Source organism: Pagrus major, chromosome 10 (assembly GCF_040436345.1).
Source record: "Pagrus major chromosome 10, Pma_NU_1.0".
Taxonomy (NCBI): domain Eukaryota; kingdom Metazoa; phylum Chordata; class Actinopteri; order Spariformes; family Sparidae; genus Pagrus; species Pagrus major.
Window position 1 is genome coordinate 7,756,978 of NC_133224.1, and position 138,611 is coordinate 7,895,588.

Consider the following 138,611-nt stretch of genomic DNA (forward strand, 5'->3'; position numbering starts at 1 on the left):
ACTTTAAGTGGATGTAATTATGACGGTCGGAGGATGACGTGGCAGCCATTGCAGCTGTGTCTCGGCTGCCAGCTGAGGCGATCTACTGGACCGTTATAGTATGAATCATTTACACACCAAACATGTAGATAAAGGGCCCAGGTTTTAAAAACACTGGAATTCCCCTTTAATGGGTTCATCAGATTAATGTTGAACTAGAACAGATAGATATTAAATACTTAATGCTACATATAGTATTTACTGCTTTATCTGCTGGGTAGCTTGTGAAATCCTGTCAGGAATCAATACAGTTTTATCTTAATCTACATTAAATCATATTTTCTATGATATTTTCTATTCTTAAACTAAATGTGGAAAGTTACTTAAGTTGTAAAATAAATTGAATGAAGCAAAATGTGCAATATTTGCCTCTGAATTTTAGCAGAGTGGAGGTATAAGGTAGCAGAAAATGGAAATACTCAAAGTAACTCAAAATTGTACTTAAATTATAGCATGTATTTAGTATTTAGTTACTTTCCACCACTGATTGTGTTCAAGTCAAATGAGTGACAGTTATCTGTCAAATAAAAGTCATCCAGTAGGTTTAATAGAAATTCGAACAATACAAATCAGGCATTATGTTTTGTGAACACAAAAGAAATAATAAATACAAAAAAAAAAGCATTTTCAAATAAGAAAAGTACACATGAGAAATAAAGCTCCACACTACGTCGTTACACAAGTTTGTTTGAAGATATGTTGAAATTGATCTCACTCCAAAAAATACTGAATAAAAGTGATTTTTCAAACCAAACACAATCCCGTGCTACAGTCGTCCTGCTTGGGGTAAAAACAAAAAAACGGTTCAACCCACTCCAGTTAAATAAAAACAATTTCACAATAAATATATCATAAGAAGAAGAACACAATTATGTAAATCTCTCCAAAATCAACAATTACATAACAACTTAACACTTAAAACATATCTTGTATATGCATACTTTGCAGTTTCACTAAACAGACATGATAAGAGTGGTAGTCATGGTTTAATACTGTATGTAGTGTATGTACCTTTAGGTTACAGAATAATGTGTACCATCAATAATTTGCTATTTTCTAGTGGTGTTAAGCTAAACATTTCCACCGACTGCTTTTGTTTGTGGTTTACATTTTGATTGTGCGTTATGTTTATCTACCATTAACCGCGCTACATTTGTACCTGCAGCAGACACATCGTAGACGGAGTTGGAAAAAACCCCACAGCTCTAGATAATGTAACCGACTACCACCGTCGCATCCTCAGTGTTATAATACAGTAGTTTTCCACAGTCTTGGCAAAAATTACAGTACCGTATAAAGTTCCCCCAGTGCTTTGTTGTGCTAATGCCTTGTGAGTAATCTCTTCAGACAGTTTGCGGCGAGAACAAGAAAGAAGCACTCCCAGGGTTATGAAAACGTCTGAAATGTGCTGACAGTTGTGGCGCAGAGTGGATTCACATCCCCCTGAGCGCCAGACAGCACTGGTGTTGTGTAATCGCTGCGTTCTGCTGTAGTGTTTCCAACACTCACTTCGGGCTCAAATGTATGCTCAAACACTCAAGTGCCTGTTGCCATCTGGTGGACAGAGCACACAACTGATTGTCAGGGTTGGCTCCCATTGTACTGAAGGGTAGCAGTAACCCTGATAATCAGACTGAATAGCCATTTTGTTTAATTTCATCATTGTTGTGGAATAGCTGAAAATATCTATCTAACAGAAATGTCTGGAGCCAGGCGACAGTTGTGTGGACTCTGCCAGCATTTGGCAAGTGAGCAACTGAAAATGAAATGCATGTTTGTTTTCTGTTACAGACTGATGAGTGTGTCTTTCCAATAGCCAATAAGATGGTAACCAGCTGGCTGGTATCTGTGAGCGAGTCTGATTTGATGTCGATCTTGATCAGGTGATCTTAAATTATGTTAAAGCAGTTATAGGTGGTTTATTGAGGACTATTGAGTTTGATATTGGATTAGGCTTGACTGACTTCAAGGGGACTGCTGGGCCTTGGCAGGGCAGAGGTATGCGCTCTACTGAGTGCCATTCTAGTTTCATTTTAAATACATATTTGCACAAAGCTATAACATCAAAGTTAGGTCTTTCACAGTAATTACGTTGTTATCTTATCGTATGTATCTTATCCGATGTATGTACATTTTTGCTGACCTCGATATTCCCTTATGTGGCTGTTGACATATTGTCACAACATTTAACCAATATGATGCCTGAATCACTGGCAGGGCTTTCTTTAATATTATAAGACTTGGGCGCAGCATCTAGCATGTTGTTTTTTATATATATTTATTGGTTGGATTGTGTGGTTTTATTTCCTTTATCTAGGATATTATATCATCATTATATCAGTGGCATAAAATGGTCCTAAAATGACTTTAAAATCATTGATTACAGCTATTTCTGGTCCAACCCAAAGTAGTTATTGTGACGAGCCTAGTTATGGTTCTGTCTTTGATAATAAATAACTATTAACCGGGCCTGTTAATGTGACCGTACTTCTGACTGCACAGAGTGATGGCTTGATATGAGCTGTACTTTTAAAGAGCAAGGCAACTTTTGATCAGCTGTCATGAAATGTAGAGCCTTAAACTTCATGTCACGATGAACCAAGGACTCTCACAGGATATGTCTCTGAGTGAATATGGAGAGACTCTCTGTCTTACAGTCACGTTGATGCGTCTATTTTTGTATCAGGACGAGCTCAAACATATTTTAAAATAGAAACTTTACAGTACCTCATATGCTTTTACATTAACGTCAGTCAAATGCTATCCAGGTTTTTAGATTCGCATTTGATAAAAACAAAAAAAGAAATCTCAGGAGTCATCAGCCAGTTTTGCGATCTCGAATGATCATTTCTTCTTTTCAGTCTCGACTAGCAGGACGAGCACTGAAATCCCCAGAGAACATCTCCCTTCTGCTCATTTTCAGAGGGTCTTGAAATAAACCCGAGAGTTGGATTAAACTCCGACTGTGCCGTCATCACAAGAAATCATAGAAAAACTAGGAGGTTTTGAGCAGGGAGAGCAAAATCTGGTTAAAATGAGAAAAAAGAATGTACGTCCATCGTTTCAGCAGAAGACAGATTTCACGAGAGACCGATCTCAGCATCGTCGGTTGGAGGATGGGTATTTGGTTTTCAGGCCCTCTTTGAAGCTGCGAAACAAAACCCGGTTGTGTTTGTTCTCCTCGTCCTTCCTGGCGTGGAACTCCCCCTGGATCTTGAAGCCCCGGTGCACCACAAAGGCTGAGCTCAGCACCGAGAACCTGTATCCGGCCACATGGAGCTCGCAGGCCTGGAGGGAGAACGGAAGGACAGGGTGAGAAGGCAGACATGCAAGTGGGAAGTGATGAGGGGGAAAAGGTGAGACGGTGGAGGAGAACGGGAGATGTGACAGATTGTGCAGAGGTGAGGAGACAGGTGACATCAAGAAGGACAGATGGGAAACGAGGAGGAAGAGAGGAAATGTGTTTGACGAAAGATGGCATGAGGAAGACGGGTTAGAGCAGGGGCAAGGAGACAGAATGAGCAGAGTAAAGTATGGATAGCATTTATCATGGGACAACGTAACAGGTGTCAGAAAAGAGGCAATGAAGGGAGAGGAGATGGACCAGAGGAAGGAGTGAGGGGATGCAGAGAAGGCAACGGAGTGGAGAAGAAACCAAGAGGTCAAAACTGAAGCAGAAATACTATTTTTTCCAGTTTCTTTACTCCTCTTTGACAGTAAATGAATATTAAACTGAATATCTTGGGGTTGTGGACAAAAAAAGACATTTGAGGACGTCATCTTGGGCTTTGTGAAACACTGATCGACATTTTTTTGACAATTTATAGACCGAACAACTATTTGATTACTTGAGAAATAAGTCGACGCGCTTGTCTCTCTAAAAACCGATAAACTCAGTATGTTCTGTCACAAAATGTGAAGGCTCAAGCCCAATATGAGATAGCCCTGATGATATACGTGATATAATTAGAGTTTATAATCCATTAATCCAAGAAAAAATACCCAGATTTCGATGGTTGTTGCTTCTCAAATGTGAATATCTGTCAGTTTATTAGTCTTCAGTTATAATAAACTGAATATATTTGGGTTTTGGACGGTTGGTTGGAAGCAATTATGTCAACAAATTCATCTTTGGCTGAGGGAAAATTATGATTATCTGAATGTATTTATAGCTTTTTTTTTCTTGATAGACCAAAACATTCATTGATCACTTACAAGCTTTCATCTGAATCTCCCAGTCTTAAATAATTTATACATGCACCTGAAGTTTTGAGTTTTGTACAGACCTGGCTGATGCGATTGAATCCATATTGCTTGAAGTTCTCGTCGTAGAGCGGCACAGTGTGGGGCCCGATGTAGAAAGGCTCCCAGGGGTCCGCCCAGGTGAGGGTGTAGGCAACTTCCAGGGTGTCCGTGTCCCTGACGTGGCTGTTGACCCACTGCGAGTAGTTGGTGGGGGCCTGACAGCGAGGACACAGCTCTTCGTAGAACGGCCGCACCTCACCTACCTGGTAGAGCTGAACCAACTCTGTCTTGCTGGCGGGCATCTTCCTGGCGTGGCGGATCTCGAAGGCAGGCAAGACAAACACCTCGTCGCCGGCTGGCTCACGCCTCATGATCATGGCCAGGAACTGCTGGTGCAGGTCAGCGCTCGGCATCATGTCAATGTCGATGACCAGGATGTAGGAGGACTCCGTGCCGCCCCGGGCGACATTACGAAGGAGATTGTTGGGGTAGGAGATGTTTCCACTGATGGCATAGTTCTTGTACTTATCCCTGTGGGTCTCCAGTCTGGAGAAGACAGAGGCACAGTCCTCAAGACCTGCAAAATGCTCACGGTCCTTATCAGGGAAACTGGCCATCTCTCCCGAGAGGCAGACCAAGTGGAAGTCCACCAGGGATTGGATCTGAGGGCAGAAGAAGCTGAGCGCGTAGACCAGAGCTGTGGCAAACTTGACATCTTGCCCATGTGCGAATATGGCCACAGAGAGAGGGTTGTGCCACCTCTCCAGCAGAGACTCCAGGTGATGCAGGTTGTTGATGGTCGTGTGCGTGGCTAAAGCCAGGACATTGGAGCTGGGATCGGATCCTGGTTTCTGATTAGTGGTGAGGTCGCTTTTGATCAAGTTCTTGTAGACCCGGTACTGACCGCTGTTGTCAAAGATCCCACCGGTGGACAGCGAGTACCTCAGACGCTCCTTCCGCGTGTTTTTCTCGTGGTGTCCATTCTTCTTGCCCCCGGAGCCTCCAAAGAGCTCAGAGTACCGGTACCGCTGCTGCTTCCCGTGAAACTTGGACAGGAAGGACAGGTATATGAGCTGCAGGAGCGCCACGATCAGCAGAGCACTCAGCACCACTTTGAAGGCGGAACATTTCTTGGAGAGATGCATACCAGAGGAGCTACACACCGGCCCGCTACTGTACACAAAGCCGGTCCAAACACCGGAGCAGGCTGCCGTTTCTCTCCGAGGGGCTGGCTATTTCTGTCCAGGCGTCCCAGCTAGCGTTGCCTACATTGCTAGCACAATGCTAACACCGCCGCCTTAGTCGGCTGGAAATGCGACCGATACCTGACTGCATATCGATCTGGCTCGTGGCAAGGCTGCGCCGGATTGTCACACGGTCCTCGACGGCACGAATAAAAACGATGAAACTCAACCCGGATTGTGTGATCGCCATCAAAACACAACACAGCTGTGACCATCCTGCGCTGCTGCTGCTGCTGCTGCGACAGCGGCGCATGTACATACGTAATCACCGTAATGTCGCGATGAAAGGCGCCGGCTAATTATGTGCTGGGGCGCTGCTAGCTGTTAGCTCGAGAGGCTCGCGGCTACGAATAAAGGGCTATTGTCACTACTTCTCCAGTTTGCGTGAGAGCGAGGGTGGTAGAGATAGACTAAAGTAATAACAGCAGTGTGATAAGTGTCTTATAGAAAGATGTAGTTGCGATAGGGAAGGAGTCCATAAGACGAGGTGGCCGAGTGGTTAAGGCGATGGACTGCTAATCCATTGTGCTCTGCACGCGTGGGTTCGAATCCCATCCTCGTCGAAAATCCCTTTTCGTTTTCTTGTGTCCACTGCAGATGATCCAGTGGTCACATTTAGTGGTCACATGCAAAACTGATCCAGACAGGCGCTCTTTTTATGTAGCCTTTTGACGTACAACTGCACACAAGCACTATAAAGTCAAAACACAACCCTGCAGACTGTTTTCATTCTGTATCATATCACTTTTTACGATTTGTATTGATATTTGATTACAGTTTATATTTATGTGCAGTGTATGTTTTGTAAATAGTCTAGCAATTATACATGTATGCATGATATATTATTATATCTTTATTTATAATGGTTTAACTTTATATTTCATCTCTCATTCTCTCTCTCTTTTTTGTTTTTCTTAACAGCTGTAAGCAATAATTAGAGGGTTGAAAGTGCGTTTCGCTGCATGTTGTATTTTAAGCTGTGTATGTGACAAATACACTACTCAAAACTTGTTTGGGATATTGAGATATTTTGGTGTTTCACATGTTTATTCCGTGTGTTTTGAATATTTTTGGCCCCCAAAAATAATGCCACACATTTCATTTGACTTTTATTGCACATCCATACATATATGTGTATATGCACCTACATCCCAAGATCCCTAACTAAGTTTGAGTAGTGAAAGTAAAGAACATTAAAGATTGGGCCATCAAACACTTCTCTGTCTTCTCTAAATACATATGATATTTCTATTCATCTTCAATAAAGTGTCTAAAAATGTTTTTATCTAGAAAACAAAAAGGCAACGTTGCAAGTTGCTGCCATCTTACAGATGCAAAGCTTACTTACGCAGACATGAGACTGTCAAGCCAATTAATTAATAGCGTGTGGTACAATTAGTGCCAATGATGGAAGCTTCTTGGGTTATTTTATGCAGTTTTTATCCTACATTTGAATTAAACCCGATCATGTCACAGGCCAGAAACAGAGATAAGTCTTAAAAATAATATTAAAACTGACTTAATTACCTAGAAAACCACCAATGTTAAATATGCCTAATATAAAGGATGTAAGGTGAGGTTGTGGGTAGAAGGCTCCACTTGTATGAAAATATCTATCAGCCCTTAATTTCATCCACCAGTGCAGAAAGACAAACCTGTGTGGAATAAAGATGCCAATCAGTCAACCCCAATTTGATTTGACTGCATTATTATTATATCTAAATATGACTTCTACCACATACATACATGAAATATCAGCACACCATACAGTAAGAAGAATGTAAGACACCACATAAAGCACAATTGTGACATTCTTTAATTCATGACTATCAACAAAAACATGTTTTTTTCCTCACAACTACATAAACAGTGTGGACAGCACACATCAGGTCCTAGGGGGCATTTCTTCAATTTAGCCTGTGCTAAGAAAAAGTAAATTAACAACTCAAAGCTCAACCATGTGCTACAGATCAGAGAGAATACAGGTTTTATTGTGTTTTCAATGACAGGGCTTTATTATTAAGGTGTGGCAGTAGCACTGACTTCCAGCTGAGCATGTGTGGAGATGATTTTAGGAGTCATATTTCACAGAGGGAGGTTCAACAAAGCCGACAGATTAGTTTCGATCTAAAGTGACGTGTTTACAGTATAATCTCTGGTTCATGCTCATAACACATGTTGTCAAAATGCCTTCCAGGACCTGTGCTGCCTTGGCAAGGGTGACTCATTTGCACAGCTCAACATACTTTAGGGCCCTGTGAAATCAGCACTTATTTGTTCCTAATTTTGAAGTTGTTAGTCCAAAATATGAAGTTTACAAAATTCAAAAGCGTGTTTACTTAAAAATGCACTTTGATCTTGTTTTATTTAATAACTGTGAGCATTCATATGTCTTGTATGTTTGATTTTTTGTAATAACAGAACTTTGACAATTATTTCCTACATGAGAAAAAAATATTCTCTGTGATCTAATACAGTAAACTATTTACTCACTCATGTGTGATGAAAGTAAGACTAAAACAAGTACTTGAATTTAGTCGTTTAATTTATGCCACAATATTTCAGAAATAAAAAAAAGTCAGCTTCACTGACAAGGCAGATGCAAGACAAACACCCTTAATTTCTACACACACTAGCATTCACATACGTAAGCGGAGAACTGTGTACTTTACTTTGATACCAAGTGTATTATGTTTAGCATAAATTTCACCAATCTTCTCGACCAAGGTCATCCTGTGAAAAGCTCAATTTTTCAACCTACATTTTGAGACTCCAACTGTGTTTTCAGTACTGCAGAAATCATAAGGCCCTACTGTCGTGATCTACCATCACAAATTACGACACTAAAACGCCAGCTCCGCTTTTAGACCCGCCTCCTTCGCTGTCCCTCGAAGACGCCGACTGGCCTTGTGCGTCTGATTCACCCTCTCCTACCAACCGGATGTTGTAGCGTTCCCTGTACTCTGTGAGCTCCCGTCCTTTCGTCTGCATCTGTGTGTTGATGGTCTCGATTATTTTGGAGATCTGCGAGGGGGGAAATGGAAAAGAGTGAGACTTTTTTCTACTAAATTTTTGATTTGTGCCTGAAGTTTTCTCCTTGTTTTTAATGAATATATTAAAATGTATGCATCTAGAAGTACATTTGTTGTCCTTTTCTCAACCATCACCTGTTCTTTGTGGGATTCCAAGGCTGGTAGAACTTCTTTAACCGTCCTCTCCACCAACACGCCTCCTACTAGACGAAAGCATTTCCTTGAAGGGTCCACATCCTTCAGGGTTTCAATTACTAAGCTGCATGAGGAATAAAATATGTTACCAACCAAAAACGACGCAATCAAGGCACCTAACAGAGCCAGTTAGCTGCTCAGGAAATATCTTTCTTGATCAAATATGAAATGAGGTGACGGCGAATCAGAAAGGCTGCCGACCTGTGTTCGTTGATGTCCATCTCAAACTCTGCAGCTTTAGAGGCCATACTGCGCTGCTCCTGACGCATCCTCTGAAATGTTGCCACCACCTGTCACACAGAAATATACACCGTCAGACACAATACAGACACAAAGACTTGTGTTGTCAATGTTAGTCGTAGATTTAATCAGTTCTGTAATCATGAAACATTCCAGTTGTGATCATCAATTAAGCAAGTTAATGATTAATGAGGTAAAGTACATCTGATTGTTACCAGGAGAGGTGCTTGCTCTCAATATTGTATCTTTACAATTCAATACTTTGGATTTATGCCTGCTGATCGGTAAAATTAACTCCAAGAAGTTGTAACACGATCTAACCGGTTGATTTATGAGCTGATTGATGAGTTCTTTGATTTTGATACTTCCTTTTAGAGCCAAAATTGCTGGTGAATGAATGAATTATTTGGTTGAGAGACGATAGATCAGAGTTATTTTATTATTATTAATAAATATTTGTAATATCACCAGTAAAATCACCAGTGCCAGCCTTTAAAATGTTAAAGGCTGTACTGTATGAAATTGTGATAGACATTTCAAAGTTATTTCTGACTTTTAGAGATTTAATTTAACAGATTAACTCATAAAATAATTGTCAGAATGATTTAAAGTGAAAATATTTGCTAGTTGGAGCCCGACTTTCTGAATATATTTTCAGTTCTGTATTTTTACAAAATACTTTTACAACATAGTATTACATAGAAGTACTTCTACGTGTAGTTCAGAAAAGGATCTGAATACTTGGTGTACTTTGACGTTAGTAAAATAGGACTGTGTGGTCCTCAGTGATAAAAATAGCTCTCACACGGTCTTGAGCTGGACAAGACCTACCACTCGGTACAGCACACCTTCCCCTTGTGAGGCGTATGCTAATTAAAAGCATATAACCTTTATTACACTGGTTGATAGGAGCACAAACCGGTGATAATCTCTTGTTAAGATGAAATCAATGTGTGTGGCTTCACCCTGGCTCTCCCCGTTACAGCGCTTTATGGTGAGAAAGCAGAACGATGATGGCGATGGGGAAGCTAACGTTAGCCTCGGCTAGCTGGGAGTCAGATTAGCGCCGTTAGCTTCGCCTGACGCGGCTGAGCGACAACCACAAAACGTGTACCGACTAAAGAAGGCCGAGGTGGAGGTTCGGGTACCTGTTCGGCAGACGGGCCGGACTGTTTTCCACCGGCACTGTTGCTGGATTTGCTACCCGTGCTGCTACTGTTGGCTGCCATCTTGGAAGGGTGTTGCTGCGAAGGACCCCGGCCCGGAAGTGTAGAGCTGGTTGACCAGCGCCTGTGTGGAAATGCGGTCCAGTTTGGAGGGATGAGATTTTTGTGATTTTAAGTTATTATTTTGTGAAAGTTTGTCATTATTTTGATTTAATAAGTCATTATTTTAAGATGCTATCATTATTTTTGAAATAAGTAAGTCATTATTAAAAAAGAAATCTCATTATTTCTAATAAGCTAAGTCATTATTTTGAGAATATTTATCATTATGTGTTTTGAGATTTGAGTTTCTCAGTATAATGACTCACCGCATCTTTTTTAAGGCATATTTGCAGAAATGGGCTTCTATAGACCATAGTAAGATAGACCCATTATAATACTTACAGCTAACTAAAGAGCTGATGTCTTTCTCTACTCTACTATGGGAAAAAACAGAAGTGGTGGCCTGCCAAAGCCAGTGAGTGTTTTCCCTGTGATTTTAATGTAGCACAAACTAAATAGAGCCAAAAAAGAGACTTCACAAGAGGTATCCAGAGAAAGCAAATGTCATGTTCTGAATACTGAAAAGGCGGCATAAAATCTCCTAGATTTGGTCAAGCATATTTTACTCACAAAAATCAGTCTCCCCGTACACTTCACACTCTCCACCAGGTGGAGACAGTGTGACTTTGTGCTGGTTTTTAGAGCAGAGAAGAAGAAAGTAGCTCGCTGATCCTTCCTGCTGTACAGTGAACACACTACTGAGCCAAACATGTCCAGTAACATGAACTAAACAGGGAAGGTGACGCCGTTTACGTCACCCGGACCAATGATCACATTCAGGTGCATTTTGGGAACATCTGCAAGATATTTGGCCTCTCACCCAGCTTGGAGACAACAGATCAAGCTGCAAAACAGGTATGTTTATTATCCTACACAAGTGAATATGTTGTTTTGATATCTAGCCTTCTATACACGATGGATGGATGGAAATCAGAGTATTGTGTAGAGTTTTTATTTATTATCCTAGTAAGATCACCGTGGGTGCAGAGCTGTACAACATTATGCAATAAATATACACCAGAGTAACTAGTTCTGTTAATGATCAGCCACGACTGAACTGAAGTCTTTGCCTGGCATGCAGCAACGACAACCTCTTCTCTGCGCAGGATGTCGACTTTACCTCGGCCGGTGGCTGCAGTGTGCCAGGTGACGGCCACCCCGGACAAACAGGCCAACTTCTCTGCCTGTAAACAGCTGGTGGAGGAGGCCAAGGAGCGAGGGGCCAGCATGGTCTTCCTGCCTGAGGGCTTCGACTACATCGGATCCAGTCGGGAGGAGACCCTGTCGCTGTCTGAGAGCCTGACAGGAGACACAATCTCACAATACACTCAGCTGGCCAGGTAGACATTTTTTAATGTCTGCTATTAGGAAACCTTGACGTATGTACCACTTTTAGGCTTTGTTTAAGGTGATTTACTTGGCTTTCCACACAGAAAAGTGTGTTCAGTCTTGCTCTGCTGGAAGATATTTTTCAGAAGATACAAGATCAACGACGAGATGTGCATCATCTCCACTATCGTCAAGGATTCCTTCTGGTATATTAACCTCTCCTTCTTCCAGGAAGTTGCAGGTTTGGCTGTCTCTTGGAGGATTTCATGAGCGAGGACATGACTGGGAGTCCGACCGACGGATCTACAACAGTCACATCATAATCAATGATAAAGGTGGTCTCCATTGAACAATCATATTCAACCCGCAGTCCAAATACACACTCACACTCACACACTGTCTTTTCACCCACAGGTGACATCGTTTCAGTCTACAGGAAGTCCCATCTGTTTGATGTGGAGCTGCCAGAGAAAGGGGTTTCCCTTAAAGAAAGTGCCTTCACCATCCCCGGACCCACCCTCGTGTCGCCAGTCCAGACTCCCATCGGAAAGGTGTCGTTTTCTGAGATAATCATCATCAAGCAGACCTACAGGGGTTGATTGAGAACTTCATGACCTAAGGTTGAAGGAGCTGACTCACCCCTCGTATAAACCGAATGCATTCGTCGTATCAGGGGATAAAAGGCACATTTTTCTCGCTTCAATCTTCTGCCATGTTGTGGATCCAGTCTGAGCTTCCCTGCTGTAGTTCAGTATTAAGATCTGTTTGTGTTCTCTGGTTTGTTTTGAGCATTTTAATGTTCTTGCCACAGGTTGGCCTCGGCACCTGCTATGATCTGAGATTCCCCGAGTTGTCGCTGGCTCTGCAACGGCACGGGGCCGAGATTCTGACGTACCCATCAGCCTTCACTGTAGCAACAGGAGCCGCTCACTGGGAGGTGGGTCGAGTCGTGATAAGACGACAGGCTGGGCTGAGATACAAACCCAAGCAAACACAAACTTCCTGTGTTTATTATTCCCAGGTGTTGCTCCGTGCACGGGCAATCGAGACTCAGTGTTTCGTCCTGGCGGCGGCGCAGGTCGGCCCGCATCACGAGAAGCGCTCGTCGTACGGCCACGCCCTGGCGGTGGACCCCTGGGGCGAGGTGCTGGGCGACTGTGGAGGGGAGAAGCCGGGCATGGTGCTGGTGGAGATCAACCTGGAGAAGGTCAGCAGCATCAGGAGGAACATGCCGGTCCAACAGCACCGCAGAGACGCTGGTTTCTATCAGAGTCTGGAGAAGACTTGACTACAAGAGACAGTGGGAACGTGATTTTTCCAGGATACTTTCTTGTCAAATGAAGCTTTTGAATGAATAAATATCAGGGAAGTGTAAACACGGAGTATTGGTCCTGCTCTTGACAAGACACAAGTGTGAAGTGCAGATTATTTGCTTGTGGTTAAGGCAGAAACCAGCCACTTCTGCTTTTGCTCCTTCCTCAGATTGTTTTAGTGTAATTTTTGAGTCGTCGCTGCATTAAATCATCTTATTCACAGTTGCATTCAGCTGATTTGTGTGTTCCCATCAACACGATCAGCTCAGACCAAATGAGTCTGTAGGTGATGTGACTCACGCTGGTCAGTAGATGGTGCTGTTGGGTTGTAAGAATATAAGAAACACTGACAGTAAAACATTCCTGTTTCCAGCTCGATTGCTGATATGTATGGATCTGTGGGCATGAGTGGATCTGCACAAATAAATATGTGTTTCTCTGTGTTTGAATTAAAAGCTGTTGTCAACTGAAACATCTGAAAAACACTTTTCACTTGGTGTGTTTGTCTTCAATTACAAATTCTTCCTTTTGCTTGATGGAAGCACATATTACTTACATTTCATGCTCTAATATGTGAAATTATACATAAATATATCTTTCTGTATCTTTTATCTAACCAACAGTGGTGGAGAAAATACTCAAATCATTTACTTAAGTAAAAGCAGCAACACCACAGTATAAAAATACTACAAAATAAGTCCTGCAATCAAACTCATGCTTATGTAAATGTACAAAAGTATCAGCCGCGAGTGCTCGTTATGCAGAAAGGCCCCTTTCAGAGTCACATCATTATATTAATTGGATTATAATTATTGGATGCATTAATGTGTAGATTGTGAATTTCCTGTAATGTGATTTAATGCAAGTACAGTTTTGATTTACTGATTTTACTTGATTTGAGTATTTCCATTTTCTGCTACTTTATACTTCCCCTCCACTACATTTTCTACTTTTGCTCCACTACATTTATTCGGCAATTTTAGTTATGAGTTACTTTGCAGATTACATGCTGCATCAGAGCCAAAGTGACACATTTCAAAATGTATTTATAATATCGGCAGCCAGAAAAACCTACTTTTGACACTTGAGTACATTTATATCAGATACTTTAAGACTAATACTCAAGTACTTTCCATATGGGTGACTTTCACTTTTACCAAAGTTATATTTCAACAGGATATCTTCACTTTTAAGTGTGACTTTTGAGTATTTTTGAGTAAAAGTACTTAGTTACTTCCCACCACTGGCAACAAAGAGTCAAAAAAAACCATAAACAGTCTAAAATGATATTTAAATGTGTAATTTCTCTGCTTGTTTAATGACACATGCAGCTGCAGCCTCCATTATGTTCCTGCAGCCTTGTGGTTGCAGTGGCTGGATGAATAATTGATCACATTTTCTTGCTTCCTGCCTGTTTTTTTACTATCACAGAGCTGCTGCTGCTGCTGCTGCTGCTGGGATGGAGATGGGAGATGGGAGATGGGTAACAGGAAGTGAACGTCACTGACACAGGAATGGGACTGAAAAAAGAAAACACCATCATGATGATGAGGAGAATGTCAAATCCACTCGAGTAAAGGGGGAAAAAAACCACAAAAAAAACCACCCTCGTTTGAGCTCAGGAGAAGGATGAACCGTCGTGTCCGAGCTGGATTTGAGGCATCAGGAAGGTAAGAGTTTGTTGTTTTGTGATCTGCGGGTGACGACTGTAGAGAAAAATAAAGAGATGTGTGTGTTTCACCACCCGAGGCCATGCATCCATCCATCCATCATCCATCCATCCTTCCTCCTGTCGATGTCACATTCAGTGAGCTCACAGGTTGATCTCACATCTCGCTGCCCGAGCAGGTGCTAGCTTGGCGTCTTAGCTAGCTCGGAGGCTAACTCAACAGAAAATTCCCAGCGTCTGAGTATTTTTTGGGGGGTTTATTTGACGCTTTTTGTGGAGTCAGGCCCTCAGCTGCAGGAAAGGAAAACTGAACCTGAAAAATCTAATGTCTGCATGCTAACATTACCCTCTTTCTCCTCTTTTTTCCCTCTCCCCCCTCCATGTAATGCAGATGTGGCGTTCATATAGCACGGCTAGCTCGCTGTCTGTCGCCATGCTAGCTCTGTCATGGTTGTTCCTCATCATCAGCAGTGTTGAGCTGGTACTTTCTGCCCTCTTCAGCCATGTGAGGTCTTAAAACAAGCTTTCCTCCTCATGTCACCACACTGACACCATGTCACTGACAGCCAAAGCAGCTGTAGACTTTAAAAAGTGTGGGTTTCCATCATCATTTACTCTGAAATACTATGAAAAGTTGATTAATCAATAAGCTGATGAAAAGAAAATTATTTGGCATCATTACTTTGGGCAAAAATGCAAAAAATTCATTGGTTACAACTTTTTTTCTTACTCGTATAATAAAAAACTGAATTTCATTGGGTTTTTAAGTTATTAAATCTGTCAGCGTGGGCTAATATAAAATTTAATAACTGTAATTGCTCTGAACATTTTATTAGAGTCAGACCGATGCTGGATTTTAGAGTTGATGCTGATATATTAGCTGATCGTTTAAGTCCATTTTTGGGCAGAAAAAGCCCCAAATTCAATGTTCACTGTTAACTTTTAGTCGATCAATCAATTAGTCAATCAAAATAAAGTTATTTGGTAGCCTATTTAGAAATGTATTCACGTTTTAAATCATTATTTGGAGCAAAAAATGCCCTAAATTTATTGGTTACAACCTGTTTTCTTAGTCTTCAATAATAATAAACTGAATATCTTTGTGTTTTTCTCTCCTGGATAAGTTAAGTTATTAAATCTGTCAACTTGGGCTAATATAAAATATATTAATTTTGGGTTTATTGGGTTAATTTTAGTTGATAAATCAGTTTATTCCCTTTTTGGGGCAAAATTGCCAAAAATTCACTGCTTACATCTTGTTTTCATAGTCTTCTATGGTTGTGAATTGAATGTCTTTGGCTTTTTGGACCTTTTCCTTGATAAATTAATTTAAAACTGTAAATTTAAAACTGAAATTAATTTATCATTCAAGTGATTTTTGGGGCAAAAATACCCAATTTTCACCGGTTACAGCTTGTTTTTTTAGTCTTCTACGATAGTAAACTGAATATCGTTGGGTTTTCACCAATTCTGCACATTTTAGTAGAGCAAACACTCCCATATTAGAAGCTCGAACCAGCAAAGGTTTGTCATTATTGCTCGTCATCAAAACTGAAGTTAATGTTTCCTCGACTGGCGAATCATTGCAGCGGCAGTAGACAGCAGGTCGGACATACTGAGGTCAGGGGACTCTGCACGTGTCCTCAAGTTTCCTCAAGTTAATGTTTCCCTGCTGCCGTCTTTTCAAGCATCCGATTATATATTCACGATCTATGATTAGACGACTCTCCCCTCGCAGCAGAATCAAGAGTCCGTGGCAGTTTTCCCTCTTTCCACCCGGCGGTTACAGACAGGTCAGGGCACAGACGCTGCTGCAAAGCTTCTTATTTGATTTGCTATCGCTGCTGGTTTAATCAGTGCTCCTGATTGTGTTATGTCTGTCTGGAGTGTTTGCCTCCATTCTGTCAAGCATGACCTGAGCGTTTTCATTCACAGTCTGACAGTCAGCGTTTATCTCCATCCTCTAATGTCGCATAAGATCACCCACGCTCTTCTTGCATTGTTTATATTGTTCATCTGAAAGTAGACTGTCAGATTACACAAGACGGCAAAGATGAATGTTTTCGGTTGCTAAATCATTGTTTTGTCTTTCACATCCTGATATGTGTCAGCTGAAAACATCGGCTTTGATTTTACATCTCTAGAAGGAGTTTTATAATTTAAAGCACACAGTTTGCAGCGTATTGAGGTACCTGAATCAACTTCAATCCAGAACATATACTCTCAGTCGACTCGCGTTTATTTCTAGGATGTATCCACCGCTGTCTCTCAAGGAAAATGATATTCTCAGACTGGCGTAGGCTGGATGAAATTGATAGCTGACAAAGCCTCACTGACAGCACACACACACACACACACACACACTGAAGGATTTCTTCAATGGCTGCGTTTCTTTGACTCTCCCTGTAGGCCAGAGACGACATGTATTATTCATCTCTCAGCATTCATTTTGTAAAAGTAGGAACTTCCTCTGTCTTTAGCAGCACACTGTAGCTAGCATCCCAAAAAGTCAAAATGTCCCTTTAAGATACAGTGACAACCAAGCTCATGTTCTCATTTGTAGAACTGTAATTAATCAATCAAAAGTAGAGTCTGACCCATACAGTTTTTTCGAGATTTTATAAAATTGTGTAATTTTATACGTTACAATTAACTTATAAGTTGAAAATGTCTCGCAGTCGCAGAGTAGCAGGGAACAGATTTGAAATGTACCTTTTTAAAAATGGAGAAATCCCAGAGATGCAGCTAAAGCGGCTTTTTTAAATCAAGCTAATTCATTTAAATGCTCTGTTCTGTGACTTAAAACCAAGATTTGATCCGAACCATGAGTTTTGTGGTCCGTTGCACCCTCATGCTCCACTTCATCATTTCAGATTCAAACATTTACTGGTTCCAGATGAAAACGTTGACATCGGCCCAACCCCAGCTGAATGCTGTTAACTGTGAGGGATGAAAGCTCTCTGTTGTGTTTTGTACGCTGGATGTTTTGCTACGAAACAATCTATACATATTGAGCGCTCTCTGTCTTTTTGAAGGATGTGTGTCGACACATTGGCCCCGTCTGTGGAGGAGGTGTGAGCCTGTCGGTTAGAGGCAAAACGCTGAGTCACATCCCAGCAACGGACGCCTGGGCAACACCTCCGTAGTGACCAGACGGAGGAAGATAAAGCCCCTCGCGGCTCAACTAGTTGTGCAGCATCAGCAGACCCTGTAACGTTTTGTTTCCCTGGCTGTTGATTACGTCTGTTCGGCCGCTGTTATCGACAGACACACACACTCCTCCCTTGTCCTTAGCTCATGCGCATCCTCACACGCTGAAATGAAATCTGACTCGTAGGGTAGTAGCTCCTCGATAAATCGACACAGTCTTTTCTCCCCGGCGTAATTACTGTTTTGATTACTGTCGCAAAGAGCGAGGGAGAAACGACCGACGGTGCTGCAGACCGTCATAATTACAGCTATCAAATGTCACCAGCAGAGAGAAGGAGGAGGAAAGATGACAAGTCTTATTAAAGCCGAACAACGTCGAGAGGCTCTGCAGCGCAGTTCACTTCGGAACGGTCTATCTGAAAAGATAATTAAACACCTTTTAAAACATGCATTTTATACGCTCACTTTAATTTGCTGCATGAATGAGCGCTCCTGCTGGGCTGAAGTGTGTGTTCCCTTTAAGCCTAAGAGCTACCACAAAAGAAAGAAGTCGCAGGAGCTTAAAGGTGGATGTTAATAAGCAGAATAGTTTAAATGCCAGTCTGATGCTCAGGCTTAGGGTCAGCTCTGCAGTATGACTAAAGGTCAAAGAGCAGAGACATCACGTGAGCGCCTACAAGATCTCCACCCTCGACGTTGACTCCGCAAACGAGCTGAATTGAATTTCCTGGCCACGCTGATTCGATATAGCTCAAAGGGAAGTCCCGTCTCATGGTGAACCAGTGTGCTCGTTGGCGCAGGGGAAAGTTTCTCTTTCCTCTTTGCCTCACATTGTAGAGTTTGTGCCGGAGAGGATTAAGCGGTCTTCAGTTTCGCTGTTGGTGTTTGCGGAAGGCTTTTGTTCATGAGAGGTTGGGCCGAAATGTGGTATTACTGTCATACCAAAGTGTCTGGATTTATTTGTCAGAGGTGAGTGAGCTCCAGCGCAACAGCCAGCACATCTAAAGGGGAGTGGGGACGGCGCTGTTGTCCGACCAGAGAAAAATTGGACGGGCTGATATTAGCTTTGTTGGTTAGCCAAATGCTGTTCAGAGCTGCCAAACATATGTCAAGTCAAAGTTTATTATAGCCCAGTGTCACAAAGCACGGCTGAAAGGCATCAGCAAATAAGCAACATCAGCAAAACACACAAAAGTTGTGTCACCTACCGTGGGTACAATGAAACAGACATGAGGCGATCCCAAAGAAAGAGGCTTGGGAAGTTTACCTGCTGATGTTTTATTCATATTTCTTTCATTAATAGTTAGGAGAGCTGCATTTTGAGATCTTAGCAGGAATATGAGGAGACACTAAAAGTTGTTTGTTTGCTGTATGTGTCCAATTTGTGGGGCTGTGATCATTACAATTAATGTTTTGATTGTAAAATGGTGCTTCATCCCTGCCTGGTGTTTTTCTTTGTTGCTTGGATGCCTGTTCGCTGTTTACCGAACCTCACAAACCTTCTGGCATCGCCAAACGTGACTCATCATCTCTAAAATCGTACAACTTTACGAGGTTAAAGAAGGTTCAGTTTTATGCGAACATCCCCAGACGTGTGGGAGCAAGGTGAAAGACGGATGCCGCTTTGATTTCCTCGTGAAAATGAAGCACAGAGTTTTCTACGACAGCCCGACCATCATGTTGTCATCTTCACAAGCCTCTCGCTCAAAGCTCTCCTCACAAAATGTTAATGTAGAGACGACCATGACTTGTGAATTGTCCACATATAAAGAAAAGTCTGGCTCATCCTAAAACTCTCAATTTTTAAAAAAATGTATTTCACCTTCGGTCGTACAAGTCGACGTGACATTTACTTCTCTAATCTTTTTGCTACAAAAGCACTTTTCACTTCCTGAATGGACGGAGCTGACTCCAACTTTTCTTTTTCTTCACTTCCTTTTCATTATGTCACTTTACAAAGTCCGCAGCACAAAAAAAAATCAGTAGGAAATCAAATCCATTCAGGTTGATATGGAGGGAGCTCAGAAATCTATTAGGCCCGGCTCTTTTTCACAGAGATACGGAGGAGTGAGGAGTCGCCTTTCAGACCGTGAAGGATTACTGAAGATCAGTCAGGCTGCAGCGACAGGACACGTTACATTTCTATCTTTCTCCTGAACTCTCTTTTTCTTTATTACTCTGTGACTCATCAGGCCTCCGGGCTGACAATCCTATAAATATCTCCAGGTTATCTGTAATTTTAGGCGTCGTTGTGTTTGGCCTGCTGGGGGATCACCTCAGGTCACTTCATCTGTCGCTGCCTTTGTGGTCACAGAGTCTGGTGTAGTGTCCACCCTCTCCACAGGGGGGCGAGATTTGAGCAGAGTTGAGTTATCAGAGATTGTCCATGTGTCGTTTTAATCCCTCAGTCTATAAATACACCTTGACTTTGAGGCGAACAGGACGTTATAACATCGCTGACATTTTATGTGATATCTTAAGGAAAGTTACAGATTTATAAAAACAACGAAGATAAAAGACAGAAAGGAAAAGTCCAAGCTGTCTTTCTTTTAATGTCTGAATGTAACTTTATGTCACTTTCATTAAACAGTAGCTTTATTCATCCAGTCAGACCAGTTTTTCAGCCTCCCCCCGGCACTTTTACATTATTTGGATTTGACTTTTTCAGTAGAATTATGTATTTTGGAGCGATTTACAGGGAAAATAAGGATTTGCGAGTGAGGAAATCTCAATTTAAACTCAAATAAATATCCGTATATGTTGAATTGCTCGCCTGGGTGGAGACAGATGTCCCATCTTTTCACTACAGATACTTGAAAATTAATTTATTCCATTGCTCTCTCTCGAGCTGCAACTAATGATTATTTTCCGAGAATCGAACCAACGACCTTTTCGATTACTGGACGACCGGACGAGGCCACAGCTTGACATGATCTCAAACAGAGAGAAGCAGCTCTCCATATTTGAAAGGCTGAAAAACAGGATGATGATTAATCAAGCTGGCGTGGAGGGACACGGGGCTCATGAGCCCATCATCATCATCATCTTCATCATCATCATTAAACATCTTTCTCTCCATCTCCGCCACCACTGACAGCCCACATTCATCTGAAACTCTAATGTATCCAGTGTATCACTGCTGTCTCGTTCCTCCCACACCTCACTCCCTCTTTGTTTTACTTTATCGTCCGCTGGCCTGCGCTCCAGCGGTTTCAGGATTTCTGTCGGACTGTCTCTCTAATCTTTCAAGGTTATCTACACTATGAAACTGTGCTTGATACTTTCTCATTGTCTGCGTCTAACGGGACAGAAGTGTCATAGAGGGACTGAATCAATGAGCGGAACAGAGGGTTTTGTTTCAGCTCAGTTTTTATGTGTTAGCGCTGGAAACAGGTTGTGTTTCTTGTGGTGTGTCGTTCGATATTAAGTTTTGCCGGACTGTAAATGTGTGTATCCGTCTGTCTCTGCTGTTTACCCATCAGTCAGTATGCACGTTAACAACCTACCCTTCTCATCTGTGTACCTAGGAGGCTCACTTTCACCCTGTAGACTCTATAATCTAGCATCCTCACAAACACGGTGTGTATATCTCCACCACCCCCCTCCTTTCCCTCCCTCCTTATCATCCAGGGCACCGGCGCGTCGCTAAATGGAGTCGGAGCAGCTGTACCACAGAGGCTACTGCAGGAACAGCTACAACAGCATCGCCAGCGCCAGCAGCGACGAGGAGCTGCTGGATGGAGCCGGCGTCATCATGGACTTCCACACCACCGAGGACGACAACCTGCTGGATGGGGACGCTGCCTCCCCAGGTAGGGAGTAAACGGGACACCTCCAAATCCTTCCTTTTGAGCCTAACCCTCCATGACCCAGGCTTTGACGAAAAAAACCTCGACCCTGACTCTCCAATCCTTGAATTCTCAGTGAAGCCTCCCATCGTGCTGCAAGTCAAAAAAAATCGAGTTTATCTTCTGGCTCACTGACCAGACAACCCAGATTTGTTGCTGCTCTGCTTATGAGTCACCCCGCTGCTGATGTCAAGACGCATCAAGTGTGTCCGCTGTGTGCCATCTGCCCCGTCCTCATCTCCATCCACACCCATCAGCTGCTCTGCATAACGTCTCGCCACACCCTACAGACGCCTGCTCCTGTTTTAGACTGAAGCAGCCTTGCAAATGGTTATAAAACTAATAACTGATATTTGAATGATAGAGATATATGATTAAAGACAACCAAAGTCACTTCTTTGTAACCTGCTGCTAACAAAATGACAAAACTTATTTACTTTCTCCTAAGAATTTGACCATTCCTGAAGTCCTTCCTATCCTTCTTTGTATTGTCCAGTTAAAAATCAATCAATTAATTGCTCTATAACCATTTGTAAAGCTCTCTCAGGCCCCATGTTTGCTCTCTATCATTTTAAGTTGTTTTTCGCCGTAAATCATTTGTTTGGTCGTCCTGCACATCTTTACTTTGCATGGTTTCGTGGTGTCTGCCTGCCTCTGTATCCTGTTTATTGTGCTCTCCTGTTTCCTCGACCCGATCACCTTCTTTAACGTCCTCGCTTCCTGTTTCCCGCAGTTTGTCGCGCTGCCACTTTTTATACGTGCTTTGGCTTTGGCTCTTCTGTCTTTGTCTCTTGGCTTAACGTGGATTGGTCTTTCCCGTCAGGTAGCAATGAAAGATGGGTGGTAGTAATAACACAAACACGTGGCAGTGCCGCTGTTTTTTTTTTTTTGTATTCATAAATGCGTCATCCGCTGGCTAAATATAGAAGAGCTTAGGTGGAGCCTGCTGTACCTGTGAGGCAGTGATTTTTGCTTATCAAAAAAAAAAAAGGTGACGTAATTGTTGTGCAGTTTTTAAAGAGCGTGTTGTACCGTTGGGTTTTCTGATCATTACCTCATTCACAGCTACACTGATCTCTGCCACGCTTCTGTTTATCCGGCTGCTACGCTACAATTATAGTCATACCTGTCATTCCAGTGCAGTCACCTGTTTTTCATTCATTCAGCAGCTCGGTGACAATCAACATCTGATCTGCTGCATCCGGTTTGTTCTTCCTCGCCTGAGTAAACATGCTGATTCCTCTCTTGCCTCCCTTCTTTCTTCAGTCCTGACTCGCAGCTGATCAAACAGAAAACACACACATGCTGAGGGGCTGTGTCGGAGACGTCGGTCGAGCTGGTTCTTCAAATATGAATGGCTTGTTTTTAATAAGAATGTTTGATTTTGTGTGAAAGAAGAGCAACTAGTGTGTTTATGTATGGGATTAAGACACTAAGTTCTGTTTAAAGGCTGTTTTAAGTGTTTGTCCATTTAATTGTATAAGTAGGATTAGCTGCCTTTATTTAAAGTAAAGTTTTTGGGTTGTGGACGAGTTGAAAGCTGACTAATTGCTTGTAGAGAACACAGACCTTCCTCTGCTGCCACGTAATTTACTCTTATCAGTCATCTCCCTTTTCTGTGGTGCGATTTTCTTCAGTCTCATAACCGCTGTTCTTGTTTTGCAGTGACGAGGCTGCAGCAAGAATTGCTTTGTTGCTGCCCTCTGGATCAACCAGTATGTGTTTCTACTGGTTACAGTCATGTGGTACGTGTGTGGTTGGCACAAAGACTGGTTTATTTCGGTTAAAGTGAACATCTAAAGCTCTTAAGCTAAAAGCCAGTTTGCTCTAGTGTTCAGCGTCGCTGTGTACATGTGAAAGCTCCCGATTCTGTGGGAGGTTGTTATGATCCTCAAAAGAGAGGCATAAAAAGCAACAAGACTGTTTCTAAGGTTACAGTGTGCACTAATGGTCTACTAGAGAAAACTGTGAATTTACTGCTCTGAAACTTGAAAACTGACTTTGACAATTGTTAGCACTCCTGCTCGCTTTGTAGTAACACTACTCACAACGACAGTGATAGATTGAGACTACAAATATTGTACAAGTCTAAAACAATGTTTTTGCATCTACAGGTGTCTCGGGGTGAGTAGTGCGAGCAAAGCGTAGCGATACAACAAGAGTCTAGACTCGGCTCATTCATTATTGAAAAGGAGACTGTGGGTGACCAGGCTATTCAGTAGGACACACTTAGATGACTTAACTGTATGGGAGGCCGGGTACAGTGCAGCCGGACGCAGACAGAAGAGGCAGTCTAGATACTGTCCACTTCTGCAGCACCTCTATTCACCCTCTGTCTGAACGCTCCTGTCTCTTTAAGGCCCCTTTCCCGAAAAGCATATTCTGCTCTGATTGGTCAGCTCTCACAGGCCTGAGCAGGCACCACCCACCGTGTATCCTCATAAGCGCTGCTGCTATTTTTGCAACCACTGCTATGCTGTGGGCGTGGCTGAGGGCGGGGACTGTATAGTTGTGACATCACAACCTTACAGAAGTCCTGACGGCTCGTTTAAAGGGCACCGTTTCTGAGTACGTGCTGCGTCTGTTTCTCTGTGGATTGTTCTGTATGTGTGTTTATTATGTAAGAGGGATTGGCTTACATTTCAGTGTCTCCAGTCTCCGCCTCTTATTCTTTGACTCTGAAACTGGACCTCTGGGCAGTTAACTAGGAAAGGTGAAAGGATGGGGTTACCCTAACCTGCCACCACTTACACCGTCACTGCTGCTACAGACGGAGAGCGAGCTTCAGTGAAATGTTGTCAGACACACAACAACACATCACTAACACTGTTATTAGGAAATCTGATAACCAGTTATATATTAACAGGTTTTAACAAAAGCTGGCAATCATTTGTAGCTACTGTTTAGCTTGTTTTTAGTCTTCCTTTATTTGGTATTTTGGACTTTATTGTTATCTGCTACTGTGTATACCTGGACTCCACCTCTTATTCCTGTAAGTCTTGATCTGTGTGTGACTCCCAGACGTGCAGCAACATTCCCATGAACCAGTTTGGCTGCCAGCAGCCAGTTAATGCTGCGGCGTGAGCTAGCATTTCAGGAAATCTCAGTATGCGTGCTCTTCCTTGAAGTGGCCGTGGTGCCTCTCTTTGCCTCCCTGTGCTATTTTTACGTATAGTTATGAGTGGGTGGGTTCATAGGAAGCCTGTAAATCCCTCCTCTGGGCTGAGACTGCAGTGTGAGAAAGGGGGCTGGCTCACTCTGAAGCCCCGCGGAGATTTTTGCTGAAACTTTTTGTTTGCTCAGCAGACGCTCAGGAGATAAATGGAGAGCAGCGGTTCGGAAAATGCGGCTCCTTGAACTGAAAAGGATTTACTCTGTTTTCTCTTAACTCACTGGATTACGGAGACTCGGGAGATTTTTTCAAACTGCATGTTGTTGTTTGGCTGCTTTGACGTCCTGCCTGGGACTTGTTGAGCAGGGAGGTGACAAAGTATGGCCGAAATCACCTGTCAGGAGCCCTGCTGAGAGGTAAGACGGAGATCTCAGGAAGGAAAGACAAAATTACAGCGTGTGAAATGTCAGGGTCCCATTGTTGAGGCCTGAAGGACATGACAGTGGCTGCATTGTTTCCTATAATAACACATGATTACACCAAGTTTACAAAACACAATCTGCCTTGAAACACAGTGACTGTGTGGTCCCGCTTACTCACGAAACCCAGCTCAGTTCAGAACGGTGTAAGTGATAGTGGGGGGTTTCCTCTACATTGAAGTCAGTTGGGTCTGTCTTGCATTATGGCACAGATGCTATGAGTCGTCCAGATGTTATCTCAGGTTTCATATCCTCTCTGTAGAGTGAGGACTAGAAATTGAGCAATGCTGTGTCTGACATTGGACCCATGTTTTGCTTGTGCCTCCACTCCCCAGTTTTCATTCTCTCGTTGCGTATTGAAGGCATAGCAGTGGATTTTATTCTGAAATAACCAAAATAACAAGGCAAATTGGGAAATAACTCCCATGAGCATATAGTTATGTCTTGTTTGTGTGATTACAAAGCTTCCTTTCATTTCATCTCTGAACAGGCCGAGTGATTTTGATTTGAATTGGCAAAACTCTGCTGTGGAAAGTTTTCTCCTTTTATCAATGATGTAACTACAGACAGACAAATCTGACTTCTGCTCAGATTAATCCGCCAAATACGTTTTCAGTCAGTCGTTTACTCAGACAATTGTGAAAAACGACATCTTCGGGTCTTTTTTTTTGGTCTGGCCCATAAATGACAACTGATAGCAGGATCCTCAGCCTGTTCCACCACATACTAAGCTTCAGCTGTGTAATGTAACCAAGTTTACTCAAATACTTGAGTACAAATTTGATGTACTTGTACTTGGGGTACACTTCCTACTTCTTCTCCCTGAAACTTCAGAAGAAAACAATGACCTTTTTACTCAACACTACATTTATCTGACAGCATTAGTTTCTAGTTATGTCATAAACCATATGAAGAGTTCATTAAATAAGACGCTGTGTAATAAATAAACGACCCTACAGTAAATACAAGTACTCCAAGTAGTTTGAAGAAGCACTGTAAAGGGGTCGCTTTGGGTTAATTTTCATCAATTCTGATGGCGTTACACGTTATTTCTGGAAATCAAACAAAAGTTGATTAATAGAGGAACTAATCAGCAGATTAATCCACAATGAAAATAAGAATTAGTTGTTAATTAGTCAATAAACCATAACAGCAAAAATCCTGCTTGTAAATGAACGCTCTATTAATGATAATCTCATTATATAATATATAATACTATAGCAGCCACAGGGAACAAGTGCTTTTACTTTTATTACTTTAAGTACATTTCCTGATTTTACTTACATACTTTGATTTAAATATAATTTTCAACATGGTACCTTTACATGTAACAGAGTATTTTCACAGTATGACAGTAGTACTTTTACTTATACTACCTCCACCAATGTTAAGCTATTCAAATTTCAATATATCTTTACTGTAACCCCCCTACACTTGTTCAGAATGGAATATTCCTTTTCAGAGTGCACTCACTTACACACACACAGACACACACACACACACCCCTGTGACCCGCCACCATGGTCTCTCCCATACAGGCAGGGCTCGCTGATCTCCCCTAGCAACCAAGCAGGCGAGGCTGACCGGCCTGGTGTGATCGTCTTTCCCTTTGAGTGTGTGTGTGTGTGTGTGTGTGTGTGTTAGTGTGTGTGTGTGATGACATCATCAGCTCTAACAGTCAGCTGCTGCAGTGGAGAGAGAGAAAGAAAAGGGAGGGGGAGGGACACACACACACACACACACACACACACAGAGACGCACACACACTCTCTCTCACACTCACACAGCCTCGCTCGTCTTCCTCTGGTAAACATGGCAGCGACTGAAACACACACAGCGAGCGGTGCGTAGAGAAGCCTTAGCTTAGCTTTTAGCCTAGCCTCGTCTCAGCTGTCAACATGGAGGAGGAGGACGCAGCGGCCGACCCCTATTTGCCCTACGACGGGGGAGGGGACACCATCCCCCTGCAGGAGATCCCTAAAAGAGGTACGCCACGTCCCCTCTTCTGTTTTTCCTTCTACCCCTTCCCTCCGATTCCCTCCTTTCCAAACGCTGCTGAGATGACAGAGGCCATCATCCTCCTCCTCCACCTCCACCTCCTCCTCCTTCTTCATGTACAGTGAGTTCATGTAGCCATATGGCAGGCAGACACAGGTTAAACAATCGCTGCCTCATGTGCTGTTGGTGCGAAATCATGGAGTGCCGGTGTGGATTAGAAGCTGCCATTACTCTGCAGTGCTGCATGTCACCTCTCAGCTCTGTTGATGATTAACCATCAGTGTGTGTGTGTGTGTGTGTGTGTGTGCACGTCAGCCAGAGATAATAAGATAAAGAAAGGGGTTGATTCGGTGTGAAGGCTTGTGTTAGGGCCTGTAAGCAGGCAGCGACTAACATCACGGGCATCCATTTTAATTTCACCACACAGAGGTACAGTCGGGGCTTAAGCTATGACACATGTGAGCTGGATGGTCACAGGTCTATGTGAAGCGTTTCACAATGTTCCTGCAGTGCGAGGACACCTGTTGGCCACATTCAGGATGTCACGGCACATCACATCACGTCACGCATAACGGGCTCCTCAGGGGGGGAAGGCACGCAGTCAAATTGTGCCAAATTATCACTTGTTTCTCTGCTACAAATTTGACTTCTTGTGCTGTATCCTTGTTTTCTTTCCTGTGTCGCCTGAAGGGAGTTTTTCCTTTCAGTTGTGCGAGTGTGTGCTAGTTCCTCCAGGCCTTGTTAGATTATTACGGTGAGCGAGCAGAGACAAAAGGCCCCTGGTGAGTTTGGGACAGATCCGCTGCTGCCTGCGTCCACATTTTGGAAAAGGGACTTCCCTACATCTGAGCTTTTATTTCCGCTCCTTGCAGACTCACACACATTTGTAGTTTTCGGACCAGTTTGCGATCCTCAACCTTTCTTGATTTTGACCGCATTGAAGCAACTTTATCCATGTTATCTCCCTCAGGAATGTAGGCTTTAAGGACATTCACCTTAAGCCCTGTGGCCTTGTCTCGACTATCTGTGACCGTCATATGTAAACACACAAAGTAAAGTTGGGTGAAGGGGCATTTGAGTCCTCGAGCTTTGTGGTTATTTGTCAGTTTTTTTCATGCGACTGCGGGGATTCCACCAGTCAGGTTATGACGCTGGCTCTTCAGGCTTTAAGGAGGCCAGTTTACGATGCCGATCACATGACGGCTGAGCAGACTGACCCCACTCCAACCCGGCTGACCCTGGGTTTCCTAGCCAGCTGCCCTCTAAACCTCTCTGATCAGATTTACTCAACAGTAGTATAGTAGGGCTAATATAGGGGAATGCAGCGGTGGTCGTAGGATTGAACGAGCAGTTTTTCTGATGGTAGTTTCCCACCTCGCCATTGATGATAGTGGTTTTGACAGTCAGCAAGCCTGTGTGTGCACTGATGTGGCTTGAAGCCCTGACGCAGGCAGATGAGAATCGCTGTGTCACTGTACTAATGCACAGGGGAACGAAACTGAAGTCTTTTTGTCTGCGTGCCCGGCTGAACCGTTGGAGCACGATGCTGCCGACGTGCTCGTATGCAGTCCCCCGTCGGGCTCTGTTTCAACGGCGTCACCCTCACTTGGCTCCACGATTCCTGACGGGTGCCAGTAGTGCAGCAGCATCAGGAGGAGCGCCACTGATTTATCTCATCAGCCAAATCCCTCGTTTCTTACCGGAAATTGAAAGTGTTCCCTTCTAATTAAGCCACGTCCTTTCTGTTCTTACTGGTGAGGTGGACGTTTTGCAGTAGTCACTGCAGTGAAGAGCTGCAGTCTTATATTTGTGCTGCGTTGTCTTCAGAGACGGATGCTGCTGAGTTGTTGACATTTAAAGTTTTATCTTCGCATGACTCTCTGTGCCCCCCTCTGTCTGCATTTTAATTATATGTTTGGTGTGATAAATAAAGCACTCAATGAAATGTGCACTTCTGGAGCTTGTTTGTTGATTGTTGGTTTATTTTCTTCTAATACATCAACATTAGATAATTTGATGTCAGATTGAGATTTGTTAAATGCTGTTCAGCAGAAACATTGTCTCTTGTCGGAGGGCATCATCGAGTTACTGAGTCGCTTGCTCGTCAAAACCTAAAGGTGCGCCGACATGAACTGCAAAGCCGTTACTGTCGCCATCTCATTCAGCAGCCTTTTAAGAAATCCATATAAATCTTCGGTCCAAATTAATCCTCAAGTGTATTCAGGAAACACAGGATTTGTTTTGGCTGTCTTTGTCTTGACTCAGAACTCATGCCGACTGGAACAGGTTGTCCTCAAAGACCCTGCTAGCAGCTGGATGCACAAGGTCATAACGCTCTGAAGAGAAATCCTCAGTAAGCGGTTCTTTGTACTAGACCAGCAAAGTGTTGGTGCCACTCTGGAACAAGGTTTCCTGGCTGAGAGACGCAAAGAACTGGTTCCAGAGGAGGCTCTGGCTCCGAACAGGAACCTGAACCACATTGGTTGAAAAGGGGTACAACGATGCAGATGTGCATTAAATTAAAATCTCATTTTCTTTGACTGAAAGTTCATATTTCAGACCTCTGTATCCAACCACTTTTGTCGAGTCAACAACTCATTGTCATCCAAACTCCTCTTTACTTACACACATCTCATCCCTGTACAGTCCAGACCGTAGCCGTTATTCTTAAATCAAAATGGAGAATGACGGTATTGTCTCCCTGCCAAGCCTGACACTCTCACTGCCGCTGACTCCGAAACAGCTCACGCGCTCGCTTCCCTTTTCTCGTCTCAGGACGCGACACGTATCAGCTGGTCAGATGAAAGCTGCACTCGACCGTCTTGTTCCTGCGTCTTACAGAAATTCTCAGCAAAAGGGAGTTATTTCTCTTCTCCCACGTCCCATCAAACATCAAAGGCAGTGATATAAGTTAATAAGCTCTTTCAAAGGCTCTGTCATGGCCCACATCGGTAGTGTGGGAACTCTCATCTTCTGCTTATGTCTCCAGACTGAGATGTATGTAATCTGATACAAGGCATCGTCTCATTTTTAACTGCTTGTGTAGCTCATTTATTGTACGGTAACACGTGCATGGAAAGGATGCAGATGCACCGATGCCACTTTGTGATCTGTTTTATGGCCCTGGTTAGAGCCATCAAAGGGATTCGTTTTAATGTTTAATGCAGATTACTGAGGTTTAACAGCCATGAATGAGTCCTTGTTACGACCCTGCTCCAGTCGGAGATTAAAAATGTTGGGGGAAATCTGTGTCGTGGGCTGGAATGTGTATGTTTGCTGTTCAGATGCCTCTATTGACGGTGGTATGTCGATCGATTGGCATCACTCTCACCCTGCAGTCACACCTTTGTCTTCAGCCGTGTAAGAGCCAATGAATGAAGCATGTTGAGGTTATTTTGTTTAATATAGTTACAGATCAAAAACTCTTGATGGTGAACTGGATTTGAAAAGACATTTGATGACGTCATCTTGGGCTTTGGGAGTCACAGACATTTTTCAATATTTTCTCACATTACAGACCAAACAACTAATCGATTAATCGTTATCAGTAACATCCACTGCTGTCCCCTGTGCAGCAACATGGCTGACTGATGTGTGTCTGACTGCACAGTGGAGATGGACTCTTACCGTATTACAACATTCGTGTGGCCTCAGCTCAATGTGTAACAATACAGGAAGTATCTTCTAGGTTGTTTTCAAAGGACAAGTCTGACTGATGAAAGAAAAGGCCTTTCATCAGGGCTGCAGCTTACAGTATTTGTCATTATATTCACAATTAAATGAATAATAGTCTATGAACTGTCAAAAAAATGCCCAAAGTGACGTCTTGAAAGTCATTTACAATCATAGATGACAAAGAAAAGCAGCAAATCCTCACATTTAAGAAGCTAGAACCAGCAAATGTTTGACATTTTGGCTTGAAAAGTGCCTGCAATGGTTAATCGATCATCAAAATAGCTGGCAAATCATTTTCTTTCGTCAGACCAGTCCATTATTCGACTGATCATTGCAGCTCTACCTTGCATTGCGTTCCTATTTGGCTTTGAGGAATCTAATTTGTCCATCTGAAAATATCATTTCTTTCATGCTCTGGCGGTTGAAGTTATCATCCTGCAGCAGTGAAACCACACCCAGCCAGCACCACCCCAGTGCTTTTTGGCTCGCTGTTAAGATACAGTTTTCAAGCTAAAGATGCTAACTGCCTTTTCACTGGACTAGACTGCCACAGTTTCTTTTAATTAAGTGCTTTTAAACCATATTTGTTAGACTGTGTGCTTCCTGTGTTCAGTGCTTTCTCACATGAATGAACGTGACATTGCTGAATGCACACAGACAGGAGAAACGAGTTGCACTTGAACGCGTGCTCCATCATTATTTTGACCTGTAATAGCTCATATTTTTCTTTGTTCTTCTTAAAGAGAAAACGTGGCCGTTTCTCTCTGCCTCCCTTTTGTCCTGGTTTCACAATGTACTGCCTTTGTACAGATGAAGAAGAAGTCTCACATATTTGTGTCGTCACACGTAGGAGGATTAGGCTCAGCTTTTGTGACAATCTCAAACGTGGGAGGACGGACTCTCCCTAATTTATCAAACACACTTAAAGTTGTGACACAGCGTTAAACCTCACATGAAGGCCCCACTGAATTACGACAATGAATAAGATGATTAAGAGGATTTTTGATCCCACTCTTGACTCATGTATAATATGAAATATTAGTTTTTACTTTCTTTTATGTAAGAAATGTTGCATCATGCAGCCAACTCAGCCAGGGAAGCCGAATGGCAGCCATGCAAATCCTGCGATATTTCCAGATAAGAAGCAGAGAGAATCGGCCCATCGGCTGCTTCTCCTCGCTCCGTTACTGTGCGTGCTGATGTGAGTCGATATGTCTTCCTGTCCCTCCTTTTTATATTGAGTCCGTTCATCCAGACAGAACCGATCGGACCTAATCAGTAGCATTTACTGTCTCAAACTCAGCTGTACTCTTCTTCTTATAGTATCAGCACAATCTTCTAAAAGCCAGCAGACAATGTTTGCTCAGTCACTCAGTCATAGTCATGTTGAAGTCATTACTGAACTGACCGTAAATGGTAATTTGGGCCTATAGACGACCACATTGTCTCGCGGTCTGTATGCTGATACAATCAGAGCAGCGCCAGCGAGACCGCCAGACGTCCAATTAGTTAAAGTTTATTTATGCTTTAAAAGACGGAGGATTTTAACGACTCCAGGAAAAGGCCAACAAAGCATCTGCTGAAGCTTTTTAGATATAATTAAAACCTGATTGACTTCATCTTGTACAGAAAGAGCTTTTGGTAAAAGATGCTGATTGACTTTGTTGTTCAAAATGTAAAATATAAGACTGCCAGCAGATAGATGCATCCACCTACACACACAGTGATCTGCAGCTCAGACCTGCAGGAGTTTACTCATCCAGAGGTTTCAGCGGTGCAGAAAAACCTCCACTCCTGTATCGTTTTTGTTCCAGATGATGGACTGCAGGCCTCACAGGGTTTTCTCAGTGTTCGCTGTGTTTCTGACTGTGCCGTGATATCTCGGTGGTGACTGTTTTAGCTCTGCAGCGTTTCTGATGAGACGGATAATCGAGGAGCTTTAATATGCTGCGGCAACAGGCAGCATCACTGGGATGGGTCTCTTTCTTTTAATTGGCGTTTATAAAGCGCTCTCATGTACGACAGAGCAGCAAAAAGGACACTACAAGCTTTTAACATTGTCCTGATAACATTTTCTGTTTATAAAATGTGTTGAATCGCAGCCGTTCTGTAATATATAGACTTGAACACTCACTGATCACTTTCTCTTTCTGTCTCCAGCGTCTAATTACGTCATGTCTAACGGGGGCGGGGCACCCAGCAGCACCACCCACCTGTTGGACTTCCTAGAGGAGCCCATCCCTGGTGTGGGGACCTACGACGACTTCCACACCATCGACTGGGTCCGTGAGAAGTGCAAGGACCGCGAGAGGCACCGGAAGGTGAGGAGACTAAAGCATCAATGCAACCTTAAGCCTTTAAGGTCGCAGTATACTTCAAACGGGCTAGTTGGTACTAAAGGCCCCAGACATACTGTTCAGAACTTCTTGTTGGATGGTCACCTGCCTAGTCTCAAGTCATTTATTTTCTTTCAAGTCAACTTCCAAGTCATCAAAACTAGAGTCCACATCTCTTGTGTTTGAAGCACAGAAGTAGTTGTGATACGAGGTTCAAATTGATTCTCATCTCTCACTATATCAGCCCATTTCCAGTTCATACAGCTTTTGACATTAGCTGGTGTCAGCAAGAAATCCTCCGCTGCGCAGGACGTGATGTATCACACACTTCCTGTGGGTCGCACAAAAGAAGAACTGGGTCGTTTGGATCAGCAGTTTTAGCCTGAATGGCGTAACAGAAAAGGAAAATAACAAAACCTAGCGAACCTACAGAAGACGATACTTTATCTGCAGTAAACACATGGAAGAATTATTAAATATCAAACTATTGGCAGAAAAAGTTGAGTTATTCGAGCAAGTCACTACTATATATAGTCTCTTTTTTCAGCAGTTGAAGGTCAAGTATGAACTTTCATGCTCGATATAGAAATCTTCCTAACCCATGAATGAACCGTCAGCCTTCTGTCCTACATCTCCCCGTCACTGATAAAACCTCACTCTGTCAACACGTCTATCCAAATATTGACACAACTCTACAGCGCGCTTTCCAGAAGTGGTTTATTGCCCGACTACTAGAAACAGTACCTCTGAGAATTGCTTCATTTGTTTGATTTGTATGTATGTTCTTTGGCAAACATTGCTTTTATAACTTGGTCTTAAAACACTGTTACAAACTCTTTTATTGAAGCAGCAGCATGAATCCTTCCATAGTAGAGCAGATAGCTAAATGACTACTTATCACTGGAGTAGTTATGAACCTTTGACCTACTTGCATCGCTGCCAGTATCAGTCACTTGTACTTAGTTTCTCATGAGCATATTAATTTTGTTTCCTGTCTTTTATATGTATGTAATTTAGCTTTTGTTCACTGTTTCCTGTGTGTTTATAGATAAACAGTAAGAAAAAGGAGTCAGCATGGGAGTTCACAAAGAGCCTGTACGACGCCTGGTCCGGGTGGCTGGTGGTGACGCTCACTGGCTTGGCCTCAGGTAACACACACATGTCACACACATACAATACAAACACACTCACACGGCCGTTATCTCTTCCGCTGGTGACTCTCACATGCTTCGCCTCGAGCAGCTCACGCTCTGTCTTTCTCTTGGTCTCTCTCGCTCACATTTAACCACTCACTCACAAACACAAACAGAAGCCTCGGCGGTCCTCAAAGTAGCATCATATGCACATATCATATATATCTCTATGACCATAAAAAGAGAGATAACACACAGGCTTTTGTAGTCCCCTGTGAGCACCAGTTAGTCAAGGCTTTTTTATTTCTAACAGTAAAGCTTCTCTTTAGATCCGGGTCACAGGAAGGGGGAATAGTGCCACCCTGTTTTTATCCAAGTCTTAGATGATAAAAGGTCTCTGGTACTGATGAACTTTTGCCTAATGAGCCCATAACTGTGTTGCCATCAACATATTTTTCTGCGCATCTTGAGATGTTGCAATAGAAATGAGACAGCTGTTTCCACTCTAAGAGGAGAAACGAAAGATTTTCTTTTAATAAACCAAAAAGTAGCAGCAAATGAAGTCTCCCCATCGCTCTTTACAGATCTGAAGTAACCCTGCACACATTAATACAGAAACAGACAGAAAAATGTCATATTTCCATCATGTTTTCTATCACAGATGATTTTAGTCCTATATTTGAAATTAAATCAGGCCATATTTACCAAATTTACATATTTCTAGTAAAGAGTAACGCGCCTGTTGTGATTACACAAAATTTTAGGAAGCTGCAGATGAAGAGAGTTCATCTGGGCTTTGTCAGGTTTCATTTTGTATTTTTGTATTTATCGTCAAATTAACACCGACTTTCACAGACTTGGTTCGACCTTGCTGTTCTTAATTGATAACAGTTAAACATAACTAGCATGCTAACTGCCTCTGCCTCTTTCTCTCTTTTCCTGCCTTCACCTCTTCGCCCCTCGTTTCCTTCCTCGTTCCCTCCTCCTGCCAGGTGCTTTGGCTGGCCTGATTGACATTGCTGCTGATTGGATGAACGACCTGAAGGAGGGCGTGTGTCTGAGCGCCATGTGGTTCAACCACGAGCAGTGCTGCTGGACGTCCAATGAGACCACGTTCGCTGAGCGGGACAAGTGTCCTCAGTGGAAGAGCTGGGCTGAGCTAATACTGGGGCAGGCCGAGGTAGACTAACACATGCTGGGGACGTTAGCGACTGCAGAAACAATTTTCTGGGGCTTGATAGCATGAATGACCGTATACCCAGGCCTTCATTTGAATTGAGTATATTTTTCTTTTATATTTTAGCCTCGTTATTTTCCTGATTTGCTCTTTTTTGCTGCTAATGCAACCTCAGAACTTTCTCCATGTTTACCTGTTGTCTTGATGAATTCAAAAATGTAGTTTCATCAGTACAATACCATGTTAAGAATAATCATCACTCTGATGTTTTGACTTGCGTATCTGTAAATGCTTTTCAGTTTTACACTTCCTGCACTGATGTTTCACATTAAAAGCCAGCCGCACAAAGGGCATAATCTCTCCTTTGATTGAAATATAGGCAGGAAGTGTTCAGTTTTAACAACAATAGCTTACCCGCGATAACAAAACTGATTGAAAAATAATTAGTGGATGAAAACTAAAACAAGCAACAATAAAAGTGGTGACTCTGCTGTTGTTCTGGTATAATCGATGTGTTGTACCGATGTACATTATAATGAAGATCGCCATGTAAACTACGGGGAATTCGACCACCCATCTGTGTTTTATCAGGCCTTTATTTGAGACCGGCCTTTATTTGAATATGGGCTTTTTTCAGAAAATAAATGCGAACAAATTATCGACTAATTATCTCAGAAATGGGAAAATATAACGATAAAGATTGTATAATGTGTCCAAATTTGGCCTCGGCGGAAGTGACAGTGTTAACGTAGAAATAATAATCAGAACTAGAAGTAATGTCTCGTCATCTTCAGAGTTTAGTATATGTCTGTTTTTGTCACCGGTGAGTTTATTCTCACTCCTGCTGCTCTCCTCTTCCTCACCTCTCTGCAGGGGCCGGGCTCGTACATCATGAACTACTTCATGTACATCTACTGGGCTCTGTCCTTCGCCTTCCTGGCCGTCTGTCTGGTCAAGGTGTTTGCTCCTTACGCCTGCGGCTCGGGGATCCCTGAGGTGAGGAAAATGTTGCTTTTACATACAATATGTGGCTTTGTTGTCTCTCCTCGGTTGGTGCATTGAAGTCGTTGGTGGGAAAAACTCCCAACATCCAAGAGTTGAGAGTCGGCTTTCATGCAGCAACGTTTCAAGCAGAGCCATTTTTTCATTTAGGAGCTTTTTGATAGATAATCATTTGGGTGAATGTTCCTGGCAGGCATGTTTTTGTTCAGTCACACATCCCCAAATTATTTTTTGCCACAGAACATATCGGTTTTATCAAACTAATGAGGTTGGCAGGTTATCTCTTTATGCGTCTGAATGTCTTTTCTGTCTCTGTACGAGGTCCTTTGCTCTGAAACAGCCGAGAGATAGAACAGAACATCAACAGTCTCTCTTATTTTCTCATGTCTGATCAATTCGCTCTGGGCAAAGCAGTAGCCCATGAAACAGAACGCCTATAAATCTCCGCAGCTGCCTCTTAACGCCCCATGAAAGTGGTCGGATGAGTTGTGTGCACTCTGTGTCGTCACGCTTCTGGGATTCCCTTTAATGTCTTGAAGTGGCTTAAAATTGTTAATTCAGTGGGCAGCAGGGAGACGTGACAGGTTTGACCGTGCTGTGAAAAAAAGACATTTTGAGGTGAGCTTTCAAAAAAAAAAAATCCCTTTTGTTGCCATGGGAACAAGAGTGCTGGAGCTGCAATGCCGAGCCAAGTGTGTGGTCGATGGTGACTTTGAGCAGGAGGTAGAGATCCAGCTCAAGCAAAACCTGAGTGAATTTACTTAAGGAAATTAAAAAGGACGCTTGAAAATATTTCATTAGAGGTGGAGGTCGAGTGACACCATCAGTCTTCTGATTTTAACTGGTCACCTTTGGTTATCTTCTCTCCGCAGATCAAGACCATCCTGAGTGGGTTCATCATCCGGGGCTACCTAGGCAAGTGGACCCTGATGATCAAGACCATCACTCTGGTGCTGGCTGTGGCGTCTGGCCTCAGCCTGGGGAAGGAGGGCCCCCTGGTCCACGTGGCCTGCTGCTGTGGGAACATCTTCTCCTACCTCTTCCCCAAGTACAGCAAGAACGAGGCCAAGAAACGAGAGGTGAGAGAGAAGAAGTCCAACAGAGAATTATGTTGTTATGATGTCTAGCTGTGTTTTAGAGTCAGCTGAGGTGCGTTTGTTTTGTCCTCTCAGGTTCTCTCTGCTGCGTCTGCGGCCGGAGTGTCTGTTGCTTTTGGAGCCCCGATCGGAGGAGTTCTCTTCAGCTTGGAGGAGGTGCAGCACACGTCGTTATAGACTCGTATACTAACCAGGAACGACTTTTAACCGCAGCTAATCATGTAAACTCTCCTCTCTCTTCTCCAGGTGAGCTACTACTTCCCTCTCAAGACGCTGTGGCGCTCCTTCTTCGCTGCCCTGGTGGCCGCCTTCGTCCTGCGCTCCATCAACCCGTTTGGTAACAGCCGCCTGGTGCTGTTCTACGTGGAGTACCACACGCCGTGGTACCTGTTTGAGCTCATCCCTTTCATCCTGCTGGGAGTGTTCGGAGGCCTCTGGGGAGCGTTCTTCATCCGAGCCAACATCGCTTGGTGCCGGCGGCGCAAGTCGACACGCTTCGGTAAGTACTTTGACTTGACCTTTGGATATGTCAGCCAGCGCAGGTGTTTGAAGGTGAAGAGGAAGGGCTGTCTTGAAATCAGCCTCTTTAATGCTCCGAGCAAAGATGACGTGACTCAGCACGTTGGCACGACTTTAGTGATTAGTGACACTTTTAATGTCAAGAGAGACAATTTTAGATTTAAAACAACAGTCTGAACATTTAAACAGGTGTTTCTTGCTGTCTTGCTGATCCTCACATGGCTGGTATGAAGCTTCAGCAGTCTGAGTTATTCAAATCAAGTGAATATCTTCCAAACTTCGTCTTTTTTAGCATGAAAGTGCTTCTTTTTGTTTGCCTGTTGAATGGCATTGAAGGTATAATAACACAAAGAGCATATTTTGTACAAAAACACTGACTTTTAAAGATATTCAGTTGATTTGTCCTATTTAAACTGCTGAAAACAAAGAGAATTTGTTTATTTCGATCAGTCAATAAAGATCTTTCTCCTCTGATTAAAATTTCTGTCCCAAAACTACATAATGCACCTTTAAAAAGCCTTAATTGTCGTGGCTGAATCATTTAAATTCATCAGTATTTGACTCAGTTGTTCCTCTCTTTTCAGGCAAGTACCCTGTGTTGGAGGTGATCTTGGTGGCAGCCATCACAGCTGTGTTTGCTTTCCCGAACCCGTACACGCGTCAGAACACCAGCGAGCTCATAAAGGAGCTGTTCACCGACTGTGGCCCGCTGGAGTCCTCACAGCTCTGCCAGTACCGCAGCCAGATGAACGGCAGCAAGGCCTTCAGCGACAACCCCAACCGGCCGGCAGGGCCCGGCGTCTACGCCGCCATGTGGCAGCTCTGCCTGGCGCTCATCTTCAAAATCATCATGACCATATTCACCTTTGGGCTCAAGGTGGGTGTTTTATCCAAACGAGGCGGATTTATTTCAACCTACATGTCTTCATCAAAACAAAACAAGTTCTTGCTTGTCATCCTCAGGTACCGTCGGGTTTGTTCATCCCCAGCATGGCCATCGGGGCGATCGCAGGGCGGATCGTCGGAATCGCCATGGAGCAGCTCGCCTACTATCACCACGACTGGTTCCTGTTCAAAGAGTGGTGCGAGGTGGGAGCCGACTGCATCACTCCAGGGCTGTATGCCATGGTGGGCGCCGCGGCGTGTCTGGGTGAGTCAGCAGATAAAGAAATGTTGTGTCGATGCTTGTTTATTCGGTGCCAAGGGGTGGGCGATACGATTATGTATACTGTGAGACAATAAAAATGTATTAACCCAAAATATTTTTATATATTTTTACTCTCCTGCCTTTTAATATCTGGTTGTATCAGAAGATTTTGGGCATTTCTGCTACTTTGCAATATTGGATTTACATGCAGGTATTTAATTCACTAAACTAGACAAAAAACATCCTTCCTATCAGTTATTTAATCAATAAGGCATCTCTCAATTGATCTTCTCTTAATATACCCTGATTGGATTGTGACTTGATGAAAAGGAAAACCAACAAATGTATAATTTTGAACAACAAACATTCTGGTGAATATAAAAGTAAAATCTGTCCTCAGGTGGTGTGACCCGTATGACCGTCTCCCTGGTCGTCATCGTCTTCGAGCTGACCGGCGGCTTGGAGTACATCGTCCCCCTCATGGCCGCCGTCATGACCAGCAAGTGGGTGGGCGACGCGTTCGGCCGCGAGGGAATCTACGAGTCCCACATCCGTCTGAACGGATATCCCTTCCTGGACGCCAAGGAGGAGTTCACGCACACCACGCTGGCCAGGGAGGTGATGAGGCCTCGACGCAGCGACCCGCCGTTAGCGGTGTTGACGCAGGATGACCTGACGGTGGAGGAGCTGCAGTCCACCATCAATGAAACCAGTTATAATGGTTTCCCTGTGATAGTGTCCAAAGAGTCCCAGAGGCTGGTGGGCTTCGCTCTGCGCAGGGACATCACTATCGCTATAGGTGAGTCGGCAGAGAAGGACCGTTTCAAGGAAGGTTTGTTGAAGGTTTAAAGGTTTGTTTGTTCGTCAGATTAACCGAAAATGCAAATAATCCTTAGCTGCAGCTAGTTAAGTTAAGTTATTTGGGCAAAAAGTAACAAAATATGTATTTCTCGTTCCTTTCTCTACAGAAAATGCTCGCCGCAAGCAGGAGGGCATCATGTTGAACTCCAGGGTGTACTTCACCCAGCATGCACCCACCCTACCGGCCGACAGCCCCCGGCCCCTCAAACTGCGCTCCATCCTCGACATGAGCCCCTTCACCGTCACCGACCACACCCCCATGGAGATCGTGGTGGACATCTTCAGGAAGCTGGGGCTGCGCCAGTGCCTGGTCACTCACAACGGGTAAGTAGGAAATGAAAGTGTGTTAAGAGGAAGGATGTGACGTAAGAGCAGAATCCTTCTCACATCCTTCGATCCGGCGGTGTTATGATCGACCGACCCGCCCGAGGTCGACAGACATTGCGCAAGCACATGTACACACCGTCTGGTGTTGCATGGAGGTCCCTGGGTTTACCCTGTAATCTGCATGGCCTGGCCTAACCGCGGTGCTGCACTTCCTTTACCCCCCCTACTGAACAATAACAGACGTCTCCTCTGTGGAAGAGACCGAGCTGCTGAAACTAACTACAGCTACATAACAGGTATCATGTTGTGGTCTGAAACTTTACAGTAACTGAGAAGAAATGTCTCATGATCAGGTTGAGTGAAGGATTTTGGGTTTTGTAGAGAGCCGCCTGCTGGTGTGATCGAGGAACTACAGGACAGATGGTGTTTAACAGCTGATGATCACCTCTGTCAGAGAGGAGCTGTGTTTTTATTTTATTTACGTTGAACTATTTTTTATTTGCATTTTAAGGGATGAAGCTGTTCTTATTCTATGTTTTTCTTTCTCACAACAAATGAAAAAAAAAAAAAAAATTTACAAAGTACAGCCCATTTCTTCTTAATCAAGAAGTACATTTTATAAACAGGACACGGAGATATAGTTTTATTTCTCTCGAGTAATTCACTTTAACAGCTGGGACTGTTTCTTGTGGATTCATGTGCATGTTTTACTGAATATATACAATAGCAGGACACTACAGTGCCCATGTTTATAATGATGTTAGCTCAAATGTGTCTCATTGATGTGTTCTTTAAATTGTTTTAATGAGGGTCTGTGGCACCGAAGAAGAAACAGTCAAACAAAAAATATTAAGTGGATCAATTCATTGTTGTTTTATTGAAATTAAGAAAAACACAGAATATCACCGGACTCATCCTTCACCAACTTTACGTCCAAATTTGGCGCAAATTTCAAACACAAGTCCAGAAAATCTGCAAAATAAAGTACAAATTAATGTGCGTTTCCGTTCAGCACCGTTCTCTGAATATTAGGAATTAGCAGGGCTGGACAATATCGTGATATGAGACTATAAATCATCTTAGATTTTTTTTGGATATTGTCGTACTGTGATGTGAAATAAGTGTTGTCTTTTCCTGGTTTTAAAGGCTGCACTACAGAGTAAGACTTTTCTACTTGTTCTGATAGTTGTGGATTAGATCCACATCCACAGTTTCATCTCCAAAATATTCAAGTTGTTTTTGCCCAGTCCGAGTATTTAAGTGCTTTTGAGATATTGTGATATAATTGTAAGGCCGCATTGCCCAGCCCGAGGAGTCAGGAGCTGTTAAACTGCAGCAGAAGAGGCTGCGATGAGTCAAACCTCTTCAGACCTCACGATTAAAGACAAAATAGTTGATTAGATTAATTCTCCAACATAATGTGTGAAACTGATTTTTAAACTTATAAAGTTTTGTTGTTTTGTGTTCATTGAGTTGTGTAACTTTGAGTTGTATTTTAAGTTCCACTTGTTATGTATGTTTTTGTGCTGCTGCTGTCTGTTCTCTCTCTGTCTCTCTTCTGTTTGTTGTTTTTGTTTGTTTGTTTGTTTGTTGTTTTTTGGGCAGTTTACCGAGTAACGGGTGTGTGTTTCAGGATTGTGTTGGGCATCATCACAAAGAAGAATATATTAGAGCATCTGGAGGAGCTCAAGCAGCACACGGAGCCCCTGGTGACTAGCCCCGCCCCTTTTACACATGTGACCCCTCCCCTTACTTTTGCACCTGTCTCTTAGGCTCCGCCTCTTTAAGAGGGCTGCATGAAAACTTGGTGTGAAAAAACAAAACAAAAAACTTGTTGACAGTTCCCGGTTAAACACGGAGCCTTCCTTTTCTTCTTCTTCTTTCACTTCCTGTCGGCACTTCTGTTGTTCGTGGGTTGTTTTGGTGTGGATTCACCTTTTTTAATGAAGTCGTTCATCTCAGACAGACATCCGTAGATAGACGTCCTCTGACCTCATCTCCATCGCTGGCAGCAGTTGCAGATTCAACGAGTCGTAGTGTAGAAAAGCTTTGTTGTGTTTTCTGGGTCCTGTAATGTCGGACCTCGATGGGAACTGTCACTCACATCAGTCTAGAGCCCCTTTCAGACATGTGCTTCATTATTTAGATGGGCTGGCAGCTTAATGTGCTAATCTTTACATCAGATTTCCAACACGGCTCAGGTCTGAATCGAATGGCGTCACATTAACGTGAAAAAGTGAAGGTACGGAAGCTGAGAGCGGCCGCACTTGCAATTTTTTTTACATTTTTTTGTGGCTTTCTTGAAATCATGAGTTAATAATTTTGTTATCTCAACCTAACAAAGCTTGTTTTGTCGAGATGATGAAGTAATTAACGATGGCATTTTAAAAAATTGCAGTCATGGCCGCTTTTGGCTTCCGTACAAAGGCTACAGCCGCACAAAACTTAAACCTATAAAGATTTTAATTGAGTCTTTTTGTTCTGCTGCACGACAGCTGAAAAGAGTATTTAGTTACAAGAATCCCTGAATCTAATTTAAGATGACTGCGTACATTGTGAATATCTAGCAGAAAGGGTTTACAAACAGCAAGCGAGCAAATGAAAAGAGTCACAATCTACCTTTTGCTTTAGCACGCTCACATTGTTGGCTGCTCATTCCTTCCTGGATCCACTTTATCTGATGAAATGTCTTCTGAAATCTGGGTCGATGAGACGAGTGAGAAGCTAACGATGCTCATTCATTAAGCCACTGAGATTAACAGTCTCTCAAAAGAAGTTTTAAAATCCATCACTGGTGCAGCTGAGAGAACTGCCTTCATATCGTTGATGTCCAGAATCACTTGTTGTTCAACTATAGTGACGATAATTTGTCTACAAAGAGGTAAATTTACAGTTTACAAAGGATGATACCTGAGACACAACATTTTAAATGATTTCTCTCTCTATTGACCCTTCTTTAACGCCGTAGTCTGTGTCAAAAATCCATAAATTTCTATAACCTCAGCCAGCAGCGTTCCAGTTTCCATGTCTGAAAAGGGCTCAGTAGATTCACAGAGTGCAGCTTTGCAATTCATCTCCATCTCAGTGCATCTGTAGCTACTGTAGCTCTGCTTAGTGCTGTGTCAGCTGCATCATGCTAGCGCCTTTTAATACGAGGTTCATCAAACTACATCATGTTTTCTGATTTATATTCAATAGCTCAGATGTGTTAATATATGATATTTTAACCATGATGTCTGTTGTGTGTCTCCCATCTTCCTCTCACAACAGTAGTCCCTCATTTCATTTTTAAGACTTCACCCTCCCTCAATTATCTACACCGTCATTAACGACTGCTTTTTCCTCTTCTTTTGTTTTTGCTTTAAACCCCCCTCGAACCCACCGTATCGCCCTGGGTCTCCGCAGATTGACGACATCTGACTTGGCGAGTAGCTAGCCGCCTTGGGAAAGCGGACTACCGTTGTTTTTAATACTGTGTAGAGGGGTGGTGTCTGTCAGTAGAAGGGAGGGAGATGATCTCTAGTGATAAGATTCATTCCCACACTTCCCTTCATCCTGCAGTGGTAGTGAATGCTGTGATGGAGTGACGTTGTTGTGCTGATTGGTGCTATTAGTGCTGTAGTGACCCTAGCTAGCTAGCTAGTTAGCGTGTGCTGATGAAATGACCCTGATGAAGTTTTGACTAATCTCGTGCTTTAACCTGACGATGTTTCCTCTGAGCCAGCAGTGTCCTGTCGCCTTCAAACACTTTTATGTTCTCAAAAAGAAGGAAAAACTTAATAACGCCTTTGATTTATAGATTACATTATGATCAAGAATCTTTTATTCTAACATAGTTAATTCATTTAATTTTCAGGCTACTGAAAACATACAACAAGCCAATACTTTACACAAGAGAGCACATTAATACACACACAATGTTCCTATGTGTATAAACAGATTTAAGACAAAGTAGCAAACAGAAAACGTCAGACAAACATCAAAAATTGAAGAGCAACATCATAAATCTCTCTAATAGTCTCTTTTAAAAAATAAATCCATACAAAAAACAAAGTAAAAAAGTGTTTACAATAAAAACCTACAAGAAAAACAAACAAGATCCAGAACTTGAGAGAAAAACAGTGGATAAAAAAAGTTGAAAAATGAAGAAAGAAAAAAAGAAAATACAGAAAAACAAATACAAATGTATAAAAAAGCATTGCAAATAAAATTTAAAAAGGTATTTAATTAAAAACATAAGCATTAGATACAAAAACACTTAGTTAAACACCAGTTAATGAAACTTAAGTTAATAGTTATTTAACTGTTTGTAATTGGGAAGCTGTTATAAAGTTGAAGCTGGTGTTTATAAATCTTTACAATTGCTTAATAAATGGTTTATAAAGCATTTCATTGTTTGTTAACAGTAACAATTACAATTAAGTGTTACCATATACTTCTTTTTCTTTTTTTATACTTTGTGAGTCATTAACCACTGATGTAAAACACAAGAAACTTTCTAGACAAACTATTTTGCGTCTCTTTTACATTTCTCACTTGGTTGCAGCATCAAAATGACTTCATTCGGACATTTTTACCTGTTTTCTGATGGCTGCTGAGTCATTCTGGGAAATGTAGGAAATCTTAAGCTTTGACAAAATATGTGTTTTGTTAAAATGTAGTTCTAGCTCGCATTTAAAATGCATTCAATAGGTCTTAAATTTGTCTTTCTAATAAAAACGTGAGACAGAACTGCTGGCTGACGGGAGACATCGCCTCCACCGGCTGACCCCTCACATACACACTGATCTGTACCTGGTGTCCCAACCCTCTACGACTGTCTTCTTCTCTGGTTTTAAGTTGAACGAGAGCAGTCGTAGATCTCAGCAGCTGTTGGGGAAGCCCGGGGTCAGACAGTGTGACGTCTCACCAGTGTTTCATTTCTCCTGCTGCCTGTAGCTGTAGCTCTAATCCCCCCCCCCCCCCCCCCCGACAGGTCATCTCACTCAGACCTGGGTTCAAATGTCTGTTGTACTGTACTCACCTTCTCCAGGGTTCAAATGAAGCTGAACGTCTAATGAATAAAAAAAAAAACCCAAAACCTGCAAAGCTTTTTGGACCCAACTCTGCTCTCCTCTACCTCTGTAGCACTCGGTTAGTTTGGCTTCAGATGCTTCTCTTCACTTGACCTCAGACCACATTCACAGCTGGATTCAAGAGCACGAGTGTCGGCACTTTGTGGTTATTACTAACGTTTAAAACGGCTGGCGAAACAAAGCCATTTCTACAATCCCCCCCAGCCTGAGACGTGCTCTTGAATCAGCAGGAATAATGTCGACTAACTGAATATTTAGACACTTGTTACTAAGTCAGACTCGGGCTTGTTATCTGGGTCGATCAGGTAAACTTGTAGAGGAAGAAGAGGACGAGGTGGCGGCAGCTCGGTCACACGAGTCAGAAATTAAATGTAGTGGAGTAAAAAGAACAATGTCTGCCTCCAAAATGTAGCGGAGTGAAAGTATAAAGTAGCAGAAAATGGAAACACTCGAGTTTTCTGACTCCTGTGACGAGGTCGTCTCCTCCTCTTCTCCTCAGACGTCCTAACTTTTCTCCACTTCCTGTTCAACCACTTCCTGTCTCCTCGTAGGATCCAGTTCTTCCTCCTCACCAGCTTCTCGGAGCGACACCCTGCTCTCCGGTAGAGGAGGTGCTCTTTCACACCTGCTCTCGCCTCCTCTTCCTCTCCTCCTGCTGACTTTTGCCTCCTCAGGGAGTCGTGTTTTTGTTGGCTCGCCAAACCACAAACTGATTTTTACGATTCGCCTCCGATAAACCGATTTAAATCATCTCTGATCGAGAACATTCACACCCAGCCAACAAAAACACGACGATGTTTTTCTCTCCTGCGCTCCTGCTGCAAACCACCAGCACCTCCTCACTCTTCTCCTCCTCTCCTCCCCTGTCCTTTGTCTCCCTCTGCAGGCGGCTTCTTGGTATTATCACAAAAAAAGATATCCTGCGTCACATGGCTCAAATGGCAAACCAAGATCCCGAGTCCATCATGTTCAACTGATCCGCTCCTTCCAGGACGGCCGGGGGGGAGGGGGAGACGACAGCGAGGAGGAGGAGGTGCACCTCCTGGACGGCTCCAATCTCTGACATTCGGACCCTTTTGTTTCTTTTTAGTTTTGAAGCTTTGTAGGCCGTGAACCTCGCCGACCGACTGTGGCTCCCAGAGACTTTTAAACCGGCCACGAGAGGGAACAGATAAAAAAGACTTTGTTGTTATCGTTGTGGCTGCTGAGGACACGACGAGGTCGCGGGGTCAAAGGCGCGCACACACACGAGGAATGCACTTTTTACACACACACACACACACACAAAAATCACAAAAACACACTTTTGCACTCACCTCAAACATGCATGCTCTCTCTCTTCTCACACACACACACACACACACACACACACACACTGTAAGACTCCCTAAGCTGTACAGAAAACACCCGTTTGCACTCTTCGTGTGCCTCACCTGTTGTGTCCGCTGAGGTCGCCTGGCAGAGGTCAAAGGTCAGAATGAACCGCCGAAATTAAGGGACGCGATGAGGGACCTTTAACCTCCAGGCCCCCCCCGCGCCCCCCCTTCCCCCTGCACACACACCAGACCTGTCCGTCCTCCAGAGAAATGCATTGTTTACCTGTGAATTACATGTGTGTGCGTGTGAGAAACATGTGTGTGTCACTACATTCCAGCCAGGTTACCACGGGAACCGAGAGGACGCGCGCTCGCACCTCGCCTCACCTCCCCCCCGACGGCAGCAGCTCACGATCACACGGCGCACGGCTGCTCACATCGGTGCACGTCGGTCTGAATGACATGGCTATGACGAGTGTGTATGTGTGCGTGTCTGTCTGTGTGTGTCTGTCTGTGTGTCTGTCTGTGTGTCTGTCTGTGTGTGTGTGTGTGTGTGTGTCTGTGCGTTGGAGAGAGAGAGAGAGAGAGAGAGAGAGAGAGGGCGGTAGAGAGACATGGATGGGTACTGTATCTCAAGAACAAAACAATGTTCGCTGTCAAGAAGGAAAAAAGTGAAGATCTTTTGTTAGTGTGTGTTTTCATTTCTGAGCCAGCTTGAGTTTTGTATGTGTGTGTGTGTGTGTGTGTGTGTGTGTGTGTGTGTGTGTGTGTGTCACACCCGTTGAGTGTGAAAGCAGGTCGAGTGTGCGAGTAAAGAAACGAGAGAAAAAAGGAAAAAGAGTCCAGATGGAGTTGTTCTGTGTTTCTGTTACAGGAAAACAAATATATGAGATTTCCTTTTTTCTTCTTCTTCTGCTCTTGTTGTTCCTCGTTCTTCGTGCTATAATCAACTAAATTTTTTAGGCCTGAAGTGAAACAAAACTGGAAATCTGCACTGTTTTAAGTGATCGGTTAAAGGCTGGCGTCGATGCGACGCTTCTTGTTTTATTTTTAACTTCTGAAATCTGTCCACGTCTTTGAGAAAGAAAACAGAAATTCATCTCATAGTTTATCGTAGAAACACTCCATCACATCCTTCTTTTGAATCTAACTCACACAAGAAACTTTCCACCTGAGCAAAGACTCAATATTTTATCTATCTGGCACCTCGTCCACGTCACACTGTCAGTCGACAGTGTTTGGTTTAATCTGCTTTGTGTGCAGATGGGTGAAAGTTAAAGGTGCACGACGTAATTTTGGAGAATAAATTATAATCGGAAGAGAAAAGATCTTCACTCGTTGATTTTAAACTTATATTTGCAGTCGCCTCTGTTCTCACTTCAGACAGCGTTCTGGGGACCTTAAAACCATGTGAGGACCTCTTGTTTATTTTCTGTTATAAACATACTGTAGATCAAATAAATACTTTAGAGTTTGTATTATTAACTTCTACATTTTGTAAATGTTGCCTTTCTGAATTTGATTTATTTTCCAAAACTACGGAGTGCACCTTTAAAGCACCGGACAGTTTAGGTAACTAAGATTTTGAAAACTAACCAAAGCCAAAATAAAAGATTGTTAGATATTCAAACAAACAAACAAACAAACAAACAAAAATAGTTTTAAAACAAACTAACGTAGATTACTTGAGGCCCCGCCTCCAAACACGTGGGACGCTGTCTCACTTCTTGTGTTGCAGGCTGAAACTCAACAAGTGTATATTTACAAAAACAATAAAGTTTATCGGTTTTGAACATTAAATATCTCGTCTTTGTACTGTTTTCAATTGTGTAGCGGTCAAAAAGGATTTACAAATCAAAGTGTTCTGTTTTTATTTACATCTTGCACAGCATCCCAACTTTATTTGGAGTCAGGGTTGTAGAAGTTAACGACAATAAATTGCTCTTTTTGTGCTCCAGAGCAGAAATACTTAGGAATCGTAATGATATGAGCCACAGTGAAGCTATAAATCCTCACACTTTAGAAGCTGGAACCAGCAAATGTTTGACCTTTTTTTCTTTTGCTGTATAAATCACATTAATGATTAATCGTTTCGGGAACAGGAGGAGACTAACGAGAAAAACCAACAAAAACAAATTCAAAACATCGTTAAATGTTCAAACAAAAACAGTCCGTAATAATTAATTTGAATAGAAAAAGTTGATTATCTTTATTTTGGTAAAACATCCCATGTTAACGTCTCTAAACTGCTCGTTTCGTTCTCCCAAAATCATATTCGAACTGTAACGATGGAAACCAGCGTGAAGCTAAAAGTCTTCCTGTTTAAGAAGCTTTAACCAGCAGATGTTTGGCTTTTTTTTGTTTTGTTTAATAAATGACAAAATACTTCAGCTCTGAAGAACTTATGAACTTTCTTCCAAACTTTTTTGAGGCAGAAAAAATGTAGATTAATTATGACAAGACGACTTTTATTTAAATCGTGACCCCGTCAAATGAAGCATTTTCCTCATCAGTGGTCACAGATGAGCTGTCTACATTTAAAACAAACAGTGATGTTATCTCCTGTATGTTCCCAATGAAACTACTCAGTTTTTAAAAGATAAAAAGCCGACGTTAAAGAAATAAAGACAAAATAATCAAACTTTCAACTCTAACACTTCTAGGCCAACATGAAGGAAAAGTGCCGATAGTCGAGAATTAACTGTCGCGCCCAAAATGATCCAATCTTTACTGTTTTTAACTCTTAACGTCTATCATCTCACGACCTCAAAGACCAACTGAGATCAAGTCTCTACGTCTGCCAAGTGCCTGGCGAAGGTTTTTAGGCTTTTCACACCGGTGTTTTCCCCTGTAACACCTGCTACTCCCACGAGAAGCTCCCTCTGTCCTCAGAGCATGTGACGTGTTGGGCAAACGAAGCGATGGTGAAGCGGGGACAAACAATAGCACCTTACGTGTTGAGTGGCGGCAGTTTGTGTGTGTGTGTGTGAATGTGTGTGTGTGTGTGTGTGAGAGGAAGGTCGGGTTCATCCTGTGTACTCGTTTCCGTTGCGGTGGCGGTCCTGCTGCAGGTGGACGGGCAGCAGGGCGTCGTCTTTGTTAACCAGTGGTGTTGCCTAACATTATATTTCATACTGATCTCGATGTTTTCTCCCTTTTTATTTTTTAATTTATGGATAGTGTTCGATAGAGTTGTGCATTATTATGAAGAATTTTATGTATGATTACATTTGATTGTTTGATTGTACGTTTAAAACAAAATATGTAAAAGATTAAAATTTTGTTTTAAATTAAAAATTAAGAAAAATATTCAAGTTGCACACGGTGGCTGTTTGGGTCTTTATTTGGGGTTTTTAACAGATTGTCTGGATTGTTTTACAAGTTATAATGTCTTGACACATTTTTAGGGTGTTGGGTCTTATGATTTTTTGGCACTGGTAGCAACAAGATGTACGTTTCCTCAATGTCAAACAGTATTTATTACTTAAAGAACTATAAAAATAGGCATCACAGTAATAAACTTACCAACTTACCACATTTATCTTATTTGTCAATTTACGTATGTAACCTTAAACATTTTTTGGTTGTGCGGTTTTATTTCATTTGTGTTTTGTCGTTATTTAGGATATTTTCTTATTTCTTACATATTTCAATTAGTGTCTGAATATTCTTAAACATTTAAATGTGTATTATCATTATATCTGTGGCAAAAATTAGTTTTAAAATGCCAATAATATCTTTTGATGACAGGAGGATATAAAAAAAGTTTCCACTCAGGATCCATTTTCTCGCTAGCTTTAGACCACATCTTGTCGTCTTCATCAGGGGATGAAGTTGCTTATTTTGCTGCTGTTTCGAGGGTCGAGAATGAAATGTCAAAGTCAGTATTTAAGCCAGTTAGTTACAAAACACAAACTTAGAAATGCTGACATCTTTCGATTCTCAAAAATACGGACACTTACATTTTCCAGTGTATCTTTACAGGATCAGTTCGCAAATTTTACATATGAAGATCAGTTTACTCCTTTTGGTTTGTCGTACTCAGCCTGTAAAAACAGTTTGAGTGTCTTCTGATGATGTCATCATTTATCTCTCTTATCTCTCATAGAAAGACACGGGCTTGTAGGATTCAGTATGTCAAAACTTTTTAACTATATTTTAAAGACATTTCTTTCCAGACTAGAAGTCAGGGAAACCTCCCGCTTCATCTGCACCATCATGAGTGTAACGATGGCTTCACAGTGATGGGAGTGGATCAGGAGAAACTTTGGACTGAGTCCGATAGAGGAGATTCTCTGCTCACCACTTCCCGAACACAGACCGCCCACAGAAAGCTTTCAGAGTTTGAAAGTAGCTCAGAGACGATGACAAAGGCTGAAGTGTTGTACTGCTCCACGTCTCCTCTTCGTGTCCTGTTACAGACCATCCATTATTCACCGCTCGGTCAGTCAACAACCTCAGACTGTTTCTTTGTGTTCACCTGCCGGCTTCAGTCGGTGAGATTTGCCACACCAAAATCCAGATTTTAAAGTTTTTGTTGTTATAGAAAAGTTTCTTTCTTTGTCAACATAAAGGTATAACTTTCAACAGCAGGGTGCGCTGTATGTAGTTAACTTTACAGATTAAATAAATGCATGAAAAACTGACTTTAAATGAGGTTAATTTACTGGAAAACATTTAATATTTCTCAAAGTATGAAATGCACGAATAAGAAAAGTAAAACCCAGAATGTCCTAATTTCGCTGAATATTTTGATGAATGAAGTTTTGACAAATAAGGACCAACAAAAAAAACACAGCGGCATAAGAAAGTATTTTAAGCGTAGGAGAAACAGTTTGGAGCCAGTTTACACAGCACTTCCATTTTATTCCACTACAAAAAAGAGGCATCTCAAGAGCACCGGTAAAAGCAGAACAGCGTCCAGTTCATCTCCGCCACAGACTGGACCGTTAGCCAAGCAAAAGGAAGAAAGAAAGGAGTCCTTTAAGTCCCAGAGAAAGATGTCAAAACATCTCCATCGTCCACTTTTCACATGCAGCAGAAACGCAACTATACTGTAAAGCCTCTGCAGAAGCGAGATCAGGTCGGGGATTAAATAAAAACGTCTAGAAACAGTGGAAGAAAACAAGCTACTCCTCTCTACCGAGGAGGAAGACGAAAATAAATTCTTAAACTAGCTGAGAAACAAAAAAATCACACCACGATGGGTAATAATAATAATAATAATACTCTTAAAAATATTTCAAAGGAAAAAAAGACAGAAACTCTACCCAGAGGTGTGCGACCCAATCAGGAAATACACTGTACACACACACACACATTTACCTGGCCTACTAGTTTTTTTTTTTGTTTTTTTGTAGAAATACATTAGGCCGTACAATCATGAAATGGCCACCAAACTCTCAAATCTTTTTTTTTTTTCTCCAGTCCAGCATGCATCTCTAGGTGAGCAGGACATGGTACAATAACAGCGGATGGGCTGTAACAGTAGCTGGATGTGAATTCTTGAGCAGATAAAAGGAAGCTGATCTTTCATGGTTTGTTTAAAAACAACACGAAGAGCAGCTTGAGGCAGATTTCTGGAGTTAAGTCGTAAAAACCCGAGCACTGTAAGAAACTAATAACCGAAGAATGGTCAGTTCTCCCCCCCCTCAGAGTGAAGTACCCTAAATCATTAAATAATAATCAGAGCTATGAAAATCTCAACACAAGAAATGTCCCTTTACAATTCGCTGCCTGTTACATTAACGATAATATCGATTAACCCTCCCGTCTACATTCAAGCATGAGAGTCCAGAGTGAGAGAAAAACGCTCGAGTGTCTGAAAACCTTCTGATTTCTTTTCTCAGCCTACAAAGGTTTCCAGAGATTGTTCCGTTCAAGATTAAAAAAATGTGATTGTTTCTTTCAAAAATGTGAAACTAAAAATGTTTAGTTGACCTTTTGTTTTTGTTTTTTGTCTTCAAGTGGAAATGCATAGCAGGATAACTCGCCGCTCCTCCGGTTTGTTTCGTCACACGTTGCTCTCGTAGGACACCTGGCAGGGAGAGGTTTTAGTAGCTTCAGTCGGTTCCAATGCAGCCTGGTCCTGGTCCTGGTCCTGGTCCTGGTCCGGCTCAGGCTCAGGGTCAGGGTTAGGTTCAGGGTTAGGTTCAGGGTCCTCCTCGGGCTGCTCCGTGTGGTGAAGAGGAGTCAGCGGTGAGGGTGAGGGGGGCGTGTTCTCTGGCGGCGGTGGAGCTTCGATCGCGCAGTAACCGCCGATAGCGAGCTGCGGGTGGACCGACACCTGGATGGCGATGTGCTGCGGCTGCTCGTGAACCGAAGAGTTGTCCGAGTCGCCGGCGGGGGATTCGCTGCGCTCCCTCTCCCGCCCTCGCTCTCTCTCCCTCTCCCTCTCCTGCAGGATGGTGAAGACGTCTCTCGCCCTGATGGCTCTGCTCGCGCCCTCGCGGCATCCCTCGGGCGCTTGTCTGACGAAGGTGTGCCTCATCTCCTCCACCCCCACCACCTCGAGGATCTCCTCCATGAAGGTGCGGCAGTTCATGATGAGCGGCGGCAGCGGGATGCTGCGCGCCAGCTCCTCGATGTACCGCGCGAACTCCATGGTCTTGAACTGCGTCACCTTGGCGAGCTCCAGCGTCTTGGCCGAGGTGATGATGGGGATTCGCTTGGCGATCTCGAAGGCCTTCTGCAGCTTCTCGGCGCCCTCGGTGCGGAAGAATTCGTTGATGGCTTTCTCCGTCTTCTTCAGGTGGCTGCTCATCATGCACAGGCGCGTGACGTTCAGGGCCATGATGATGGTGAAGGTGACCAGACACACCACCATGTAGTACACGCCCATGTCGCCGTTGGTGAAGACGACACGCAGCGTCACCGTGCAGTTGGAGGTGCCGTGCACGTTGGACGCCATGCAGGTGTACTTCCCACGGTCTGCAAACTCGATGCTGGTGATGTTGAGGACGCCATCGTCCAACAGCCACCACTTCCCTCCTGCAGAAAGACGCAGAGAAAGGTCATTAATATACCGGCTCCGAGCAGCGCCCTCTAGTGGCTGGATGTATGGAAGTACATGGGCAGGGATGAATTATCAAGTGTGCGGACTGTATTTCTGTATTTTCCACTAAACATTTTACAATTTGGTAAAAAAAATATATCAAAAAACAGAAAAAAAAGGTCTTTGCTGAGCTGCTTTTAAAACATGATTATTCACTGACACTAAATATGCAGTTTGCCCACTAACTCACATTGAGGTCAAAGTTTAAAACCCTGAAAATCCTCTTAATGCATCTGTTCCTCTGCCGAGTGAATCCACAGCAAACTCTGCTCTGCAGCTGCTTTCCAACAGGAACTTGCTTACTCAGATTTGTACTTCTGCGCCGTCGTAACTCTTTTTTATGGAGTCTGACGGCTCAAATGAACACGTTGTTTTGGCACGCGTATTTATAAAACAGTAAAAAAAAACAAGCCACTGCAAGCAAAGCAGCAATTTGTTTATGAGAGTCCTTAAAGCGGCAGCGTACACCGAGCCTCCATCTGTGCTCATCTCCCCCTTTATACGTGCCATGTTAGTGTATGACGTATGTTTGATAATCAGATTAATCAGCTGATGGTTTTGAACACGGTTTTTCATCCGTGTGAAGAGTTGAGTTCAGGAAGGAGAGCAGATAAGCAGGAGTCCTGACTGCTGTGTGCTCAGATTTGACTAACAAAAACAAGAACTATGTATTTACATGTTGGACTGGCTCCAGCAAACAAGCATTAAACATGATTAAAGGGTCAGTTTACACAAAATACTAAAAATACAATTATATTAAAGTGTCACAAGACGTGTTCCTGTAGTTTAAGATGCTTCAGGTGCAGGTCTACACAAACAACAAGGTAAAGGTGCTGATTATGTGGGTGCTCGGGAGCTCAGGCACCCAGAGGAGCTCCTAAATGTTTTATTTGGCATCTTCCCACAATGCCTCTGTGTTTTCACAGTGTGATTATGATAATTTTCATGAACCGGTTGTATGACCTTATTGACTTAAACAAGCAGACAATAACTTTTGAACAAAGGCTGCAGCAAAGTGAGTTAACCAGTAACACGTCGACATCAACTTAAGTATAATTTAAATAGATTTAAATGCACCAATCAGAGCGTTTTGATCTGTATTTGCTCTGGTTATCAGCTCTTATCAGGGGAGATGAGGTAGTTGGATTGATCGGCCTGCGTGGAGCCTTTCTGCAGTTCAAAGAAACAGTTCGACATTTTGAGAAATACATTCATTTGCTTTCTGGTGGAGAGTTAGATAAGAAAATCAATAACTATCTCGTGTCTGTCTGCAGCAGCTGCTTAGCTTAGCACAAAACCAGGACAACTGCAAATAGTCCTTTTTACCCTTCAGTATAAATATGGATTTAACTAATTAAACATTATGTGTTTATTACTGCTGTCACTGTGGATTTTGAGCTCGCCGTCTCTTTTCAGTATTTGTGCTAACCTAAGCTAACAGGTATGTGTAGCTTCATATTTAAACAGACAGACATGAGAGTGGAGTCAATCTTCTCATCTAACTCTTGGCAACAAGGTAAACATTTAATTGCCAAAATGTCAAACTACTCCCTTAAATAAATTCAGTGTCTAAGGTTTCTGTTTTAGCTGCCAATGGTTTGTACCCCAGCACGATGTACTGTCGGTACTCAAATCATTAGTATTAGTTTGTCTCAGTACTTTAAAACCTTTAGATTTCTTCCAAATCAAGAAATACATTTTAAAAACAGACCTTTGGTAGCCTTGTGGCAACTATTTTCTTTCTTAATTTCTTCTAGTGAATATTTACAATAGCAGGACGATTTATATGTGATCGACTGAAACAACAGTGCCCGTGTTTACAATAATGATGTTACCTCATATTTATAATGTATAATAAACAAAACGTACTGGTAGGGGTAGAACGGTACACAGAAGTCACGGTTCGGTACAATGACAAAATCCCAAACACTCAGTAGTAAAGATAAACATACACTCTGATAGGCCATATACTTATTATATTGATCCAGGGCTGATAACAACCAAATGTGATGTAAATGCGTCGGTAATTTGCTGCAGCAAACTCTCGGTGAGCTCATCCGCAACTCCTCCTCAACTACTCGCTGTCTCTACTGTGTGGGAGAGAAGACGGACAGATATCACAGAGGGCATCTCTGAAGTCTGCGAGAGACCCGTGAAAACATTTCTGCCGCTTTCTACGATCAATTTCCCACACTGGTATCCTCTGGAGCAGATTAACGGGTGGTCAGGAAATGTAGCAGCATCCCGCCCTTCCGCCTTTACATGCGAGAGCGAGATTTCTAATTTTACCTCCGCCACCGGATCATGTGATGTGACTGATGTGCTGCCCAATACTACACAGAGTTAGAAGCAGGCTGAGTAATAGAAATCTGCAGAGGAAACCAGCCAGGACAGGTTACTGTGCATCACTGAGCCGCGGTGGAAGTCTGCTCTAATTGTACTTGCGTGTGTGACACAGGGGAGAAGCTCTGTTGATGCTACAGACGGCGCTCTGGGTTTGTGGGCCATAATAACAACTCTGCCTCCGCTATCTGACGGCAGGTTTCAACAGGTCGGCTCGGGAGAAGCATCGAAACAACCCTTCACTCTGCATTCCTGCTCATCGCTGCCTGACATAATGTGCGATAATATAGTTGAATTTCCCTCAGGAACTCGAGGCCGCTCAGACTTTGTGTTCAGAAGTCAGGTTTCACTCTGATTAATGATTCAAAAGAGAAACATCTGCTGCGTACCAGACTTGAAGAAGGCCTAAAAATCAACACTAGTCCACAAGGTCTTCACTTCCTGTTTTGTCTTTTCACTCTTCCCTTTTTCTCTCTCGTCTGGAGCGTTAACCACCAGTATCACGCAACATCTGTCTGCCCTCGAGTGCTTCTTTTGTCCTAAAAGAGGCCGATGACACTTTAACACTTTCTATGATCTGCGTTGTTGCTCTCTGTAGTGTACGATGTCCATTAAAAACACCCGTGACTATTGTTTTGTCTTTACAAGCATCAAAGCACCAAGAGGACACCCCATTGTCCAATTTCCCTGTGTCAAAGCGTGTAAACACCTCATTCTTTCCACATTTGCTCCTCGAATCAAAACATCCTGACTAATGTAAACTGGTTACTACTTCTGTTTTTCCAGGCATGTCTGCTGTGAGTATCATCTGTATATCACCTCTTTAGTGAATACTACAATAGGTATGCCAAAGTATCTGTTGCTAGAGGTGGTGATGCTGCGGTAGATATCCTTTTTAACATTTCTGGATGTATTCTGTCATTAAGGGCAGTGCTGCAAATGACTGACCTGGGGCTTTATTTTTAAAGGCCATTCTGACAAGGGAATCAGCGTTGCCCAAAGGAGAGCTCGTGATATAAAGCTCAGATAAAAATAGTTCATTAAGGCCCAAACGCACTAAAAAAGCGTCTGCCTTGACGCAACATAAACACTGACAGAGGGTTTTTATCCATATTAGGCCACTCAGTTCAGTAGAGTGCAGATTGTTCAAGCCTTTTCCAAAACAAGCAGAGTCCAGGTTCATTTCTGCAACACAAACAAATGGTTCACTGAGCCACTACTACTGTGATGGATGTGAGGCTATTTTTATGTGTGTACCAAACCATATTTTTAAAATTGCCACCCAGCTAACTCTTGAAGTTTTGAAATGCAGTGCATGAACGATGTTATCGCACACTGAGGGGAGTTTTTGGACTCCGATGTGACGTTTGACAACAAAACCACGAAGTGCATCTCTAACCTTTAACCTGGTTATTCACAGTACATTGGTTATGGTTTCCTCTCAGTTTTTAACAGCAGAGGTCGGCCACTTCACCTAAAATAAAGATTACTTTCAACAACATCATAAAAAAACACTTTTCTGAGGAAAATTAAAACATTCAGACAACCTGACACTGGTCTGCATTTGCTGCTAATTAAATTATAATTGACTGACGTGCAGTGCTGCTGACAAAGAGAACAGGAAACCAGGTTTAAAGTAACAGTACACTCAGGCTCACCGTTCGTCTCCGTGTCCAGGCGGTTTCCGTGGGAGTTGAACCACTGAACACTGGGGACCGGTTCTCCGGTGACATTGCAATCAATCAGCGCGCAGCTACCCTCCCGGGCAATTATCTGGTTCACTTTAGTGAACACAACTGGGACAAATCCGCCGTCTGTCACATTGCCGTTATCCGTCCGGTTTCCATCCGTGTCCACCGATAAGGCCCCGGCGGCGTGAGAGGCGATAAGGGACGCCAGGACCAGAAAAACGTACCCACCGGCCCAGGGCATTTTCTCAGACTGTCGGTGCGTCACCCGAGGGGGAAGAGACTTTGTCATTCCTCCTGGGTCTCCATCCGCAGACTGGCTATCTCTTGGTTGTAGAAGGCAGTCTGGTATTCAGCTCTGTGGCTTGAAACATCTCACTGGAAGAGAAGAAAGTGATTGCCGTTTATTAATCAGAGAAAACAAGCCGTGTCTGGGCAGGAGGTGATGCTCAGCAGCTGGAACAAACTGATAAGGAGGCCGTTTTTAAAACTAGTCTCTTAAATGGAAAACTTATAATTACTTTCATTACTAATTAATTATCTGGCCTGTAAGACATCAGCAGACAGAGAAAAATGTCTCTTACAAATACCTTCTATACCTTCTTCTACCTTTTCCAGTTTTGTATTATTATAAATTAAATCCTGAAGCTGTTTGGTACATACGACTATAATCATTTAAAGGTGCACTACGTAGTTTTGGGGAAGACATTTTAATCCGAAGAAAAATATCTTCATCGACTGAATCTAAACAAACGCTCTTTGTTTTGATGACTGAATAAACAAACTGACCTTAAAAACAACGACACAGTTTCATACTTTGTTTATATGTGGCGGACCCTGCCACATATACCGATGTTCTGGTGACCTTATTTTACAGCTTGTTTATTCACTTACGGAAAACATAAATATGTATGGAGTTTGTATTATTACTTCATTAATATTGTAGATATTAAAACGCTACATAACTGCATAGTGCTCCTTTAAGTCTCGCAGGGTTTGCATTAAGACGACGACTCATTACAAAAAAACAGGTTTTATAAGCAGCTAAATCAGCAGTCTGCTCGGCTCTAGATGAAAAAACACTGACCTGTTTACTATTTTACAGACAAAATGATCATATTCATGCATTTGTTAGCTAACATGAGCATTTAGTCAAGTCAAATCTAGCTGTGTTGCAGCTAAAAGCGGCTACATCTTGTGAAAATAATACAAAAAACAGGTATATATAACCTGCAGTTGATCTTTTGTAACGTGACTTATCCACAGGTGTGTTTATCTTGTTATAACAGCAGCTTTTATCTCCATTAATATGAAAACAAAGCCACAATGCTACATAACGGAGCCCGGTTTTGGGCTCCGTCTACTTCCTAGTTCGCCTCTTTCCCCCACACATAGCTGCATCCAGCGAGGATGACATCGTCAGCCACCAAACGCGACACGAACACACACTCCTAACGATGTCGACACTTCACTGTACACACCAGTCACATCTTACTCGAGGGGGTTTTCAAGATTTCGTCGCCTCAATCTGTGATGTTGAACCGCTAGCTGTCACAAAACGAGGGCGGCGGGACGCGGCTACGTGCTGGACGGTGGTTTTCACATCACGGGACCCTTCCAGAAAACTGAGCCCGCTGCGGATCGTTTACGAGCGGCTCGGTGGATATCCACAACAACGACAGCTCGTTTAACGTGTGGCTAAAGCGAGTAACGCACATTACCGCAGATATCAGTGGAAATCACCTGTGAAAAACCGTGTGAAAAAAGCGGATTTGTGCCCCAGAAATGCAGCGGCGGTACCTCTGTTAGGATCCGGCTCGGCGTCGACGCTAGCTGCTAAACGTCGACTGAAAAACCGAGCTAATCTCACGTTTTCAGATTAATAAATCACCCGTTCATACTCACATCGTGTGTCTGTCGCTGTTAATGTTCAGGGAGAAACACCACAAGTCGATGTTTAGTCCTCCGGCATCTCCATCCTCCTCCTGCTGGTCGCCGCCGTGTAGCGCTACAAGCTAAGCGTCTGTGTGGGAGCTCCGGACGGGCTGGGCGGCACCGCGGCTCTGTTGGGCTCAACGCAGAGCAGGTGGGCAATTATTACACACGTATTTAGATAATTACGACTAATTATGTCGCTTTGATAGCAGGAGAGGATAACGATGGTATCACAATACGGCAGATTTGGCGATTTATTGCAGGAGAATTCACAATAATTGATAATAATTTCAAAAATTATTAGCAAAATACCGCAACAATGGCAACAAGCAGGAATTATGAAGGTAATCATTCATTGAATTGTTAAAAAAAAAACAATCCTAGAATCTGAACTGAGTGGTGCGTAACCCGGAAATCAGTTAGCATGTCCGCACTTCCGGTTCCCTCGTCTAAAATTCAATGGGGTTTTTGAATGGGTTCGCGGTTAAATGCCTGAAATTAGGTCTGTGGTTACCACAGGCTCAAGATATTTACACGTTTTGTTCTATGACATAAAATACATCATTAAATGTCCCACAATTCAATTATAAGGTGCTCACGCGTCTTAAAAACGGCGGTTGCTAACAAGTGGCTAAATGAGGAAGATGCAAGGGACATTAAACGTCATCACACCAAACACGGAGACTCGTCTACTCGCTAATCCGTCTTTATTGGCCGACGATTGATCAATATATAGAAAATGTGTATAGTAATTGTGTAGTAAGACGTTTAGTGGTGGTGAGGTTTAAATCATGCACCCGCAATATAGTCTGTTTATAGCCTAACATTAGCTTTTAACGTCTGTCGATTTAATATACGTTTATATGTAAATCACAAAAGTGGTGTTCATCCGTGAAGATTATCTTGCTGGACAAAAACATGTAAGTATCATAAATCTGTGTTTGCTACAGAGATTATTTTCAGCGATATTTAAAAATCCAATTAAAAAATCCCATTAGCTTTTTGTCGAGGAAACCAGAGCGATGCTAACTTCCAGGTTAGCCTACAAAAATGCATCATCCCTACACCACTGTTGGTAATTTAAGTTAATTTTTGAATGTTTTCAACTAGATTTCTTACACATTGCACCTTTTAATAAATAGGCTTATCAATATTTGGCGTATTTGTCTCGATAACATATCACAAAAGAAAGTTATGTGATATAATCATGTTTCAATATTTGTCCCACTGCTATTTAATAGGAAATAAAAATAATTTGTCCCCTGAACAGGCAGCTAACTAGCTTATTATGTTGTTTCACAGGCTCTCCTATCATTGTTGTTTCCTCTCCGTGGTTTAAAGCTGCATTAATTGACTTTTCAGCCACTTGGGTGTTAAAATGACACAGACACATTTTAAAGACATAATTTGTAGTATTTCCACATTAAAATGTCTAAAAACAACTATATTTTATTGACTTGTGTACTTACACCATCCTACATGTTTCCAACAATGTTCAAACCCAGAGATGTTGTGGATAGCAGACAATACAAAACATGATCAGGGCCATAAAAAGCCGGAGGTAACGGCAAACTTCCCGTTGAAACAAAAACATTCCTGGAAGACATCAAGGCAGAACAAAAGCGTGTCTAAATAAAGACCAGACCAGGTCGTCCAGGCTGTACATGCTGTTTGTTTGTGTGCAAGAGCTAATAACTGGCTGACCTTGAACCTCTGAAATCGACACTGTACCACGGCCTCAGCAAACACTCACTACCTAAGTCAATAATGCTCCATCTATGTATAGAAACCATGGATATTTACAGGAATGAGTGTGTGTGGTTGTGTTTGAGTTTGAATCTTTGTCTCACAATGAAACGTTCCATATTTTCTGCACTAAATTTGATAAAATTTAGAGTGAAGTTTGGTGCTGTGCTTGTCACTGTACACTGTAGACCTTAATACTATTTACTCATTAATGACCCCATAGTTTAACACTGAAAGGGCCTACTTTGCAGTCTTTATGAGAGGATTTAAATACCTTTCCTCACAATAAACCGGTGTTGCAAAACCCAGGTTTTCAAGCCGCCCCTCTGACCCCATTTCTCCTCCACAGATGAATGTTTCAGCTCTCCACAAACACCTCTAAGAGCTCACAGAGTGCTACATATTAACACAGCAGGGACAAAGTCTGTACAAAGGGAAAGAAAACAGTTTCAACCAATAGACGGACAATGTTGGTGTCAGCAGGTGCAGGTCCTGTCTGCTTAATAATGATGAGTATGAGCAGATTAGCCCCCGGACTACATGGGTTGGTTTTACTTTTAAATTCTCAAAGCTCCTGCAAAAACCCATTCCCTTCCTCAAATGTATTTTGAAACAAACGTTGTTTCTGAACATTGGTGTTGGTTTTTGTGTCAGCGTCTGGCACAATTTGACCTACTTCAAAGCTGCACGGAGAAGGGGAAACAGTTTTAATTTTAAGAACAAGTTTATTGTGAAACGGACGCGTCTCGACCAGTGATAACCCACAGATATTGCGAAAAGTGTGTTTACCCTTTAGAGGAAAAAACAATGCACCATGCAATCTGTGTTGTAGGCTGAAGTATTTGATCAGGTCTATGTGTGTTTGATGTTTTAGTGAAGCAGCAGTGACACAAAAGACGAAATACAGAATGATGTAAACTTTATTCTATAAAGACATCTTCACTGTGGAGTGCAAGTTTAGAGAAACAACTTCTGAGAGGAACAACCGTCTTTTTCTTTCTTTCTATAACTAGCTTTCAATGATGAACATTTAATAACAATCTAAATGTCTCTTCTTGACTCTTGTACAAATATAGTCAGATGCTACACAATATTAAAATATTAACAAACACACATCATGCGTCATCAAGTCTCCTTTCTCGTACAAATGTTTCACATGCACGTTTGCAAGTCATAATACCACAATGTAGATGTCCTTTATTGAACAGTATTAGTGTCAAAAAATACTTCGGTACCAAAAGTAAAAGTCCAGTTCAGACTGGATTCTATTTATTGATGCATTAAAGGTCTTGTGTTCTGCTCATTTTCAGGTTCACAGTTTAATTTCTGGTGTGTACATTGCTGCAGCACCTCTATTCACCCTCGGTCTGAACGCTCTGTTTTAGCGCCTGTCTTATTAAGACCCCCCCGTCATTAAAACCCTAGTCTGCTCTGATTGGTCAGCTCTCACAGGCCTGAGCAGGAACCGCCCACCATGTTTCTACAGCAGCTCTACAGAAGTCCTGATGGCACGTTCAAAGGCACAGTTTCTGAATACAGCCGCGTGGATTTCTCTGTGGATTTTGATACTTTTATTATAGTATTTATGTAACACCTAGACCTGCTTTCACTTTCTACAATATAGGATCTTTAATGTGTTCATCACATCCTGGGGATAAATAAAGCCTTAGTGTTGAGATAACATCATCAGAACTTATTGATTACATTTTGTATTTTTGATCTGAATCTGTAAAGTAACTAGTAACTGATGTTTCAAATGTAGTGGAGTAGAAGTCTACAGAAGCAGAATATAGAAATACTCAATTAAAGTACAAGTACCTCAAATTTAGATAAAGTGTCGCACTGTTGCCTCCAAACAAACATTTCCTCAAGTTTTTGACACATTTGCGAAGGTAAAATCACTCTCTGGATCTACACGATTCATGTAAATGACCTGGTTGACACTAAAAACCCTGATTGTTGCTAAAAGGCAGCGAGTTTGCAGCAACGTAATTATATATTTTCAAGTAAGTTCGATAAAATCCAGCATCTTCCAGGAAAAGTAAATCTTTGATCACAAAGCCTCTTTGATGAGAGAAGAGAGTCTTCTGAAAGCCTGTGGAAAGATTTGCGAGAGATTAAAGTCAGTAAAGAAGTGTGCGTGTTCGTGTTCTTGTGTGTGTTTGTGTGTACCTCATCCATCTGCTCTGGTGTGGCCAGAGAAAAGGCCGCTCTGACGTAGGGACAGGGCTCACTACTGTTGATCATGAAGACGCCTCCGGGAACCAGCAGCACCTTCAGCGCACACACACAAACCAACACACACATGACTCATGTTACTTCATAATGTCATTACCTTTCCTGTTTCTCAGTTTTTAAACAGCTTTATTTCACGCTACCAAGGTCAGACTGATCAGTCACTCCTCTCTGTGAACAGTTTCAGGATGACACAAAATGAAGAAGACATAAGGAATAGTTTCTACATTTTAAATGTGGACTAGGCCTCAATATGTTGTTTATTCTGGACACGTCTACCAACATGCTCATGTTTCAGCCAAGTGGAGTGGAACGTGTGACTTGAACAAAAATATCGCTGCTTAAAAATCTGTGACCGCCTGTTACGATCCACTGCATCACACAGAGCGGCCCGAAGGCAATTATAACAGCTTTGAATGATGGGAAAGATAAAACTCAGACAGAGAGTCTCTGTTTTTCCTGCTCTGGTAGCTCAGGAAACAGAGACTCTTTACTATCTGCTGTGTGGAAGTTTTTAATATCCTGACGCCTACTGTGCAGACCTTGGAAAAGCCTGATTGTGCCCACTCTTGTTTAGCCACAGCCAATAAGCTATTGGCTAGCAGGGATTTACAAATGCTTTGTGTGTGTCTGTGTGTGTGTGTGTGTGTGTGCGCGTGGGAGGGAAAACACTCAGCTGCTGAACCCACTCACAGTGCACATAATGGCCGCTTTACATGCACCATCCTACACTCTGTTCAGACACAAAAAAACCCCTGCCTTGCCCCTGGTGCAAAAACATCGCTCTCAAACAGAGCAACAGAGAGGAAAAAGGACAGAAATGCACCCTGGGTAACTGTGATTAGCATACTGGAGTACAGTCAGTGTGTGTTGACCTTCAGTGGACAGAGTTAATTGGGGTCTTGTTCCATAATACATCACAAGAAGTTCACATGCGAGGGTTTAAAAGTGAAATAAAAAGGATCAGGTTGTGTGCTGACCTCTTTCTCCAAGGCTTTCTTCATAATGAGCTGCTGGGTATCAGCGATGCCCTTTAGTTTGATCCACAGGAACATGCCTGCAGATGGGGCGTGCCACTCTGCTACATCTGCACACACAAACAAACAGTTTAGAGAAAGGAAAGAAACACGTGGGTGTGTTTTCTGACTCATTGTGGGCAGGATGTCTCTTCTGTGGTCTTCCTCGCTGCTGCCTCAGTAGAAAGTCTGAGACATGTAACTGAACTGGACAACAGACAGTCTATTAGAGACTCTTCAACTTAAAGACAACAGCCGGCCACCAATTATACTATTGATTTGACAGTCTGGAGAGGAGCCCTCTTATGTCAGAGCTGGCTTTCTACAGGTTTTCATTTTGGGGGATTGATAACATTTTTTAAAGAGTATTAAAGGAACCTCGTGGTGTTTTCTTGTAGACAAACATAAACTGTGTATACGTGGAGTTTCTCACCAAAATGCATTCAGTGTTTACTTCTGTCTCCCCCTTGTGGCAGTGAGAGTAATCACACAAACACTGTTGACGTCCTTATGACACCATTCGCTGTACTCTCCGTCGTACAGTTACTTGCTCCTTCAGCTCTGACAAATCAGTGTTTGCTGGTTGAATGATGTCACAGACTCCATATTTAAAAACTCTGATGTACAGAGAGGTTAATCTACTGGCTTAATCATCATCCTGTGAACTCGTTTTGCAAGGGCTCGGATGCCAGTACACTGTCAGAGCTTCTTGTTTTTCTACTCTTTCCACACACAAACCTTTGAGCCACTTGTCTGCAGAGCTGATCATGGCGTCGCGTTGTTTGCTGTAAAACTCGATCACCCTGCGAGAAAGAAAGAAAAACAGTTTAATGCACTGCTGTCCGTCCCTTTATGTGTTTAAAATGTATGCAGCTGTTGTCTTAAAAAGTCAGACCAGTCAGCATTGTGGGAAGTTACGTACCGGTCTATATGTTGGAGGAAACCCTCTTGGCCCCAGTTGTGCAACAACTGAGACACCATGAGCTGAGAGGAAACAGGACAGAGGTGATATAAGGTGACGACTCAGGACACACCTTTCTCTTTTGTCTGTTCGTGTTTCCACTTTTTCATCACGTGAAAGACGATTCAGTACATGTGTGAATGCTTTTTTAAATCTCTGCCAACATTTCAGGACAGATTAGATGAAAGAGCCGAGGCGAGGATTGAATCAGAGGAGGATGACAGCAGATTTTAATTAATCTGCTGCCTTATTAAAACCTCCTCTGCAGCTGCTGCTGATCCAGACATGCCACAACGTGTTAATAGGATTCACAAACCACACCACGCCGTCTCACTGATGATGACTCCGCTCAAAAATATGCTTCGTCATTGGCACTCACAAGTATTTGGAAAAAGTGGTTCAAGTGTCTGAGCACCGTCCTCCACACCATTTATCGAGGAATAAATGTAAATCCACGAACAACAAAGTTCCTCCTCACAGCTGAGAGAAACTGCTTGCATCTAAACCGGTAAAGCAGCATGCTGATTGAAGAGGGTGTGGTGGTGTTATTTATATAAAGGTTGTGTGTACCTGTGTGAAGGTACTGGTGTGCATCGTCGAGGCCTGGATGTGAAGCACCACGCGGTCTACAAGCGGTTTGGGACCGGTTACAAAACCAATCCTCAGCCTGAAACCAAAACACACAGAGAGACGATAAGTCACGCTTGTGCAGTTATGCATGTAACTTCTCCCACAGCGGAGCACATGTGTAAATATTTAACCTGATTTCACTTGAAATATTCATCCCTTAACCGACAGAATAGTTCTTCACCTCACTTTATTTCCTTGTATGTTGCTCCAAAAATATATATTGTCCTATAGACTAAGCCTGAAACTTGCCAAAGCTGTTATGAGTCCAACTCAGAGCTTCACGTGCACTGGTTTTTAAGAAAAACACACACACAGATCCACACACTCACCCTGAAGACAGGATCTTTGAGAAGGAGTCTGTCCTGATGATCCTCCCGTCGACGTCCATGGAGAGAAACGTGGGAGACCACGGCTGCCGAACACACGACGACATAAATCAGTTTGTATAAGTTACAGTAAAGTTACAACAGAGAGGACTGATCTGCTTTACCTCTGTAAAAGACACAAATTAGGAGGTGAGTGAACTCTTTTAGTACCTTGTCAAACTGCAGGAAGTAGTAGGGGTCGTCCTCGATGATGAGCATGTCATACTGCCTGGCCAGCTATTAAACAGACGGTAATAGAAAACGACAGAGTGAATCAGCAGGGAAATCAGCCTCACAATGAGCTCTAATTAATAGAGTCAGCGCTCCACTGACTGCGTCCCCGAGATTCATAGCTTCATCAGCAGGGAGGACAAACCTCATACACTTCCTGTTTCCTCTGCGTCGTCATGGAGGCACCGGTAGGGTTTCCTCCGTTGGGGATGGTGTAGAGGATCTTTGGGGCGGTGCTGCCGGGCTTGTGGACCTCTGAGGGGTCCCACCGAGACAGAACCTCCTTCAGGGCTGCGGGTATCATCCCGTGGTGATCGCTGGAGACGTTGATGAGGTTGCAACCGAGCGGCTCAAGCTACAGGAAACGAGGAAGCCACAAGGTTACAGACAGTTGAGTAAATATGTGAATGTGTGTGTTGTTATAAAGGATTTCTCTCACTGAGGCGAGTGTGCCTGAATACGTGGGAGCATCCAGCAGAACGTTGTCTCCAGGGTTCACCAGCATCTCAAACACCTGAAAAAAATGAACAAACAGGACCAGAAACATGTTGGGAATCAATGAGCCTCATGCAAGAATCAGCCGTACAGGCCGAGTGATTTTAGAGAACTTTTGGTGTTTAAGTTACCTTACAGAGTCCCTCCTGGCTGCCGGTGGTCACACACATGTCCATCTGGCCGTTCTCTGGGGTGTAGCCGGCGGTCGGCGGGTTGTGGAGGTTCTTCTGCAGGTTCTTCATCCACGTCAGCAGCTCGGGGATTCTACGTAGGAATGGACTTTTTTTAGTCTTTTGTTAGGAATTGATTAACTATCGGTCCGACCAATTATTGGACCCAATAATCAACATTTTTTTTGATTATTGGAAATATTTTTTTTTGGTCAAATTCTGAATCTGCAAAGTAACTAGTGACTAAAGTTGTGAAATAAATGTAATGGAGTAAAAGCTACAATATTTGAGTGAAAATGGAAACACTACTAGGTAGAGTACATGTACCTCGATATTTTACTTAAGTACTTCAGTTTAAGTTACTCTTTACTTGTGTAAAGCTTATATAAACTACCCATTACCACTATTAACTCAATAAAACCCACTGGAATCTGCAGGTGGAGTCACTTGAGGCTTTGTTTACAGAGGTGGTCATAAAAAGATAAGGGTTGCAGCAGGATGATAACCTCCACACACTCCTCCACACTTTATCGACGCAATGTAAAGTAAACGTAAGATCTTAGGCTGATAATACTTATAAATAACCTTATACTGTATCTTGAAATGATCACATTTTAATCTCACGAAGAAGACTACAGCATTCCTGTCTCGGCCTCTCACCCACTGGAGGCAGAGTACTGCAGAGCCCTGTTCATCGCCACCTCATCGAAGGTGATCGCCTGTCCGTTCTTCACCTGGATGGTCGCCGACTGGAAGGGGAAGGTGTTGGGGTTGGGCGCTCCTCCGGCCAAAGAGATCAGGGAGGGAGGCGACCGCTGCTGCAGCTCGGCTTCATGCGGGAGGAGACAGAGAAGATCTCAAACTGCAGTCACAATGCACGTTATAAGATCCTAATGTGAGAGGAAACGCTCACAGACAACCCACAGTATAAACTTCACAAGAAATGACCAAGTTAGTTACTTAATAGGTTGCTCTCAAGTAACTACTGAACATATTTGAAGAGTTTGCAGGTGAAAAGACACAGCTGACAGATACAGAAATAGTTTAGTAGTACATTTGCTGTTTTTAACAACTACGATTTGGTCAGAACAGGACATTTTGAAGTGGTTAATATTTGGGAGATGGCCAAAAAGTGAAACAGCGATTAACAGCACCAAGTTGGCTGCATGTAAATGATTAAAAACTGGGTGTTTTGTCCAATCAACAACCCAAAAAAAAACCCCAAATCTTTAGTTTACCATCTCAGAAGACTGTGACAAGCTGCAAACACTCTCACAGGGTGTTGTTTCACCTGGGCAGGTAGCTCTGGTTCTACTACAAACCACACACCTGCCACTATTCTGACATTAGTCTTTTTCACAAAGTATAAACCAGATGAAGTACTCACTCAGCATCCTGATGGGGGAAGGCTTCCTGGCTGCACTGACAGCCGTCAGAAACCGAGCGTAGTTCATGGCTCCTGTCCTGAACACAAACCCACTGCTCCTCTCACATACAGGTGGAGGTGAGGTGTTGTATTACGTATGCAGCTTCCACCTGTTGCCGAATCACTGAAAACAGCGATAATACTACGTCTGCAGGTTCGTGTTTGTATTTCCAGTCTGATATAATAAACTTATAAAATATACACAGGCACTTCCGGCATGTTTACACTCTCAGAGAGGTGTGAGTTAATCAGACCAGCTGGACTGTGACGTGCAAATTACTGTAAATAACCAACCAAACTGCGTCAATAGAGACACGAGCAGGAACTCACACTATCTGAGACACTAAACCAAACAGGTGAATGTAAATTAAACAGGATAAATTTAATATATTTCACAGTTTTCACGGTTAACTCGGCCACGTTCAGCTGTTGTAACTGACCTTGCGTATCTCGGCTCCACTGCCGCGGTGGATTCTGGTCAATGTAGGCCTCGATAGAGCCGAAATCGGACAGCGGTCATCTGCCGTGTCCGGAACGAGAACTACACTACCCAGGCTGCAAAGCAAAAAAAACACACAAGTAAAGCTAACGGTTCCCGGTGCTGATTAACGAAATGGCATTTAGTTTTTGCTATTTTCTCGTTTAAATCCCTGTAAATTAAAGAAAATGACGGTAAACTCTCGAGTCTTGAGTGCAACTCGCCGGTTTAATTCTTCTTCGGCGCCACTAGCAGGCAGCCAAACGTATCGAACGCTCAAAACTACCGGAAATGACGAAGCAACTGGACTTCCGTGTTGTTAGCCTAGCTTACTTGTGCTAACTATTACTGTAACTTTAGCGTATTTTTTTTTTTTACACTCATTACAGTCAAAATTGTTTAAAGCTTTTCTTCCACGATGTTAACTTAAGTGTGTTCTGCAATGGAATTTCCTTCAGTTGAATGCTGCTAGCAAATGTGAGCGACCTCCCGGCTACATAAGGTACAATCTAAGCTAAAGCTAACCTCGTTCACATGAGCCTGATATAATTCATAATGTAAACAGAAAGGGGAGTTTGTTCTTGTGGATCAGCTAAGTGCCGTTGTTTTAACTAGACGTGTGTCTCTTCTGCAGAGGCAGCTCTGTTTTCTCTTTAGTTTCGAGGTTTTTGCTGCTATGTAGAGCTGCAGACTGGCTGTCCTGTCCTCGCTGTTTACATCCCTGCCGTCGTTTCAATGGGGAAAAGAAAAGACATGATTCACCCCAGGTTTCTCGGTAAGTACACACAAGATGATTGGCATTTAATAGAGCCAAAACGATTTATCGGCTGGCCGATATTGGCCTACTACATATATATATTGGTATCGACATCCTGCCTCCATGTTTCAAATGTTTGAAAACTACATTTGAGAGATCAGTACATAAAAATGTGTTTGCTTCCTTCCATACATTGGTGTTGAATCTGCTTTGTGTTGAATCTGTTTTAGGTTTACTGATTCAAATTCTGGTCATTTTAAAGGCTGTTCAGGTTTTGTGGTGCGGTTGAACTGACTGAACTTTTTGACCAACATAGATGCAGCTGTATTTAATGGAAATGGTCATTTTGGTCTAGAAGCAACCTTGACTTAGTAGCTCTTATATTTCGAATGTATCGATTTCTGCTTTCCTCTCCTCCTCTGCAGGTGAAGGCAGCTCAAGCCTGCACAGCGTTCACAAGCGGAAACACAAAAAACACAAGAAGCACAAGAGGAAGCACCACAGCTTCCCTGAGGCCCCGGAGCCCGAGCCCATCATGGTCCCTCGGCCTCCCCCGCAGCTCCGACTCAAGATCAAACTGGGAGGACAGACGCTGGGGACCAAGAGGTGAGATGGGTGCCGCCTGTCTGTGTTTGTGCTCAGTATCATCAGAACAGGATCACTGAACAAGGTTTTTCTTGTTACAGTGTTCCCACCTTCACTGTGCATCCCGGTGTGGCTCGTCCTCCTTCTCCCTTGATGATTATTCATAATAATGATATCGATGATGACGATGACGACGATGAAGATGACGATGAGGATGATGATGAGCCCTCTGTACCTCTGGAGCAGTATCGGGCCTGGCTGGGTAAGTTACAAACACAGCCTGCTGACTTAAAGTTATAATAATAAATAGGTTTTCATGTAAATAAATATCTGTTAAGTCACTATCTATTGCTGAATGAGGTGACACAATGATGATTGGCCCACTGACGAAAGCCCTTGCATTTGCTGTAATACCAAAGATGCACACTGGGTGTCGGTGGCGACTTTCCCGGAAAATATCACAAGCAGCGAACAGTTAGTGACGCGTTCACCCAGCAGTGGTTGGTCGGCCACAGAGAGTAGGCGGTTCTTATCATAGTGACCGGAAATAAGTTAGCCTAATGTTAGACAACGAATAAGTATATACACAACGTTACTTTTATAGCAGCCATTTTTTATGCACGGTAAAGACAATAAATTCATCATGTGTATCTTGTTTGTTCTGTATCAGATGAGGACAGCAACCTGGCCACATCCCCAATGCCAGACATGGACTCGGACTCCATGCTGGGCGGGCCTGTGGACGAGGAGGAGAGATGGCTAGACGCTCTGGAGAAGGGAGAGCTCGATGACAACGGAGAGCTGAAGAAGGAGGTTGACGAGTCTTTGCTCACAGCCAGACAGGTGAGAAAGCAGGAAATGTTTTACTTCGGTTCCCTGTAGATCGAAAATGCTTTTCTCTGAGTGTTTTCTGTTGTTTTTGTGTCCAGAAAGCCCTGCTACACAAGCAGCAGAGCCAGCCTCTCCTGGAGCTCCCCATGGGTTACAAGGAGAAAGAGATGACCGCTGAGATGATGCAGAAGCGGGAGGAGCGAGCCCGAAAGAGACGCCTGCAGGCCGCCAAGAAGGCAGAAGAGAGCAAGAACCAGACGATAGAGAGACTGACAAAAACCAGCAAGGCCAAGATCAAGAGCATGAAAGAGAGGAAGGCCAAGCAGAGTCAGTGTCCCATGATCCGTTACAGCGACTGCGCTCTGGGCATGGCTATCTCCTTCCCCACAGGGGTCCCCCCTCCGGCCTCGGTGCCTCCTCGTCCTCCACCAGCAGCGCCGGTGAACTGCGGGGTCAGCGGATGCACCAACCTGAAGAAGTACTCCTGCTCCAAGACCGGGGTTCCTCTCTGCAGCCTCGACTGTTACAAGAGGAACCTGCTGCTTGTTCAGACCGCAGCTTGAACTACAACTACAAATGGACGCAGTTGTAGTTTTGTTTAAACTACATCAGAACATGATGGGACCGCACTGTTAACAGGGTCGGAGAAATTTACAATACATGGATACTTGTTGCTTCACAGATGTGGAAAATATGATTTGAACTTTAACAAAAATCCAAATACAAAATGGATTTACTTTTTTATCTTTTTTCCATCAGCTGTGTGTGGAAGCCTATTTCTCCCAGTTACAGAGAAAAAGAAATGATTCAAACTTAGCCTTGATCAAAAGAAAAAGATATCCCCATGGTAAGTTATGATTACGAGATAAAAATTCATAATTATGACAAAAAAAATTATATTATGAGAAAAAAAAGTCAAATTTGAGATTAATGTTGGCTTTTTTATCTCACAATTCCAACTTTTTATCTAAAAGTTTCAGCTTTTATCTTATCATTTTGACTTTACCGTGAGAAGAATTATTTTCATCAAGCTTAGTTTAATTTTCTTTTTCCTTTAACTGGCAGAAATGGGCCTCCATAGTTGTGTCATATTAATAATAATGTTTGGGTTTTTTCTGCAGTGATCACAATTCAATCATGTACATTGTAACGGAATAAAAATCTGTGTACCAGTCGAGCATTATAAAATATTTATAATTTCCATTTGTGGAGTAGGTTTGGAGACTATTTTTCATTTTGTTAATAATGTAAAAATTGTACTTAAGAGATTGACAAAGGTCGTCAGCGACAAGCAAATTTGTTTTTGAAAGAATACAAGAGAAACTGTTTTGTTTGATTAATCTCAATGTTTATTTTTGTAACAAATGACTCCATTTCATATAAAAACTGTACATCTTAAATAAAGAAACACTGCATACACATGTGAAAATATCAATACAGCCTTATTTGCTCTGTCAACATGGAGCACGATTTGTTTCAGTCCAGTTTATGGCAGCAAACTGTCGGGGCGACTGCTCTCAGTGGAAGGTTTTGTCTGCTCTCATTAGAGGTTTCCACCAAAGTGTCTGAGGTATTTACTGACTGAGTGGCTTTCCATCTGCACAAACACACACATTAACACCCCTACACACACTCTGGTGAGCAACAAGGCACAAAAATGACCTGGTTTGAGCTCAGCCTGCTGTTTGCTTCTCACTGCCTCAATGCTTCGTCACAATCTGCAGAAAACCTGAGGCACACTATAAGATTCAGACTCCACTTAGCTGTCTTTTACAGTATCCCAGAGGAACTGAGACAAGAACCATACAACCCCCACATTTACTCTCTCAGGTGCTTTCCACAAGCGTCAGCAGCTCTCCTGAGAATTGTGGTTTGTGTGTCCGTCATCTTTGCTGATCTGAAAGGGAGAGGATCACAAGGCCAGGCCGAAGGAGAGTCTGAAGGCCATCTCTACAGGAACCTCTGCCACAGAGTCATGGAAACACACGTAGAATTCCTGAGGGACGGGCTCGAGCAGCATCCGTCTGAAACAACAGCAAAACACATTTGATTACATCTGTGATTTCTTTTTTTTATTCATTAAATGTGTGAATAATTAACTTTATTTATACACTTTTCAAAAACATTTATAAAGGTCTTTGTGGAAACTACATAAAAACAAGTCCTGATCTCGGGACAATGAGAGTGCATCATTATTGTCCTACAGTCATGCTTGTTCCATTTTTTGTGTTGAGCTACCTCGAGCGTCTTCAGCCTTCCTCGTTAGTATAGTGGACAGTATCTCCGCCTGTCACGCGGAAGACCGGGGTTCGATTCCCCGACGGGGAGTTCCTTTTCCTTTTTTAACAAAACACTGATCTTTGTTGTACAGCCTTCAACATTAAAAGGACTAGTAGTCGAGTCTTCATTGCTCCCTGACTCAACTCTGTTGTTCATGTGACTCACATGTTGTAACCTGCTGGTACGAGTCTGTCATGGTTGACTACTTCAGGAGGCGTTTCCTCTTCCTTCTGCTATCTGCGTGTTACTCTTTTCAAAATCGGTTCAGCTGTGTGGACCAACAACAACAACAACCTCCAAGCTAACAGCCGCTAACGCCTGGCTTTTATCTCCAATGTGAATGTGCACAGTCAGCCTTCACTCCTGTGGTATTTATCGTCTACACCGTGGATTGTCAACTAGAACTCGACATGTTATCCCACCATTCTTCGCCTTCCTCGTTAGTATAGTGGACAGTATCTCCGCCTGTCACGCGGAAGACCGGGGTTCGATTCCCCGACGGGGAGTATTTATTGCCCCCGGATGCAACATCACTAATAACATTATATTATTGATATTTTTTAAGATTTGAGTGCACAACAATTTCCCTCAGGATAACTCAAATTTCATCTTATCTTAGAGCTCTTCCTACGATGGCAAACGCACACAATTTGCTGAAGCTATTCCAATGTTGTGGTTTTTTTGGTCTTCAATGACACTCAAACGTCTCGGGAAGCTCAGATAAGATCAGATAAGATCAGACAAACCAAAGCACACATTCACCACAAGAACCAAAAGCAAACAAAGCAATAGTCATTTCATGTGGCTTGTTCAACTTTTTTTTTAGACTATCTACACTACAGCTGGGTGAGTCTTTTTCTTTGAGAAGAGAAATGAAGCTGATAATGTTAAAAAAAAATCTGAAAGAAGGTTAAAAATGTGCTCTTTCCCACTGTTGGACTGTTTATTCACAAGCGTGTATCCCTGTGGGGACAAGCTACAGAAACTTCTTGACCCTCGCTCTCCCATGATCATTTTCTTCCTTCAAACTCAAATTTTAACTTGACCTCTGACCTCCCTGCTCTCTCTTTTCTCTTTGAAGTACCAAGACCAGTAGTCTCTCCAAGACAAATTCAAAGTACCGTCAATCAACTCAACATGGGAAAGTTTTCCTTCCCTCTTTCCCTTTCAGCTCAAGCATGCGATGCTGCCTACTCGTTCCAGTCACAGCAGCAGACTGAGGTGAAAGCAGAATCAGTGTCAGTATGTAGATCAAAGTCATTGTTAACCCTTCCTTTTCTTACAGTCCTCTAGTACTATTCTGGACTACAGTTATATCCCGTCTCTTGCTGCTGCAATATCAAATTTCCTCACACGGATCAGTTCACAGAGGACGATACATTATCAACCGGGCTGAAACAGAAAGCTGACTGGTCGCATTCCCCGAGAACTGAATCTCACCGGACGTGTATTTCTGATCAAAGGGGAAGCTGACGTACCCTATGACCCAGTAGGTCATGGTGGGAGCAGGTTTCCTCTGGTCGGTCCAGTTCTCAGGTTTACACTGGAACAGAACCCCGTGTTCCTTGACTGGACCCAGACCCCAACCACCGCCCTGAGGCCTGTCTGCAGCCCGGCGACCCTGCGGGGAAGGAAAAACAAAAAGGTTTTATTGTTTTCTGTTGCTCTGATCAGAAAAGGCTCTGCCACTCTTGTGTTTGTGTCTCCATCATAGAAAGACAACAGAAACATTCAAGGACCTGAGGATCTCAGGGAGATTAATCAATATCAATTAATTATTCTGATATTTTATTGTCTTCCTGGTGAGAGCGAATCTAAAACCAACAGTTCTCTCTCTGCCTTCAGCCTTCCTCGTTAGTATAGTGGACAGTATCTCCGCCTGTCACGCGGAAGACCGGGGTTCGATTCCCCGACGGGGAGTTCCTTTTCCTTTTTCACAAATCACTGATCTTGGTTGTATTGTTTCTGTTGTGTACACACTCCGATCAGCCTCAACATTAAAAGGACTGGTAGGTGAGGTGAACGCTGATTATCTCGTTACAATACAATGCTCTGTTGGAAAACCTCGCCTCGTGTAGTTCATGTGAAGAGCAAGCACACCCCCTCATGGCAACTGCACTCTCTAACAAGTGCTCAGGAATGTCCCGAGGAATGTGACAGAGAGCTCAAGGCCTCCACTGGCACTAAGTAGAGTGTATACCTCCATCAAGGTCCAATCCATTTAATCAAGCCTAATCCACTATCAAATATTCATGTCTAATTCCGTGTTTTTGAGGTTGTGATATCATTCTGTAAGTCCATAAATTCAATTTCTTGTCAAAGTTTGTATGTTTTAGAGTGAAAATGTTATTTATATATGTTGAACGCATTATTTCTATTATTCGACTGCAAATCGACCGCATCTTTTCAATGACAGACAGGTAGAGAAAGGAAGAAAAAGGAAATACCCGCGTTGACGTCCATTAGTGTTACCATAGTTAATTTACATAAATATACAGTTATACATATTGATTGCTTCCTGAACAGTTCAGGATCAACCCACTGATTTATACATTATTTAAAATAATGCTTAAATCACATATTTAAAAAAAAAACACAAACGTACATTTTGTCCATTTTGACCAAATCATACAGGTTAAGAGTGACAGCACCCTCCGTCATACTACTGCAGTGTTTGTTTTGTTTGGTGTGATCCGTTACGACGCACTGAAATTCACATGACACCTTCCTCGTTAGTATAGTGGACAGTATCTCCGCCTGTCACGCGGAAGACCGGGGTTCGATTCCCCGACGGGGAGTTCTTTTTGCACCAACAACCAACCACCATGACCTTTGAACCCAAAAGTGTAACTCACCCTGGCTGGCAGGCTCTGCTGAAACGCGCCACGTATGGAGAGGCAGCAGTGGTGGAAGTTGCGTATGAGCTGAGGGTGAATGGAGCCGCTGAGCTGAGCCACTTCTCTGTGAGTAGGAGCGATGAAGATCCCCTGAACTGTTTCCATCATGACATAATGAAACAAGGTGTTCTCTGCACCCGAGGTCAGTCTGTCACAAACACAAGACAGGGAGGTCAGACGTACTGTTTATATGCGACTGGACTGAAAGAAAAGGATTGTTCCCCATCACCTACTTCATGGTGTTATACATCTCCTCTGTCTCCCTTTCAGTCAGAGTCTTCTTCAAGGTGCCCAGGTAGAATGGGTTTGGGTGCTTCATCCTGGGAATCTGAAGTAGCAACATTACATTTCAAAATTAAAACAATATTACAAGAACCAAACAGGAACAAAAACACTATTTCCACAATTTAAGAATACAGCTGTACCTTGAAGAGGCCTCCGCTGCCTCCACTGCCATCAGACCCACCAGACCCCATCGAGTCCCGTCGCGCCCCCAGCTTTCTCGCCGAGTCCGGCGTGGAATGTGGACTGAGGCCTGGAGCCACTGATGATCCAGACCCTGACGCAGCATCCATCTGCCCCTCACTCCCGCTGTCTGACAGGCTCCTCTGGGGGCTGGACCTCCGGGCCTTCTCCCCAAACAGGCTGCGGCCTCTGGAGCCTGTGGACGAGCCTTTAACTGCTCCGGCTAGCTTGCTGAGGACGGGGGAAGAAGAAGCCAGGCTGTCAAGGCGGTCGCGGGCCGTGGCGGAAGGAATGAACCAGTCTGCACAGGACAGGCAGGGAGCGGGCGGAGCATTCAGACGCTCCTCTATACCTGCCTCCAACACCTCCAGCTGCAGCAAGGTGGCCTTCACCTGGGGTCAGAGAGTAACCTTTGATTAGTTTTGATTCTCTTGGCTGCAAAAGTAACCAAACTAAACAATGAACTAGGAAGTACTAGTTTCTGTTCATGTAGAGGTATCAAACATTTGTACTATATGTCAGGAGTTTATATTAAAGTTCAACAAAGTTTACCTGATCTACGTAAACACAATCAGGTCCTGGAGAGCCCAAAGCTGGTGAGGCACAACCTCCTGCTTCCAACAGCACACACTGCATGAAGTGCCTCTGAGATAAATAAAGACAACCAGAGAAAAAATCATTTGTACAATAAAAAATATTGAGATGAAAGGAAGAGGACACCAAAGACGACAGCTAGTCATTTCCTTCATTACACTTCAGTCAACTGAGGTCAAAACGACCAAATGGAAGCCAACCAGTGTATAAATACCATAAAATGGACTAGCAAGTAGTTGGTTTACTGCTTGATGTACTGCTTCAACTGTGTGTTTTATGAACAGGACCAATCGCCTTACCAGCCCCACTATGAGGAGAAAGTGTCGTCCTTGCGGCTGGCTGTAGCCTGGCGCTGTGCTGCCGCCGCCGTTGGCTCTCTGCTGGGGAAACACCTCCCTCCAGATGACCAGCTGACCCACTCGCTGCTCGGACGCCAGCGGCAGCAGGCAGTAGTGCTGGCAGTACAGGCACACATCCAGCAGGTCTTCTTTGGGGAGATGGTTGGCGATCAGGTAGGACTGGAAGGATGATTAAGTTGAAAAATGTAGGGACATAACTTCCACCATCCAATAATTTATGTGCTTGCTTTTGTTTTTGTTGTCTTTTAAATGCAATTTTCATGTTTTCCATAATGTCTCATTTTTCATGTATACAAGTAAAGCACCTTGTATTGGTTTGTATCTGAAGGACGCTATATAAATAAAAAGGAACATTATTATCTCTATAAAACAAATCGTGCACAGACACATAAAAAAAATACATCCAGTTACGTGATAAAATATTTTGGACTAGGTGATTCTCACACCTTCACTGTAACAAAAGACACAACGCAGTCAACTGCTCACTGTCCTGCTACCTTTTCCACCGTAGTTAATATTTAAACAGTAATTAGGTTGATGATTTGTCACTGAGCCACAGAACGGGCTCATCGTGTTATCTCGTGTGAAAGGTCATCTTCTGCACACAGTGACTGTTAGCTTTGGCTCATGTTGTTGCCAGTTAAGGTTAACTGTCTAGACTTCAGGGGAGGATATAAATAGGATAAAGCCACGCTGGAGCATGTGTGTGTGACACCGACATTTTTCTATTTACACTTTTATTTAACTTTATAAAACATTTTTCGTATGAACATTGAACAAATCTGTCTGGGACATTATCCCTCTTCTCCCTCTGAGGTCAAATGTAGATTTATATAATATAGACTTTGCTGATAAAGAAGAAGAATGGTGGGAGGATTGATCTGAAGCCAGCATTTTTTGATAATTTCTTTTTCTTGCAGCCATAAAAGTATTCGATCAGTATATGCTGTGGCCTTTCAGAATACTTCAACGGTACGAAAAGGTGAAAAAGACACCTACCTTGTAGAACAAACAGGAGCCGAGAATTACATACAGACGCCTCAGGCCAAAAAAGTCCTCAGACTGTTAAAACAATAAAGACAAATATGTAAATGCAATAAAGAAAACAAAGAAACCAATCTTGGAGGAGGCTGATGAAACAGGAGGGTGACATTGTTTAAAGTTTGACCAATAATTTGTGAGTGAATGTGGGAAAATAAACTTGATTTATGTTGGAAGAGCAAAGGAGACATTATTCAAATGGTGGTCGCCTGTCTTATTTTAGGAACATAACTTAGCAACAATGTTGTCCACAACTCAAAGATATTCAGTTTACTGTCAAAGGGGAGGAAAGAAACCAGAAAATATTCACATTTAAGAAGTTGGAATCAGAGCATTTTTACTGTTTTTGCTTAAAAATATTGTTCAAACCGATTAAACAACTATCACAATAGTTTCCGATTAATTTAATAGCAACCACTGCAGTTACAGTGTAACTGAGTAACACAGGTTCTCACCATTTCTCCAAAATCAGAAGACTCAAAATCAGAGAGAACAGTGTCCACCTCCATCTGTGGAAAGAGGAAACAAATGATATTATATTTTAAAAAACTGGGGAAAAAAAAAAAACTGTTTAAATGTTTAAAACTAAGATGTGCAAAAATATTGACAAGGTTATGTGGAATAGTATTAAAAATATTTGCAATGTGCAGAGAAAATAATCCCAAAGTTTGCATTAATGTAACACAACAAGTTAGATGTGAGGGCTACGTAATGGCAAAGGTACAATATATTTAATCTAATGTGCGGTCCAGTTTCTTGTTGTTTTATTAGTAATATTTGCATTCATCAAATATATTCATGGACCGGTTGAAATGTAATCTAAATCTAATTTCAATCAGTCTGAGTGATATTTATCATTTCTAACAGTGGACACTAGAGGGCACTACAGCTGCATTTATGACATTATCACATTCACAAGAACAGTGATACACAAACAGCTGTTTCTTACTGTCTTGTATTAACTACTGCACCAAGATTTAATTAGATCTTTCAAAACACACACACACACAGAGTCCTCAAACACACACACAGAAATGCACCTTGATTTCTGGAGGCAGCGTGAGCCATCGGACCGCCGGCAGTCCGTCGAGGAAAAGTGTCCCTGAGACGTCGGGGGGCGAGGCTGAGGAGCCGTCCCTCAAGCGAGATGGCTGGATGAGCTGCTGGAAGAAGAGGCAGAAGAAATGGTCCAACCGGGGACCGTGGTCCACCTTACAGAAGGCACTGTGGAGGACACGATGAAGAAATGAGCGTCTCAGATGTGAGTCAGGATATAGTAGAGGGGAAAGAGGTTTGCGACAATAAAGACTTTGTGTAAAATCCACTGGTGTTTTGAATTAGTGAAACTATTTCAGTTTTGCATTAAGCATAAAAAAGATAGCCAGAGAAGGGAAGTATCATCCAGCTCTCTCAGCAGGACGACAGGAAAGATGAGAGCCACCAACCTGTCCAAGGAGCCGTACATCACTTTAAGAGTCCGGACTACATCTCCCACCACCGTCTGCAGATACAGCAGAGGAACCCTGGAGGGAAATGGAAAAATGTCAAACGCAGACCTGGATCGACTTCAGCTTCTTATCAAATATTTGGACTTACTGCCAGGAACCATGATGGAAAAGCAATTTATACTTTATTGTTTTGTCTACACGTGGGTGTTCCCTTAAGAATCAAACTTTTGAGCTTTTACTTCTTAACCGAGGGGATGATTGATCGGGTTGACCTGGCGGCTAAAAGCGAAGTTGGCTGATCTGACACATTTCATAAACAATTTTACAACCTGCTGACAGAGATATTCATCCTGCCAGCAAAGGACAAAAAGAAGCACATGTGCACATTGAAACTGAGAATAATTGATGGTCCTTTTCAATTGTTTTTACAGATTGTGCTCTGAAATGTTTCCTCTCCTCCAAAATTTATTACCACACTAGTATCGAAATCTGTTACACCTGCCACATGGAATCAACTTTTGCTCTGAAACATCTTTTGATTTTGCAGCTAGCAAAAGCTGCAGTTAAAACAAAATGCAGTGGCTCTATCTCAGTGTAATAATCTGTGTATGTGTGTTCGCTGCCTCTTGCTACCTCTCAGCAGGAAGACCGATGACCAGCAGGTTGTTGCTGTCCTTCCAGTAGCCCACATGGACCAGATGTTTCCCAAGCAGGAGAGAAGAACTACGGAGGAGTAGATAGCAATTTAAGGACATGTGACAGAAAATAGTAGGATGGGGTTAACATCAATAGAAGGTAAAAAATCTCCCCCCCACCGCCAAAATTTCTCCCTGCTCACTGTTGCTTTAAACTCAACTGTGAACTGTGTTGATATTCAAAACATCCAGCAGCGAACTGGCAGAACAGTTCAGAAGTTTGAGGAGCTACAAGAAAAACAATTTGGGAACTTCAACGGCCTCTATCATCACCACATTAATGCTGATGCCTTATTATAATCTTTATATAAAGGGCCAATCTTTTCTTGAATGCCACAGGTTTTATTTGAAAGAAAAAGAAGTGGTAAAAAGGTTGGAAGAAATTCTCCGGAAAAAACCCTCAATATGCCCACATCCTTTTCATGAAACAACAAGGACTATATCTGAAGTTTGGGGGTTTACAGAAGATCTGGTCTTGATTGTTAGAAACATTATTACCTCTCAGTATCACTGGTAAAGTATACATCCAATATGAACTATCTAAATCCATTACACTTGAGTATAGAAGCAGTATTATAGGCGCATAACTTTCAGACATTATTAAATGGTAAGAATAAAACCAATTAGAACAGTTAATCAGTTATGTTTTGAGTTGATAAGACAGAAAATTAGAAACAGAGCTGCAACAATTAGCTGATTGATTGATAATGTGGAGAATTGATCGCCAACTATTTTGATAATCCATGAATCGTTTAAGTAATTTCTCAAGCAACAATGTGAAACATTTGCTGGTTGAAGCTTCTTAAATGTGAGGATTTGCTGCTTTGGGGTCTTTGGGTTTTAACTGCTAGTCGGACAAAAGTCGATTTAAATGTATTTTTCAGTTACAGATTGATGAATAAAAAACTCTCTACTGAATCAGCTGTATTGTATAAAAAAAAATAGTTGCAACATTACTTTTTCTCCATTCTGCATCTCCTTACCTGATGATCCGCCCTCCTGTGACGTTCTCCAGCATGTCACACAGCGTAAGGAAAATCCCCCTCACTCCTTTCAGCTGGCTGGATGCTTCAGACACTGGGTACTGGTACAAGATCTCCTCCTGCACACACAAACACACAAAGAAGCAAAGTGTCATTTTAAATCCGTGCAAAGAAAATCATACACGAGCAGAAAGGGAAATCTTTGGTTAGTTGACAGAAAAACGGCACATAAAAATGTGAAATATCTGTCGTTGGATGCAACGGTGTCCTTTGAATCATGGACAGCCAAGAAGAATGAACAGATGAACCGCTGGATGTTTATTCTGCCACCTCAACAATGTTTCTGTCCAACCCATTCTCTATGTGGAACAAACAAGGAAATGTCACTTTGAAGATGAATGTGACTAAAATATTTTACAGTTTACTTTCCAGAGAAAAGAAAAGCAGATTCAAGAAATACAGGAATTTGACTGGAAGCTCAGAGAAACTCTCAAATACTTCACAGCACTAAATGTCACACACACAAAAAAAAACCTTCATACAAACTATAAAGCAGAGATGAGAGTGCTCCAGCCAGATTTGGGGTATTGTTTGTGATATTAGTATTCCTCTCAGCATGCTGGCAACTTTGAAGGATACAGGGCGGATAAGGGCTGAGCCGCTGAGAGGATCAGAGGATGGAGTGGTGGGTGAGGAGATAAAAACCTTGAATGAACGGGGCCCTTTCAGCCTTGGCAACAAGAACAAAGAAACCAAAAGAACAACTGACACAGTGAAACACTTCAGTTACATTTTGTTTGCACATAGAGGCAACAAAAGGAGCTAAGGTCACAAAAACATCACACTGTTAAAACTCAAAAATACCACCACCGAACCTCTCCAACTCCTGCTACCCTGCAATAAAAAGACTAAAAAATCAAAGTCGGAGGTTAGTGGGGCTCTTGTGCGGCACTGCCATTTAGAGAGTCAACTGCTGGCTGATGTGGCTCCAGACAACCCGTGCACTCCATCTCGACTGCCGTTCAGGTCAAGAGAGAGAAAAAAAAGTAAAACTCTGGCTTGCAGATACTGAAAGGAACTGCAGAACCATGAAGTACAACCATAAAGAAAACATCAACCTGCCAATAGTCGTCCACAGGGAAAATAAGATTACAGTGTAGGAGATGACGGTCAGCAAATAAGTAGTTTGCTTCTCAGAGCAACAAAACACACACTTTGGGATTAACACTTCACTACAAGTTGATGGTGTCCTACCTTATGGGAGAGAAAACAGTGCTTTCTGCATGAACCCCATTAAAATTATTTTATTCATAGACTGCTGCACTTCAGCCAAAATAGGCATCTGTGGATTCACCCGAGAGGAAGTAAAGTTCACAGCTTTAAAGTGACAGATCATTTATTAACAGGAGCTGTGCCTCAACTTCTCCCCTTTCTCTCCCCTTTCCTTCTGTTTTCTGTTAGTAGCACCCGCAGGTGTTGGAAGACGTCCAGAGCAGTAGTTTTCTGTAGGAGTCTGACTCACATCGAGATATTCTGAGAAAACTTTCCAATCCTGGGCTTGGGATTCCCTACACAACTCAGGTCACCCTAACACTTAATTATCAGGATACATCTCTAAGGTTGTATTGTGGACAGTCCACGTGGTTATAAAGATTTCCACTGAAATCTATGCAACAAAGATGAGGACACCAAATTTACATTTTTGTTTTGTAAGTCTTCTACCTTTTCTGTATTTTCATTACCCTGTAAAGCACACTGAATTGCACTGATGTATGAAATATTCTATACAGGTAAAATTGCCTTGCCTTGAACAGAAAGTCATGATCAGGTTTTACCAAGACTCACAGGAATGGAAACATATAACAGCCTTTCTGTTGTGTTTGGTACTAATAATGTGCCCTGTCAATTCAGCAAAACTTTCCACAGTAAAGTTACACATGAACAGGATGTTATCTGGTCACCTAAGGGCAAAAACTTCGTCCCTGGGTGGGCTTGAACCACCAACCTTTCGGTTAACAGCCGAACGCGCTAACCGATTGCGCCACAGAGACTTGCTCACAGCACATTCCAGAGGGCTTCATGTTCAAGCCCCACCCACCGGTCGTTGGTATGTCCTTCAAGACATTGAGCAGGCCATTAAGGTAGAAATTTACAGAAACTCAGAGGCTGGGAGGACTGGTGTTGACTCTGCAATGCCGGAATGACCTGAATGAGGCTTAATTACCCACAATCAGGAAAAGCATAATTAGCTGCAGGGTTCTGTGGCTGTATGGGAGTCTCACTCCATGGCCCTTTTGTGTGACATAATGCTGTGAACTTTAACCTCCCCCGATCCAGAGGACAAAGTTAATGCATCTAAGAGCATGTCGACTGCCATTGAACAACAAAGGAGAAGCTGCTATGTTGCTCGGCCACTAGCATACCTACGACCAATTGTTTGCCCACATGGACAGATTAAAAACACATCTACCTTCAATAAACAATCATGTGAGGTGATGGGTTTTAAACTGGTGCACAAGATCAAAGTGAGTGAATACTAATGAAACAATCATGTTTTTGCTTTGTGAGACACAAAGCTTCCAAAGTTAAAACCATGTGTTATGACCAAGAGAGATTTTAAGTCTTTTTGTGAACGAGCCTTTTTACATGATCTTTACGTATGTGGCTGGACCTAGGATGATTCCAGACCCTGAGATGGCATTACAATATTTTAAATCATTTCTTTTAGACATAAGACACAAATAAGCATGCTCCTCTTAGAAAATATAAGTTTAAAGGTTCTCCCTTGGTTGTTAGACCAGCTTTAAGATATCACTAATGAGCAAAATCTTGTTTGGGTAACTGCAAGAAAATCTAAAAGTAACTCCGCCTGGATACGTTTTAGCTATCAAAGAAACAAATGTGTTCCCCTAATCCATAAATCTGAAGCAGAATTTTATGTTAAAGAAATGTGACATCTTAAATAAGCCTTTCAAATTTTGGAAGGTCTATAGGTCAATGTCTTCAGGCAACAGCGACATGTTGATTCCACATTCATTAAAGTTGGAAAATGAAATTATTACAGACAAAATAACTACGCCTAAATACCTTAAGAAATTATTAAGAAAAAGAGATGATACCTAATGTATGGAAGGCAGCACAGTTAACTCTTTTATTGAAGGCTGGAGACCATTCTCTTCTGTTACACGGGCTGGTTAGCATAGGGTTGTCTACAAAAGCAGTTCAGTCGTTTGAAAACAACTTGAGTGGTAGAACACAAAGTGTCCAAGTTGATGGTCTACTTTCAAGCTATTTGAATATACAAAACGGTGTTACCATTATATAATAATAATTTGTGTTGTAATGTTAACAACATAAAACAAAATTTTAATGCAGACGACACCATTATGTATAGTTCTGCCTTGACATTAGCGAGTGCAATGGATAATCTACAATCTTCTTTGGATCAGAAGAACCTTTGCAAATTGATGTCCATGATGTTTCCTGCCTGCTTACGCACTAAACTGTCGTCCCTGGGTGGGCTTGAACCACCAACCTTTCGGTTAACAGCCGAACGCGCTAACCGATTGCGCCACAGAAACAGGTCTGGCATGACCACCAGGGGGCGTGTGGATCATTTTCAAGCCCCACCGACCTGGATTTGCTATGTACTCAGAAGTTGACCTGGGTAATAAAACAGAAACTTTGATCGTGACATATTAAATTCGTGTTTTGTGCTTTGCCCAGGAACTATTGGTGTGATGTTTCCGCCTCTGAATGTCACTGTCTGGTCAAATACATTTGACTTTTGGTCAGGAAACATTGTGTTTTGTTTCACAGCTCTTAAGCCCAAGACCAAGCATAAAGGAGCCTAATTTACCTCGAACCAACGATGAAGTTCAGGTTCTGTTAAGAAAAGATTTGTGAAGGAAGACATCCAGAGAGAGTTCAAGATGGCAGTGCAGAAGAAGGAAAGACACACAGGGAGATTTCAATTTTACGTATGCGATAACAGAGGGGGTTTGCCATGTCCAATGTCCCTCCAATTTGGATACAAGGACACAACATCAATGATGCAGTGTCCATTTGATTCTGCAACTCTGAAAACAGCTGAGATAACAGAAACCGAAGTTCATGGTCACTTACGCACAAAACTGTCGTCCCTGGGTGGGCTTGAACCACCAACCTTTCGGTTAACAGCCGAACGCGCTAACCGATTGCGCCACAGAGACAGGTCTGGTATGACCACCAGGGGGCGTGCGGATCATTTTCAAGCCCCACCGACATGGATTTGCTATGTACTTAGAAGTTGACCTGGGTAATAAAACAGAAACTTTGATCGTGACATATTAAATTCGTGTTTTGTGCTTTGCCCAGGAACTATTGGTGTGATGTTTCCGCCTCTGAATGTCACTGTCTGGTCAAATACATTTGACTTTTGGTCAGGAAACATTGTGTTTTGTTTCACAGCTCTTAAGCCCAAGACCAAGCATAAAGGAGCCTAATTTACCTCGAACCAACGATGAAGTTCAGGTTCTGTTAAGAAAAGATTTGTGAAGGAGGACATCCAGAGAGAGTTCAAGATGGCAGTGCAGAAGAAGGAAAGACACACAGGGAGATTTCGATTTTACGTATGCGATAACAGAGGGGGTTTGCCATGTCCAATGTCCCTCCAATTTGGATACAAGGACACAACTTCAATGATGGAGTGTCCATTTGATTCCGCAACTCTGAAAACAGCTGAGATAACAGAAACCGCAGTGCATGGTCACTTTGGGTGCTTACGCACAAAACTGTCGTCCCTGGGTGGGCTTGAACCAACAAACCTTTCGGTTAACAGCCGAACGCGCTAACCGATTGCGCCACAGAGACAGGTCTGGCATAACCACCAGGGGGCGTGCGGATCATTTTCAAGTCCCACCGACCTGGATTTGCTATGTACTCAGAAGTCGACCTGGGTAATAAAACAGAAACTTTGATCGTGACATATTAAATTTGTGTTTTGTGCTTTGCCCAGGAACTATTGGTGTGATGTTTCCGCCTCTGAATGTCACTGTCTGGTCAAATACATTTGACTTTTGGTCAGGAAACATTGTGTTTTGTTTCACAGCTCTTAAGCCCAAGACCAAGCATAAAGGAGCCTAATTTACCTCGAACCAACGATGAAGTTCAGGTTCTGTTAAGAAAAGATTTGTGAAGGAGGACATCCAGAGAGAGTTCAAGATGGCAGTGCAGAAGAAGGAAAGACACACAGGGAGATTTCGATTTTACGTATGCAATAACACAGGGGGTTTGCCATGTCCAATGTCCCTCCAATTTGGATACAAGGACACAACATCAACGATGGAGTGTCCATTTGATTCTGCAACTCTGAAAACAGCTGAGGTAACAGAAACCGAAGTTCATGGTCACTTACGCACAAAACTGTCGTCCCTGGGTGGGCTTGAACCACCAACCTTTCGGTTAACAGCCGAACGCGCTAACCGATTGCGCCACAGAGACAGGTCTGGTATGACCACCAGGGGGCGTGCGAATCATTTTCAAGCCCCACCGACTTGGATTTGCTATGTACTCAGAAGTTGACCTGGGTAATAAAACAGAAACTTTGATCATGACATATTAAATTTGTGTTTTGTGCTTTGCCCAGGAACTATTGGTGTGGTGTTTCTGCCTCTGAATGTCACTGTCTGGTCAAATATATTTGACTTTTGGACAGGAAACACTGTTTTGTTTCACAGCTCTTAAGCTCAAGACCAAGCATAAAGGAGCCTAAGTGACCTTGAACAAACGATGAAGTTAAAAAAAGATTTGTGAAGGGGACATCCACAGAGAGTTCAAGATGGCAGTGCAGAGGAAGGAAAGACACAGGGAGATTTCCTTTTACGTATGCAATAACACAGGGGGTTTGCTCTGTCCAATGTCCCTCCAATTTGGATACAAGGACACAACTTCAACGATGGGGTGTCCATTTGATTCTGCAACTCTGACACCAGCTAATATAACAGAACCTGAAATTCATCGTTGGTTCAAGGTCACTTTGGGTGCTTATGCACAAAACTGTCGTCCCTGGGTGGGCTTGAACCACCAACCTTTCGGTTAACAGCCGAACGCGCTAACCGATTGCGCCACAGAGACAGGTCTGGCATGACCACCAGGGGGCGTGCGGATCATTTTCAAGCCCCACAGACCTGGATTTGCTATGTACTTAGAAGTTGGCCTGGGTAATAAAACAGAAACTTTGATCGTGACATATTAAATTTGTGTTTTGTGCTTTGCCCAGTAACTCTTGGTGTGGTGTTTCTGCCTCTGAATGTCACTGTCTGGTCAAATATATTTGACTTTTGGACAGGAAACACTGTTTTGTTTCACAGCTCTTAAGCTCAAGACCAAGCATAAAGGAGCCTAAGTGACCTTGAACAAACGATGAAGTTAAAAAAAGATTTGTGAAGGGGACATCCAGAGAGAGTTCAAGATGGCAGTGCAGAGGAAGGAAAGACACAGGGAGATTTCCTTTTATGTATGCAATAACACAGGGGGTTTGCTCTGTCCAATGTCCCTCCAATTTGGATACAAGGACACAACTTCAATGATGGAGTGTCCATTTGATTCTGCAACTCTGACACCAGCTGAGATAACAGAACCTGAAATTCATCTTTGGTTCAAGGGCACTTTGGGTGCTTATGGAAAGACACAGTTATGCACAAAACTGTCGTCCCTGGGTGGGCTTGAACCACCAACCTTTCGGTTAACAGCCGAACGCGCTGACCGATTGCGCCACAGAGACAGGTCTGGTATGAACACCAGGGGGCGTGCGGATCATTTTCAAGCTCCACCGACCTGGATTTGCTATGTACTCAGAAGCTGACCTGGGTAATAAAACAGAAACTTTGATCGTGACATATTAAATTTGTGTTTTGTGCTTTACCCAGGAACTATTGGTGTGGTGTTTCCACCTCTGAATGTCACTGTCTGGTCAAATACATTTGACTTTTGGTCAGGAAACACTGTGTTTTGTTTCACAGCTCTCAAGCCCAAGACCAAGCATAAAGGAGCCTAATTTACCTCGAACCAACGATGAAGTTCAGGTTCTGTTAAGAAAAGATTTGTGACTTTTACGTATGCAATAACAGAGGGGGTTTGCCATGTCCAATGTCCCTCCAATTTGGATACAAGGACACAACATCAACGATGGAGTGTCCATTTGATTCTGCAACTCTGACACCAGCTGAGATAACAGAACCTGAAATTCATCTTTGGTTCAAGGGCACTTTGGGTGCTTATGGAAAGACACAGTTATGCACAAAACTGTCGTCCCTGGGTGGGCTTGAACCACCAACCTTTCGGTTAACAGCCGAACGCGCTAACCGATTGCGCCACAGAGACAGGTCTGGCATGACCACCAGGGGGCGTGCGGATCATTTTCAAGCCCCACAGACCTGGATTTGCTATGTACTTAGAAGTTGGCCTGGGTAATAAAACAGAAACTTTGATCGTGACATATTAAATTTGTGTTTTGTGCTTTACCCAGGAACTCCTGGTGTGGTGTTTCCACCTCTGAATGTCACTGTCTGGTCAAATACATTTGACTTTTGGTCAGGAAACACTGTGTTTTGTTTCACAGCTCTCAAGCCCAAGACCAAGCATAAAGGAGCCTAATTTACCTCGAACCAACGATGAAGTTCAGGTTCTGTTAAGAAAAGATTTGTGACTTTTACGTATGCAATAACAGAGGGGGTTTGCCATGTCCAATGTCCCTCCAATTTGGATACAAGGACACAACTTCAACGATGGGGTGTCCATTTGATTCTGCAACTCTGACACCAGCTGAGATAACAGAACCTGAAATTCATCGTTGGTTCAAGGTCACTTTGGGTGCTTACGCACAAAACTGTCGTCCCTGGGTGGGCTTGAACCACCAACCTTTCGGTTAACAGCCGAACGCGCTAACCGATTGCGCCACAGAGACAGGTCTGGCAAGACCACCAGAGGGCGTGCGCATCAATTTCAAGTCCCACCGACCTGGATTTGCTAAGTACTTAGAAGTTGGCCTGGGTAATAAAACAGAAACTTTGATCGTGACATATTAAATTTGTGTTTTGTGCTTTGCCCAGTAACTCTTGTTGTGGTGTTTCTGCCTCTGAATGTCACTGTCTGGTCAAATATATTTGACTTTTGGACAGGAAACACTGTTTTGTTTCACAGCTCTTAAGCTCAAGACCAAGCATAAAGGAGCCTAATTTACCTCGAACCAACGGTGAAGTTCAGGTTCTGTTAAGAAAAGATTTGTGAAGGAGGACATCCAGAGAGAGTTCAAGATGGCAGTGCAGAGGAAGGAAAGACACAGGGAGATTTCCTTTTACGTATGCAATAACACAGGGGGTTTGCTCTGTCCAATGTCCCTCCAATTTGGATACAAGGACACAACATCAATGATGCAGTGTCCATTTAATTCTGCAACTCTGAAAACAGCTGAGATAACAGAAACAGAAGTTCATGGTCACTTACGCACAAAACTGTCGTCCCTGGGTGGGCTTGAACCACCAACCTTTCGGTTAACAGCCGAACGCGCTAACCGATTGCGCCACAGAGACAGGTCTGGTATGACCACCAGGGGGCGTGCGGATCATTTTCAAGCCCCACCGACTTGGATTTGCTATGTACTCAGAAGTTGACCTGGGTAATAAAACAGAAACTTTGATCGTGACATATTAAATTTGTGTTTTGTGCTTTGCCCAGGAACTATTGGTGTGGTGTTTCTGCCTCTGAATGTCACTGTCTGGTCAAATAAATTTGACTTTTGGACAGGAAACATTGTTTGTTTCACAGCTCTTAAGCTCAAGACCAAGCATAAAGGAGCCTAAGTGACCTTGAACAAACGAAGTTAAAAAAAGATTTGTGAAGGGGACATCCAGAGAGAGTTCAAGATGGCAGTGCAGAGGAAGGAAAGACACAGGGAGATTTCCTTTTACGTATGCAATGACACAGGGGGTTTGCTCTGTCCAATGTCCCTCCAATTTGGATACAAGGACACAACTTCAACGATGGGGTGTCCATTTGATTCTGCAACTCTGACACCAGCTAATATAACAGAACCTGAAATTCATCGTTGGTTCAAGGTCACTTTGGGTGCTTATGCACAAAACTGTCGTCCCTGGGTGGGCTTGAACCACCAACCTTTCGGTTAACAGCCGAACGCGCTAACCGATTGCGCCACAGAGACAGGTCTGGCATGACCACCAGGGGGCGTGCGGATCATTTTCAAGCCCCACAGACCTGGATTTGCTATGTACTTAGAAGTTGGCCTGGGTAATAAAACAGAAACTTTGATCGTGACATATTAAATTTGTGTTTTGTGCTTTGCCCAGTAACTCTTGGTGTGGTGTTTCTGCCTCTGAATGTCACTGTCTGGTCAAATATATTTGACTTTTGGACAGGAAACACTGTTTTGTTTCACAGCTCTTAAGCTCAAGACCAAGCATAAAGGAGCCTAAGTGACCTTGAACAAACGATGAAGTTAAAAAAAGATTTGTGAAGGGGACATCCAGAGAGAGTTCAAGATGGCAGTGCAGAGGAAGGAAAGACACAGGGAGATTTCCTTTTATGTATGCAATAACACAGGGGGTTTGCTCTGTCCAATGTCCCTCCAATTTGGATACAAGGACACAACTTCAATGATGGAGTGTCCATTTGATTCTGCAACTCTGACACCAGCTGAGATAACAGAACCTGAAATTCATCTTTGGTTCAAGGGCACTTTGGGTGCTTATGGAAAGACACAGTTATGCACAAAACTGTCGTCCCTGGGTGGGCTTGAACCACCAACCTTTCGGTTAACAGCCGAACGCGCTGACCGATTGCGCCACAGAGACAGGTCTGGTATGAACACCAGGGGGCGTGCGGATCATTTTCAAGCTCCACCGACCTGGATTTGCTATGTACTCAGAAGCTGACCTGGGTAATAAAACAGAAACTTTGATCGTGACATATTAAATTTGTGTTTTGTGCTTTACCCAGGAACTATTGGTGTGGTGTTTCCACCTCTGAATGTCACTGTCTGGTCAAATACATTTGACTTTTGGTCAGGAAACACTGTGTTTTGTTTCACAGCTCTCAAGCCCAAGACCAAGCATAAAGGAGCCTAATTTACCTCGAACCAACGATGAAGTTCAGGTTCTGTTAAGAAAAGATTTGTGACTTTTACGTATGCAATAACAGAGGGGGTTTGCCATGTCCAATGTCCCTCCAATTTGGATACAAGGACACAACATCAACGATGGAGTGTCCATTTGATTCTGCAACTCTGACACCAGCTGAGATAACAGAACCTGAAATTCATCTTTGGTTCAAGGGCACTTTGGGTGCTTATGGAAAGACACAGTTATGCACAAAACTGTCGTCCCTGGGTGGGCTTGAACCACCAACCTTTCGGTTAACAGCCGAACGCGCTAACCGATTGCGCCACAGAGACAGGTCTGGCATGACCACCAGGGGGCGTGCGCATCATTTTCAAGCCCCACAGACCTGGATTTGCTATGTACTTAGAAGTTGGCCTGGGTAATAAAACAGAAACTTTGATCGTGACATATTAAATTTGTGTTTTGTGCTTTACCCAGGAACTCCTGGTGTGGTGTTTCCACCTCTGAATGTCACTGTCTGGTCAAATACATTTGACTTTTGGTCAGGAAACACTGTGTTTTGTTTCACAGCTCTCAAGCCCAAGACCAAGCATAAAGGAGCCTAATTTACCTCGAACCAACGATGAAGTTCAGGTTCTGTTAAGAAAAGATTTGTGACTTTTACGTATGCAATAACAGAGGGGGTTTGCCATGTCCAATGTCCCTCCAATTTGGATACAAGGACACAACTTCAACGATGGGGTGTCCATTTGATTCTGCAACTCTGACACCAGCTGAGATAACAGAACCTGAAATTCATCGTTGGTTCAAGGTCACTTTGGGTGCTTACGCACAAAACTGTCGTCCCTGGGTGGGCTTGAACCACCAACCTTTCGGTTAACAGCCGAACGCGCTAACCGATTGCGCCACAGAGACAGGTCTGGTATGAACACCAGGGGGCGTGCGGATCATTTTCAAGCTCCACCGACCTGGATTTGCTATGTACTCAGAAGCTGACCTGGGTAATAAAACAGAAACTTTGATCGTGACATATTAAATTTGTGTTTTGTGCTTTACCCAGGAACTATTGGTGTGGTGTTTCCACCTCTGAATGTCACTGTCTGGTCAAATACATTTGACTTTTGGTCAGGAAACACTGTGTTTTGTTTCACAGCTCTCAAGCCCAAGACCAAGCATAAAGGAGCCTAATTTACCTCGAACCAACGATGAAGTTCAGGTTCTGTTAAGAAAAGATTTGTGACTTTTACGTATGCAATAACACAGGGGGTTTGCCATGTCCAATGTCCCTCCAATTTGGATACAAGGACACAACATCAACGATGGAGTGTCCATTTGATTCTGCAACTCTGACACCAGCTGAGATAACAGAACCTGAAATTCATCGTTGGTTCAAGGTCACTTTGGGTGCTTATGCACCAAACCGTCGTCCCTGGGTGGGCTTGAACCACCAACCTTTCGGTTAACAGCCGAACGCGCTAAACGATTGCGCCACAGAGACAGGTTTGGCATAACCACCAGGGGGCGTGCGGATCATTTTCAAGCCCCACAGACCTGGATTTGCTATGTACTTAGAAGTTGGCCTGGGTAATAAAACAGAAACTTTGATCGTGACATATTAAATTTGTGTTTTGTGCTTTGCCCAGGAACTCCTGGTGTGGTGTTTCCACCTCCGAATGTCACTGTCTGGTCAAATATATTTGACTTTTGGTCACTTTCGACAGTAAGGTTGTTCATGTAAATGATGTTACCTGGTCACTTAAGGGCAAAACTGTCGTCCCTGGGTGGGCTTGAACCACCAACCTTTCGGTTAACAGCCGAACGCGCTAACCGATTGCGCCACAGAGACTTGCTTGCTGCACATTCCAGAGGGTTTCATGTTCAAGCCCCACCCACCTGTCTTTGGTATGCACTTCAAGACATTGGGCAGGCCATTAAGGTAGATATTTACAGAAACTCAGAGGCTGGGAGGACTGGTGTTGACTCTGCAATGCCTGAATGACCTGAATGAGGCTTAATTACCCACAATCAAGAAATGCATAATTAGCTGCAGGGTTCTGTGGCTGTATGGGAGTGTCATTCCAGAGACTGACCTGGTGTCCTTTTCAGGGGGTGTGGGATCGATCTTCAGGCCCCAGCCACCACATTGGGCAGTAAGGCAGAAAATCTAATCATGGCATTTTAATTTGGCAGTCTTTTGCAGAAAATACATTTAAACAAACTGCTGTGTGTGCAGAGATTTTAAGTGGTTATTCATGTATTTCTTTAGAAAGCACAACTCCACCTTTTGCAGATCTTGAACTGGTTAGACACAGATAATGACTGATAAATAATATAACACAGCTCTAGGCTCTTATTATCTATCATATCTCTCCAATTCATAGACTATGGAAGAAAGGTTTATGGCCCTGGAGTTTTGTTTGTTTAGTCAATTCATTAAATTCAAATCATGAATCCCTTTTTGGATACATGTATTACGTGAAGATTTGTCTTAAAATTTGAACCTTTTTGTTTTGTTGTTTTTTGTCCTGAAATTGGAGTTACAATGCTGCTAATACAGTCCTCTAAAATTAGTTATTGGTATATGTTCTTGTCATTTCAGAACAACGGAAACTGGCTCATGAAGCTCATTTTGCATGTTGTCCAAAGTTTAAATTCTTCTGAATTTGAATTAAAGGATGTTTTATACAAGGACATGTCGCTTCCGTGTGTCCTGTTCCCTCTGCAACATGCAACTCTGCTGTAACAGTTATCCATTTGTTCCTGCTTTCTTTATACCTAACTCTTTATCACAGAATCCAAGTTACTCATTAACATAATGTTATCTGGTGACTTGAGCACAAAAAATGCACGTCCCTGGGTGGGCTTGAACCACCAACCTTTCGGTTAACAGCCGAACGCGCTAACCGATTGCGCCACAGAGACTGGCCTGCCTGGCTCGTCTGGGGCTGTGAGCTCGATCTTCAAGCCCTACCAAACCACATATCCTATTTACTGTGAAAAGACAGCCTGGGAAATATGGCAGAATTTTATCCATGGCATTTAAAACTTGTACATTGTACAAACTGACCTCCTCCTGTGGTGATGCTGAGTCCAGTTTAAGTGAGAGGTACATGACGATATGCGGGATGTGTCCTATGGACATCTGAAGTTCGGCTGTGTCCTCCCCCCACAGCAAACGCACCAGCTGGCTGACTGGTGGAGAGGTCTTCATCTTACGGACCGACAAAGTGTCGTTTGCACTGCTGTCGTCCACCAGAGCCACCGTCTCCAAGGTGAGCCTCACCTGGAGGAGAGGAGAAACACATGAGCGGTAAATGTGGAGAGAAATTAAGAATTGGACAAGCTCTGGGAAGGAAAATATGACAGAAAATGGTGACAAGGAAAAGAAGTTTAAAAAAATTGTTCTGTTACAATATCATTGCATCAGCCTGCCTACCAGTCCCACTCAGTTTTCATTCATTTCTAAAAATAAGTCACTATGGCTCCACATGATTATACTTGGCAAGAAATCTTAACGGTGCTCATGTGTCTGTTTTAGGAAAATAGAGGTGTGCACATATGCCGGGCTTCCAAAGGGGGAAAAAAAAAACTTCAGTCGTTACACATTCAGTCGAGAAAGGCTGAAAAGCGAACAGACTGTCAGAGAGAAAGTGACGTTGACATCCATACCCAACCGCAGCATAACAAATAGCAGGGAACTATGTGTGTGTGCTTGTGTTTTTGTGTGTGTCTGACTAAATGAAAACCAGACCTCTGCAACCCGAAGAAACAGTGGCAAGACAACAGACAGCCTATCTTCTCTATTTCATGTGATTTTTACTTTCCATACCACAGTATTTTACACTGCCATTCATAGAAAGTCACAGTGGACACAGAGCTGCATGGAAACTCAACAAGCACGCACATGGAAACACGCAGTCAAGATGCACAGAATGATGCGAAACTACAACTTTGTGGTGTCCCAGTTAAAATAATCTGTCAAAGCTACATTAAGTTCTTTTTGCACACTACATCCACATCAGATTATATCTACAAGAGGCTGTGTGTAGGCCTTGCATAGATACCCCTAAAATTTCATGCTGATATATGTATATTGGTATTCTGTGTACATGAACCCTGTAATGCACAATCAAGCTTTATAAATAACCGTTTTCAGGACAACCAGGGCTATCAAAATATGCATGCTTCAGAGATGTCAAATGAATGCGAAAAAAATTAAATGACCATAAAGACAAAGAAAAAAACAGAGCAGAAATTAATTTCACTGAAATATGTTCAAATCAGCACGAGAACTATAATGAACAAGACTTTTGGCATTTGAAAATTGTTCTCCCAAGTCTTGGCAATCAGGGGGAAGCAAAAAAATACCAAAGCAAAGTTGAGACAGACACTGGTGGTTTCACTCCTACAAACTTTGAAACATGACCGCTGGCTTGACTCTTGCTAAACTGAAACATCACCACAGGCTGTGCCCTGTGCACTGGGACAGGCTTATTTTCTACTCTATGATACTGTACTGTCTTCAGGAGCCAGCAAACATGTCTAAGTTACAGTCGCCCTCTGATGACGTTCTGGCTAAAGCAAACACGCATGTATAGTACCTAAATGATATGTATACGCTGGTGTCGGTCTGAGGGGGTTAAACTTACACATGATAGATGGAAACACAATCAAAGTAGGAAAGTTCTCTGACAACGAAACACTAAAATATTCAGACTAACAAAGTACATACGGTGCACATTTTAGACCGCCCATGTGTGGCATACCTGTGCACACATTGTGTTGACTCTGGGCTGAAACCTGTCAGCGCAAGAAAGGCCATCTATGGAGCTAAACTGATGTTAATTCAAGAAAATCAGAACGACAGTCCAGATGTGAGAAAGAGCAGCTGGATCCAGAAAAGTTAGAAGAATGTGCTGAAGATTTCTGGTTGAAATTGCTGATCAGGAGTCCTGAATGAGTAAAACCGGTTTCTTATTAAGACTACAACTGGAACAATTAATTAATTAATTGACAACAACGTAAATAATTAATCATTTGGAGTATTTTTTTAAGAAAGAAAAGTCAAAACTCTCTCAGTCCAGGTTCCTAAATGTGAGTAATTTCTGTTTTTTTAAATCCTCTATGACAGTAAACTGAATATCGTTGGGTTGTGGACAAAAAAAGACATTTGAAGACGTCATATCTTGGGTTATGGGAAACACTGATCCAACATCTTTCACAATTTTCTGACCAAACAACTAATTGATTAATCTAAAACGTAATCATACCCAACCAGCAATGAAATATTTTTTTACAGCCCTAATGAGGTATGTCCGAGGAGTTTACCCTTACTGAGGGATTCAGTGAAAAAGAGGGAAGGCAAGCAGAAACGTGAGGTTCTGCTGGGATTTGACCTCAAACCACCAGGGACCATGCAGATCCAGTTATAAGCTTGAACCACTACATCTTCACTGGACACACCCCAACTACATTTTGGTGTTTGACTGTAACACGCAATGTGGAATATGTAATTTAATGAACACTCCATGACCACTTACATTGTTTTAGACACATAGCTTAAGAATGGGGAGTCCAGTTCCAAACCCAGGCATTGTTTGTGTCTGCAACAAACCTAAGAAAGCCATTTTACTATGCTAAAAGAAATAAATGAGGTATTGTGGTCATTTGAAAAAAAATGGGAAGTCTGTATTTTCTCAGTCCTAGATCATATGGTGCCTACCAAATATTTTTCAGGAAAAAAAAAGATCATATTCCAGGGTCAAAAATGTTGAAACTGTATTTTTCTAATCCAACGATCACTCCCAGAAGTCTCCAAGGTCTGTCAGCACAAACCACAGGCCACCCGCCTTTCCAGCAGGCGCCTGCATCTGGGCTGCCAGCCATTTTAGCCAATTTTAGGGGTATTATTAAAAAAGAGCCAAGTAGTGGTGGAGCACCAAGTGATGTCCCTTTCAACTGGTGAATCTGACTGGCTCACTCCGTCGTGGATTTAAAGCTATCCTCAATTCTTCTAGATTCACGAAGGACGCTTCCATCAGATTGAGCAGAGGGCTTCAGAAATGAAAAATGGAAGAAAACTTTCAAATAGGCCCAGAAATTGACGAAATCACTGGGTAAAGAGGCTGAGTGGGCTAACTGCAGCACTTTCTCTCATCATAAATAATAAGGATGTGGTCAGACTGGAGTGTGCTCTCAGTGGAATTCCAGTCTGTTGATGTCAGTCATTTAGCACAAGCTCATAGATGGACACATGCACACGAAGGAGTAACTGAAGGGGTTAGCAAAGGGCATGGATGGACCGACTTTAATACCAATATTTGTCTCTCCGAATATAATAAGTACTGTCTACGTTCCATCTGGGAGAGCTGGCACACAGACAAACCATCCTCCAAAACACACTCACACACACTCACACAAAACAATCATTCTGTCAGCAATACAACTCTATTTCAAGTTTTTTTTGAGAGTCATCGTGGTGCCTGGGGAACCTTGTATTTTTCCAAAAAATCTCCCTTGCTCTTTCCCTACAGTGTAATTTAGTTTCCGACTACATCTTCTAATCAGCTGAGCTTTCAATCCCACAACAGCTTCCTGTGGCACCGAAAAAAGAGTTGCACCGCAGTCCCGTCTATCCGTCGTGTTCGCCATCAATCCGTACACACTCTGTCATTTGCAAATTCCTACTTTTTGATGGTCTGCTTTTTGGTGAAAATGCACGGCCGAGGCACAGACTAAGGATTTTTTAGCTACCGATCAAAGGATAATTTCTCAGTAATTGAGGGTTTTCTAACGGTAAACGTCGCCGACTTCTGCTTTCTATTCACATTTTAGCAGCTTAGAAGAACCGATGTATTTCAAAGTAATTTAATGTCTGTATTTACTGTTCGAGGTTGCCGTTTGTGACAAGACCTAAATGCTACTGTACAAATTTGGAAGGCTAATCTAATGTGGAAAAAATGGTGTTTTAATGTGTGGCAGCAGAGTTCATGACAGCCAACTGTGCACACAAGCTGTTACTGAGCTTTTACACGCACTGACCTGTGTTGGTCCTGGGATGCAGGAAAGAACCCTCTCAATGTTTTCAGAAGTCACATCCACATCGTCCACTGCTACAAGCACATCACCTGAAAAAAGCATGCAGAAAAGGAACATTAAAAAAATAGGTAATGGTAATAAATAATGCTACTAGTGTATGTTTAACCAGCTTACAGCCCCACATCTAGACTAAGAAATATATTAGCATCAAAAACCAAGGGAGGAAGTGCTACTTATAAAGCAAAAAGCAGATACTCTTTAAGTAAACTGTCCACAAGAAACGGAATGAAATCAACCAAAAGTCAAGACACACTGACAAAATAACAAAGACTTAAAAATGGCAGCGTGCCTTCATTTTCTGGTGCAATCTGGTCCCGTTCCCAGTGAACACAGCAGGAAGCATCCCAAACTTGGCCTGCATATTATTTAGAGAGACAACATGTCCAACATGTACGATACGTACAGATCCACCATCAAGCAGTATTTATTGTAAACTTCAGACCCTTAGACTTGGCTTATATCTTCTGTAAGATCACTACTCAAAAGAATTTGATGGATTGCATCAATTGTGCTGTGGAGGGCCAATAAAGAGGTTCACCTGCTGTGTGTGCATGCAGACTCACCAGCATCTCGGTAACAGAGCTATTTCAGGTATTTAACCGCTCTAATTGTTTAAGCATGTAGCTGTGCTGCATAAAAGCCTCTCTAAACAGTAACTCATGTGGGTAGTCGTTTGTGGTAAAGCACAACTGGCGTTCCTCTGTCTGCTGGTAAAAACTGTCCGATCATTAGCCCTGATAGAAGAAAATCGCTTCAGAGAGGCTGAGTGTTCAAACAGACAGATTACAAGAGGACCAGACCTGCATTAAGAGTTCAGTCACTCTACAGAACTGTGCTAAGAGTTTCACTAGGACTGAAAATAGTTGCTGCTCGGTGTTGGCAATGAGAAGTAGCTATCAAACATCCTACAAACATTTTTAACAAGAACTGTGTGGTTTTACAACACAGAGCTTAAAAGTGAAACTATGATAATGATTTGTATTACTTTGTTGTTGTTACTATGGATTCAACAAAATAAGAGCCTTGAGCTATATTAAGCAACATGGGGCAGAATAAAAAAAAAAAAATTAAACAGCCTCACTCCTAAACCTAGGCTAGTTCTTGCAGTATATTTCTCAAATCATAGTTCATGCACTTGAGTTGCATGGTGACCATTTTCTGACTTGTAAATTGCGCTCATTATTAAGGCTTTGGGCTCCTTTTACTGAAGAAATCTGTGTGACTATGACTATTTAATTAATCATAGCCTGTGCTTTGTCAGCGCTTTTGTGTGGTGTGGAAATGAATGAGTCAGTGCTAGTTCATGACTCTACTATGACTGTTTTTGAAATCATCAGCTGCTGCGTAGCTGCATTTTCCCAGTTGTGAGCGCAACCGGCTCTTTTTGAGGATGAAGAGCGCCTTCTGCAAAAGGTCAGTCGTAAAACCGACTTTATTTTTAACCAAATAAAATGCTGCTTTAAAGCTCACGCTTCACCCCTCCTCTACTGAGGTGTGTGTGCATGCCATCGCCCAGCCAGGAATTCTTTAACAGGTTAGGATAGCTCTTGACCTCTCTTGAACGTGATCCTGATTATACCCTGTTAAGAAGGCCGACAACATGTTTTTGCTCTTATACCTTAATGAGGGACTAGGCTTGTAAAGAAATTTGTACATGGCCTTGTAAGAAACAGCCACGTACTTTCAGTTTAACTTGTGTAGTGTAGTATTAGTGGAATATCTTCATATGCCTTTTTGAAACTGTAAAGAAAATACTGCAACCATACTTGATGACCACTTACAATAAAAACTAAATAATGTATTCTGTAGTTGTGTTTAATTGTTAAAAGCAACTAACTGGCTGAAATATGGTCTTACCAATGAGGATTTGACCACATTTGATGGCGGGGCTGTTGGGTATTAATCCATGAACGGTCAGTCTTTCCTCCTGTCTGACCACTGCAGGGTCTCCCTGTACTCTGCTCCAAGAAGAGCGATGCACCACCCCCAGCAGTGCCTCCAGCAGGCCTCCACTGTCACAGAGAGGTGATGACGGACCTGCAAGACGTTTAGGGTTGAGGTAGACACACACTTCCTTCAGCTGCTGTGGCTGAACCGTCACACCCTGCCTTTGACCTGGCTGGTTCTTCAGAATGGATGCCGGAGGTGACGATAAGTTGTCTTTACCCCCATCCTTCCCTCCTCCTCTGCGCTGAGACGGCCGGCGTTTCCTCCTCAGGATCCTGGCGAGCCTTTTCAGCGTGGGCTCACCTTTCGCCCGTGATCCGCATCTCTGCTTCTTGTTTTGCTCCGTGATAATCTCCGCCTCCTTTTCACTAAAGCGGACATGATTAGTGGATACACCTTGATTGGCGGTGGCTTGGGCCAACGCAGCCTCCTCTTCGCCCTCGCTCAGCTCCAGGTAGAAAAGCTCGCCATTCTTCTGGATGTCATCCAGCCATTCTGGTTCCAAGTCACTGAGAGGAAACAAACATTCAAAGCATTGAATGTAATCGATATGATGATACCGGACTACTTATCATTTGAGATTTTGTTTATCATATTGTGATAGAATTTAGATCTTGTCTTTTGTGGTCTAAAAGGCTCAAATAAAGTTAAATGTATAATAAATGCCTGTATTTGCATGCCATGATATCCATATTATCCATGCATATTTTTCAGTATTTGGGCAACTGTTGCAGTCAACTTGTCTCCCCATTACTGCTTCAAAAATACTATATCTAAATGTACTTTTATCAGCTATTGACCGCGTGCATATTGCAATAAACAAACACACAAGCGCTACTAAGAACTACTATATTTACAAAGCGTAGCCACGCGCCTGACTGAATGGGAGGGACTAAAGCTGGATATTTTTTCTTTTGGTTTCTCTCCTTTTAAAACCTGCTTTGAAGAACCTGTGGCCAGCAGCTTCAACACGATATCCATAAATTTACAGGGGACGGCTAGAAGCATACAATTACTTATGAAGGTTTACCTCCCAAACTGAAAACACTCCCTCAAGCTATGAAAAGCACAAGGGAGGAGAGACGGAAACTGTGGATGGAGCTCCCTCTTTGGCAAAGCTTATGCTCAGACTTATGCACACAAAAACAACCAATTTTAGTTTACACATGTAAATAAACTACCAAGGGAAGCCACACACAACAGCCTCTGCTTCATATCTGCAATGTAAGCCATGAAAACGACTGCTGCGTGTCAGGTTACTGCATCTCCTCCTCACAAACAGTGATAACTTTTATTTTGTGAGCTCGCTCGTTAAACAGCTTCAAGTCTCCTATCGTCGTCTGCATTGTTGTCATATTGTTGTCTGCAGTGTGTGTTTCTTACTCAGAGTAGTCGGAGCTGTAGTGACTCGATGCAGACTCGCGGTCACTATCGTGCCCGGCACCATCTTCTTCCGCGTGAGTTTTCTCGGCAAACTGGCGGGAATTTGCTAAAAAGGCCATTTTGTTGTCACACGCGGCGTTGTTTACCTCCGACGCTACCGCGAACAACAAGCTAAACTTTTACCTCAAACCAGCGGTGATGTTTCCAGCGCCATGTTGCGAGCGCTCCGGTGCTGTCACGTGACGCGAGTGCGCTCGCTCTGATTGGTGGAAGGCGCAGTTGCCCCTGACAACGCACAAGCTTTCGGAGCCGAGTGTTCTTCGCTTTGTGGCGGCGGCCGGGCAGGAATGTGCCACTCTACCTGGCAGCGCGAGGCTCTCATCCCGTTAAATAATGCAGCGACGACACGGACAACACCGCATTCCTGCTCGTGTTATATTTACAGGGAAACGTCACTGATTTTAATACGTGTATAGTAAAGACACGACGCATATACGTCACTTTTTTTGAATACCACGCCGTAAAAGTAACCATTTCTATGTCAAAATAACACATCACGAGGGGTTTCACGTACGAAAACCACGATAATGTCGCTTTAAACCGACTTCTGACTCCCATAACGATTAAACGACCGCAGAGAAACGCGAGAATTGAGGAAGCAACGGCAATAAAATCCGCGTTTGTTGAATTTGTAATTCGCACACGCAAATTGGTGCTTTTATTTTGTTGCCGTCTCATTTCCAGCTCCTTGCAGACTCGCACGAGGTTTTTAAATCCCCTCCGGTATTCAGAGACCCTCCGTCCAAACACAACCTACAACTTTAGGGTTTGTATGAAACAATAGACTATAAAAAACTTTACGTAGATAACAGTCTAAATGCTTTACTGACCTGTACAGGAGAACACTGCGAATAGAGTCGAAGTCCTCCAAGTTTTTAGAGAATGAACCTCCATCTATAGAAATGTTAAACATCATTTGTATGTCATGTTTCCGCCGGGAGTGCGGCCAACAACGCTGCGTTCACTGCAAATGTCCAGTTCCTGAAGATGCTATTTAAAAAAAATTTTTTAAAAAACCCTTTAAACTCCCAAGAAAAGCTTTTAAAAAACTGCTTGTCTGTCAAGCCACCGATAAAAAAATCAAAATTAATCCCTTTCCTCTGCCCGGTATGAAGTTTCAAAACCGCACGAGTACAACCGAGCAGGCTGAGCTGCGTCTCCGAGACCAGAACCAGTCCTCCTCCAGTTTCTCACGTCAATCACTGACACGGTCTAACACCAGCTATTCAAAGAGAGAAGAGAAACCTCGTTGGTTGCTCCTTTTTTTTCCTCCTTTCTTTCTTTTTTTTCTCTTTTAATTTAGTTTTGAGTGTTTCTCCAGGCCAGCACAGCGGAATTTGTCCCAGCCGTCTTGTTGGCAGGTGGATTAAAAACCCGCCTCCTTAAAGCTCCCAACAAAAAAAAAAGCCCAGCAGACAAGCCCACATTTGTACTTTCATGAAAAAAAAAAAAAAGAAAAAGAAAAAGAGCCTGGGGAAATAATGCTGCTTTCCATGCGTATCCTTGGCAATAATCCCAACAACAAATCACACACTTGTATTGCTTGTAGGGAGAAACACTCACGGTGATTTAGTTTAGTAAATGCAGCAATAAAACTTTGATTTACACTGCGGGTTGGTTTTCACGCCAGGCCGCTGCAACATGGGTTTTAAATTCAATATTCCAACATAAAATGTTATTATGGAAGCTAAAAAGTTACTCCAGCTGTCAGATAAAAGATTTATTTGAAATGTGGTTGAGTAAAAGCATTATATTTTTAAAAAACAATGTGGCAGTGTGCTAAAATCAGTGTTGTATAAAGTATTCAAAAGTCATACGTGTGTAAAAGTAAAGATATCAAGTTACAATATTACTTAAAGTCACCCACCCATACAAATAGAACTTGATTACAAGTCTTAAAGTATCTGACATTTATTGTACTTAAGTATCAAAAGTACAAGTGAAAGTAAATCAGTGTTTTGTTTTTTTATCCATTTGCCAATAAAACATATGACTTCAAAATGTGCTACACTGGCTCTGATGCACAAGTAACTAGTAACTAAAGTTATCAAATCTATGTAGTGAAAGTAAAGTTAAATTCATTACTTTTCACTTCACTATATTGCCATTACATCCTTAATAATGGGGAGTCAGTATATTTGTTAGACAGTGGTGGAGGTAAAGTCAAATTCTATAAAGTAATTAGTAACTATGGCTGAAAATGAATAAAATAAATTAAATAGTAATACTGAGTAAAAATGCAGCATGCAGATTATACATTTAAAGTAGCATGAATTTATTATAATTAAGTACAAAATAGGTTTACAAATGTTGCTGCATGCTGTTACGTGTCTTTAACCACCTATTATGTGAATAACAATGACTAACACATGCAGTACACACAGTACTAATGCTTCACATACAGTGACTGCAGGACAACTTTCATTTTCAACATTATTGCACTACCACTCTGATCATACTCCTCCCCTCATTGTCCCCAGAGGAGACAGTGAACGGTCATCAAAAGCAGAGAGCATATGAACTGAATCAAGTCTCTCTACCCGCTTCGCGCTCAAGAAGGAGTATCACCAACTCTTCATCGTGGTTAGCGAGACCAAACACTTTAGAAACACATTTCTCAAGTCAGAAACTATAGAAATGATCCCTGAAAGTATAGTCTTGCCAGATAACTGCTCTCACCCAACTACTTGTATGACACACATGGGCTTCTCTGTCATGGTGCTCACATCCAAACATTTTTGGACACTTTTTTTTTCTTTTCTCAATATAGCAAGTTTTTCTTCAATCAAATCAAGGATCTAAAGACAGAGGATATTGTTCACTTTACAAATTGTAAAGCCCACTGAGGCAATGTGATTGTGATATTTGACTATATAAATAAAATTGATTAAATTGATTTGTACAGCTGATGTTTATACAAAGAAAATGATTTAAAAGATCTAAATAGCGAACAAGTGGATTACAATGAATGAAAGCCACAACATGTACACGTGTCTGCGTTTGTTAGTAAGATATAACAACATTAAAATGCAACATAATGACAATATTTGCTTCCAGAAATACATTTAAACACTGTTTTTATGACAAAACAAAGCAGTCTATACATGAAACATGTTCACACGATCAAAGCCTCTATAAACTTGTAAATAATCTATAAATTATCTTTATTCACAATACCCACAATGCTATCTGGTTGTATATCCCTCCTCCCAGTCTCTCATTGGTTGCTGTTCCAACACATGGCATCGTGTTAGCTTCAAATGCTAACAACAACAGAGGTTTAACTAATGTTTTTTGAGCCGACACTTTAAACAACACTGAATTAATCTATATCCACTGAATGCTCGTGTCACGTAGTTTAAAATAACATCAGATGGAAACAATGCCACCGAGGAAAAGACGACAATATTCAACTTTTATGTCAAGAAGAGCTAGATGCTAACCGTCTGAGTGTGCACCAACATTTGGTGTCCGACTACAAACAAGGTTTCACGATAGTTCCTGGGCGAAAACATACAGGACATTTAAAAACTCTGTCTCACTACGAATAATCATTTAAAGCTATGAAGATTTGCTTTTGTAACAATGGAGGGAAATATTTTCTTGCTCTTTTGAGGTTTTGTTATAATAAAGTAAAGAATAAAGACTAAAACTGGTTACTTTCCACTTTAGTATATTGCCATTACATCCCTAATAATGGGGTGTCAATGTATTTGTAAGACAATGTAAGAGAATGTGACAGTTGCATGTACTATAAACTACTAAAGACAGAAGAACTTTGATTTTCAACATCATTGCACTACCACTCTGATCATACTCCTCCCCTCATTGTCCCCAGAGGAGACAGTGAACGGTCATCAAAAGCAGAGAGCATATGAACTGAATCAAGTCTCTCTACCCGCTTCGCGCTCAAAGAGGAGTATCACCAACTCTTCATCGTGGTTAGCGAGACCAAACACTTTAGAAACACATTTCTCAAGTCAGAAACTATAGAAATGATCCCTGAAAGTATAGTCTTGCCAGATAATCGCTCTCGCACAACTACTTGTGTGACGAACATGGGCTTCTCTGTCATGGTGCTCACATCCAAACATTTTTGGACACTTTTTTCTTTTTTTTCTCAATATACCAAGTTTTTCCTCAATCAAATCAAGGTTCTAAAGACAGAGGATATTGTTCACTGTACAAATTGTAAAGCCCACTGAGGCAATGTGATTGTGATTTTGGGCTATATAAATAAAATTGATTTTAAATTGATTTGTACAGCTGTTTATATAAAGAAAACGATTTAAAAGAAGATCTAAGTAGCGAACAAGTGGACTACAATGAATAAAAGCCACAACATGTACACGTGTCTGCGTTTGTTAGTAAGATATAAAAACATTAAAATGCAACATAATGACAATATTTGCTACCAGAAATACATTAAACACCGTTTTTCTGACAATACAAAGAACAATCTATATATGAAACATGTTCACAAGATTAAAGCCTCTATAAATTTTTAAATAATCTATAAATTATCTTTATTCACAATATCCACAGTGCTATCTGGTGGTATATCCCTCCTCCCAGTCTCTCATTGGTTGCTGTAATGCTGCATGGCAGCATGGTAGCTTCAAATGCTAACAACAACAGAGGTATAACTAATGTTTTTTTAACCGACACTTTAAACAACACTGAATTAATCTATATCGGCTGAATGCTCGTGTCACGTAGTTTAAAATAACATCAGATGGAAACAATGCCACTGAGGAAAAGACGACAATATTCAACTTTTATGTCAAGAAGAGCTAGATGCTAACCGTCCGAGTGTGCACCAACATTTGGTGTCCGACTACAAACAAGGTTTCATGACAGTTCCTGGGCGAAAACATACAGAACATTTAAAAACTCTGTCTCACTACGAATAATCATTTAAAGCTATGAAGATTTGCTTTTGTAACAGTGGAGGGAAATATTTTCTCTTTTGAAGTTTTGTTATAACAAAGTAAAGAATAAAGAGTAAAACTGGTTACTTTTCACATTAGTATATTGCCATTACATCCCTAATAATGGGATGTCAGTATATTTGTAAGACAGGGGTGGAGGTAAAGTCAAATTCTGCAAAGTGATTAGTAACTAAAGCTAATAATGAATAAAACAATAATGCTGAGTAAAAAATACAGCATGCAGATTATAGATTTAAAGTAGCATAAATTTAGTTTAATAAAGGACAAAAAAGACCTAGAAATAATACTGCATGCACGTCTTCATGTACCCCTACTGTCATGATACATGTGTAAACCCCATGGTGACAGCTGCATATATTATACTCCACTAATATATAGAACAACTTTGATTTTCAACATTATTGCACTACCACTCTGATCATACTCCTCCCCTCATTGTCCCCAGAGGAGACAGTGAACGGTCATCAAAAGCAGAGAGCATATGAACTGAATCAAGTCTCTCTACCCGCTTCACGCTCAAAGAGGAGTATCACCAACTCTTCATCGTGGTTAGCGAGACCAAACACTTTAGAAACACATTCCTCAAGTTAGAAACTATAGAAATGATCCCTGAAAGTATAGTCTTGCCAGATAGTCGCACTCGCCCAACTACTTGTGTGACGAACATGGGCTTCTCTGTCATGGTGCTCACATCCAAACGCTGTACAGCTCATGTTTGTTTTTAAAATAATGATTATAAAGAATATCTTAATAGCAAACAAGTGGACTACAATGAATAAAAGCCTCAACATCATACACGTGTGTCTGCGTTTGTTAGTAAGATACAACAACATTAAAACGGAACATAATGACAACATTTGCTTCAGAAAATACATTTAAACACCGTTTTGCTGACAATACAAAGCACAGTCTATACATGAAACATGTTCGCACGATCAAAGCCTCTATGAACGTTTAATTAATCTATAAATTATCTTTATTCACAATACCCACAATGCTCTCTGGTGGTATATCCCTCCTCTCAGCCACTCATTGGTTGCTGTAACGCTGCATGGCGGCGTGTTAGCTTCAAATGCTAACAACAACATTGGTTTAACTAATGTTTTTTGAGCCGACACTTTAAACAACACTGAATTAATCTATATCGACTGAATGCTCGTGTCACGTAGTTTTAAACAACTTCAGATAGAAACAATGCCACCAAGGGAAAGACGACAATATTCAACTTTTATGTTAATAAGAGCTAGATGCTAACCGTCAGAGTGTGCACCAACATCTGGTGTCCGACTACAAACAAGGTTACGCCAGAGTTCTCGTGTGTCCGCAAGTATCGCGGTAAGACAACTCACATAGTTCAACATGAAAACTGTCTCACGACGACCACACATTAAAAGCCGTGAAGATTTGCTTTTGTAACAGTGGAGGAAAATATGTTCTTGCTCTTTTGAAGTTTTGTTATAACAAAACAATTACGTATTGCATTGTGTTATTACTGTTAACTACTACACTAATAGTATGTTAAATTTCCACCTACAAATACATGTTTAATCCGAACCGTGATGATTTTTAATAAGCAAGATACTCTAGCTGATGTCAGGATAACGTAGCTAGATTAATTAGTCATATTCACTCCATCTCTACAACAAGCTTAGCTAGCACTCACACCTTCACAGCAAAAGTATTTTTTATGCTTAGAAATCCAACATCACACTAGCTAGCCGTCAATTCAATGTAATCTCGATGTAACTAAGTAAATTTAGCGTAATTTAGCGTATGCTGGGTATCAGCGCTAGCTAGCATCGTCAGTCCTGACCTTGACAGATTTTTGGAGCCAGACTGATAATGAGTAACAACATGAGTAATAACACGTTTAAGCCACTTACCAAATTTAAACTACAACACGTTTTAGAAAAACTGTATGACTAACTGTCTTGCTAAGACAACCTCTTAGCTAGTAACAGGATAACTTTCAGCTAGCCGCTAATGCTGTGCTAATAAACTGATGCTACTTCTGATGCTAACTAGCCTGCGCTCAACCATGAACTTCCAGCCAGTATTTTGTGATTTGACGTCTCTTTGTAGCTTGAGAGAGTATCCCAAACTCTAATCACGCATCATTCATTTTTAATTAGACTGTATGACACATGTAAATTAATAAATGAAGGGATTAACTCACCAGCAGCATCGTAATGACGGTAAAACAACTGTTACATAAGTGGCGCCCCTCTGCGCTGCGCATGATTAATTAACACAGGAAGCGGTTTGAAAACGTTTAAAAGTTTTATTTTATTTTATTGTGTGCAGTTCAAGACTCATGTCTGCGTGGACATACTCATACTCAGGCTTATGACTATGAGTTTCTAATTAATCTGTGGTACTAATTTCTTTGGCGGAAGTGTAATAAAACCAAACACATGTCCGCCATTTTAAGTCAACATGTTGCAAATTGTGCAGAAGATTAGAATAAGAAAAGTTTGGGACTTCTGGGATTAACTATTTGATTAAAATAGATTCATAATGTGTATTCAACATTTCACACCGATCTCTTATTGGTATTTATATCAGATTTATATCAGTATTACGCTGCCCTCACGAACTGGTTTATTTACTTTCCTCCGTATTGATCTTCTTGTTCCCGCCCCTTCGTTTTGTTTACTCTGACGTCACTCACATGCGCCGCTCACAACTTGGGAGCGACGACTTCGTCTGAGGCATGTTTTCCCTCTTCATACCTGTATATGCTCTTTTAAATGCGTAATTGAGTGAATTTCAGAACAACGCTATGTTTATAAAGTAGATGGTGTTACGGTGGCGACGCACGTGTGACTTTTCATTCATTAAACCAGCCATTCGACCATTTATAATGTTGTTTTTGTTCTTCAGGTGATGCATCTGAAGTCAGTCGATACTGAGGAGAGCTGCAGACTGAAATGGCACGTATTGATTCAGATGTGTGTGAAATGCAGCTGGATGGAGTTACAGAGGTGATGGATCTGCTTCAGATAGACGTGGAGACTGATGTGGTGGAAGACAGGCCAGGAGGAGAAGATACAGCCTGTTCAGTAAGTTTGTTTATTTAGCCTTCATTTGAAATAAGGACTACTTTACAACCTATTTGAGCTAGCATTGACTTCCAGGCAAGCAGCATTACTACTTATTATTTTGACTGTTTATGTATTGATTCTGTCCTTTATTAAAAACATAATATAGTAATCAGGTATAGGTATAAATAGAGGTTTATATTCTGCAAAATGTAAACAACAAAAACCTCCGAATGCTGCCCACACTTGTCTTTTCTGCCATTGAAAGAAAGCCAACTTGAAAACATAAAAACTTGTTGTTTTTGATTCCTGAAGTGATCCGATGTGCCGTCAAAAAGACGTCTAATCAAATTAAGTGAGGTTAATTTTAGCATTTGTTGGGTTTTTGTTTTTTCTCAGGCCTGAAACCTCATTTCTTTACATTAGGCGACTCTCTTGTTTTTCAGATGTCTTCGACTGATAAAATACACGATTCCTCATGATCTCAGAAACTTATAAAATATTTTGAAAGCCCCTCAAACAAGATCAAAAATCTCTTGTCAACAAGCTTAAACCCAACCTGTGTTCCTGTAGTTTACACAAATGCCTGTTTATGACCAAAAACTGATGATCTTTTATTGTGGAAGGGGAAAAAAAATCTGTTAAGGTAGTATCCCTTAAAAACTATGGAGTTATTCTGCACTCATAATGCTGCTTTGTCTGTTTAATCAACAGAAGAACGTGTTGAGGAAGCAGCGCAACTGGGAGAGGCAGCTGGCAGCGAAGAAGAACAAGAGGAAAGAAGAGAAGCAGAGGCGGAAGCTCAACCGCGAGAAGGAATCAGGTAAATATCAAGTGAAGAGAAGCAAACATTAGTGTTGTTTTAGTCGGGAGATTGAAGGTGAAAGTAGCCGTAACACATGTCTATCTTGTGTTTTTGTCCTACAGGTGCTACTGGAGATGCTCCTCAGTTCTCCAAACGGGTGATGAAAGCGATCACCAAAGAGCGTTTAGCCGAGGCTCAGTCCACAGGGCTCAAGCTCTGCGTCGACCTGAGTATGACAGACAGCATGTCGGACAAGGTAGGTGATGATAAGCAGTGTTTTTTTGAAACAGCTAGTTTTGATCCAAAAAATGGTTTTCATAAGAGAGACATTTACCTGTCTGCATTGATCTACTGACCTTCATCTGTGTATGTTTGTCTGGCTCAGGAGGTAAGTCGACTGGCGGGCCAGTTAAGACGGCTGTACGGGTCGAACAAGAAGGCGACACGACCGTTTCACGTTTTCCTGACAGACCTGAAGGAGGACAGTCGTCTCTACAGAGAGTGCCTTCGAATGAACGAAGGCTTCCTCAACTACATGGTGATTATTGTTGTTCACATCCTGAGTTCGCTGGTAAATACTTCTTAAAGGAAAGACGAAGCAGGACATCTCTTTTCTTTTCTTAAAAGCTTTGAAGTCAAGCTGCAGACAAATATTTTAAGTGTTATTTCAGCCTAAAATGGAGCCTCTGAGTAATTATCTTGTGATCAAGACAAGAATTTTTCAGCAACAGACTCTGAAAACTATCATTTCTCAGATGGACATAACGGAAGAAAGCTGCCTGGACCTTTTTCCTCCAGAAACTATCGTCTACCTCACACCAGATGCTGAAGAAGGTCAGTCTCAATGGCGTTTATGGATGAAATATCTTTGCGCAGAGGAGATGAACTTTTAAAGAAGCACTGAATCTCATAAATAGTGTATACACTATACAAAGTTTTTAGTTGAATGAAATGCATATTTTGGCCAGCAGATGGCGCATTCTGACCACGTTCATGCATCCATAACTGATGATACAGTCCTGTTAATGCAGCTTTCACGTTGTTAAATGATGTTTTCAAACATACACATAATAAAATATTAAGAGAATGTAAGGTTAATGAGAGAAAGAAAATTCACTTTATTTAAAAAAACAGCCTAAATACAACTACAATCATATACAACATGATAAAGACATTTTGCATTATCTGATAAGCCATCTTAAGCTTGAAAAATAGGAGCCTAGAGGGTTAGCGAATGTACAGCGAGACAAAAAAAAAAAAAAAAAATTTTCGGAGCCAAGCTATAAATCACAGATGCTCACAAGTCTGTTTTTTTGCAAGTCCGAGCCTCGAGTCTCTCATGGCTGGAATGAGCGATCTATCATCATGCGTTCAGCTGAGAACACTGCCTAACTACATCTAAGGAATTCAAAGCAAGCACTTAGGATCCCTGCCTTCGGCGAGTCTTTTGTTTGGGCATGTGAGGTCCTGGTATTCAAAGGTGATGACTAACAGCACAGCAGATGCCAATGTGTTCGCCGTGGTGTTGTCTTGAGCTGTGTTGTAGCTGTAGCACACCTCCTCATCTGTGGGCACGCGCTTGTGAAACGAGAGGGAGGGGACGATGATCACAAATCGCGAGAGTTGAGTCTGTGTGTGTGACCCGAGTCCAAGTCGCAGGCTCGAGCTGCCATTTCTGCTATATATACATTCCTATGTCCGTATTTATAGTGTCTTTGCCTGATGCTATTTTTTTTTAACTCCTCTTTCATTTCAGCTTTAGAAACAGTGGATGCTGACAAGGTGTACGTACTTGGTGGCCTCGTGGATGAAAGCATCCAGAAGGTATTACACAATAAAACCAAAAACAGCAGTTTCACACAGCAACAATCAGCTAGGTCAGTCTGACTGGTTAGATTTTGACTCTGTTCTTTGTTCAGGTCAGATAAAAGCCAGGAGTTCTCGTAATTGACATCACTGCAGTAAAATGCACGTGTGCTCTGTGAGGAGTTGGATTTCTACCAATGTTTTTGCTCTTCTCCCCCGCAGAAGTTGAGCTACTCGAGGGCACGAGAACTGAGCATCCGCACGGCGAGGCTGCCCATAGACGAGTACATGGTGAAGAAGCACAACCCCAAGAACTTCCACTCAAAGATCCTGGCTATTAATCAAGGTGAGTCAGTGCTTTTAACGTGCAAGTCTATCAGGGCTGCAGAGTCATGGTAAAGATGGATAGGAAAGTAATAGGCCCGGACTTTTTGGCTGCTAAAAGATTATTTTAGTTCACTCTGAAGACTCCTGAGCCAAAATGTTTCTCAATAGAAACGGGGTTAGTTGATAAAAGGTGCACATCTGGAATGAATTGTGATCAGGGTCGCTAAAGCATTTCATGATTGCATATTTGCAGTTGATACAATCATCAACCACTGAGCAGCCCTTTAGAAGAAGAAGAAGAATCTTTATTTTGTCAGTTGTCTTTTACATGTGACATGCAAACACACCCGAAATTAGTCCTCTGCATTTAACCCATCACTAGCTACACATTGTAAGTACACACACTGCAAACTAGGAGCAGTGGGCTGCCATGACAGGCGCCCGGGGAGCACATGGGGGTTTTGGTGCCTTGCTCAAGGGCACCTCGGCAGTAACCCAGGAAGTGAACTGGCACCTCTTCAGCTGCCAGCCCACTTCCATATTATGGTCTGTAGCTGGACTTGAACCGGCCACCCTCCAGTCCCCAAGCCAAGTCTCTACCGACTGAGCTGAGATTGTTAATAAACCTTGGTTTAATTGTGAGGCACTGTGTGGTCTAGCCTTGTCCTGTGCTACATCTTGTTTGTACTTGTTCTTGTGGTTGAACTGAACTCTCTTCCCGCAGTGTTCGACATCTTATTGACATTCTGCAACAGCAGCAGCTGGAGAGAAGCCCTGCAGGCATGGTTCCCCCCGGGGAAGGGTTTTGTCGTCTCACCAGAAGATTCCCAGCGTCCGTCCATCTCTCCAACACAAACATAGCTGGATGGAGTTTTCATGGATTTGATTTTAATCCATGCTTCAGAGAAAACCCTTTTTGGGTCATCGCTGTCCACGTTAAAGGGAATGTTCACCCAAAAAATGAAAATTCAGGCCTTATCTTGTCACCCTCATCCTGATGGAAAGTCGGAAGAAGTTTTGTAGTCTATAGAAGATGTCCCTGTAAGGACACTCCCACACAGAGTTTAAAAGCCAGCCTACTCCCGTCCAATTAGTTAGAACTGAAGAAGCCTCTTTGGATGAGAGGTGAAACGTCCAGTTGCCTTGATACAGCATCCACACTGAACAAAAATATAAACACAACACTTTTGTTTTTGCTCCCATTTTTCATGAGCTGAACTCAAAGATCTAAAACATTTTCTATATACACAAAAGACCATTTCTTATTGTGGCCAGCCTAAGGCACACCTGTGCAATAATCATGCTGTCTAATCAGCATCTTGATATGCCACACCTGTGAGGTGGGATGGATCATCTCGGCAAAGGAGAAGTGCTCACGAACACAGATTTAGACAGATTTGTGAACAATATTTGAGAGAAATGGAGAGAAAATATTTTTGTTCAGTTTAGATTTACCATGAGCTGCACAAGCTGTTTGTTTATTCAAGAGGACGGACTTTTGTTTGTCTCTGTACTTGAAGTGTTGTATGTTGTTAACAGCGAACTGAGACCTTTTCTTATCATGTTGTAGGTTTTTAATAATTTCTTTTTTATTTTATTTTTATATGAACATTGACATATTCTTGAAGCGGATCAAATGATCAAAATAAATGTAAACGTAAAATGAGAATAAAATCAATGAAATAACTGTAGGTCAGAGAAATAAAAGGATTTCTTGTAAAGAAATAAAATAAACACCCCGGTCTAGTTGCATTTACAGCACACCAGTATTTCTAATATCCATAAAAATGATGAATGTAAATGATACGTATGTGAGAATGTATTTTACTTCAAGGTCCAGTCACATTTCCAACATATTACAGATAGCCTTCCCACGTCACAAGATGATTCTCATTCCTGTCCTTCGTTCATACGACACCACTTCTTGCCAGATCTGTGAACTCTTCCTGGAAAGGGGCCTTCTCGGGTGTTTATATCAGTTGTTTTCCCACCATTATACTGGTTCGAATAAAGTCCTTCCAGCCAACTAGTAGTCCTGAATCACAGACTGTTCCCATGGTGGATGTGTAGTTGCTTCAGAGCTGAAACACTTCCAACAATCGGCCTTGTCTGGGTTATTTTATCTCCCTCTTTCTCTGTTAAATTGGTGTTCAAATCTGATGACTGAATTGACTTTAAGTGTATAATAACTAACTTTCTGTACTAAAAATATTGCACAATAGATGGATGCCTCATGTCCCAGTCATATTATATTGGTAGCCTGAAGGACAAGCAGTCGTTGCAGGTGCAGATACCGATCTGTCGGATGTCACCGCCTGATTCACCTCACAGATCTGCCAGTTGTTCTGACTCATTTTACAAACAAATTCTTCCAAAGGAAGGAATGTTCACCTGGATTTAACTTTGGGTCATTTCAAATACACGACTCAGAATTGAAATTAACATTTATACGAGAGGCTTGAGATGTCTTACATTACATTGTAGAAGTTGGGGCCAATCGGGGAGAGCAGTTAATGCATGACAGAGGCAGGATGAGTTAACACTAGTCGAGGGAGGCCCATTTGGAGCCCTTGCTGGCTTTTAAAGAGCCAAGTAACTGCTGCTTTATTGGCCAGAACTATATCTCTGCCTGATATCAAAGTCTTTTCTTATAGCTGAGAAGTGAGTTGACATTGAGAAAGAATATTATCAAGGCAGTCTTGTTTTCATAGCTGGGGTCACAGTGTGTGGTTCCAGTTCTCTGGAAAAATCACAGTCTCTGTTTGCTGTAAATGACCAAACTTCCAGCTACATAAAAGGGAGAGTACGAGATTACGGTGTTGCAGACGGGACCAGAGGAGTGAGACTGCAGCTGATATGATTAAGAATTGAGTTCTCGGACAAATGACCAGTCACTCAATGTATTAGACAAAGAACTCACTCCTAACTTGCGCCCTCTTAGATTCAGTCCCCAATTCTCACTGTGCATGAAGGTAAAAGAGCCACCATGGGAAAACTACTATAACTTTTTTTAATCAACTTGGCCACTTTAATGGCTTCACACTGCTTTACTGGCAACCACTGCATAGATATTATCTGGTTTTAACTGCCATTGCTTCATGCAAGTTTTAGTCCCTGCAGCGGAAAATCCAGATGTTCAATTTCTCAACATACAACCCCCTCACCTCTGCTGAGCTGCCAAGTAACCGACATGCAGGTGCAATGAATGAGGAGAGCTACACCAGAAAAAAAGCAAACTCTTTTCATTGTTATATATCATATATCATGTCATATTTAAAAAGTATCAGAAAACTTTTTTTTTAAAAAGTTTTAAAAAGGGTTGTAAAAAGTACTCAAAAGTCGTACTTGAGTAAAAGTAAAGACATCGTGTCAAAATATGACTTTGGTAAAAGTGAGAGTCACCCATACGAATAATATTTGAGTTAAAGTATCCGATATTAAATGTACTTAAGTATCAAAAGTAAATTATACACATATTTGGCTCTGATGCTGCATGTAATCTGCAAAGTACCTAGTAACTAAAGTAATCAAATAAATGCAGTGGAGTAAAAAGTACAAGGTCGGCCGCCAAAATGTAGTGGAGTGGAAGCACAAAGTAGCAGGAGATGGGAAGTAAAACCACCTCAAAATTGTACTTGAGTACAATACTTGAGTAAATGTACTCGGTTACACTCCATCAGCGGAAACATTGAACAGAAGTTACTTGTGTAACTGAGATGAATACAAAATACTTGTCTTTTATTAAATTGTGTTTCTTTACTGCATCATCATTTATCAGTAATCTTAACCTGGAAAGTACATTTCCTAAAGTACTGTACAGGTACAAATTCAAGGTGCTTTACTCTAATATTTCCATTTATTGGACCTTTATACTTCTACTCCACTACATCTCAGAGGTAAATATTGTACTTTTTACTCCTCTACGTTTGTCTGACAGCTTCAGTTACTAGTTACTTTTCAGATTACCTTCCTTTCTAGTGAAAACCACGTATCTCGAGATGCGTTGGTGTTGGATAGTATCCAAAAGTCATACTCAAAGTATCTGATGTTAAATGTACTTAAGTATCAAAAGTACAAGTAAACTGCTAAATGTTCTGTTTTGGCTCTGATGCAGCTTGTAATCTGTAAAAGTAACTAGTAACTATAGTTATCAAATAAATGTAGTGGAGTAGAAAGTACATTAGCCTTCAAAATGTAGAGGAGTGGAAGTATAAAGAAGCAGACAATGGAAATACACATGTAAAGTACCACAAGTACCAATAAATAATGTTTTGTTGACATTAGTTCTGTCTTTTACTCTGGGCCAGAAATCTGTGCTTCAATTACACTCACACACACCAAACGTTCCTGATTAATGTTTCTACAGAAGTGGCTATTGGCAGCATTTTCTGGTTCACTGAGGCATAAAAAAGGGATCTGCCGAAGGCAACAACACACGCCTGTTTTATCGTACAAGAAATCAAAACCTCAATTTCTGCACACGTTTTTGTCTTGAGAAAGGGCGCGGTGACTGAAGCGTCGACCTTTCTCTCAAAATAAATCATTGCGGAGGTAAAGAAAAACAAACAGATGTGTGCAGGGATCATTATCTCCGATATCTTCCTCTGTAAAACCCTTCGACTCTGTATCAACAATATGAAAGAAGGATTTTGAACCTGTTCAGATTTCTGTCCTGCAAATGTATACAGCTTACAGCAGCCTGTGACAAATGTCACAACACAAACGCAGAAGTCACCTGTCATTTGTGTTGTTGACTTTTGCATTCATTTTGTGGCTTTAGCATTTGGTTAGACCCTTCTGGGCCACCGTATATATTTATTAGTTAAAATTTCACCCTATTCACCTGACTCCAAAGCCTACGTGTCTGTCCATAGGTTTGTGATATTGCTTCATGTGAGACTTTGGCAGGCTGTGACTGATGAAGCTGCACCTGTCTGAACAGGTGCAACAAGACACGTGCAACATTTTCCCACAGTTTACATCACAATCAACTTTACCTCCACTGAAAGGTGCAATATGTAAGAATTTCAGTTCAAAGCATTCAAAAATTAACTAAAATTATGAACATAACGTGAAGAAGGAACTGTTCACGCTGCAGAGATACCTGCTGAAGTTAGCATGCTAACAAACTAGCCCCGAGCCAGAAAAACTTTTTCTCCCAGGGGTCCAAAGCTCCAACACTCCCCTCGTAGTCCAGCTAGCTGCACGGCTAACTGAGCTAACAAGCTAACAATAGCCCCAGTCATGGACGGATAAACAGAATATAGTTAGCAGCAGTTAGCAGTTACTGTGGCGATATGCTGCCCCCTGTTTGTTGGGAGTATGATTTCAACAGCTGGCCAATTTGTACATATCGTACCTTTAAACGCCGTAGTTTTCACTAAAATTTAGTTCGGAAATGCAGATCGTTTCAACTGATCTTTTCACCCCCCCGTCTCTTCCCTCTGGCTCTTGAGACAGACGTCAGTCAGCAATGAATTTCATGAGAAAGACAACACCTTGGCACAATCTTAGATTCAGTTACTACACAAAAACAAACAAAAAAAAAAAGGCGTTGTGAAAGTCTTTCCCACGGGTGAGAGGGAGAACATTTGACACTCGATATTGTCCCTTGTCATCTTGCACACTGTTTTACTGGCAGTCACTGAATGGATATAATCTCGATTTACTGGATAGTGATTCATGCTTATTTTCAAAATTAATAGTATTTTAATCTACGCTGGGAAAAAAATAGATGGTATTGTTGATTGTAATATTGCCTCATGTGAGACTTTGGCGGTCTGTGGCCGAGGACAGCTGTACCAGTCTGAACAGGTACTACAACGCTTCTTGGAACTGATGCCTTCATCAACGCAAAGCTGTGGGAAGATCTCAGTCAGGCAGAGAGGAAGCCTCGTTAGTACTCTGCCTCCCCCTCCCTCTTGAGCAAGGTCATTAACCCCGAACTACCCCAGAGCATCAGTGCTTCTACAGCGACAGATCAGACTCCAGTTATCATCTCTGTCACAACAAACTTCCACGGATGAGCAACGTTGTTAGTCATTTTGTCATAGAAACCCACTTTCATTAGAATCGCAAACGTTGAATGCAGTGAAACCTCATGTTAAGATAAAGTGCTTTGGTTTCGTAAACACGTCACAGTGGTATTTCTGTGCTGTGCTGGAAGTTTATCTAAGCAGACTCTATCTCTCAACTTTAGCTACAATTACTCTCATTTACCAGAGCGAAGAGGGGCACTGAGACGAGGCACTCGACAACATGCATGAAGTCACATCCTCACAATCCACAGTGCAGCGGCGTTAAACAACTTAAAGTAATCATCCACAAATCGTCCACAGGGCAATGTTCACGTCGTGTTGCAACCCGCTCGCATATGGGCAATAAAAAAAGTGATTAATACATGTGAATTGCAACAAACAAGCTCCTTTAAATAAAACACAATCACACCGCCTGATTTCAGTGAACCCGTCACCCCTCGCTCTCTGCACGGTTATCAGGCCGAACATTGCAAACTCATCTATGTACTGTGCCAAAAACAGTGTTGGATTGTTCACGTTTTGTGAGATATTAACACTCTGGAAGAAGTCATCTCAGCTTTTTTGTGCAAGTCAAGTCAATTTCGGCACCTAATTTATCCAAATCACAGCTTTGCTTTGTTTGCACTGAGGTCATTACTGGAAATAACAGCGGTAGTTCTACAGGTCAAGATCAAGGTTTTTTGCCAAAAAAGCGTTACGAAATCACTCGCCACAATCATGTTTGTAAGCAAGTTAAAAACATTACCATACATCATTAGTTGAAATAAAACACAGATGTAGGTATTTAGGGACCTCCTGGATTGCAGCAAAGTCACATCCAAGCACAAGAGAATCAGCACATCGTGGGAAACTAACGCACAAAAAAAGGGTGACTCCACCAATGTTACATGATAAAGGGTGTTTATAGGTCTGCTAGAGTTCTGATGCATGTGTGAAAAAAGATAGCATAACGCCTTTTGTGGCTGCTGCATGTAATCGGATAAACTGCCTCCAGCGATGTCACGATGTAGGCAGAAAAGGAAGAAGAATGCGTGGAATAAAAAGTCATATCTCTGGTTCTGCTGAATCGATTTGGATCGTTTGTGAGTCCGACAGTGTCATGAAGAAGATGGGTCAGTGGACTGCTTTTCACTAAATCTTTATTTGTTGAACAAGATCACATGTAGGCTAATACCAGGTGTAAATGTTTATTATGCTGTATGTTTTTATGGATTTTAATGTTTTTTTTGTTTATAGTGTTCAGCTCTATGTGTCATCAGTGTTTCACTTGGCTGCCAAATCTTTTTTACTTTATTTTTTTTAAATAATACATCTAAAATGATTGTTTTGTTCATGTCTGTGTACGATTGGTTGCAGCTTCTAACAAGGTTTGTCAGCCGATAGTATAACGCCGTTGGAATCGCGTGGTTTCGTCAGCATCAACAGTCTTGATGGTTGCCAGGTTGTGAAAACGTAAAGATGGCCGAGTTCTGCCCAACATTAGCTAGCTAGCGTTAGCGACGTTAAGGTTAGCGAGATGACAGGCAGGTGATTCGAACAACAGTGGCGGTGTTGTTTACATTTACTGGCTGAATGTTATCAACAACACCTTTAACTTCACAACCTCTAACTGTTCAACGCTGTATTCTTAAATGCAAGAAACAACACGTTACTTTTTAAACATATTTATTTTCTTCAAAGCCTCATATTAGATATTGGAGTAGTCTTTTTGCTTAACTAAGCAAAGGAGTCAATCATTTCTCAATAAGCGTCACCAAAAGGAGAATTAAAAGGAGTATTAAATAGAAATGACATGTTACATAATATTGCATATTTCATGCGTCATGCAGAATCTGTCACAACCAAACTGCCCACATAGACAAATAACTTACATTTCAAGTTTCGCTTGACCTTTTCATCACAATGAAATACTTATTGCACACAAGCTCTTTCAACACTAATCACACTTTTTCTCTTTTTTTGCTCTCTTAAACAATATAAATCCAAAATCAATTATTATTTCAAAGATTTGCGTCAAACATTCAGGAGAAAAACAGTCCTGAAATGAAAACAAAAAGTAAACGTAAAATAACAACAGAAACCACAAAAAAATGTTATTTAACTAAACAAAAAAACAACAAAAAACAAAGAAAACGGCTTAAATATTTTGTTATTTGTTATTTCTTGGCTCATAGCTGCAGAGGAGAGATACTTTGCTTGATCTGGTTAATTGTTTTCATCATGATTTTAGGCTTGTTTCTTTGGAACTGCCCCTCCCTGCTGATGCAGTTGTTTCTCAAGAACAAACTGGATCAATTTCTTGACCCAGGAGGACCGAGGGTTCAGACAGACCTTCTCCCCGCTCGCCAGTCCAGCTCTGGTCATGGAAAAATACAAAGCAAGAGTTGTAGTGAGAATTTCAGCAAACATTGTGATTATGTATCAAAGAGCGACCACACTCCCTTCAGAAATGTTTGACTAGTGATGGAATCGAATTTACGCAACACAGTGTCCTGTTCTGTGTCCAAGACACAGCTTTATACTTGGCAACAGAAAGCCAATTAAAAGTGCTTTAAGACATAAAAAGGACAAGAATGAAAGAATCACACGGGAATAAAAACAATAAAAATGGGTTTAAAGTATCAGTAAAACACAATAGAAGACGACGACAAGATTTCCGACTCGTTTGTGGTCTTTGACATTAGGGACTCGGGGGGTTTAGGTGGTCGACAGATGATGCACAATAACGTCGGACAAAGAACAGTCCCTATTCACAGTCATAAAATATACATTTCATTTTAAAGTCAGTCTGCTAATGTGTTGTGCTCAGCTGTGCTGAATGCAGTGATATCATTATTTCAGGAGATTTCCACACTTTTCTGTGTTTATGTTGATGTCATTTCAAATACCAATACCCTCTCCACATACCAGAAAATAATCCACACGGATAAAGGAAACATCCTTGTATTTATTTTGGCGTACGACCAGTATGAACTTGATAAATATTACCTCAAAGACGAGACTCTTATCATGTCTAATTTATGTGTAAAGCAACCTAAAAACATAATTTCTACTGGTGTTAATTACAGATACGACCATGACCATAGTAATTTAAACATGCTGTTACTCAACACAGCTGACTGTAGTGTCTGTGTGATGTGCTGAGCTGCGATATCCCTGAGAACACAAACACCATTAATCACAATGGAAGGAATCCAAGAACTGTATGAAACTATAAATGTATAAAATGTGTATTTTAAATCATATTCATGGGAGGCCAAGCAGCTGACTGGACTCGTGCCTATGATATGAGGATAATGATAAATGAAAAATAAATGAAGGGAGACAGCCTCTTCATGTTTCAAATCTGTTATCTCAAGATTACTAATAACCAGGGCCTGGAAAGAGTACTGAAAATATGTACTCAAGTACAAGTTCAGTGAGACTGTTGAAATATTACTCAATTGCAAGTAAAAGTACTGGTATTAAAGTTTATATAGTATAATAAAAGTATTGTTCTTAAACACTACTCAGAGTATTAGCTACTTTTTAACCGTCGATGCATTATCAATAGCCGGCTTTCAATCAAAGGAGGTTTCTGTTTCTCCAAATCTTCAGTCTAAATTACTCCCAACCGGTGGTGGGATGTAACTAAGTACATTTACTCAAGTGCTGTACTTAAGTACAGTTTTGAAGTACTTGTAAATTACTTCAGTATTTCCATTTTCTGCTACTTTAAACTTTCACTCCACTACATTTCTGAGACAAATATTGTACTTTTTACTGACTACATTTATTTGATTACTCTAGTTACTAGTAACTTTTCAGATTACATGCTGCATGTAATCTTGCATGTGATCTGACAGCCTTAATGGCTACAAACACGTAGATGAAAGGTCTTTATATTAATTCAAATTGTACCTCAGTACTCAATTAGGATTTTTAAAGTAACATTCAAGAAGTTTACATGGTGTACTGCATACAAGTACAATCACAGACTTGAAAAAATAAAGCTAATCACACTCATTTGAGTAGATGTAATTATTTAGTTCTTGTTAATAACATGGGAGAGCATAATCGTCTCCATTTCTACCAGCCTTGACTTGCAATCCCTTCCACACACAATATCTACAGTTGCACTTGAATGCACCACTGACGTCGGCTGGTAACAGGATAACAGTAATTATTTCCACATGGACATTTTCCAGTTGGCTGTGGTGTCAGTGTGAAGGTGTGTTTCTTTTGGCACCACCACGCAAAAATTGCAAAATGAAGCTCCTCCGCAGATATTATTGATGAAGATTGTCTCCTCAATCTTTCACAGCAGAGAAGTTAATATCATAAGGATTATGTTTTCTGGCAAGATCGCCTTTATCTGCTCGTTTACATTGCAGAGATAGTGTAGAGATTTTAACATGTGCAATATGTAAGCATTAGCCACCTGTTGAATTTGTACTCCCAACAAACAGGGACAGCATATCACCAGAGTTTACGTACGTTACTGTTAGCTTGGTAGCTCAGTTAGCTGTGAAGCTAGCCGGACTACCTTGAGAGTGTTGGCGTTTACACCGCAAGCACAGACCTTATGACCGCTAGGAGAAAGAGGTTTTCAGGCTAGCATGAATAGCATGCTAACTTTAGCGGATATCTCTGTTACACATAGACGTCTTTGACATAATAATGTCAAAACAGTTACTTCTCCACATCCTGTTGATAGTTTTAGTTCTTTCTTGAGTGTTGAATTGAAATTCTTACATATTGCGCCTTTAATTAACAACAATTTTGATCATTACAGGTCATTTTAGACATTTTAATGTACACTTAACTGTTCATTTTATATTGTTTTAACAATGTTTGATTATTATTTTAAAATCAACCAAAAGTAGTATGTATGAAAATGCAAGGACATAACCTGAGTGTCACCTTTAAAGGGGCAATTTTAGTCGAAAACGTTCAAAATTAATTAAAATTCCCAACAGAACGTGGATAAATGGCAATTTTAATATTACAATGTCTGTATTGTGGTGTAGAGATATCTACTGCAGTTAGCATGCTAACCAGCTCGCCCCATCCAGTCCTTGTCCAAAGTTCCTATGCTAGCGATGTAAACACAAACCCGAGCTCTCAGTCTGAACCGTTAGCTGCACGGCTAATTGAGCTAACTAGCGAAGGTCCAAAGGTGCCCAATTCTTACATATTGCAGCTTTAATAATGATGACTTTAATCGAACTTACATGACTTCCGTTTCCGGACAGTGGGGCCCTTCCGGGATGAGCTTGATGCTCCTCAGGTTGTCTGGAGGTATGATCCTCGACTCCACCTGCAGGCACCGACAGTGGGTGTTGTATTCCCTGCTGATTGGCGGCATACCTGTCATCAACAGACATCCCAAGGGTCAGAAGACAGATTTTACCAATTTACGCGGACAAACGTGAAGCTGGCTTCCTAAAAAGCTCTGCATGTAGCGTACAATAGCACAATACAATACAATACAATAACACAATAGTAGAACTGGTATCCCTTCTCTCTTATTTGTGATTTAAACCCCTTATCCAGCAATAAGGTTGGAGCTAATGTTAGTGTTTGGCTAGCTAACATTGCTAACCCCTCTAAAGGCTCTTCATATGCCACCAAATGAATGATAATGCGTCTCCGTGTCTGCTGAACTTTGTACGGCCATAATATGCCAAATCTGTGTCATGTGTAGCTTGTTTTGGAGAGTTTTATGGCTCACAAAAGTGATCAAAGCAGCTGGAAAAACAAGTTTTGGGGATGAGTTATTCTTTTCTGAGATATTTTTCAAATATTGCGTATAAATCTTTTTCTGTATTTTTGTACTCAACATAAGAATGAAAATGATTTTTTACCCCTGTGTGTCATTTGTCATTTCTATTTTAGTTTACCATGCATCATCTACCATTTTCGTTTCAGTCAACTAATTCACAATAATACACATAATCTTTACCGCTAATGTTGAATAGATCTTTTTCGGCGCAGGATATTTTGACTTGTGAAAGCAGGATTGTGCATGCTCACTCGCTGAGATGGCTCACTGGGACAGTTTATATAATGGACACACCAGTACTTTTCCTGCTTTGACAGGTCAAAGTGTCTTGAGTCTATTGGGACCATCTTGGCTTCTCTTTTCTTGGCAGAGCTTTTCTTAACTACTTCTAAAAACAAATTCGACTCTTAAAGACAATGCGTTGGTTGAAAGGCTGGGAAAGGATAGAACATACAGCTGTTACGAATTTAGTTCATTTAACTCCACTTTATCTTCGTTTTGCTTTTGTTTTATTTTTGCATCTACTTAGTTATTATCAATAATGCTGGTGTTTGTACAATGTTGTCAGTCTAGTATATATATTCCAGATACACACCACATGTTACACATTGCAATGAAAGAAGAAACTCTGGTTACCTCATTTTGCTTTGCACTGTAAAGGTGTCTCTGTATTTGAGTTCCCTTCTATCTACTGATTTTATTTGATGGGGAACTGGGAATTAGTTTATGGCGTTATGGCGACCTGATGTCTGAGTGTTTTTTTAATCTATGAATCAGATGCTGACAAGACGAAACTTTCTATGTGCACGCTTTCATCACAACCAAAAGCCTTAGTTATTGTGACATTCTTACAGCGGGCACTTCCCTTTTTTTTTCTCTTCCAGTCATCTTCCCGTTCACTACAAGTGAAATGTAAAGTAATGGTGCAATCACCGATGAGTTTAGTAATACACGGTCATTGTAACTCCAAGGAGTAAAGTGGGTCAGAAAGGACTTTTGTTTATGTCACATCAGTGGGAGATAGAGGTTTTTAGGCCCGCGGCTAGCTGGTTAGCATGCTAACTTCAGTTGAACATCAAAACTGTATTTTATTCACATTCTGTTGATATTTTTTATTAATTTCTGAATGTTTTGTATTAAAATTCTTACATATTGCACATTTAAGTATCCAAATATGTTTGCAATCAGATTTATAAAATGCTAATCATAAAAAACACTAAATATTTAACCTGTAATTGGCCAGGTAGATGATCAGTCAGCTAAATACATACACGTACAAATACAAATCATTTTGCTTTTTCTTATACTTTTGATACTAAAACATAGTTATTGCCAGAAAATTACATTTGATAGTTAAGTACATTTAACACGGGTGACTTTCACTTGTACCAAAGCAATGTTTTAGCACGATATCTTTACTTTTATTAAAGGTGCAATCTGGAAGAATTGGGTGCCTGTTGACTAGAGTCTTCTAGAGTAACCCTTAACTGCTGCTAAGTGTAATTGCTATTAGCTAGTTAGCTCAGCAGTTAGCAGTGCAGCAGTCTGGAATGGGAGCTCAGAGCACCTGGGGAGTGTTGGCGTTCACGCCGTTAGCACAGGAGCTATGGACCGAGATGGGCCTCGGCTAGCTGGTTAGCATGCTAACTTCAGCAGATATCTTTCATTTCGTCAAGATTTTTCTTCACATTAATATTTTAGTTACTTTTTGAACGTCTTTACCACAAAATCTGACATATCGCACCTTTAAAGTATGAGATTTTGGGAACTTTTTACACATGTTTTTGTAGTAAATGGGCTACAACCTACTAATCCACAGATATAATCATTTAATATTAATATTAATGTTTCACATAGTATTGCTAGACAGTGTGAAATGTTTTCTATGCTTCTCAAGGGACCATTTAGGAAAAATGAATAAGTTCAAGATGTTCGTTCCTGCTTATGTTTCTACAGACTTTCCCTCCCTGTTGCAAAAGATAGATTGCTCATTGGAGTACCTAAAAAACTTCCTCATTCTTGCTTTCGACAGCATGTGCATTGTCCTTCTAAAGCACGAACGCTGTTTTTAGACCAAAGCTCTCCAGGAAATTTCACAATATTCACAGTTCTTTACAAGCGACTTCAAATTACCAGCATCTACCTTCAGCAACCCGCATCATGAACGTTTAATCTCCACGTGTAGCTGTGCTCTTACCATTAATGACGACAAACAGGGCCCCAAACACGAGCAGGATGCAGAGCTTCATCTTGTTTACACAGCTGCTTGTTGTGTCTTCTACTCAGATGGATATCAGACAGTCATTGTGACTGTTTATATACATTCTGCACCACAGTATTTAGTGATCATGTGCGCTTCATGATGTCAGCTGTAGGAAATTTCAGAAAAAAACATTTCTACGTGTGTGTGTGTGTATTTTTGTTTCACTTTGGTGCATCCACGTGTGCAGCAGAAGGTAGTCATGAGACGGTGGGTTCAGGGTCAGGGACAGACCAGAGGCCCCGTTGAGGTCAAGACGCAGCGTGCTTGTGGTCGTCAGCCAGAGGAGTGACTCAGTACAGGAGCATGTCTGTCTGGACGGTCAGCTTAACTTCTGTTTGTTATGTACAGCACTGTAAACAAACACAGTTTAACCTGTGGCTATTGTGCATATGATACTGTGAGATATGATGTTTTTTTCTCCTGGGGGCTTGTTCTGACCCTGTTGTATATACAACAGATCACAATATTGTTACTATGTGAAAAAGCTCATCAGTGTTTATTATTTTTTTCTCATTTCTGTTTGCTGTATGTGTGTGGTTTTGGATGTATTTTAGTTGGGATGTTACCGAAGGTGACTATTTATTGATTCAGGGAGAAATAGAGTTATTAAGGTGGAAGAATACTCAGATCTTGTAAAAGTAGCAATATCACAGTGTAGAAATACTCTATACAAGTACAAGTTGTGCAGTTAGATCTTTAGTTAAGTAAACGTGTAACTTTATCGTAATCTGTAATGTTACATCATGATTACATTTTGTAATATTCAGTTAAATCTGCAAAGCAACTAGTAACTAAGTTTTCATCTTAATGTACTGAAGTAGTAAAAGTAAAGGCAGTACAGGCAGCTATGGTGGCCTTAAATAACACGAATGAGTCTTTGAATGCACAGCTGCAACAGCAGGGACCTCCTCTAGCATCCAGTTCCCCTGCTTTAACGCAACCAGAGGGATCATCAAGTAGAGGAGGTGATAGGCCTGGTTCCAGGTAGAGACTGTGTTATTTATGTACCAAAAGAGAATAAGTGTCCTGTATTTAATGGGGGGGCTTATGCTGAGTTTTATGAGTGGCTTGATGGAATAAACACAGTTTTGGGTTACCGCCATTTTGAGGATACAGAGAGGAGGCAGAGATTCTTCAAACCCCAAAACAGCAGAAAGCTCTTGTAAAGAGCACATGGAAACAACAGCAGGCCCAAATTGCTGATTTGGCACAGAAAGTGTCTGAGTTGGCTGGCCAGCCGGGCTGGGGTTCGGATGGAACCGCCAAGGTTTGATGTTGATGGTCAGCCTATATGCTTTAAATGTCGGTTAGCTGGTCACATCACCCGGCAATGTAGGACGGGGGCACATCCCAGTTGATGTGGAGTATGAATGTTTAGTGGGGAGTTGCCCAACAGTAGATGTGTTATTGGGTGATGTACAGGTTAGATGTCTCCTTGGCACTGGGTCAAATGTTTCCACTGTTACTGATTCATTTTTTGAGCAACATTTTCCTCCCACACTTAAAACCTGTGAGTGGCTTGTATGGCGCATTTGAGCTCCTTTCAGCATTTGGTTTTGGTTTCTATGGCCTGTCATCGCTCTCCTTTTGACTGTTTTCAGGAGAAAAAAAAAAAAAGTTCTGATTGACGTCTGTATGCCCAGCATGACATAAAACAAAAACAGAAACAGTGACTAATACCTTACCCTACCCTAATTTGCAGGAAACATGACTCAAAATGAATGATGAAGTTGCCCCGAGTCTGCCGAAGAGTAGATGCCACTAAATCCTACAAACTGGACCAAACTTTTTTTTTTTTTTGTTGTAATTTGAGGGATTAGTTGTCGTTTACATTTCAAATGGCGTTGTGTAAAAACATCCATAATATTTGTCCTGGGAACAAGAATGAAAAATGAAAAACACTTCAGCTCACTCTTTCTTTTCATGTGTGTTGAAACTATCATCTACCAGCTGGTTTTAATGTTGACAAACTCAAATTCTTACCAGAACTTTTTGTAAATTATTTTGCCAAATCATTAACATTGGACAATCCATTGGTATTTTGTAAGTCTCTATCACAGACCTACACTCATCTGGTAACAAGTATGATTAAAACGAAAACTGAAATCTTCTTTTTGATGACAAAGATCTTCCAGACTGGACTTGTCCCTTATGATCGAAGGCATGTGTCTTTATCAGACGTGAGGGTCACAAATGTGGGATAAAAGTGGGTCATCATTCAAAGCCTCAAGCCCATGTGACTGCATGTTCTGAAATCATGTAGTACAGTATGACTTGGCAAAATTGTCGTCTTGTGAAAAACAACCCATGAGGGGACTTTTATAACCAAAAGCACAGAATGACCATGATATCATACAAATATTGTATATCAATTAAACATGTAAATATCATAATATCTGTGACTATGCGACGGTCTGGTTTTCAAAAGCTCCTTTTTGGTTATGAACTCTTCAGTAATGGCAAACAGCACTCATCTCTTACTTCATTGTTCATGTCTATTATTGATAAACTGTGTTTTTTGTTAATGTTGAAATAAGGCCAAAATAATTTAATAGGATGGATTTGGCCAGGGACTGTGTAAAAACCTTGTTTAGAGCAGATGCTTTATCAGAATTGTTGCAACATTGGACGTCATTGATGATAGTTTGCCACGTTTACTTCTTCTTCTTTAGAAAGTTAGAGGAAGGAAAGAAAGAAAGAAAGAAAGACTCTGATAGCATGTTAATACATTAAACTAAAATGGTAAACATGATAAACATTATACCTGTTTACCATAAGCGTGTTATGTTAGTAGCATATAGCTCAGCAGCCCCACAGAGCTGCCAGCATGGCTAAAGACTCTTATTCTTGATTAGTTTCTGCCTTCATTATTTAACCTTATCATTGACTGTGGAGTCCTTTAAGCCCTCTGATCATTGGACCATATGCATCTTCAGCTTAGTCTTGTGTTAAGGGTGGAATATCGCACATTTAAAAACGCACACAATTACACTATGGAAATATATGCAGCAGACAATCCTGCTTTTCCGGAGCCAGAAGTTACCATATTTATACCAGCGGGTGGAGCTGGGGAGCGTACACATTGTTATCGTCCGTTTTAGTCTAAATGGGACCATAATGTACAAAATGAACATCATGCTGCATTGAAGAAGACTTGAAACTAACAATTTAGACAGTAAACTCATTAGGAAGCTGTTTGTTGAGGTAATAAAGCAAGTGAGAAGGGTCAGTTTCTCACTTTTCTTCTTCTTCACTTTTCAGACCCAGAAGCTCCGTCCATATTTTAAATGGTCAAGTGCAGCAAATACTGATAGCAATGCAACTAACTAGAGGATAAAGTTGCAGGAAACCCCTTCACTGGCTGCTTTAAACTGGTTATTTGTTTATAATCAAATGCCAAGACATTAATTTTTCTCAGTCTCTCAGATTTATTTCAGTTTTGCAGAACATCAGAAGCAGCAGGATACGGCAGTCAGTACTGTCTGATATGATTTCAGCCTTGAATAAACAAACATGGTACACATACTTATCATGATACCTATATATGCACATAAATAGTGATTGGTTTATAATAAAAAAATATAAAGATACCCTTCAGATCACAAAAACAAGTGCACTTTAAAGTTCCTACGAGGAACTTCTACGTGTATATGAAACAGTCTGGTGATTCCTCTGATGATTATGAATGACCTGTAACAGCAAACAAGACCATCCTCGGTAAGACTGCTATTTTTATATAGTTGTTATTAATGCCTGCGCTCAGTTCCGATCACATATATCACATATAAAATCACATTTAAATACATTACCTCATCACAACCCTATTCTCTGTCACTCGCAGAGAATACGGGGCCGCTAGAATCAACACAAACTTAAAGTTCCTCGCAGTCACTAACATATGAGCCATAAAAATCACAGTTTCCATTGACCAGCATTTCTGAACTATTATCTGCCAGCTATGAATTACATCACAAACAATCCTTTTACAGAACAACATAAAAATGACAGTTATAATGTGCTACATGATTTGGTGAATAAGATTATTGTGAACACGTACAATACAATCACTGTTAAAAAACCAAAACAAAAAAACAGCCTTCTCTCCTAAATAACAATGTATTTAGTTGCAGGGAGTCTTTTAGTGTGAATACACCAGTATCGTCAGCGTATGTAAATCGCAAGAGCTTCCAGTCCCACCAAATTGAAACCTCATCGACCCAGATGAATTTTCTGGGTAAATAACATTTCCTTTCATCACAAACTCTCTCCCAAACCTGCAAATACTTAGTGATGGCTGTGTTGTTAAACATTTCACACTTTTACGTCCTGTGGCTCAAAAAAGGTGAAACAAGTTAACTTTGTTTCAGTGTTGTAACGCCTGCTTTTTAATATGTTAAAACCAGCAGAAACTACACCAACCATACCCTAACTTTGGGACGGGGTGCTGATCCATTTCTTCAAATTGATACCTCGTTTTAGTTGTGTAACAAGGATAAACAAAAGCACAATTTGCATTATGATAATTTTGGCACCGCTGTGGTCGACGCGTTCCCTGGTGATGCGATGGTTCCTGGTGATTCGGTGGTTCCTGGTGACATGGTGGTTCCTGGGCTGGTGGTGATCATCTTAGCGACACGGCTTGCCTTCTTCCTGTAAAGAAAACAAAGCATGTTCAATCTTTAATTTGAAATTTAAATCCTCTACAGCAGTGGCTTCAAATCTTGTCGTGACCCCTCATCACACGTTGCAAATGCTACTTTTCCTCTCAAATTGTTTTAAGATGCATCTGTATTAAGATGCAAACCTATTCAGTAATTGAAAAAAGTCAGAAAATAAACTTGATTTTGTTTATTCATAATACTTAGAGACTTAGTACAATGCAAGAACTGTACTTAAAGGGGCACTACATCGGTTTGGAGGAGAAATATTAATGACGTAATAAAACAAACTCTGATATATTTATTTTTAAGTAAAACAGTTTGAAATTGTTTGTTTATTTATTAGTTTAGGTATAAAAATACCAGTCAATGAAGACCTTTTCCTCCTGATTCAAATTTTTCCCCCAGAACTGGATAGTGCACCTTAAAGCAGCAGTTCCCAACCTTTACAGCTGGTCATCCCTTAAAAAGAAGCAACCCTTCATAATCAAATGAGACCAGTTCACAACACTTTCTTTTAAATGGTTCCAGTTCTTTAAATCATCTTATGACCCCTATGATTTATCTCCAGACTCCTTAAACCCCTTTTTTGACATCTACAAAAACTTCCCAGTGCCCAAATTGACTTCTTCTAAAAGCTTATTTTGTCAAACAACAGTCCAAAACCCAAAGACTTTTCATTTACTATCATAAATGACAAAGAAAAGCAGCAAATCCTCACATTTTAGATGCTGGAACCAGCAAATGTTTGTCATTTTTTCTTAAAACAGCAATTGATAATAGCTTAATCGACTTTTTGTTGCAGCTGTAGTCATGAACCACTTCCTTATATCATATAGGACTTGTTATAACCCCAGTGTGCGAGAGAAGATGCATTAAATGTTAAATGTTTTCCTTTGTATCAGCTGCCTCTACTCAACAAGTTGCAGGACTACGTAAACAGCATTTGACATCCTCTTTTTTTTCACACACACTGACAGTGATGACTGTGTGTGTGTGGCTTCACTCTGAACCTGCAGCGTGACTGCTGACCTCCCCTGCTTGCAAAAATGTGAAATTGCTCAACCCTCCCATTTCTACTTGGCAGGCTTTCCCTCATCTGATTACACAAACAGTAGTTTTAGCTGCGTCAGCCAAAAGCATGTCATGTAAAAAGGCTTGTCTTTGGACTTACGTATATATTTGCAGGAGTGCTTGGGTGAATTTTTCTGCAGGGTCAAGACATCGTTGACTGTCGTCTTTGAGTGTGACACTGCAGGAAAAAGAGAAAGCTATAATGTTAAACAACTCTCTCTACAACACTTACAAATGAAGCAACAGTGAAAGCAAAAAAAAGCAAAAAAAAACTACTGTGTGGTCTATTTTTTTGTCATATTCCTGCAGATACTTACATGACTTCTCTCTTGTTGCAGTATGGACGAAGACCATACTCCGTCACACCAGCGATGCGAGTGGGATCCACAGACTTGATTGTTTTGATGCACATGCATCTAAAAACTGGACCTGAACAAATAAGACAAGAGTGTGAATATAACCATACAGCTACAGTTTCACCATTCATGTTAAACAGAGGGGGAAATGTTTGTCCTCAAACATGAGCTCTTTTTAAGCCGCATACATGCAGAAATACAGCAGGAAATCTTTCAATGATACAATAAATTAACACACTTACCCCCTGAGATGCAAATGATGGTGCAGGCCAGGAGAATGATGCACTGGATTGCAGTATTCATACTTGTCTTAAATGATAGAAATTAGTGGGGAATCTGCTGAATCTGCTGTATGTTTTAAGTCTCAAACTGAGGCAAAGACTTGTCTTCTTGCACGATTTCTTTTCCTCAGACCTAGAGAGTCTCTGTTGCTGTGTGAAGTGTGCAGGACTGTGAGCTCCATGTTCTCTACGAACCTTTTTATACGCTCACAGACAGGATTCCAGAGAAGTGGTTGAAAAAATCCTCCATTTTTCCTGAGAAATCCACTTGAGCTTTCATCATTCATAACCTTTTAAAGGCTTCCTGTGTGGCAAGGAATGAGTTCCTCCTGTTAAAACAAGCCCGCCTCTCTTCATGGAGGATGCTGACATGATTACAATTGCACAAATACTGACTATCGCTCATGAGTAACTTTTACTCACAAATCCTTGTTGCTGGAGTGCTGTTTTTCTACTTGCAGACATGTGAAATCAAATCAGGTCTCTTCTGTATTTAGTTTGCTGCTCTAATTCTCCATAAACGTATCTACTTAACAGCATTATCTAGTGTCTAGACAGCAACAGTAGGCACTGAGACCACCTGCTGGATCATGATGACATGCATGACAGTTCACATCTGTGAAACACGGGAACCTTCTGTTGTGATGGTCCACTGTGTTTGGAAATCTTTGTTTCCTTTTTATAACTCAAAATGTTGAAAACTGGGATTATTTTAAATCTCAACCTAATCACCAGTGAATGTTGTAATGTACGTTTGATACTTTCATTTCCTTTATGTTGCAACCTTTTTCGTTTGTCGTCTGTTGTTTATATTTCCAACTTTTTTGGTGCTGAGTCTGCACAGGTTGTTTAATTTTTAAATTGACCAGATGCACTTATAGAGTGGTGTAATAATGAGTCCCAAAACCCAGAAATCAGTTAGCATTATTGCACTTCTGGTTCCTGTGTCAAAGTCAATGGGATTTTTGAATGGGTTTTTGGTTAAATGCCCGAAATAAGGTCTGTAGTTAGCACAGGTTTAAGGTATGTATGCATTTTGTTCTACGGCACAAAAAACATCATTAAATGTCCCACAATTTAATTGAGACTCGTCTACCCACAAGTCCATCTTTACGGACCGACTTTAGTTACAAACTATTCTAACTTTAACTTTACAACTTGTAGGTTGATCAATTAACAGAAAATGTGTATTGTAACTGTGTAACGAGTGGTGGTGATGTTTAAGTCATGCAACTGCACTTGCGCTTAGGAGAAGATCATTGTTTCGCTTACCTTACGAAAATATCTAGTTTTGTTGCTACTGACACGGCTTGTTAAAAATACCCTGTGGTTTCACGCTTAAAAAGGTTGAAACACCGTCTTGAAACAGTGGTCCCTGGCTTGGCAGCCGTCTCACCTCGCTGTAATGCCACAAACATCCCCCTCCATGATCTATTATGACAGTCAGCTTATACACATGTAATGTGAATGCAATATGATACGCAAACACGTGTCCAAATAGGAATCTGTCTCTGGTTAAGAACACCTCAGGGATCACGAAACGGGCCCAGCAGAGACTGTACTTCTTGAGAAAGCTGAAACGAGCCTCTCTTCCCATCAGCATACTCAGAACTCTTCCTAAGCCGCTGCAGGAGCATCCTTCCTACAAGTAAAAGCCCATTGAGGGACACGCATTACAAACTATCTTAAGCCCATGTGGGATACCATTACACTACTAATATTTAATTATGTATTAATCAGTTTTTTATTGGTATGTGAGCGCCTTGTAACGTACCCCCACAAGCCTGTGGACGATTTGTTGAGGTCGTTAAACGCTGCTGGACTGCGGATTTCTTTGTAAACGACCTGGGTCACATTTTCCACAGATAGCCGTTTCTAACGTAGTTTAGAAATAGTCTGCTTACATAAACTATGACCTGTTTCCGGCACAACACCCAAATTCCACAGAGCCCCTTCAAAAACAATCATTTGTTATTTTTCATGCTTCAAGTGTGTTATTGCAGGTGGTGAATCAGAATGTCAGGTGTTAACATCAATGACACACTCACCTCGTGACAGATAGGTCTGTCTTACCTTATAGTTTGTTGGCCACTTTGTATGATATTTACAGAGTAAGTCCTTGTTGATATTTGTGATTCTCTGGGAATGAGATCAAAATTAAATTCTGCATGTGCCTTTCCTCGTGTGAACTGTGAGCTTACAACAGTCTCACACTCACCGAATTCCTTTGACCTTGGAGAGCAACTTTACAGATGGAGGCAACTAGCTCGAGATTGAAATGACTTGCGGGCAAAAAAGAGAAAGGACCTCCAAATAATTGTTGCCACAAGATAGTAAAACGAAGAGTGTAAAGGAAGAGCAGTTGAACAGCTGGCAGTTGTGTGTGTCAGTGCACATTAATCATATTGCAATTCAGCACAGTAATGAGCAAGGTGATCGGTCATGCTTCACTTGTATTAGTTGCTTCATCTTTGTTCAGTTGGGAACATGATGTTTCCACTGAAAGCAATAACGTGCGGGTGATTGTGATATTAAGGCATTTACTTACGTCAACAATGACCATGATAGATGGAAACAGAACAGAGAGCAGCAACAACCCCAACGATGTCTCCAAAAACAACTGTACATTGGACATTTTTAAAATTGTATATTTATTACAGCTCTACTATAAAATGCATGTGATTTTTCACAATAAGATTTCCCTCACTGCAATAGCTAATCCATCCATCCATCCATCCATTGCTAATGGCTAATCTCTGCATTTATTTTAGGTTCAACCCCTGTAAACATTTAAAAAGGTTATATAAAAGTTTATTTGTAAGCTCTGACGGGCTTGCACTGTCACCAATATACTGCACTTTGGAGGTGGCGAGTGCAAAGTAAGCATGACCCATATTCATTCATTCAAAATGGGTCAGATGAGAGAGGTCTGGCTATGCGAGACTAGATATGACTTGAATGCCACACTAGTCAGCCGGTAAAATCAGCTGCTCCAACGTTTAACGTTACTGCAAAGTTTTAACATAGCTCATATTTTCTAACCCTTTCGCCAGAGTCACGCGAGGAAGGTATTTCATGGAGTGGAGAATAACTTTGCATGAATGGCTGCTGCATATCTAACGTTAACGTACCGCAGTTACCTGTCTGTGTCTACCACACTTACATTTTTAATCGGAAACTAAAGTTTCATGCATAGGGAGTATTTAAGGATCTGGTCACTGCTTGTACAGTTTGTTTGTTTTGTTTCATTTATGATGCTAGAAGCAGAACTCTTTATTTAAAAACTCTAAAGCCATCCTCAAAGTTCACAAATTAAACACCAAGCTCTTGGTCTTTATTAGGGTCTTTACTGTCAACATGTCAAGTCTTCTGTGATGTATGGTAGGACAAACTCATTCAAACCATCTGTGAACACATAGCATCTTGCTCATTGCTTGGCTTCAGTTCTTGTTAAATTCTCTGAAAGTGTGTTGCATGAGTCAGGTTAAAAAGTATATATTGCACAGTGCCTCTGTGAGGGAGTCAAGCCGTCCCATATTAAACGATCTCTGCATGACGTAAATGATCACAGTTTATCTTCAACTCATATTCCCAGCAGACAAATTAAGAGTTAAGTCCACATACCAAGTAAGGTGTGCAACAAGTTTCTAAAGAAATACTATCAGTGAAGAGGGGGACAAGGGAATATCGAGTCACGTGAAAAGCCCGTAAATGTCCAAATGTTGCTCTGCTCAGTTCAAGTTCCCTCTGGTCTGCCATCCAAGTGCCTCTTTGGACAGTGTAAGTATCCCTGGAGCGCCCCTCTGATCAATCAAAGTGTTTATTTGGTCAGCACAAGTGCCTCTTCGGACCTTGTGGTCACCCTAAGTTCTCCTCAAGTGCCCTTTTGATTTGTGTCCATCTGATCAACCAAATGATTGATTTGTCTGGTTCCCTCTAGTCACCCTGAACGTCCCCCAAATGTAATGTAACGTTGACCACAAACAAGGGCCAACTAGTGCCAAGGGGGCGGGACACACCGCAGCAACTAGGGCCATGGGTGCTCACCGACAGCCCCCACAGCGTCAGGGCCCTTAAAGTTTTTATTCCCTGGCGTCCTTTCTCACTCT

At 41.8% G+C, this 138,611-nt stretch overlaps 11 protein-coding genes and 23 non-coding genes across 38 annotated transcripts; 7 read left to right on the forward strand and 27 right to left on the reverse strand.

The window, feature by feature from the left end:
- Window positions 1-564: 564 nt before the first annotated feature.
- Window positions 565-5,734, reverse strand: b4gat1 (beta-1,4-glucuronyltransferase 1). Its single transcript, XM_073474452.1, has 2 exons — window positions 4,326-5,734; window positions 565-3,327 (listed from the first exon to the last, which is right to left on the reverse strand). The coding sequence occupies exons 1-2, from the start codon at window positions 5,427-5,429 to the stop codon at window positions 3,136-3,138; spliced, it is 1,296 nt and encodes a 431-aa protein (XP_073330553.1). The 5' UTR covers window positions 5,430-5,734; the 3' UTR covers window positions 565-3,135.
- A 275-nt stretch (window positions 5,735-6,009) lies between these two features.
- Window positions 6,010-6,091, forward strand: trnas-gcu (transfer RNA serine (anticodon GCU)). The gene has a single exon. It is a non-coding gene; the product is annotated as a tRNA-Ser (tRNA).
- Window positions 6,092-7,321: 1,230 nt separating this feature from the next.
- Window positions 7,322-10,263, reverse strand: pfdn2 (prefoldin subunit 2). Its single transcript, XM_073474805.1, has 4 exons — window positions 10,144-10,263; window positions 8,957-9,045; window positions 8,696-8,819; window positions 7,322-8,552 (listed from the first exon to the last, which is right to left on the reverse strand). Exons 1-4 carry the CDS (start codon window positions 10,222-10,224, stop codon window positions 8,364-8,366), a joined length of 483 nt encoding a protein of 160 aa, XP_073330906.1. The 5' UTR covers window positions 10,225-10,263; the 3' UTR covers window positions 7,322-8,363.
- Window positions 10,264-10,943: 680 nt separating this feature from the next.
- On the forward strand, window positions 10,944-13,388 carry nit1 (nitrilase 1). 2 transcript variants are annotated; one of them, XM_073474904.1, is made up of 6 exons: window positions 10,944-11,118; window positions 11,370-11,603; window positions 11,824-11,927; window positions 12,007-12,143; window positions 12,404-12,529; window positions 12,614-13,388. In XM_073474904.1, the coding sequence occupies exons 1-6, from the start codon at window positions 11,030-11,032 to the stop codon at window positions 12,878-12,880; spliced, it is 957 nt and encodes a 318-aa protein (XP_073331005.1). In that variant the 5' UTR covers window positions 10,944-11,029; the 3' UTR covers window positions 12,881-13,388. The 2 variants fall into 2 exon arrangements, with proteins under 2 accessions (XP_073331005.1, XP_073331006.1); XM_073474905.1 differs by having other exon boundaries at window positions 11,034-11,118; window positions 11,345-11,603; window positions 12,614-12,968.
- A 1,047-nt stretch (window positions 13,389-14,435) lies between these two features.
- On the forward strand, window positions 14,436-50,146 carry clcn3 (chloride channel 3). Of its 4 annotated transcripts, none has more exons than XM_073475299.1 (14): window positions 14,436-14,575; window positions 32,997-33,157; window positions 34,221-34,320; window positions 35,298-35,485; window positions 36,356-36,478; window positions 37,357-37,563; window positions 37,657-37,737; window positions 37,828-38,080; window positions 38,685-38,977; window positions 39,064-39,250; window positions 39,648-40,046; window positions 40,216-40,432; window positions 42,069-42,144; window positions 46,397-50,146. In XM_073475299.1, exons 2-14 carry the CDS (start codon window positions 33,011-33,013, stop codon window positions 46,571-46,573), a joined length of 2,448 nt encoding a protein of 815 aa, XP_073331400.1. In that variant the 5' UTR covers window positions 14,436-14,575; window positions 32,997-33,010; the 3' UTR covers window positions 46,574-50,146. The 4 variants fall into 4 exon arrangements, with proteins under 4 accessions (XP_073331400.1, XP_073331398.1, XP_073331397.1 ...); XM_073475297.1 differs by lacking the exon at window positions 14,436-14,575 and adding an exon at window positions 24,879-25,100; XM_073475296.1 differs by lacking the exon at window positions 14,436-14,575 and adding an exon at window positions 26,888-27,149.
- Window positions 50,147-51,626: 1,480 nt separating this feature from the next.
- Window positions 51,627-61,256, reverse strand: mfap3l (microfibril associated protein 3 like). Its single transcript, XM_073474819.1, has 3 exons — window positions 59,817-61,256; window positions 57,882-58,289; window positions 51,627-53,816 (listed from the first exon to the last, which is right to left on the reverse strand). Exons 2-3 carry the CDS (start codon window positions 58,201-58,203, stop codon window positions 52,840-52,842), a joined length of 1,299 nt encoding a protein of 432 aa, XP_073330920.1. The 5' UTR covers window positions 58,204-58,289; window positions 59,817-61,256; the 3' UTR covers window positions 51,627-52,839.
- A 1,238-nt stretch (window positions 61,257-62,494) lies between these two features.
- On the reverse strand, window positions 62,495-69,649 carry aadat (aminoadipate aminotransferase). The gene is made up of 14 exons (XM_073474803.1): window positions 69,562-69,649; window positions 69,083-69,245; window positions 68,356-68,524; window positions 67,657-67,789; window positions 67,470-67,544; window positions 67,176-67,385; window positions 66,971-67,036; window positions 66,764-66,846; window positions 66,375-66,471; window positions 65,766-65,827; window positions 65,582-65,646; window positions 64,808-64,914; window positions 63,765-63,866; window positions 62,495-63,687 (listed from the first exon to the last, which is right to left on the reverse strand). The coding sequence occupies exons 2-14, from the start codon at window positions 69,147-69,149 to the stop codon at window positions 63,646-63,648; spliced, it is 1,278 nt and encodes a 425-aa protein (XP_073330904.1). The 5' UTR covers window positions 69,150-69,245; window positions 69,562-69,649; the 3' UTR covers window positions 62,495-63,645.
- A 255-nt stretch (window positions 69,650-69,904) lies between these two features.
- Window positions 69,905-73,207, forward strand: ino80b (INO80 complex subunit B). Its single transcript, XM_073474804.1, has 6 exons — window positions 69,905-70,101; window positions 70,234-70,374; window positions 70,782-70,962; window positions 71,043-71,203; window positions 71,612-71,784; window positions 71,871-73,207. The coding sequence occupies exons 2-6, from the start codon at window positions 70,335-70,337 to the stop codon at window positions 72,333-72,335; spliced, it is 1,020 nt and encodes a 339-aa protein (XP_073330905.1). The 5' UTR covers window positions 69,905-70,101; window positions 70,234-70,334; the 3' UTR covers window positions 72,336-73,207.
- A 354-nt stretch (window positions 73,208-73,561) lies between these two features.
- intu (inturned planar cell polarity protein) lies at window positions 73,562-104,050 on the reverse strand. The gene is made up of 18 exons (XM_073474630.1): window positions 103,968-104,050; window positions 101,605-102,203; window positions 99,691-99,776; window positions 95,717-95,932; window positions 82,535-82,653; window positions 81,490-81,579; window positions 80,854-80,931; window positions 80,449-80,632; window positions 79,864-79,917; window positions 79,367-79,429; window positions 78,308-78,526; window positions 77,967-78,059; window positions 77,514-77,806; window positions 77,375-77,477; window positions 77,183-77,277; window positions 76,908-77,097; window positions 75,531-75,673; window positions 73,562-73,796 (listed from the first exon to the last, which is right to left on the reverse strand). Exons 1-18 carry the CDS (start codon window positions 104,048-104,050, stop codon window positions 73,685-73,687), a joined length of 2,820 nt encoding a protein of 939 aa, XP_073330731.1. The 3' UTR covers window positions 73,562-73,684.
- trnad-guc (transfer RNA aspartic acid (anticodon GUC)) lies at window positions 75,901-75,972 on the forward strand. Its single transcript has one exon. It is a non-coding gene; the product is annotated as a tRNA-Asp (tRNA).
- trnad-guc (transfer RNA aspartic acid (anticodon GUC)) lies at window positions 76,779-76,850 on the forward strand. The gene has a single exon. It is a non-coding gene; the product is annotated as a tRNA-Asp (tRNA).
- On the reverse strand, window positions 84,512-84,585 carry trnan-guu (transfer RNA asparagine (anticodon GUU)). Its single transcript has one exon. It is a non-coding gene; the product is annotated as a tRNA-Asn (tRNA).
- trnan-guu (transfer RNA asparagine (anticodon GUU)) lies at window positions 86,042-86,115 on the reverse strand. Its single transcript has one exon. It is a non-coding gene; the product is annotated as a tRNA-Asn (tRNA).
- Window positions 86,672-86,745, reverse strand: trnan-guu (transfer RNA asparagine (anticodon GUU)). Its single transcript has one exon. It is a non-coding gene; the product is annotated as a tRNA-Asn (tRNA).
- trnan-guu (transfer RNA asparagine (anticodon GUU)) lies at window positions 87,311-87,385 on the reverse strand. Its single transcript has one exon. It is a non-coding gene; the product is annotated as a tRNA-Asn (tRNA).
- trnan-guu (transfer RNA asparagine (anticodon GUU)) lies at window positions 87,942-88,015 on the reverse strand. Its single transcript has one exon. It is a non-coding gene; the product is annotated as a tRNA-Asn (tRNA).
- trnan-guu (transfer RNA asparagine (anticodon GUU)) lies at window positions 88,575-88,648 on the reverse strand. Its single transcript has one exon. It is a non-coding gene; the product is annotated as a tRNA-Asn (tRNA).
- trnan-guu (transfer RNA asparagine (anticodon GUU)) lies at window positions 89,224-89,297 on the reverse strand. Its single transcript has one exon. It is a non-coding gene; the product is annotated as a tRNA-Asn (tRNA).
- Window positions 89,823-89,896, reverse strand: trnan-guu (transfer RNA asparagine (anticodon GUU)). Its single transcript has one exon. It is a non-coding gene; the product is annotated as a tRNA-Asn (tRNA).
- trnan-guu (transfer RNA asparagine (anticodon GUU)) lies at window positions 90,406-90,479 on the reverse strand. The gene has a single exon. It is a non-coding gene; the product is annotated as a tRNA-Asn (tRNA).
- trnan-guu (transfer RNA asparagine (anticodon GUU)) lies at window positions 91,031-91,104 on the reverse strand. The gene has a single exon. It is a non-coding gene; the product is annotated as a tRNA-Asn (tRNA).
- trnan-guu (transfer RNA asparagine (anticodon GUU)) lies at window positions 91,660-91,733 on the reverse strand. Its single transcript has one exon. It is a non-coding gene; the product is annotated as a tRNA-Asn (tRNA).
- On the reverse strand, window positions 92,309-92,382 carry trnan-guu (transfer RNA asparagine (anticodon GUU)). Its single transcript has one exon. It is a non-coding gene; the product is annotated as a tRNA-Asn (tRNA).
- Window positions 92,908-92,981, reverse strand: trnan-guu (transfer RNA asparagine (anticodon GUU)). The gene has a single exon. It is a non-coding gene; the product is annotated as a tRNA-Asn (tRNA).
- On the reverse strand, window positions 93,491-93,564 carry trnan-guu (transfer RNA asparagine (anticodon GUU)). The gene has a single exon. It is a non-coding gene; the product is annotated as a tRNA-Asn (tRNA).
- On the reverse strand, window positions 94,074-94,147 carry trnan-guu (transfer RNA asparagine (anticodon GUU)). Its single transcript has one exon. It is a non-coding gene; the product is annotated as a tRNA-Asn (tRNA).
- trnan-guu (transfer RNA asparagine (anticodon GUU)) lies at window positions 94,422-94,495 on the reverse strand. Its single transcript has one exon. It is a non-coding gene; the product is annotated as a tRNA-Asn (tRNA).
- Window positions 95,498-95,571, reverse strand: trnan-guu (transfer RNA asparagine (anticodon GUU)). Its single transcript has one exon. It is a non-coding gene; the product is annotated as a tRNA-Asn (tRNA).
- A 1,530-nt stretch (window positions 104,051-105,580) lies between the features above and the next one.
- On the reverse strand, window positions 105,581-105,797 carry LOC141004198 (small nucleolar RNA U3). The gene has a single exon (XR_012179804.1). It is a non-coding gene; the product is annotated as a small nucleolar RNA U3 (small nucleolar RNA).
- A 1,141-nt stretch (window positions 105,798-106,938) lies between these two features.
- On the reverse strand, window positions 106,939-107,155 carry LOC141004192 (small nucleolar RNA U3). The gene has a single exon (XR_012179798.1). It is a non-coding gene; the product is annotated as a small nucleolar RNA U3 (small nucleolar RNA).
- Window positions 107,156-108,497: 1,342 nt separating this feature from the next.
- On the reverse strand, window positions 108,498-108,714 carry LOC141004199 (small nucleolar RNA U3). Its single transcript, XR_012179805.1, has one exon. It is a non-coding gene; the product is annotated as a small nucleolar RNA U3 (small nucleolar RNA).
- A 2,282-nt stretch (window positions 108,715-110,996) lies between these two features.
- On the forward strand, window positions 110,997-116,094 carry trmt10b (tRNA methyltransferase 10B). The gene is made up of 8 exons (XM_073475087.1): window positions 110,997-111,151; window positions 111,845-111,953; window positions 112,058-112,191; window positions 112,321-112,473; window positions 112,691-112,769; window positions 113,692-113,759; window positions 113,964-114,087; window positions 114,793-116,094. The coding sequence occupies exons 1-8, from the start codon at window positions 111,020-111,022 to the stop codon at window positions 114,927-114,929; spliced, it is 936 nt and encodes a 311-aa protein (XP_073331188.1). The 5' UTR covers window positions 110,997-111,019; the 3' UTR covers window positions 114,930-116,094.
- Window positions 116,095-121,754: 5,660 nt separating this feature from the next.
- Window positions 121,755-128,162, reverse strand: LOC141003874 (C-X-C motif chemokine 10-like). The gene is made up of 3 exons (XM_073475349.1): window positions 128,068-128,162; window positions 125,320-125,455; window positions 121,755-122,462 (listed from the first exon to the last, which is right to left on the reverse strand). The coding sequence occupies exons 1-3, from the start codon at window positions 128,117-128,119 to the stop codon at window positions 122,333-122,335; spliced, it is 318 nt and encodes a 105-aa protein (XP_073331450.1). The 5' UTR covers window positions 128,120-128,162; the 3' UTR covers window positions 121,755-122,332.
- A 3,385-nt stretch (window positions 128,163-131,547) lies between these two features.
- LOC141003672 (interleukin-8-like) lies at window positions 131,548-134,724 on the reverse strand. Its single transcript, XM_073475089.1, has 4 exons — window positions 134,464-134,724; window positions 134,183-134,294; window positions 133,966-134,043; window positions 131,548-132,783 (listed from the first exon to the last, which is right to left on the reverse strand). The coding sequence occupies exons 1-4, from the start codon at window positions 134,522-134,524 to the stop codon at window positions 132,648-132,650; spliced, it is 387 nt and encodes a 128-aa protein (XP_073331190.1). The 5' UTR covers window positions 134,525-134,724; the 3' UTR covers window positions 131,548-132,647.
- Window positions 134,725-138,611: the final 3,887 nt, after the last annotated feature.

Excerpts from the sequence above, each read along its gene's own strand:
- mfap3l (XM_073474819.1), bottom strand. The coding sequence starts at position 58,203 with ATGACAAAGTCTCTTCCCCCTCGGGTGACGCACCGACAGTCTGAGAAA. Across the intron at positions 53,817-57,881 it reads CCTGGACACGGAGACGAACG|GAGGGAAGTGGTGGCTGTTG; the intron begins GTGAGCCTGAGT and ends GTCTTTCTGCAG.
- trmt10b (XM_073475087.1), top strand. The coding sequence starts at position 111,020 with ATGGCACGTATTGATTCAGATGTGTGTGAAATGCAGCTGGATGGAGTT. Across the intron at positions 113,760-113,963 it reads TGGATGAAAGCATCCAGAAG|AAGTTGAGCTACTCGAGGGC; the intron begins GTATTACACAAT and ends TCTCCCCCGCAG. Across the intron at positions 114,088-114,792 it reads GATCCTGGCTATTAATCAAG|TGTTCGACATCTTATTGACA; the intron begins GTGAGTCAGTGC and ends CTCTTCCCGCAG.
- intu (XM_073474630.1), bottom strand. The coding sequence starts at position 104,050 with ATGTTTAACATTTCTATAGATGGAGGTTCATTCTCTAAAAACTTGGAG. Across the intron at positions 95,933-99,690 it reads GCATCCCAGGACCAACACAG|GTGAGGCTCACCTTGGAGAC; the intron begins GTCAGTGCGTGT and ends CCTCTCCTCCAG. Across the intron at positions 75,674-76,907 it reads AGCAGAGCCTGCCAGCCAGG|GGTCGCCGGGCTGCAGACAG; the intron begins GTGAGTTACACT and ends CCTTCCCCGCAG.
- clcn3 (XM_073475296.1), top strand. The coding sequence starts at position 27,062 with ATGGAGGAGGAGGACGCAGCGGCCGACCCCTATTTGCCCTACGACGGG. Across the intron at positions 38,978-39,063 it reads TATTCACCTTTGGGCTCAAG|GTACCGTCGGGTTTGTTCAT; the intron begins GTGGGTGTTTTA and ends TGTCATCCTCAG. Across the intron at positions 39,251-39,647 it reads GGGCGCCGCGGCGTGTCTGG|GTGGTGTGACCCGTATGACC; the intron begins GTGAGTCAGCAG and ends ATCTGTCCTCAG.
- aadat (XM_073474803.1), bottom strand. The coding sequence starts at position 69,149 with ATGAACTACGCTCGGTTTCTGACGGCTGTCAGTGCAGCCAGGAAGCCT. Across the intron at positions 65,647-65,765 it reads TTCCTCCAACATATAGACCG|GGTGATCGAGTTTTACAGCA; the intron begins GTACGTAACTTC and ends TCTTTCTCGCAG. Across the intron at positions 63,867-64,807 it reads AGAAAGCCTTGGAGAAAGAG|GTGCTGCTGGTTCCCGGAGG; the intron begins GTCAGCACACAA and ends TGTGCGCTGAAG.
- ino80b (XM_073474804.1), top strand. The coding sequence starts at position 70,335 with ATGGGGAAAAGAAAAGACATGATTCACCCCAGGTTTCTCG. Across the intron at positions 70,375-70,781 it reads GATTCACCCCAGGTTTCTCG|GTGAAGGCAGCTCAAGCCTG; the intron begins GTAAGTACACAC and ends CCTCCTCTGCAG. Across the intron at positions 70,963-71,042 it reads CAGACGCTGGGGACCAAGAG|TGTTCCCACCTTCACTGTGC; the intron begins GTGAGATGGGTG and ends TTCTTGTTACAG.
- LOC141003672 (XM_073475089.1), bottom strand. The coding sequence starts at position 134,524 with ATGAATACTGCAATCCAGTGCATCATTCTCCTGGCCTGCACCATCATT. Across the intron at positions 134,295-134,463 it reads CATCATTTGCATCTCAGGGG|GTCCAGTTTTTAGATGCATG; the intron begins GTAAGTGTGTTA and ends TTATTTGTTCAG. Across the intron at positions 132,784-133,965 it reads GCACTCCTGCAAATATATAC|GAAGAAGGCAAGCCGTGTCG; the intron begins GTAAGTCCAAAG and ends TTTTCTTTACAG.
- b4gat1 (XM_073474452.1), bottom strand. The coding sequence starts at position 5,429 with ATGCATCTCTCCAAGAAATGTTCCGCCTTCAAAGTGGTGCTGAGTGCT. Across the intron at positions 3,328-4,325 it reads GATTCAATCGCATCAGCCAG|GCCTGCGAGCTCCATGTGGC; the intron begins GTCTGTACAAAA and ends TTCTCCCTCCAG.
- nit1 (XM_073474904.1), top strand. The coding sequence starts at position 11,030 with ATGATCACATTCAGGTGCATTTTGGGAACATCTGCAAGATATTTGGCC. Across the intron at positions 11,604-11,823 it reads CAATACACTCAGCTGGCCAG|GAAGTTGCAGGTTTGGCTGT; the intron begins GTAGACATTTTT and ends TCCTTCTTCCAG. Across the intron at positions 12,530-12,613 it reads CAGGAGCCGCTCACTGGGAG|GTGTTGCTCCGTGCACGGGC; the intron begins GTGGGTCGAGTC and ends TATTATTCCCAG.
- pfdn2 (XM_073474805.1), bottom strand. The coding sequence starts at position 10,224 with ATGGCAGCCAACAGTAGCAGCACGGGTAGCAAATCCAGCAACAGTGCC. Across the intron at positions 8,820-8,956 it reads ATGGACATCAACGAACACAG|CTTAGTAATTGAAACCCTGA; the intron begins GTCGGCAGCCTT and ends TTCCTCATGCAG. Across the intron at positions 8,553-8,695 it reads TGGAATCCCACAAAGAACAG|ATCTCCAAAATAATCGAGAC; the intron begins GTGATGGTTGAG and ends CCCCCCTCGCAG.
- LOC141003874 (XM_073475349.1), bottom strand. The coding sequence starts at position 128,119 with ATGAAGCTCTGCATCCTGCTCGTGTTTGGGGCCCTGTTTGTCGTCATT. Across the intron at positions 125,456-128,067 it reads CCTGTTTGTCGTCATTAATG|GTATGCCGCCAATCAGCAGG; the intron begins GTAAGAGCACAG and ends TGTTGATGACAG. Across the intron at positions 122,463-125,319 it reads TGTCCGGAAACGGAAGTCAT|AGCTGGACTGGCGAGCGGGG; the intron begins GTAAGTTCGATT and ends TTCCATGACCAG.